Source organism: Chelonia mydas, chromosome 26 (genome assembly GCF_015237465.2).
Source record: "Chelonia mydas isolate rCheMyd1 chromosome 26, rCheMyd1.pri.v2, whole genome shotgun sequence".
Lineage (NCBI taxonomy): Eukaryota > Metazoa > Chordata > Testudines > Cheloniidae > Chelonia > Chelonia mydas.
Window position 1 is genome coordinate 1,691,828 of NC_057859.1, and position 121,896 is coordinate 1,813,723.

General features: G+C 53.1%; 1 protein-coding gene across 9 annotated transcripts; it reads left to right on the forward strand.

The window, feature by feature from the left end:
• Positions 1–34,243: 34,243 nt before the first annotated feature.
• FGFR1 (fibroblast growth factor receptor 1) lies at positions 34,244–120,920 on the forward strand. Of its 9 annotated transcripts, XR_006287532.1 has the most exons (19): positions 34,244–34,703; positions 47,773–47,987; positions 67,897–68,160; positions 71,860–71,943; positions 73,665–73,840; positions 79,661–79,784; positions 84,585–84,775; positions 85,945–86,095; positions 90,029–90,231; positions 92,199–92,344; positions 93,374–93,495; positions 94,626–94,736; positions 95,852–96,042; positions 96,929–97,051; positions 97,805–97,875; positions 99,017–99,154; positions 100,843–100,948; positions 102,619–103,020; positions 103,176–105,197. XR_006287532.1 is itself a non-coding variant. In XM_043536311.1 (18 exons), the coding sequence occupies exons 2-18, from the start codon at positions 47,897–47,899 to the stop codon at positions 120,881–120,883; spliced, it is 2,436 nt and encodes an 811-aa protein (XP_043392246.1). In that variant the 5' UTR covers positions 34,244–34,703; positions 47,773–47,896; the 3' UTR covers positions 120,884–120,920. The 9 variants fall into 9 exon arrangements, 8 of the variants coding, with proteins under 8 accessions (XP_043392246.1, XP_043392244.1, XP_043392245.1 ...); XM_043536311.1 differs by lacking the exons at positions 102,619–103,020; positions 103,176–105,197 and adding an exon at positions 120,740–120,920; XM_043536309.1 differs by having other exon boundaries at positions 102,619–105,197.
• Positions 120,921–121,896: the final 976 nt, after the last annotated feature.

Consider the following 121,896-nt stretch of genomic DNA (forward strand, 5'->3'; position numbering starts at 1 on the left):
CAGCAGCACATTTATATACAAATTGATACCGATGATGCAGCCTTCTGTCTTCTAGTAAAAGCCATTTGAGTTGATTGTTTGAAGCACAATAGTGCATCAGGGCATCATTCTGGGCCACAAAGCTGTACACTCCACTCCATTACGGCCGGTGTTGACTTAGCCAGCATCCTGGGAGCAGCCACCACTCCAGCCCTTGCTAACCTCTCACAAGCTAGAGGCCGAGGGAACCAATTCTGCACACAGTCACACCTGGTGTAAAGGGGATGTCGGTGGCATTATTCTGGATTTATGCCTGGTGTAGCAGAGACCAGAGTCTGGCTGCCTGCACACTACTGTAACACCGTTCTGCCCCGGACACACATGCCCCACTCCTAAGCACATGCTGGGAACTGGGAGGGCACCACTTGACCATGCAGGGGATGCCCTGGAGTTCTCCACATGCCCTGAGATCTGCCCAGCAGCCTAAGGAGCAATTGATGAGCCACTTCAGTCATCTCTTTGCTGCTTTTCCTTGCACGAGATGCTGGGAAGCCCGGCTTGGCTTGGCCCCACACATCCTTCTGAATTACACCAGCGTCTGCTATTGGTTTAGCTCCTGGCACTAGCTGCTGATACTGCCCTCAGAGGTGCATTCCCTGTGCATGTAGGGACTCCTCTGTGCGTAAAATCCCCCCTAAATTCCTTTGCGGGTTGGCCTGCCTTCGTGTCAGTCGGTGCCCTGTTGTTCTTGTATGTGACCGTGGAGCACAGACAGCTTTGCAGCTCCTCTCCCTCCCGTTAATTACATTATGTCTAATGAGAAGGATCAGGCGGAAGGGATTAAAGTTTGAAGCTGCTTCTGTCCCAGAGCACGGCAGAGAAAAGCAGCTTTATCTGTTCAAAACGTGTGTCATTTTTCCCACCCACTTCAATCCCAGTGTTAATCTCCTTAGTTTACACAGCTCCTTGCCAGCCCCGCATAGCTCTGCAGAGCAGAGTGTGCCCTGGGCCACAGCTGCACCTCCGGAGCTGCCAGCGGGGTGAGCTGGACTGCTTTGGATTCAGTCAAGAACCAGCCCAAAGCTTGACCCCAGCCATATTTGGAGAGGGGTCATTAACGGAGGTGGTTGGCATGTCTCCCCTACTTCCCCTGTTTATAGCTCTGCACCTCCTAGCTAGCCTCTGAGATGGGCTGTCCTGGGAACTCCCAGATGGCTTGGGAGAAGCATGAAAACTTTCCCAGCTTTCTCCGCACTGACTCCTGAATCTGCCAGGTAAGCCTGGCCTGCCACTGAGCGGAGAAGGCCATGCCTGTGCCCGGCTGAGGGTGGGAAAAGCCAGCAGCCTCTTCCCAAAGCCTTCGCAGCCCAGGGACTTGGCCCGAGGGCTTTGAATCCAAGCTCCTCTCAGCAGTAAGAGTCACTGTTGCAATGGCTTCCTCTTTCCCTCGGAGCCAACTCTGCGGGGTCAGGTCCGTGCACTCGCTCCCAGCATAACCTTTCCCTGGAGAAGGGAGCATAGCTGGGGGGTTTGCAGCTTGCGAATGAGCAGAGGCTCAGCCTTTCCTGCTGCCATGGGCCGCAGCTGCTTGTGGCCCGGCTGAAGAGGAGTTTGGGAAGGTGCATAACCAGGCAGTTCAGGCAAGAGCTTCAGATGAGTTGGGATCCATTTAAAAGCAGTACAAAGAACTCAGGACCCCCCTGAAACCTTGCACAATTCATCTGCTGTGCCCAGCACATTGTGTGAGCCAACTTCACCCTAAGCTTTGTGAGCCAGTGCCTGGGGCAGCTGCAGGCGCCCGTAGACTTCAAGGGGCAAGTGCCTGGGCACACCTGGCTTGTATCCCTGCGATGGTAACATACAGGACACACATACACAGCTAGCTGGTGACCTCTGCTCTGGCCCTTCCATGCATCCCAGCAACTGCCAGGTCTTGGCGAGAACCATCATCACATGGCGAAGCAACTCCAGAAACAAGGGCAAGGGCAAAGTCAGGCAGGTCCAGCCAGGAGGACAGGCTTGTGGGGTGGTTCGAGGCAGCCCTGGGAGAATTCGGAAAGTTGGGTTCACTCCCAGGCTCCCAGTGCAGGGCAAGGAGGGGCCACAGGCCCCTGCAGCTTCCTCACTGCAGCAAGCGTTTGCATTTCAGCATGGGAGGAACAATCCCCACAAGGTGCCGCTTCGCCCCGCTCACAGAGAGCGTCATGCTGCACTGGCCGGACCGACTGCTCTGGTAGTGTGGGGTAGAGCAATCTGTGGGCTGGCATGCAGATGAGGACATCCTGTGCCCTGCTTGGCTGCTAGGCTCCCCGTGTTCGGTGCAACCAGACTGGCAGGTGGGAGTGAGGGGGACACTTCCTAGCCTGGGGGCCAGCTGAGCAAACAGGGGCCCGTTCCTCACCCAGTGAGGCACAGAGCCCTGTACCTGCTGCAGGCCAAGCTGGGCGTAGGGTCAAGCCCCCCCGAGTATAAGTAGCACCATGATTACGAATGGCACAAGTTTCCTCCCACACCCCATTCTCTCTCAGCAGGGCTGCGGTGGCAGAGTCAAACAAGCCAAGCTGCCCCACTGGAGACGTGTTTCTTCACCAGTGACTAAAAATAAATGGAGCAAATTCCAGCCCTGAAGCTGTTGCTTTCTATCAACACCGCACCTTAAATTGCCATGTGACCACAGAGGCTCAGGGATGGGGATTCTGCTGCTGCTGCTCTGAGCATCTGTTCCACGTTTCGGTTCCTTTGAAGCCCTGCCAGGAGGACTTGGTGCATCAACAGCTGTGGAAGCCACGCGACTCCGCAGTGGAAGTTAAGCCTGCTGGGTGGAGGGGAGAAGTTAGGAATAAAATAGATAAACGTAGGGAAGCAGAGCTCCCTGCAAATAACTGCAGAGGGGGGCAAGGAGCAACTGGAGGGTTGGACTAGGAGCTTCTGCAGCTGTTGTCCTTGTATGCCCTTCACCTTTAGATCAATGTGTGCCCTGTAGACCAACTGCTCTGTCTCAGGAGGGCTAGCTAACAAGGGGGGCTGGTCTATCCCCCTCAGCAGTTGGTAAGTTATTATCTTGTAGGTACAGATAACATTCTTAGGCTGGGAATTTCAAAGGAGCCTAACACCTTGTTTATACCGGGGAATTGAGTGGCACCGCTCCTCAGAACGAATGATTCTGGTATAATTTAGCTCTTCTGGAATAACTCCCCTGTGTGGATACTCTGTTCTGGAATAAATGGGATTGAATTCCAGCCTAATTACTGTGCTTTGTGAGTGGAACAACCACTCTGGAATAAAGTCACTTTTATTCTGGACTCGAGCATCCCCGTGGGGAGCTGTTACGGAACAGCTGCTGTGGACGAGCTTAGTTTGCAGTAGCTATGCCAGCCAATTTCCCGGTGGAGACACAGCCTTAAGAAAGTGAAGTGCTCTGCTCCCAGTGGAATTCAGTGAAAAGAAAAATAAATCTCCCTTAGTTCAATCAGCATCACGCTGGGTGGCAAACTGCAGTAATGTCACAACTTTGCACCCCCGGCAACCTCATAAAATAAATAAACCCCAGTGAACATTTTAGAAAGCAAGTGAACAGCTCAGCAGGACTTTCCCTTTCTTGCAAGCCCGGTATAGAAATCACATCTAATTATTTCCCCCAGCATACCCCCAGACTGCAAGGAAAGAGGCATCCACCAGCAATGAGTCAGCCAACCCACGGTAGCCAAGGGCGCTAGTGAAAGATCAGGAGCACGACTGTCCCTCCCCTGGCTGCGTGGAGTTCTCTGGCTGCAGCTGAAGTGCTGCCGGTCATCTGTGTCTCTGGTTTCAGCTGGAGGGCGGACAAAGTGTCTCACAGCTGGGTCAGCCAGGATACTGACCTGTCTTCGCAATGCCATCTCCCCAGGCCTGCACTGCGCACGAGTGCCCTCAGAAACACGTTCCCCAACCCCCTGAGAATTCAGGCAGGTGTTTACATGAAGGGCCACTTGCCTCATCACACCAGGCCGTGTAATTAACGCTGCTAAATGACAGGTTTTTACAATCACTCCAGCTCATTTCCTGAATGCTGGGGTTGGCTGAATAAGTGACAATTGTCTTCTCCTGACACTGAGTGGACAAATGGGCTGTCCTGGGAGCAGTGGATATGAGCCCTCCAGCCCTGCACCGCCCAGGGGCCTGAAGGAAGCTGAGTTCAGGGAAACACAACTGGTCCCAGGCCACCCTACTTTACGACCGGGCAGGCAATTTCTCCATTGTAGTAGTCCAGCAGGATCAGAGCACCTCAGAGTCGTTCATGTATTTATGCTCATGCAGCCCTGTGTGGCAGGGCAATGGTCTATCACTGTTGCACAGATGGGAGCAAAGGCACAGAGAGGGTAAGTGACTTGCCCAAGGCCATTAGGAAGTCTGTAGCAGAGCAGGTAATTAAACCTGGGTCTCCCAAGTCCCAGATGAGCACCCTAGTCACTGGATCAACCTTTTCACCCCCAATGTTGTTTATTCGTAGTATAGTGGATTGAGCACTGGACTAGGCAACAAGAACTCCTGGTTTCCCATCCCCACTCTGTTATTGTCTCCTTGAATGTCCTTGGGCAGGTCATGGCATCAGTCTGTGCCTCAGTTTCCCCACCTGCCATGGGGAAATAAAACTAACTTAGCTCTCAGGTCTATTATGGCAATTCATATCTTAATGCAGGAGTAGGCAACCTATGGCACACGAGCCAAAGGCAGCATGCGAGCTGATTTTCAGAGGCACTCACACTGCCCGGGTCCTGGCCACTGCTCCGGGGGGCTCTGCATTTTAATTTAATTTTAAATGAAGCTTCTTAAACATTTTAAAAACCTTATTTACTTTACATACAACAATAGTTTAGTTCTATATTATAGACTTACAGAAAGAGACCTTCTAAAAACGTTAAAATGTATTACTGGCACGCGAAAGTCGCGAAACCTTAAATTAGAGTGAATAAATGAAGACTCGGCCCACCACTTCTGAAAGGCTGCCGACCCGTCTTATGCGCAGTGTGCCCAGCCATTTGACAGCGTTGTCACCCACCCGGTGAAGAGCCGGTAGCCTGCCATCAAAGTCAGGCAGCGGGCATGCGCCACGGAGAGGCGACATAGTCTGAAGTTGACTGCATCTACATCGCAGGTCATTAGAGAAACCCCCTTGGAGAGACTGGCCGCACAATTGCCCTGTCCTAAAATGCTGACAGTTCTGCTCCTTGGGGGCTCAGTTCTGTAGCCTGTCCAGCGAGCAGCTCCTCACCCCACAAACAGGGTTTCAGTGCGAGCAGCGGGGCAGCCCTGTGTCACACAGAACCCCGGAAATGTATGGCTGGAAGGGACCTCCAGAGGTCATCACGCCCACCCCCTGCACGGTGTCTGAGCACGGAGAGCAGAACTAGAAAGGGGAGCTCTGTTACGGGTGGGCCCGATTTTCCAAAGAGCTTCGCATCCAGCAGCCCCCCGGAGGCCGGAGCGGCTGACGGGAGTGCTCGGGAGCTGTCAGCCTCACGCTGGTTTCCCACAGAGCTGGCTTTCCAAAGGACGGGGGTTGGTTTATTACAGGTGGTCTAGGAGCAGAGGCTGGCCATGCCCTGTGCCAGTGAGTAACGGGCAATCCCACTCCTTTGCCACTAACATAGGGAATGAAGAGGCATCACTGCTGTGCCTGAGATCTGCTCGGTGGGCACCACCCCAGGTTTCTAAAGGGCAGAAAAAACTTCTCTAAGCTGGGATCGGCCCTCAGCATCGACACACCTGCCAGCCGAGATCTCGAGCCAGTTTTTCTCCAGCCACCCACCCTTGGGGGTGACAGGAAAGTTCTCTGCCCTGGGACGTGGGAACAAGGCCGTGCTTTGCACAAAGACCATATTATGCTGCCTGCCAGGGACAGGAAGAAGGGGGCGTTTGGAGACGGTAACATTTCAGCCCCATCAGTTCACTGTAACTATCCAACACCTTCCTGCACTGCTAATAAGCAGGGTGGGCGGATTCCCCCCTCACTTACCTGGGAGTCAGCCCCGCAGGTCCATTCTGCTAGAGTTCAGTGGGGTTGCAACATGTGTGCGGCGGGGGGGTTGGCCCAGGAACTTGTTTCCAGTTACATAGCTCCAGAGTAATGGGAAAATGTGCCCCGAGCTGTCCACCTCCTGCCCTGCGAGTGCAGCTGCCGTACGGGGTTCATTATTCCTGCACTAGACAGCGGCAGTAAATCTGGGCTCATTGCAGGAGACCCTGAGAAGAGCATCTGCGGATCGTTTTCAGCATGAACTCCTGTGAAAAGGCCATCATTCCTATAAATCTGTCGGGGGAGCTTCCTGGAAGCCCAATTTGGCTTCTGCTCCTCTAACTTCTCTTGCACAGAGCCCCTGCCACTGCAGAAGCCAATGGCTCCCTCGTTCTCAGTCTCTGAAGCTCCCCTCTCTGACCTCAATCAGCCAAAAGATTCCCCCTGGCCAATGATTCAGATCAGACTCCCTTGCTCAGTTCATCAGCATGGGCAGTAGCTTTTGTCCCATGATTCCCAAGCTGCTGATCTGCAGGGAGCTGGCAGGTCACAGGGGACCGGTTCTACCGCTTGGCTCCTATTGCTCCTTCTTGCAAACTGGAGGCCTGGAAAAGCAGCTGGAGCGAGAACGGTGTGGCAGCCTAGGTGCCTCTCTGACTAGCTACTGCTGTGAAGGTGGAGGAGATGGGTGTGTGGCATGCCAAGGAGCTGGCACCAGGCTGGATGCCACAGGAGAGGGCTGTGCTGCTGGGCTGGGCAGATGCCACTTTTTGCTGAGGACAAGAGGATCGATTACAGTAAGATCATTCTACTAGCTCCCTAAGTCCCCGTGAGATTAGTGAACCGTAAAGATCTCAGTCAGCGCTGGCTGCCTTCTCATTATCTCTTTCCCATATGCTCCACCCAGGCCCGTATTGAAAAACCCTGTCACCGTTCGCCACATAGGCTGTCGTTCCCCGGGAATTCTGTATGAAGCGGGGGCGGCCGGCCTGCCTCCTGCTGCTCCTGAGAGGTGTCCCTCATGGTCCACAGACCGCAGGTGCCTTTTGTGCAGCCTCAAGTGACATTTCACCGCTATCAGCAGTGCTCCAGCTCTTTCTAGCAAACATCTCTGCATTTGGGATCTTGAACGGAGGAAACAGGAAACCTTCTGTGGGGCCCATTTTCTAAACCTTTGCTGGGAGGAAGTGGACAAGTGCAGTTGAGTGTATATTGCATTTCACCCGCTGGACCAAGCTGCTCTGTCTGTCTGCACCAAATAGTTAAAATCGGCTTTACAAAGACTCTTGGAAACCATATACCAGCAGCAAATGGAATTTCGAAATATTCGAAAGACAGATATTGAAGAGGGAATCCAGCACTAGTATCTCCTGGCTTTAATCAACAGGGGTCAATGTAAGTAGCACTAATCTATTTGCCTTGATGTTCATACAGTGCCAAGCTCATTATGGGTGCTACTGTAAAAACCCTATTAATTTGGATCATAAACACAGAGCACTAGTCACTGTAACATCTCTGGGCCCCTAGATACAGTCTGGGTGACACTCTAGCCCAGTTGTCTAAGTTGTAGAACATAGACACTTCATCTCCTGGGTTAGTCTCTTCAATCCCGTCCCCTTTCTTGACCTTCCAGGTATCCCTTGGCACTCAGTGTCACACAGCTTTGAGACGTGGCCTCCTCTCAGCAGAAGGGGCTCACTGATGGACTGAACTTCCTGCAAATCCCCAGCTGCCTCACTCCAGTTCCCTGACTTGGAGCTCCGGGGACTGCATGGGTAGCTTGGCAAGCAGCCGGAGCATCACACCTGGTTTGCGCACAGGGCAGCAGATCACAGCCGTCCTGAAGCAGTCGATGGGAATCCTCCTCCTAGAGCCGAACAGAATGAGCAGCTTGCATGCTGGGATCTGCAATGCCTCCATGTCACAAATGAGGGCAGCTGCTGGCTGCATCGCAGGGTACATCGACACTGGGAGCTGGCAGGGTGATTGCCAGACAAGGAGCTATACCAGCGCTAGCTCTGAGAGTGGAGCTGGGCTGGCAGGAGTGGCTAGGCACCCCGATAACGTGCCTAGCATCTCGCATGGGTAGGTGCTTGGGATGGCTACCCCCTGCTGCCACTCGCACTGCCGCAGCGACATGGTTTGTAGAAAGCTAGCACCGGTATGTCTCAGCTCAGCTCAAAGCATAGACACAACTTCAGCGGCTCTCCCAGGACTCCCCTGCACATCCAGCTCCCGGTCTTCCTCACACACCTTTCTCTTGCTTTCATTACGGACATTCTCTCTCCAAGCCGTGCCCACTCCGCTCCCGCCCAGAGGGATGTAGCTGCTTGCTATTGATGGGGAGGACAGTGACTCTGGTTCCAGCCTCGTGCAGCCGCCTTGACATGCCTGATTCTAATTTCCCTGTGTGGATAACTAGCTACTTTCCACCATGGGAGATGAGCGCGTGTTGGGCAGGAGACAGGGGAACCGGAGCACTGGAAAGGGGCCCCGGCCGGGGTAGGACGCAGCCAGTCTCGGTCTCCCAAACTTCTCTGCATGGTGACGGTTAAGATGCACAGGTTGTGAAACCCAATGCCTAGTGCAGTGTATCTGGCCTTGCTGTCTCCCTCTGATCAAAGAGGCTGAACAGGGCAGTGTCCCTGGTACATGCTCCCTCGCAAATAAAAAGAAATTAGCAGTAAATAATTCACAGCTGAGAACTTGGGCTTCTGAAGCCTGTGGTAAGCGCTGTCTCCAGTGCAAGACTGGGCTGGCAGGCAGATGCAGCAGCCTCCCACTGAGCTGCTTTCCACAGATAGCGAGAGAGAGCTCCTGTAAGGCCTCATCCCCATCCCTAGGCGGTGTTAGCCTGGCTCTGTGTCCTGGTGTGGGACCAGGGAGAACCTGTCTGTTAGCGCTGAGAGCCAGGCCAGCTGAGCTGGGGAGCAGGGCAGGGACGAATCCTGCCCAACACATCCATGAGCTCTGGCTGAACCTGCTCTGCAGGAGCAATTGGGCTAAAAGGGAAGCTAGGGCTTGGAAAGTGGAGGCCCCTGGACTGAGGGGATGGGGCATTCCACCCTATCTCCAGTGACACTATGGGAGCACCCAGGGCCCAGTCAAGATCAGGGCCCCATTGTGTGGGGCGCTATCGAAACAGTCTCTGCCCCAGAGAGCTCACAATGCAGGGTCAGGCAGGCGACTCTCTTAGCTCGGATTCCATTCCCTCCTCAGACGGCGACTCCTCGGGGTGCTCTGAAGGCCAGAGGCAGCAGGAACTATCCCTTGCCCCTCTCAGAGCAAGTCCGAACAGACTCCACCACCTTTCAGGATGCGGAACGTTTCCGGAGCAGCCAGCTCTGCTCCCTGCGTTACCATCACCAAGGGCGGGTTACGCCTGCTCCCCTGAGTTTACATTCCTGTGTCAATGGGAAATGTGATCCCTGGAACACTGGCCTCCTTACGCTGGGCCTGCCAGCCTCTCAGGAAAGGCAGCCCCGATGACAAGTCAAGGCTACGGTCACCAAAAGAAACGTTCAGCATTCCTGGGCTGGCTGGCCTGGCTATCGAGTGACAGACAGCAGCTCGTCTGTCATTCCCAGGTGCAGCCGGTCCTGGGCACTTGCTGCAGGGCCTGTTCCTGGGCTGCAGCTTGGGTTACGTTGGACAAGGGAACGCACGGTCCCTGGAGCATGGCACCTGAAATGCTCTGACTCCAGCCGATGGAAGGAAGCCAGGTGGCAGCAGGGCACCCAGCGGCAGGCTGCGAGCCAGGAAAGAGAGCATCCAGTAGCACAGTGGGTCCCGCTTTGGGGAAGGCAGCTCCGGAGTCCGGGCATGGCCGGGAGAGTCTCCCCAGCAATGGGCCCAGGATGCAGACTCATGTGCGTGGCTGGTGGAGGGGCGTGGGAGCCTGTGAGGGAGACATTCTTCCCCAGCGTGTTGGAAATAAATCACCGAGCTCCCTGGCAGCATCTGCCATGGCTGAGCCCCTCAGCTGTTGGCTGTGAGATGCCACATATCACAGCAGTGTCTGCCATCTGGTCTGATAGGGACCCCTTGTCTCTAGAGCGGCTGGGAAGGAGGGGCCATCCCCAGCGATGGGCAGACCTCCAGGGGCTCAGCTGGCGTAAGGGGCAGGCTAAACTGCGCCGCAAGGGGAGGGAAAAGAAGAAAAGCAAAGAGAGACTTGCCAAGAGGGCGGAGGAAGAGAGAAAGAAACACGCTAATAGTAAAATCAACAGCACCTCCACAGCTGTAACCTGGGCACACTCTGCCAGCCTGGCTTTCGGGATGACAGCCTGAACCACCCCCCCAGCCCTGAGCCCCCCCTTTGCAGCTGGGCACCCTAATGCCAGTTTTGCCACTGCCCCTCTTGGCCCCTGAGGACTCCACAAAGGGCTCTCTGGCCTCAGACACAACCCTCCTTGGGGCTGGTTTATTACAAAACAAAACAAAAACTAGTGCCAAGATTCCATAAGGAAATTCCCAGGCATTGTCCATGTCTCACCCTCTGCACCTAGTCCTTAACGTCGCACGGCATCTGGTCCATGGCATAGCACGGACCACACTCCAGCAGCTCTCCCCCGGGCTCAGCTTCAGTCAGAGAGCAGCCAACCCAGCCCTTCCCAACAGGAACAGCACCAGCCTCACCTCTGGCAGTTCATCCTCCCCAGGGGAGCATCCCTCATGCCCCCTGTTCCATCTCAGACAGGCCCCCAGGTGGGCCCTGCCACTGTTCCCCTGGCCCTCAGCCCTCTCTGGGCCTCTGGCTCCAGCTCAGAGACATCAGTGGATAAGCCTCTCTGCTGCTTGCCTGCCTTCAGCCCTGTCTCGGGGAGGTCAACTAGCAAAACCCTGTACTGCTCTCAGACTTGCACCACATACCTCCTTCCGCTTTCTTCCCAGACCTCACCACCTCCTCCTCCTCTCTGACTCGTCCTGATCCTTTATAGCTGCAGGTGCTGCCCATCCTCTTAACTGGCCAAACTGGCAGCACCTGTTCTGGCACGGGGGAGCCGGACCTGCTTCATTTAAATGGGTCAGCCACCCTGTAACAGGGACCTTCCTATCCCCCCGCACAGCCCCAGACACGTTCATCCCCCCATGCAGGGCAGGCTGCCCCCAGAGCTGGTGGAGTGTTCGTTTCCATGGCATTCTCCTTCGGGAGAAAAATCAGCTAAAATTTCACTCACCCTTGTTTTACAAATCCCCAAACTAGTGAGATAGATTTGCAAAACCCCATCTTCATGCACCCTGGCCTGGCTTCTTTTCCAGCTCTGGCTCCACCTCATCGATTCGCCATCGTGGTCCAAATGCCACCGGGAAACCGGACTTGCTTCCCTTGGTCTCTGCATTTCTCTGTCCCTCAGATCAAGCCATAAAATCCAGAACCAGCGGGTTTAGTTCAGACCCATATTAACTGTGCACTCGTCTAGGGCTCAATCCCGCTTCCATTGAAACCGGTGGCAAAGCTCCCATTGACTCCCAGCGTGCAGGACAGAGGCTGCAAACCTCAGACTCTGTAAAGCACATTGTAGGAAAGGCTTTATGCAGCAGCAGCTGTCGGGGGTCCTGCGGAGTGGGGCGACTGGCCTGGCATTCAGCGGTAGAGGAGGCAAATGGCCATGCCATACTTGGAAAAAAAGAGGGCAGCTAGTTCCCAGGCCCAGTCCGGGGTGGTGCTGAGCACCCAGCATTAGCGATGATCCCCTGCCTTGCCATCACCCACTGCGCTGGCAGGAGCATGCATTCGGGGGGGCTCAGCACAGCACTGGCCAAGATCTGGCCCCTAAGTGACAAGAATGGGGCAGGGCTGGGTGGGGACACAGGAGGCTGAGGGGGGCGGCAGGCGCACTTGACATATCAAAGCAGATTCCAGTCGGGAGGGGGCAGGTTTAGTCATCAGCTGCAGTTTGCTTCACATTCCTCCTCCTCCCGTTTCCAGCATGTGGGAGGCATCTTCGTTCCGGCCTCACCAGGGTCATGTGGGTTTGGCAAAACAAACGGGCAAACTCTCTGGTCTCCTCTCTAAATACAGCGGGCTCTTTGGTGCTGTCTAGACAGGAAGGGAGGCTGTGACCGGGAGAAAACTCTCATTGTCAAATGGGCCAGGCAGCCAGTGCTGGGAACCCAGAGAAAATCAGCTACCAAAATATTTACAGATGTGCCTGATAAAGGGGACACAGACAGCGAGAGAGACTGATCAGAGTGCCACACGGCCGGGTACAGCAGAGCACGGGGCAGGGAGAGCCAGCGAACCCTGGGGAAGTGGGATGGAACAGAGCTCAGCCTGTGAGGACGGAAAGGAGTGAGGGACAAGGCAGGGCTGGGCCCCCAGGGACAAGGCAGGGCGAGGGGGGAGCAGGGGAGCTCCTGTAATGCGGGACAGGGCTGAGTCAGAGCTTCAGAGTGAGTGTGAGCCCTGGGGATGAGACAGTGCAGCAGTAGGTCCTGCCACCCCCTTCCATTAAGTGCCCTGCTCCTGGTCTTAATTTTTCATGAAAGAGGGGCCAGGGCTAAAGCAATTTTTTTACTTTCACAACTGATGTGGCAAGCCCAGAGGTGCGGGGCTATGAACTGTCAGGCCCAGAGGTGCTGGGGCTCTGATCGGCCAGGCCCAGAGGTGCTGGGGCTCTGATCGGCCAGGCCCAGAGGTGCTGGGGCTCTGATCAGCCAGGCTCAGAGGTCAGGGGCTCAGCCCTGGCAAGCCCTGGCACAAATTAAGCACTGGCTGCTTCCATTGTTTTCTCTCTCTCTCTCCCACTTTCCCCTCTGTCTTTCAATTCCATCTTCCCTCCTGTGCCTCGGTTTTCAGGACTTGTCTGTGACTGGAGGCCGGCTCTGAATTCTGACACTGGGGGCTGGGCAGTTGGTCTCATACCATGGCCTTGTCCACCAGGGACACACGAGGGCTCTGGGGCTCCTGGTCACACCCCCACACTTTCCCTTTAACTTCATTTGAGAACTGCCGAAGTGTCCAGCATTAAGCTCCTGGCTTCCAAACCCAAATGTCCCCTTACTTATTAGTTACCAGCAGGGCTCTACAATCAATGGAGAGGAGGCTCAAAGCCGGAGCCACCCGGCGACCTCCATGCCCTTGGGATCAGCTCCTCTTTTGCCAGTTGCTAATGTGCATTGAAATCTACATTTGCCGGGGGGGAGAGGTCAGGTCGATTGGCCTCTGCTTGAGAACATCAGGGGCCTGTTGAATCCCCAGTGGGCCAGGAGCCTTTGTAGCAAACGCAAGTGGCTCAGTAACGAAGCAGCAGAAGGAAAACCAGAAGGTGCCAGTGAGCGGCAGGTTCCCCCGGCTGCTGCCGCCCCGCCTGAGTCAGCTCTTTTCACTGCAGTCATTTTCATTTCTGATCCTCTTTGCAGCAGAATGCATCTGGTGACCCTTCCTGATCTGAGACAGGACCGTGTTCCCCACTCCCCTCTTCTACATCCCCTGCCTGAGCTCTGCTGCCCTAGGATCAGCTCCCCTGTATAGCCACAGCGTGGCCAGGAGCACTGGCCTGGCCCTCCGCAGCACGCTGCCAGGTTTGAGACACGCTACAGGGAGCCATGGACACGGGGCATGTCCCTGGGGTGATGCCCGGCCTTCACTGCTCCTGTGTATCCCGCCCTGGGAGCCAGGCTGCTGACAGCGGGGTCACTTCCCGTTTCATCCCCAGTGGGACCCTGTGTGCTGTACTGCCCACTGGGCAACGAGGACGGATGGCACATGAGACCTGCCCAGACTCCTCCATCCCTGCCAGGTGGTGAGAGCCATTGGGAGGAGGGGTCCATGCAGCTTCCTTCTCCCCCCTTGTCAGCTGCCTCCATCTGCAGTGCAAGGTTCCCCAGCTCACCTGGCGGCTCCTGTAACGCGCAGGGGTGCAGCTGAGCCAGGAGAGAGGGCGCAGCAGGGGAGAATGGCTCGTCCAAGCCCGGCAGGCCCCACCGGAGTTCCCATCTGGGCGGTACCAGGGAGCTGTGACTGTTTTCCAGCCACAGCAGGAGACTCACATTATGGGGATGCTACGGCTCCACTCGTGCCCCCCCCCATGCACCCTCCCTCTATCCGTCCTTCTCCAGTGCTTCCCGCTCACCAGCTCCGTCGCACAGGTGGCAGCTAAGGTGCTGTTACACAATGCACCAGACGGGTCGCGGGGAAACATCCTTTCCGAGCCCTGGGCCAGTCCTGAACCCTGGAGCACGAGGTTCGATTGCTCTTAGCTCGTGCACCATAAACCTCCTATCATCCAGCCCCTTTTAGACTCCAGGCACTGGACTCTCTGTCTTCCTGGGGCTCCCGTCATCTCCCTGAGCTACTTTACATTTACCTGCCATCAGCTTGGCCCAGCGACCCCAGCCCCCTCCTGTGGGACCGGCAGGTCTCTGCTCTCCGCAGCGAACTTTGCTTCTGCTCTGGCCAGGCTCTCCAGTAGCTTCCTGGCAGAGACAAGCGTCCGCAGCTTCTTGCCAGCACATTATGCTCCATTCTGCAGCCCCGGCCTCGGGAAAACCCGCGACCTCCCCCGAACACCGGCAGCACCAGCAGCAGAGCAGAGAGGCGGGCGCTGCCATGGGCCCATCAGGCTCCTGAGTCTCACGCATCCGCTTTCCAAACAGTGGGAGCCTAGCAGCAAGTGGCCCAAACGGCTCCAGAACTTTTCTGCTCCTCGGGCCTGATCCAGAGCCCACTGAAGCCGCTGTGGGTTTTGGATCAGGCCCGTACCCCTTGCTGCAAGGCTTGCCTGGACGCTCTGCTGGCTGGTGGGAGGATGTTGTCCAGGGGACTTCCCTCCACATCAGGCTTTAAAAGCCTCAGAGGCAGGATCGTGGAAATGGGGAGTGAGTGTCAGGCAGGGGCAAGATTTACAGACCAGGACTAGGATCTTGAATCTGAGGCAAGAAGGTGAATGTAACGTGGCTACCCCATGAAGAATCTGCATCCCTGAGTGGTTCCATCGGTCCAGCTCCCAGCCTCCCTCTCCAATGGCCTGGGGCTGCCCCTGCTGGCAGGCTGTTCTGCATACAAAACACACTGCACAGTGCAGTACGTCCAGTATGGCAGTAGATCCAGGGACGTGATCCACTAGGTTCCTGTCTAACCTGGAGCCCGGAAAGCATCCCAAAGGCCCAGTAATATTGAAACCAATTCCTAGGCACAAAGGGTCACCTTCCCTCCTTGTCTGACTTCAGAGCTGTTCTCTGTTTGCTTTGTGTTGCTTTCATTTTAGGCCCTTAAAGGAGAATGACCTCCTTCCTGGTGTTTTTGTTGCTTGGTTGTGGCTTTTCACCGTGAATATCAGAGGGTTGCTTGACAGAAGAAAGAAAGCCAGCTCTAGGTAGTGGGAGAGAAACCATAGCCCATGGGTAATGACACATAATTATAGTCTTTCTCCTGATGAAAGAAGCTGCCGTGGAACTCCTCAATGACAGTGTGCAGAAAATGCTGTTATCAGATTATTTACGTGGTGGAATCTCTGCAGCGACAAGAAAGCAGAAAGTTGAGATCCTCTGGATTCCAGAGATAAACGCCAGGTCCAGGGCCCCTCCTGAGTGGAACGGCAGCCAGCCCTGCTAATGCCAAGCCTCTGGGAATGTGGAGCCAAAGGGAGCGTGGCTGCAGGAGTGGGCAGGATTCTTGGAGTATTAGGTGTCCCTTGGCTTCCTCGAGTGGAAGGGATTGCTCTGAGCAGCCCGGGTTTTTCTTTTCTCTTGGCAAGTTGCGCAGTCCTAAAAGAATCTGACAGGTTTCAGAGTAGCAGCCGTGTTAGGCTGTATCCACAAAAAGAAAAGGAGGACTTGTGGCACCTTAGAGACTAACCAATTGATTTGAGCATAAGCTTTCGTGAGCTACTGCTCACTTCATTCAGTGGATGCATCCGATGAAGTGAGCTGTAGCTCATGAAAGCTTATGCTCAAATAAATTTGTTCCTCTCTAAGGTGCCACAAGTCCTCCTTTTCTTTTTAAAAGAATCTGAGTGGCTTAGTCCAAATTCTAGCCCAGTAAACACAGTTCTGCAAACCTGCTGCTCTTTAAAGACAAGGCCAAGAGGGACTCGGTTCTTAACGATATGGGAAGAAGCTTCCCCAAACTGGCTGAGCTGAGCAAACGGCAGATAAGAGCAGCCTAATATCACAAGGAGAAACAGATGTTCGGTCGGACCAACGACCCTGCCATCCCAGCCTGCCTCCAGCCTGGAACGCGCTTTGTGCTGCCTTTCCCAGCGGAGGGTCCCCGAGCAAACCGAGCGCAGCCACCAAGCCCGGGTCAGAGCAATAGCGTGGGACAACTGCATGTGATGGCAGCTGGCCTGCACCTTCCAGGGATGCCCAGGGAGGCTGGGACCTGCAGGGACTCTCTGCACAGCTCAGCTCTGCACTAGAGAGGAGGGCAGCTGCAGGCCTAATGAGCTGGGCTTGGCCTGGCGGCCACACTTGGCCACTGCATCAATAGCTGTTAGGGAACTGGGATCTGGTCCCACCCTCCTGGGCCCTGCTTTCCTTGACAGCTCTGGGGTAAGCGTTCGGGTCTGTTCCACAGCCCATGGAAGTCAATGGAAAGGCTCCCCCTGGCTACGCTTCATCGCCTGAGAACTGGAAGCAGGCCTGAAACAGCGCTGTACGCTTCTGCAGTGCTTGCTACATGCATCTCACCAGCCTGGCCAAGCTCTGTCCCTCCAGCAGCTGGTGAAACTGAAGCACAAAGAGGGGAAAGGATGTGCCCAAAGTCACACAGCGAGTAGGTGGCAAAGCCAGTATTAGCTCTTCTGATTCCCACTTTGAACCCATGGGAATCCCATGGCTCCTGGTAGTGTCTGAGAGCTGCCCCAGGACGCACCGGACAGCAGTTTGCTAAATTACCCGGCTTTCAGTGAGAGCTCTTAGCAACATCTCAAGTCCCAGTCAGCAGAGTTTGAACCACCCCTCAGGTAGTCTGAGAGCTCTGGAGCTGCTGTGCATGGGACACCTTCAGGAAAACTTTGTTCCCTATGCCCCCCAGCCAACCACTGAAAAGCTTTTATGCAAAGCCCCCCTCTACCTGTGTCCGCCTGAGGGTCATTTATTAATATAAGAAGAGAGAAATGTCCCACGGCTGGAAAATCCCAGGGCTGGAAAAGCAATGGGAGTTCAGATCCACGGGCCAGTCTATCCAACCTCGAAAATTCAGAGGGTGTTTAGTGTAAACGACTTTGGTCGGCTTCATCAGCTTATTCACCTGGCTCCCCAGGAGCAGTGTGGCAAGTTCCTTTCCATCTCCACTTTTATTAATGCCTGTTCTGTATGAGCAAGTCACGGTGCCGCGGGATACGGGAGAAGGCGGCTTTGCATAAAAGCTTCCGAGTTAATCAAAGTGGGAGCCTGTGTTTACGCGCTGCTCATTTCCAGAGCAAATGCAATCTATTTATAATCCAACGCATGGAGCCTTTTCCTACTTGTGGCAGGGGGAGGATTGCATCTGAGACCAGGGAAACATCCAGGTTTTTTTTGTTCCTTATACCATCACATAATGCAAGAAAAGATCTTGGATCCTGAACTTAGCTGGGGAGTCTGATCATGAGCAAGGCAGGGTAGAAGCCAGTTAATTCTCCGGCAGCTAGACTGGCTTCTCCTGGGGAGGAGTCGCAGGATCAGCTGTGTGCTCCATTGAGGGGCCGGTGCTGGACCCCCTTAGAGCCTAGTGTACAGCACTTCTTCCAATGCAGCCCCTCCCGCACAGCAAACATCCTCCCCAGGTGAACAGCTCTTTCCATTTCAATCTCAGTAGTTCTCCCCCAGCCGGGGCAGGTCTCTCTCTCCCTCAAGCATAGCAAAGTACCGTCAGCAGGAGGCAGCTCGGTGGCTTTCAGAGCAACTCAGCAGCAGAGCAGATGCCTCAGAGGAGACAGTCAGGGCAGCATCACTGCAGAGCCTGAACTGTGAGGTGAGGTACAGAGCAAGGATCTGTCTACAGGACCCACGCGACAGCCACGGCGCTGCAGACACGTAGCGCAGTGACACGGGGGGGTTCTGTTTCTGGGATTATTCCACCCCCTCGAGTGGTGAGAGCTAGATTGATGGAGGAATTCTTCTGTCAACTTATACCCTATACCAAGGCTTAACTTCGTCTCTCGGGGGGGAGACATAGCTAGGGCAACCTACGCTTTAGGTGTAGACCAGGCCTTCATGGGAATGGCATGGTGGACAGGAAAACTCGGGGTATAAAGAGAGGAGCAGGGGGAGGGTCTGGACATGAAAGTGCAGGGTGTGGGAGTAGGAGGGGGCAAGTCTGGCTGGCCTTCTCTGCCCTTCTTTACAAAGCAGGGGAATCGCCAGCCTGGATCAGAGCCGAGGTCCCTCTAGCCCTGTATCTGGACTGTGACAGTGGCCAGAACCAGGCACCTCAGAGGAAGGTGTGAGAACTGGGCAGATGTGGGATAATCAGTTCCCCCACAAGAAAGTGAAGTTTGTTTCCAAAGTTACCCCAAAACATTTCTTCAGCCTGCAATGTGGCTCTGGGAGGCCTGCATTTCCCCCAGCGGGCCTGCAGTTTCCCCAAGGGCAGCAGACAGCAGATGCTGAGCAGGCCTGGCACGGCCTTGCAGCAAAAGACTATTTTGCTTGCACTGGACAAAATCCAGTCCAGGTGCCTACGTTCTGCTTCCTTGAGTTCCACCACCCATATTCTTCATTTCCTGTTCTAATGCACGGTTGTGTTCAACCCCAAAGCTGGCTGTGGTTTAGTGGTGAGTAAAGGGATCCCTGCGGAGAGAGGTGAATTCTGTCCTGAGCTACGTACCCTCCAACTCCACTGACTTCACTTCAGAGTCAGTGCAGAACTTGCTCCATAGCTATTTCCGATCCTTCCTTCGCTCACGTATCCGGGCAGAGTTCCTTTGGGCGGCGTCCGCTGGCTCCCTTGACACCTTCTAGGGGCAGTGGGCGCTGTCCGGAGTTCTCTGCTCAGTGTCCCCATCAGGTTCCCTTTGCTTGACGCTGTGACCTTCACACCTGCCCCGTTACATTTTTGGTTGTCCCCCGTAACTATTTGAGTTCCGGGACTTTGTGGATCCTCCCGTAAGGCTGGGGGAGGATCCTTTAGCTTGTGCCTGGCCACTTCCCGGAAGCCCGTCGGACCAGCGTGAATGCCGAAGATCCTTTGGGTCCTTCTGAATGGGGGCAGGCTCCTGCACATCCACAGTGCTTGGCAGGGGGACAGACAGGCTCTTTGGTGAAGGAGCCACCTGCTTTTCCCTCACTAGCAGTGACAGGTGACAGTCTCCATTCGTGTGGCACTCACCGCCTCAAGACTTGGACAACAGACAGAGCTGTTAATTGCGTTGGAATGTGCCGTGTCCTGCGGGGGGGTTGATTTAGCAGCCCCCGACACTGGATTGATCAGAGACAGCTGGAGAGGGGCACCTGTCCAGATTCCGCTACGCGGACTCCTCTGGAGTGGTGCCTTACTCCACCCTAAATTCGGTGGGACTATGCACAGAGCACGGTGCCCTCCATGCAAACAAGGGCCTCGAATCTGCCCTCATGCTAAGCCTCTGTGCATGCCCAGTGTCCGCAAGGTGAGTCCAGTGTCCAGCTGAGTGGAGTGTGAGTGCAGCTAATGAAAAGTGCTGGGTGTCTCCGCTGAGTGCTTATGGAACATTACAGCCCCGCCAAGAGCAACTGGAACGGCATGACACTCATGCATCAGGCTTGGCTTCCAGATGAGAGAGAGAAGGGGATGTCAAGCAAACAGAATTGATTCCCTTCTGCAAATCAATCAGAGGCCAGAAGTCAAATGTGCCTCATGCCGAAAATACACTGCAGTGAATGATTGTCCCCAAGGAGGCATTCCGCAGAGCGCATTTCCAAGGGTGCACTGTTAACCTCGGAGCAAATTAAAGAGACTCTTTGTGGCCTGAGGGCTGGGGAGCTGAGACAAGTGTTCAGGCCCCTCAGAGCTGATTATCTGTTACGGTAAATTACAGTCAGATGACGGTTCATGGGAGAGCTGCCTGGCTCCTGGTGCCGGCTCTCGTTCCGAGGGCTGGAAGTCACTGAGATGTTCACGCAGGTTGTATGGATCCCAGCAGATCCTGGATGCCACGCACCTCAGTCCTCGTGCAATCTCACTGTAAGGTTTGAGATACTTTACGTCAGAATTCTGGGAGAAGAATCTGGAGGCAGGGCAATCAGGGAGTGATCGGCAATCCCATGTCCGACTGTTCTGCAAAGGCACCAGGCGTGTGCCTCTCACCCGGGAGACCCCAAGGGGCTGGTTTGCAGAAGAGACTGGTGCCCATTTAGGCACCACCTTTAATAACCAGATTTTTGATAGCATTCCATGCGATGGGTGAATGGCGGGTGCTGGGCGCTGCTGGAAAACTGGCCCTTACTTCATGCCGAAATGGGAGCCAAGCTCCTTTGAAAGTCTGCCCCAGGCGCCAGCTGCCAGCCACAGGGAGCTGCAGCAGGTCGCTTGTGTAAGGCTAATGTGTCTCTTCTGGGCACGGCCTCTCTTTGTCTATCTCCCTCCCTGACTGCCAGCTCCTCAGTCTGTTACCTGAGTAGGACACTGGCACAGCCTCCTCCTCCGTCTCTGCCAACAACCCTCCATGACACACTGAGGCCCCGTGGTAGCAGGGACGCATGTGTAGGCGGGTGGAGGGCGCTTACCCTGCCATTGCCCGCACATGCTCTGGGGTCTCAGGAGGACTCTGGGACCACCACGCAAGGCTGCCAACCCAGTGCTTTTCACTGGCATGACAGTCACTAAAGAAGCTGAAGGAGGAGCCCGGCCATTCCCCAAGTGCTGGAGCCCCACTCAGAGGCGCTGTATATTCGGGGGAAGCTCCCAGTGAAGGTTATTCCCAAGCAGTCCCTGTTTTTATGTGATGGCTTCAACAGGCAGCCATTTCCCTCTGCCTCCAGCATGGGCCTCCACCACTTTCCAAAGTCACCGAAGCACCTGAGCCATCACTCAGGTAATACGGTGCAGTGGAGATTTCAGCTGAAAACTTGGGAGGCCAATTTAGCAGCAGGCCTGATGGCTTGTACCTGAATTCACTCACCGTCACAAGGGGCGCGGCTAGTGCTGCAACCTGGATCTTTCCTGCTGGTGCGCTCTAAAGGCAGCACCAGAGGCTGTGGATAACTATGTAGGTCTGGGGTAGATTTCTAGTTGCAAGCACAGGGTAATGAAACCTAACTGTCCCTTGGAGCTGCTGTGCAGCTGTGAAACATTCAGGGGAATGCTTGTTTCTCCTGGTTTCTGCCTGGGGCAGGTGCTGGGCAGACCCAAATGCAATGAGAAAGGCAGATCTGGATAGGAGCGAAAGTGGTGGTCCCAGGAAGCTCACCGGAAAGCCAGTTTGCATGAGATTTCCACCTGCCTCCACAGACTTGAGATGCTGGAATTGTTCAGAGGAACACCCTGAACCACAGCGGCCTCCTGCTAGTGGCTGTCACCGCTGCTCAGAGGAGTACCGTTCTCTTTGTGAAATCAATGTAGAGTCTCACTGGGGACTGATCCATGTCTACAACTCACCAGAGCGGGCAGGTCTCATCCCCATCCTTCCCTCGCAGGATCTGCCATTCAGATCTGAGCTTGGTGTCACCTTGTCACAACACATTATGCACGTGCTTGATCCGAGGTGCAGAGACTTCCACGGAATAAACAAAGTGGGCTGCGGGTCTGCCTTGCGCAATGGCCTCTGGAGAGCGTGGATCGCAGGGGTCACCAAAGCAGCTCCTCTTACCCGCCCTGCCTGCCCCAGATGAGTCCCTTCACACCTAGTCACTGCCTTTATGGATCATGCACACCAAGCACTGCTCGGGAGGAGAAAACAGCAGGGTAATGAGTGGCTCCCCTCTAGGTCCCTCAAGTCTGGCAGAAGTACATTAACTGTTGGTCTGGCTGCAAACACCACAGTGTAACTGTCTGGCCCAATTGTTTTCTGCAGACAATAAAATATCATGTGATGTCTTAATGAGCTCCTTGGTATTTGACAATTGCAGGGTAGCTGGCCTCTCTCCTGTGGTGGGGGCATTTGCACCTCTGCTCCCTGCACTTCCTTCCACGTCTCCTTAACTAAGCGCTTTGAAGAGGTCCATTGCTCAGGAATACACAATGAGCTGCCCACACCTCTCTGGCCACATCCCCTTCCTGCCTCAGCCCAGCTCCCCACCGCCTCGAACAGCCTCATCCAGCTTGATCTGGCCGATGGTGCACCCTGAAATAACAGCAGCAGAGGGACAGAGAAGCTACGAAGGTGGGGGGTGGGAGAGAGATTTCCTTCGTGGAGCACAGTCTGAGATTTCAAAATTCAGGCTCATCCCAAGCTGGGATGAAAAGTTGATATCTTGGAATTTTTCAGGAAACATAATATTCCAAAGTATTTCATTTCAACCTTACCAAAAGGGTAAGGGCGGAACACTTTGTTGGACTTGATCATTTTGACATTTATATTGTTATATTATATTATATTATCAAAATGAAATGAAGCATTTTGATAATTTCCCATGAAAATGTCAATGAAATTGCTACATGCCTGCAAAACGCTTCAGTTCCCTTGACACAGCATTTTCCAATGGAAACCTGCTCCACTGGAGAAGAAAAATTCCAACCAGCTCTCTATTGCTAGGCAGAGGGAGCGCCAAGCAAAGCCTCCGGGATTGATAGGGGCTTATTGAATCCATGTGCTGGTTCAGGTAGCCGAGGGGAGGGGATGTCTAAGTTTTCCAGAGACACCTGACCCATCCCTACCCCCAGTGTCCATCAGAGCCCAGTAATGAAAGATCATTGCCGCCCCACCAGCACAGCACTGGGGGCCCTGGTTCTGAGGGTGAAGGCCAAATCTGTGGGAGTTTGCGTGGGGATGAGAGGAGGTTTTCCTCGCCAGAGGCGGTGGCGAGGGAGTTTGGTCTCCTCTGACTGGAGTCATGCCAAAGCTGCTGTTTCCTGTTTCCACTCAGTGATCGGGGGACTCAGGGTCCTGAGCCAACCAGACTCCTGCCCTACATCCACATCCTGGAAGGCAATGTCTCCTAACTTCTGTGGCTTCTCTGGGCCGTGTGTGAGCCAGATGTGTCTCGGGATGAATCAGAAAGCGTTTGAGCCCCTGATCGCTTGTGGATCAGCCCAGACAAGTGCTCACTCTGCAGAGAGGCGGATTCACCCCGGCTTAGAGACAGGGACCACACCCTGCTCTGGGTTACACGCTGGGGCGCTTCAAAGTCAGTGCTGTCGTGTCACACTCACAGCAGTGTGACTGAGAACAGACTCGGGGCCAGCGATTCTCGCAAAGGCCCCCATGCTAACTGGGTATTGAATTCAAATCCACAGCTGTTGCTGATACATGCACTGCCTTTAGCTGGCTCTGGGCTGCTCACTGTGGTAGCAAAGAGATTTGGTTCATTGCTCAACCCTCAGATATTGTTATTGCCTGGTCACAAGCCTTGGATCAGTGTATGTTCTGTTCCTTCAGTGGTTTTTTCTCCTGTCCCCTCCGGTTTGGCTTCCAGGGTTTGGTATCATTGACAGGGCCCACTAAATCTGTTTCCTAGTCTCCCAGCTGCCAAAATGGCCAGTCCTCTCAATGCTGGGTCTGTGGGTTAACCCACAATGAATCATGTGGGTACCCTGGTTGGGCTTCTCCATCTCTTCTTCCATGGGCAGCCAAAATGATGCCCTCGCTGCTCAGTGGAGATGGCATCTGATGGATCAGTTTCCCTTAATTACCAGCAGATAAACAGCTAAGTGGCAGCAGCTGGGGGATGTTGTTATGCTTTTGAGATGCAGCCAAGGGGGAAAAAATGGGTTTTGGTCGATGCTCAATACAGAGCAAATGTCGGTGTGAGGTTGTAGCTTTGGAAGCAACACACCAGCAGCACAAATCAGGAATCCAGAGCCTAGGTCTTGCCAACACAAAGGGTTTGCCCTGGCACAGCTACACCACGTGCCAGGCTGCCACTCCCTCCTGCTGCGTAACGTAGAATCATCGAATCCTAGAAGATTAGGGTTGGAAGGGACCTCAGGAGGTCATCTAGTCCAACCCCCTGCTCAAAGCAGGACCAATCCCCAACTAAATCATCCCAGCCAGGGCTTTGTCAAGCCTGACCTTAAAAAAACGTCAAGTGACATTTAAAAATGTACCAGTGACATGATGTAAAATGCAGCGACGTGATGTAAAACGCAGACATGCTGCTGCCTCAGACACCTGCTGGGTTCCCCTGGAAGCTTGGCAGAGTGAGAAGGATATGCCCCGCTCCAGAAGAGTAGAGCATGCTTTCAAATGCAGCCACACCCAGTGCTCCAGGTACCTGCCCAGGGCCATGATGCCCCAAAACAGGCAAAGTACCAGCACCAATTCCAAGAGGCAGCTGCAAGCTGGGAGTACCCTCTCCTGCAGCAGGCCTGCCCAGGAGCCCTGTGAGGTAGGGGTCAGTGCTGCTTGGAGGTGACTTGTCTGGAGAGAGCTGCTTTTCTTTTAAAGGCTTTACGTAACTCTGTCATGGCCCCTGCACTCGAACACCCAGGCAAGCGGCTGTATCAGGGATCACAGCGGCAGAGTACTGCAGCCTCCTGTTCAGCACATGGCTTTGGGTCCTGGAGATCCCAGAAGGGGCCACGTAGCCAGTGGGCTCCCAGCAGCACCCAAAGTGAAGATGAGTGCAGGAGTGCCTGGAGCTCGGCTACCCAGACCCCTCCGATTGCTCTATTGAGTTAGAGCGGAGAGGCAGCAGAGGGCTCTTTCTGAAAACCGCTGCCATTCGTTTCTAAATCATGCCCGGCAGCTAATGTTTTATTCTTGGTGTTGCTGACTATCAAATGTCACGTCTCCGGAGGGAAGCCCGTGGCTTGTGCGTCTCCTTGCCATTCTCTGCAGCCTCTCTGTTCCCCTTGGGGAGGAGGGGTTAGGGCTCTGCTCTCATTCATTGCTAGCTTAGGGACCCAGCATTCTTCTTTTAAAATGTGTTTGACTTGCTGTTGGTTTATACAAAATCCTGCCTTGTTCTAAACTCCCGGCTCTGCCAGGGAACTTGGCTCTGAAATCCGTTAACCTTGGAACAGCTTCACTCAGTCACATGCTAGTTACTCAGGGGTTCCAGCTCAAGGAGACACGGCAAATCACCAAGTTATAATGATACAGGGCACCTGGGGGGAGGGGGCGATCTCTGAGCACTTTACAAATGTCCATCAGCAAAGCTGGTGATGGAGAGACGTACGAGCCCCATTTTACAGATGGAGAAACTGAGGCACAGAGAGGTTATCTGACTTGGTCATAGTCACACAGTGAGTCAATGAGGAATCAGGACTGAAACAGGAATCCTGATGGCCAGTCTCCTGCTCTCAGTATGAAACCAGATTCTGCCCCACACTGCTGAGATGTCCAGTAGTTATTGTCTCCCTTTCCCTACTTTTGTTTATTAGCTTTATGTACACACAGAGAGAGTCACATGTGTGTTCAGATACAGATACATTTGTACACTTGCAAGGACATGCCAGACACTGCACATGCAGCCACACATATGCACACACACAGGGACAAACATGCACACAAACACTTGCACATGGACTTTCTCACACACACACACTGGAGGGCTGCAGAGCATCCTTGCCTTTCCCTGGCTGCCAGGAGCTTGCAATTCCCCAAGCTGGCCAGATGTCTCTGGACAGCTCCACACCCTGATGTGCTCTGGCCTTTTCAGGGAGAGCAGAAGCTGACAACGTCTTTGTCAGTCAGAGCTTTCAGGGGCAGCTCTTTGTCCTTCAGCTTTTATTCCCTGACACCCCCTCTCCAAACCTAAACGAGAGTCGCTGGCTTTTGTTTTTTAAATTCTGAATTAGGGACTGAAGAGAGCCCCTTTGAGGGGGCTGCAGATCTTTAACTAGGCAACTTAAGGTCAGGAAAAAACAGCTCTATTGTCCTGCAATTCTCATCCTCACCCAGCTGCAGACTGAATCTTTTATGGTTCTCCACTTCCAGAGCTGTGGGTTCCTAATATAAGGAAGCTGGGAACAAGGAGGAGCTGTACTGGGCTGGCTAGTGCAGGCTTAGGGTAGGAAATCTTCCAGCCTGGGGCTATCTCACTCTGTGTCTCACATAGCACTGAGTACGTTGGTGAGGTAATAATAATCAATTAGTCTGATTAATTTAACAAATGACATGATTAATAATGAGTAGGCAGTTAATTAATTTAATAATTATTGCTAGGTGCTGTATGCACCCACACAACATAAATATGGTCCCTGCCCTGAGGAGTATGCAATCAGAGGCCTCAATCCTGCAAAGATTTACCCACTTGCTGAAACTTCACCCGCTGTGTGTCGCCCCATAGCCACTGACAGAGTAGTCACAGTGCACACAGTTAAATCTGGCATGGATCCAGACCTACATTATTGTTAGTTACTGTTATTATTTAGTGAGTGCTCCAAAATGTGCTGGATGCTTTACAGAAGATAGAGTAAGACAAGGACCTAGCTCAAAATATACCAGTCAGCATCCTCCACCTGCAGAGAACCCTGCAAGATGCCTCGACGTCAGTGTTGCCAACCCTGAGCATTCTAAACTAACGAGTCAGGTTCCAATGATCATGAGATTGAAATTATGAGAATTTTACAAAATAATATGTTACATTCTTTTTATTTACCTCTCGACTTCACATTTTCAGGCTTTTCTCTGCAATCAGGAGGGTTCGAAAGTTACTCTGAAAAAGAGAAGAAAGCTGCGATTCTCATGTAACCACCTATTCCAGAAGCCAGTGCTTTAACGAAATCCTTCGTGCTCTGATGTAAGGGTGGAGAGTTCTGCTTATGGGGGTTCTGACCCCAGTGTAGTTATGGGAAGACAAACCCCTTCAAGTTCACAGGTAGAGGCTGAACCCCTCTCAGGATTTCCTTGCTGTAATCTCTACAATGGGTAAAATAAATTTGTTAGTCTCTCAGGTGCCACAAGTACTCCTTTTCTTTTTGCAAATACAGACTAACACGGCTGCTACTCTGAAACCTAGCAAACATACAGATCATCTGCCCCCACCCTGTCAGTCCCCTCCTTCCTTACGGCTCATTCATTGCGCTCACAAGCAACCCTACAATAACAAACCAGTGTGCCCATGTGCAATGGAGGACAGAGGGAGGAGTGGGGGAGTGGCAGAGTAGTCCACTAAGGTGTTCATTTCCAAGATCCCCGGGGAACAATTTCAAGGGAGGGAGATGCTAATTTTGAAATGCAAAGAATAACTTTTCCTAGAGCCGATTTTACTTTGCAAAACAAAGGACAAAATATACTAGCTGTGTGTGTCTGTGTGAGTGTGCATATTTGTGCTTGTGTGTGTGAGTGTGTGTTTGCCCATGCATACTGGGTGAGGTTTAGCAGCATTTCAGCTCTGATCTTCAGAATCTTTCACACTGTATAATGGAAAAATGATTGCAGACAGGCAGCCACGCAGGAGTGTGGAAGAGGGGCAGGCCTTTGTCTGTAAATCCCATTCCCAGATGGGCTCCAAAACTCCATTGTTCCTTCTGCCAGCAAAACAAAACCCTGCAAAGTGCCAGCCTCTCTCTTTCTCTGCCTCTTTTCTCCTTTCAAGGCAGCTCCATAGTGTCCCTCCCTCCTCCTGACAGGCCAAAGGAATGTCTCTTCAGGCACCTCCCTGCCACTTTCCTAAGCAGCCCTATTAGCCAGCAAGTTCCTGATAACCCAGCACAGCAGTTCCTGCCTGCCGCAGCCCCACGCAGCCAGGATGGAGAGGGCATTTTCAGGGCAGCCCCAGAGAAGGGAGCCAAGGGATTCATCATAAGCAGATTCAGCATTCTGGAGACTTCAACTGGGATGAAAGCAGCTCTGAAAGCAGCTCTTCCTCCCCCCCGTGTGCGAAGAGTAGGGAAGCTGACAAGGGTTTCTCTGAAGTCACCCTGAGTGCACTAACATTGCACTGCGTTGAAGACGCTAGTTACCCTGGGCAAGGGGGTTCACAGTGCCTCATGGGCATATGCTCTGCATTATTCGTCAGGACCCCTTCGACCTGGGCTCTCCCCTACAAGGCCTCCTTCGCCACTGTATGCAGAAATTGTGATATGACAGGCAGCACCTCTCCCTCTCTGCCGAGGCAAACGGCTCCTGGACAATCGAACAGGTTTCTCTAGGGGGCCTGACACACTGGGATTGGCTGATCTTTAGCCTCCCAAATGGAAACAAGGCCCTGACTTCACCAGTTTCACCATGTCTCTTGAGGTCTGTGCAGCTAGGCAGTTAATTTCCCTTCTCGCATCGAGGAGTGCATGTAGGGGCACAGGAAGGGCTATCCTGGATCAGAGCCAGGATCCATCTTTGGTGTAGTAGCTACCAAAGCAAACCACCTTCCCATCTCATCTAACCTTCTGCACCTGAGCCGATCCTGCATCAAACCCTGACAAGGACTTGACCCAAAGCCCAGTGGACCCAGTGGAAAGACTCCAGCAGACCCCATCTGACTTTGGATCAGGCCCAAAGGCTTCCATTTCCCAAAGCACCCACGTGATTTGGGAGCCTAAGGCCCATTTTCAAAACTGACTTAGACACCTAGGGACACATTTTCAAAGGCACTTAAGGATGCAGAGAGGCACCAAATGGGATTTTCAAAAACACCCAGGTGCCCAACTCACACTGATTTCAATGGGAAGCACCAGTGCAAAGATGAGGAATTTTAGTTTTATTTTATTTTATTGGCAGAGGGTGTGTGAAGATCTGTATCAACCCCCCAAATCTCTGCCATGTCAGAGGCTGCGGGCATAGGTGCCAGCTCCATGGGTGCTCTGGGGCTGGAAGGTGCCAGCCCAGCTTCTCCTGCCCACAGCAGGACAGGCATGGGCAGCAGCCTCCACCAACACAACTCAACCTAGCCCTGGGGCCAGAGGGGAGCTTAGACTCCAAGCCTGCTCACTCCCAGCAGAGGCTGCCAACAAGGGCCAGGACTGAGTGACGTCCACGTGCTCCACGGGTAGGGTGACCAGACAGCCAGTGTGAAAAGCAGGACAGGTGGGGGTGATGGACACCTATATAAGACAAAGCCCCGAATATCAGGGCTGTCCCTATAAAATCGGGACATCTGTTCCCCTGTCCCCGGGGAGGCCAGCTCACTTCACCCCCAGACCAGCAGATGGTAACAGCTCTATCTATCTCCTGCTTTTGAGCCGGGGATGCTGGGTGAGGGAGTCCATCCCACCCGGTGCCAGCACTGGGGGTAAACCCCTGGCCTGGAGCTGCCCAGGAGGGGCGGATTCTTGTTCCCATTGTCAGCAGGTTCCAAAAGTCTTTAACTGAACCCCCCCAAATTTCCTTGTCATGCCCCCCAGGCTGCTGCCTCGTTAATCCAGCCAGGCAGAAAACCGTCTCCTTCCAGGGAAACATTAGCAACAGAGGTGTGAGCCCTGCTCCACTCTCTCCCCGTCACAGGAAGGTGTTAAGGCTGAAATGCAGGTAGAGCCATGCCAGGGCTGACATTATTAGGGACAGGACAAAAGCTCAGCAGGACCATTGACTTGGCAGGCCACTGGGGCTGCTGCTGCAAAAAGACAACAGTAAAATACAAGAACCCCCTGCCTGGGACAATGGGCGCCCTTGGCACCCCCACGACTGGGGTCCTGCCCACCCACTCTCCAGAGCAGGCCTCCCTGCTGAGGTGGCTGAGTCTTGGGGACCTGGAGGAGTGCTCCCCGGTAGCCTGGTCTATAGATTATGAATAAAAATCCCCAGTTATCACTTTGAGGGTTGACAGGTTCTTCTCCCAAGATCAGGTCCAGTATTGATAAAATTATTCTAGAGTTGGGAACCCCGATGTGCACAGGGGCAACACTCACCCTATAGGAATTCTTTTATATAGACAAATAAATCATTTATTAACGCATTTAGCAAAGTCATGCACACTCTCACTCAGTAAGGTGGATAGAGATAATACCGAACATACAACTGAACATCCACACCACACCATCCCTTACAGAACAACCTGAAATGTTAGCCATCATCTTCCTAATCACTGTCACCCTCCTCATCTTCACCAGTGGCCATCATTCTGGCCCCTCCCAAGGGCTACATCTCTCTCCTACTGCCCCGGGTTGGGATGCCACTTTTATAATATGTTATGCTGATGTTACCATGTCTAATGCATATTTAATAGGAGTTTCTCCCCTCTTCCTTATTTGTATTTCCTCCCCTTACCAATGTTAAGGTGTCCTTCTATAGGTTAGTGTATTTATGATTTTAACTCATGATCATATATGTTAATTCATTGCCATGGCGCTCTTGCAGTCAGATGATCTGTCCCAAACCTTCCAGAAGCTGGTGTTAGTTCATGTTCTGTGCTTGGCTGATGTCCTTATGGACAAAATTCCCCCCTACACTTGACTTCCAGTTCCCCAAAATGTATGGGTTACCTAAGTTATCTATGCCAAGTTCATAGACCTCAAGCCTCATGCTAACTGCTGAAGCCGATGTCTTACAGGACACAGGCCTGTAGGTTCCTTGCATTACAGCTGAATACAGTAAAGCAGGATAGAATGGAAAGCAATGACTATAACAGAGGTAAGCTGGCCCACTGGGCTACAGCCTGCACTCCAGCTCCGGCATGCTGAGCTCTTTGACTACTTGCACTGAGCTTATCATGGCCTTAGTCACCAGTCTAGCGAGGAGGGCACTTGAACACAGCTGCCATGCCAGAACCGATGAGGTATTTAATTCCTAGGGATCTCGGGGGCAGAGGCTGGGGGAGGAAGGATGTTGGCTGTAAGAGTATGTCTACACTGCAAGAAAACACCCTGGCTGGCCTGTGTCAGCTGACGCAGTGGAGCTCAAATTGCAGCCTAGCTGTTCTGAAACCCTGGGAGAGGGAGGGTCTCAGAACCCCGGGCTCCAGCCCAAGCCCAAATGTCTACACTGCTGTTCTTAGCCCCGCAGCCCCAGCCAACTGACCCAGGCTCTGAGACTCCATGCCATGGGGTTTTTATTGCAGAGTGGACTTACCCTAACTTACCCAAACTCTTTCATCCTTTAGGGTCTGGCAGTCCTATGCTGCAGAATCAAACTGCAGGAGGCCCCTGGGCCTTCACTCTCCTCCCTTTTTGTTGCAAAGAGCTCTCGTCTTCCCTGCTTGGCTAGCCGTCTCCCTGCTCTAATATATTTTCTTCCTTCAGTGCTGCTGCTTTGGCGGCTAACCTGGGCTGCATTATTCACAATTATCTGCCTTAAAAGAATTCATCGGGAGCCAAATAGAAACAGACAAAATGAGGATAACAAAATGCAGCTTGGAAACCAAAACCAAAAACAAATCCCTCCTGCTCACCAGCCTGTTTATAACCAGGCTCACTGCCTGGGTGCGTATTTCACTGAGATCAGAGAGGAACCGTGAGCTGAGACGCAGCATAGAGCTCTCCGAAAAGCAGCAAGCTGGAGAGACTGAATCACAACTACACTGGGATCAGGAGGGGGACCTGAGTCAGAGCTCCCTCACCATAACCCGTTCATGCAGTCACCGAATTTAAAGCCAGAAGGGACCATTGTGATCATCTAATCTGACCTTCTGCAGAACAATGGGCAGAGAACCTCGCCCAGTGATCCCTCTATCCAGCCCCTATCTTGTGACTGAGCTAGGGCATATTTTTTATAAACTATTCCCTGCACAATTCCCTAATAGACACGATCAGCTGCAACACTCCACATGGATAGGAGAGTCTTGGGAGGAATATTACCTTCTCTCCACTCCAGGCATCAACCAATATTTACTGATCACCCCTGGAAAAACCTATTAAATAGCGATTGGCATAAAAGTAAGCAGTTGCCGGAGCTGGCAATGGGCTGCTCTCGTTCCAAAGATGGACACCTAGCATTTGGTTCAGATATAGTTGTGGTGATTGATGGGTCTAATTCAGCCTGTCTTGTTCCACTTCATAACTTAATCATTTGCACATTGTCTCTTCCAGCTCTTCCACAGTGAGCCAGGAGATGTCTTCATTCTGGCCTATACTGCACTGGAGTCTCGTCCAGGACTACCTCACTGTTTAGGCTCCCTGAATCTAAATCAAACCTCCTTGCGCAGTCTACATTATCCTAGGTGAACCTTGCCTGGGGACAGCTCTCTCTCTCTTTAGAAGCTGCTTAGTGGGGGATTACTGCGCCTAAAAATTCTGAAGCCAAGTAGGGTTTTCGGCAGATTAATTTGCATGACAATAGACCCCGCATGCTACTCCAGCTACAGCTACCTCTTAGCAGAGCTGGTGTCTGAGGCCTCCGGAAAAGCCAAAGGTTGGACTGTTGCCTGAGCCTGCAGACATTTTCCCAAGTGCTTTACAGCTTAGAACTTTCACCATGTTTCTCCTCTAGACCTCGCCGAAGTGTTGACATGAGACAGATGGGGTGAATGGTTTCAGCTGCCAATTGTTTTTTGGACTGTTCAGTGGTTTGTGGCACAGATTATTTGGGGCTGACAATCCTTTCCAAGCCCATCAGAGTGGAAGATACAGGCTTGATTTTCAGAAAGAGCCATGGGTGCTCATCACTTCCACAAGCCACATATGCATAAGGGGAATAAATGTTACCTATCTGTGCAATAACGAAGAAAGACATTTGCCTATAACTTTTGATGGAAACAAAGATGCCAAGAGAGCAAACCTCAGATAGTTTGTTCAAATCACCAGAACCCCCAGATAATAGCAGTTTGGTATATTTTTGTCTATCAGGAGCAAAAGGCAGAAAAATCTGAATAGAAGGCATGAGGCAACTCTTGCAAATCAAAGCAAATTCTGAAACTTGAGGATTTAGGTCTTGATCTTGTGGTCAGATCCATGTAGAACACTCAGGTCATAAGGGTCTGACCACACAAACATAATGACAGGATCCTGGTTTTAGGTGGTACATCATAAAACCATACTAAGATGTTTGTGAGCTGGAAGTATCAAACATAGGAAAGAGGAATGCTGCTAGCCCATTTCTCCCAGAAAAGACAGAGGGGCATGATTTTAATTCAGAGGGTCTTTCTACTGGAAAACAAACTAGTCACAATAAAATCAGATTTTCCCCTCGCCTTTGCCTCTGAATTCTCTCTCTTTTTGTTATTGTTTGTTACTTAACTCCAGAAATCTTTAGGCAGTTTGCATGAATTAACAAATAGCGGGGAAACGAGCGTGTGTGTTGGAGGGGGAAGACAATATCACCAACCCTGACTGTTCAAAAATCGTGAGTCAAGCCCTAAATAATCATACATTGTCTTTAAAATCCTGAGATTTCAAAAGTAAAATCAGCAATGCTGGGTTCTGTGGTTTTGCCAGCTGGTTTCCCTGAGCCTTTATCTCACACTCAGTTCAGGTTTGCTCTGCAACCGCCAGGGCTAGAAATTTACCTAAAAGAGAAATAAGTCAATCAATCTGAGATTCTCACTTGATCCTGGCAGCCGGGGCTTTAAGAATCACACCAAATATAAGGAGATTATCATGCGGCAAGAGTTGGCAACACTGATTACTGACGAGTTCTGCTCTTCTGACATGTTGCACGTCTGTTGCTTGGTTATTTTATTTGTTGTATGTCCGGCAGCCCTGTGCCTGGCAGCGCACATTGGCTGAGCCTTGGCTCGTCCATGAAGCTCATTGCAGGATCGGGGCCTTAGACTGTAAGCGCTTCAGGGCAAAAATTGGCTCCTGTTACTACATATCTAGCACAATGGGGTCCCGGATCCTGATCTCGGGGACTCAGAGCTACCATAACACACATAAATAATCGGGCAATGAAACACACCCTCCACAATAAACTGCACTGTTTGGAATCAGCCTATAGAAACCACGCAGGTTTATTTGGAAGGGAACACGCAAATAAAATGTAAACCCGAGAGGTGGCCAAAGGCCCAGCTCTGCTGGGGAAGGAGGGACTTTCCCCAGCCGCCTGCACCCCACAGCCAAGATTTTGCCATGAGCTCCGTGCGGAAGCAGGAGCCGCATTTCGGGGGCTCGGAGCTCAGATCCAAACACCGAGGGGTTTGTTCGCCCATCCAGCGGCCCCGCACGCACTTGGAAGAGCCTCCCGGGCAAGTCCCGAGCCCTTGCCGCTCCTGTCTATCCCGAGAAGCCGGAGCCTGAGATTCCTTCTCCCGCCGGAGGCAGAGACGCTTCCCGGCCCAGGACAGGCTAGCCCAGGGGCAGTCAGCCCAGCAGGCTGCTGGCGGTGGAGAGGAGAAGGGCGGCGTGGGAACACCGAGAGGGGCCGGGGCGGGAGGGCCTGAGCGAAGCGAGGAGGAGGAGCTGGGAAGCAGGGGGGTGTGGAGGACGGAGGAGGGGCCGGCGGAGAGGGAGGGACTCAGCCCTGCTCTGCAGCGCGCAGTGGGGGACTGGGCACCGGGCAGCAGCCGGAGGAGGGAGGCGCGTCGCTCCGGAGCGCACGGAGGGAACCCGGGGAACGCAGCGCAGCGCATCCACCGCAGCTCGTCCGGGCACCTGGGCTTCCAGCCCCCGGGATCGGCGGAGTCTAGGGGGCGTCGCGGCCACTTGTGTCTTCCCCGGGGGCCGAGCCCCTTCCCGGATCTACAGCGCACGGGGGCCCCCTTGGCGAGATGGAGCCGGGGCTGTGAGCTGGGGCGGCTCGGGAGGTCTGCGCGCCTCCAGCCCCGGCCAGGGCTCTGCGCCTATTGTTCCCAGCAGCCGGCGCCGCTGGGGGATTGTGTCCCCGCGGCAGCTCCGGGGGCACCGAGCGGGACCGGCCCCGCCTGGAGCGGCCGCTCCCCCACTGGACCCCGCGGACTGTGCCCAGCCGGACCGGTGAGTAGCTGCTGGAGGGAGCGTCCCACGCGGCTTCCCACCCGCCCCCCATGCCCGGGAGGCGCCATCGCAGCTGCGGGCAAACTTTCCCCAAACTTTGGGACTCGCTCCTGGGGGGGAGGGGGGCGTGGGCGGACGGGGGGCGGGCGCCTCTGGGGTCTGTCCCCGTGGGGGCGGGGCTGCTGAGTGAGACCGGAGTGGGTCAGAGGGGGCGCCCCGCTCAGGGCTGGGGGCCTGGCCGTGAAACGCTGCGGAGAGCGCCCAGGGCTCTACCCCGGCCCGCCCTGCTCCCCGCGGGAGGGTCAGTGTCCGCCGTGGGGCGGTGATGGAGGCTGGAATGCACCCACTGCTTCCAGTCCCCGCGCCAGCCTGGGGCATGGGGCCCCGGGAGGGAGCCGCCAGACCTTGCTCAGCCGTGGCTGGGGCAAAGCCGCGGGGGCTGGTTCCGGCCCCGTCCCGGCCTGCGGTGCCAGGTGCCCGGGGAGCAGGGCGCTGGGAGCCCGCAGCAGCCTCCGGCTCTGTGCTGGGCAGAGTTCGCAGCGCCCCTGGCACGGGCCCGATCCTGGGGGCAGCCCAGCCCCGAGCAAACTTACCGGTGCGCGCGGGCGCCTGCAGGATCGGGCCCTGCGACTGCTTCTCCCCCAGCGGTGCCCCGGCCGCAGGGAGCCCCGAGGTGGATGTGTCCTGGTAGCACCCACCGGGGGGAGTTGGGGGCACTTCTTGGTGCTGTGCCTGGCCCAGCCTGGCCACCAGACCTCCCCAAAGGAGGGCAGACTGCTTAGTCCCATGGGCAGAGCGAACCCGGGGGACCCGCGCTCCTTTATAGAACAGGAGAGCCCCTGTGCTGGGGGAACATAAGAGCGGCCATACTAGGGCAGGCCAAGGGTCCATCTGGCTGGGGCCAGGCGCTGCAGAGGGGATGAACAGAACAGGGCGATTTATGGAGTGATCCGCCCCCTGCCATCCAGTCCCGGCTTCTGGCAGTCAGAGGTGAAGGACACCTTGAGCAGGGGGCTGAATTCTCCATTTCTGCAGCAGGGCTTTAGAGCCAGCCCTGTGCTGGAGTTTGCAGGGAGGGATTTGTTCCTCTCTAGGCCACGGGGAAAGGTGGCTTCAGAGTTCTTGTAGGGCAGGCGCCACCGGGGTCAGGCCACTGCCTGGTTTTCGAGGAGCCCTGGAGAGCCTGTGACTGGAAATGAAGAGGGGGAAGTTGTTTCTTGACCTTGTGTAAACTCTCTGGATAGTTGGCACCTGGTAAATGTTTCTCATATTGATTATTGCGAACTTAATGGCAGGCATGCCATAGTTCAGGGAGCACAGGCAAGTGGCTAAGGAATTCCTGTCTGAATTGAGCAAAACCCAGCAGCAGCCTCCTGAGATGGTGTGGGCAGATTCAGAGCATTGAATCGGGCGTTCTCCTAGACATTCACTGGATGGGCTGCTGCTCCCCACATGCTCCCCGAAGGAGCGTGCATTGTGTCACTGCCCTGCAGTCCTGCTTTGCTTTTTTCCATTCTCCCATTATAACCGAGCGAGTGAGGCCAGTTTTAGGGGTTCGGCTTGATGCGAGATTCTTGGGATTTATGGAACTGTTTTCTCACTGGGACCTTAAGAGCGTTGCCTTAACGCATAAAATAAGGCCTGCCTTTTAAAAGAGGAGGGTTTTCTGAGCCAAAAAAGCTTCTTAAGGTACAAAGTTTAGTGCGGGAGGAAAATCTCTTCTGCATTGAAAATATTCCCTCTGGTTTCAAGCTTGTTGATTTTGTCTCCGTAATGGAATAGCACTTTCTCTAGATATGGTCATTAAGCTAAATGTTTCCTTACTCTTCCTTAGCAGATGTACTCTGCATAGTTGAATGTCTGAGGAAAGTTTTTAATACCTGGCACACCTAGACAATTTAGCCAAAAGTTTCTCCAGCCTTGCTTTACTATTCTATATTTAGGGCTGATATAAAGCATCCCCATAAAACACTGCTGTGTAGTTTTCCAGTCCTGCTAATCAGTGGCACCCCAGCGATATCCCTCCTATCTGAATCATTTTTGCAGGCATGCAGTGTGCTAATGCCCTGTAATGCAGATGCCCGCCTGGGCTTCTCATGCCTACTAATGTCTTATTTACACAGTTCTCCTTGCTAAAGCGGAAGTTTGTTGAAGCCTGTATTGGCCCTCTGGGGAGGCACTGGCTGGAGTATCTCATTAAGGTGGTCCTGCTGTAGATCTCGCCCCTTATGTTAGACGGTTTGTTAGCAAGTCTAAAAAATTTTTGGCTGTGCTTTGTCCTCCCTCCTGTAACACACTAAGCTGCACAAAGCAAATGAGGTCCCTGTTTGTCCTTGGTCACGAATGAGAAATGGCCAGAAGTAAACTCTTCATTGAGATTCTCCAAGCTCTGCATGCAGCTGTATCTCGGGGCTGATCTTAAGTGAACTTGTTTTCTTGAGGCCTGGCCTTACTTAATGGATCCTGTGTGCCCCAGGTTGGGACACTGAATCTGCAGTTTCCATCCCTCGACTGCCAACACAGTCAGTCTCTCTTTCAGAAACAAAGCTACAAGAAATTCCTGGATGTTCCCTTGACAGTGCTGCGGCTTCTCTGTCTGCTCCAAATGGACGACATTTCATTTTAAAATGCACTGCTAAAAATGTATAAAATGATAGCTGCTGGAACTAGGGGTGCGGGGGGTGCTCTTGCACCCCCGGCTTGAAATGGTTTCCATTATACACAGGGTTTACAGTTTGGTTCAATGGCTCTCAGCACCCCCACTACACAAATTATTCCAGCACCCCTGAATGATAGGGGCCTTTCCCTTAGCTTCCGACAAGGGGTTTGTCTGTATGTCTATAGAAAGGATGGTTGTGCTGGTGCAAACCTCTAGTGATGAGGTGCCAGTGTAAAGTGCGGTTTGAGCCCCGCAGTGAGATGTGCCACACCAGAGTAGCTACATTGATGTAAAAATCCCTGATGTAGACAGGTCCTTCATACAGAGAACTCGCCCCATGGGAAAGCTTTGCACTTGCCTTTGCTGTGAGAGCATGAACGAATGGTTTGGCATTTTTGAAATGCATCTTTTAAGATGTTTGAACATTTCTGGAGTTGAGTGAATAATTCTTAACAAATTAAAACAATGCTGCCAAGTCTCACCATTTCAGCACAGTTCATGATATTTGATGCTTTTCTTCAAGCCCTGCTCCAGCACACATGCAATTGCATGGGAATATCTGTTTTGGGGGTTTTTAAAGTAAGTTACTACCCTCACTGGTTACCTAGAATATTTTATAAACACAAGCCCTAAAGGCTCCAAAACCAAGGAAATTCAGAAGAACCCAAGGGTTTGGGGTTTTTTTGTTTTTTTTAAATCTCATGATTTTGACTCATAATTTTTGAATGCTTGAGTTGGGAATACTGCAGATAATATAGTCAACAAATTTTGATGTTTTATTCACAAATTCATCATGAGTGGATGATGAGATTCTATAATTATTCTTTACTCCAAGTTATTCACAAATTTCTTCAGAAAATAATCAGGTTGTAAATGCTCCTTATTTGCATTGTGGTGCCTGGTTTGCTTCTGTGATATTGTTTGTGTTCTCTGATTGGACGACGCATATAATTAACCAACACCATGCAAAATTTGAATGTTATAGTCAATTGTAAAAAGAAAAGGAGTACTTGTGGCACCTTAGACACTAACCAATTTATTTGAGCATAAGCTTTTGTGAGCTACAGCTCACTTCATCGGAAGCTTATGCTCAAATAAATTGGTTAGTCTCTAAGGTGCCACAAGTACTCCTTTTCTTTTTGCGAATACAGACTAACACTGCTGTTACTCTGAAACATAGTCAATTGTGATGCTTGCAATTTATGCTGTGTCGGTTCATGGTATAAATCATCCAATCAAGGAATGCAAACAAAACCATTTGACTTATGTATCTAACCAACGCAGCTCAAAATCTGAATTTTATATTCAATTGTGGTGGGTGCAATTTGTACTGTGTTAGGTACTGAAATCACATAACGGTGTTTCTGTTCTCTGATTGGATGAGTTAGGTAACTAGCTTGCCACAAATTGGTACTGGAAAGCTGCAGTTGTTACAGTTGAATATGTGGTTTCCTTTCGGTGATTTGAACCTGAAGATGTACTCGATTGGACTGTTTGCACTACTAACATGTGTGTGCATGGAAAGGGTTTGTTTTTTAGAGTCCTGAATACATAGGACAGTCAAAATTTGCTTTCCTAGTCAGGCAGATGCAGAGTTACTTTTCTCCCTCACTATTCTTGCAGCTCTAACAAGTTCTCTATGCAAATCACAGTGTGGGGGAGGTGGGGCTGGGGGAGAAGAGGGAGACGGTATCCTGCCAAGTCTTGGCTTTGGTGGGGGATCAGGAGAACAGGTCCTCACATATTTCTTTGGCTAGTGGCCATTTTCCCCACACATGAGCACTTCCTCCCTTAATCTCAGGGGTGGCTGGCATGCACTGGTGCCTTCCCATTGTCTTGCTTGGAGAGGATTAAAATAAATCAAGATAGTCTCTGCCCTGGAATGGTAAAGGACAGAGTGAGGTTATTCCCATGCTCTGCACCACCAGCTCTTGTCCACAGGAACTACAAATCTGTCAGCGTCTGACTCCATCATATTCATGACTCCGATTCCGCTTTAAAATAAGGAACCAGGCTGCTCTCACCAAGCTGGGAAGGGAGCCCTTCATGCTTTCAGGAAAGCTGGTGACTTTATTGTTCCCTTCAGAACCTTGCGTATTTAGCTGTTTAAAAATTTGCCCTGAAGTAGAACCCGTTTTGCTTGCAGTCCCAGCCTGCTGCATCCATGATGCATGTTCTCACAGCATTGTAGCTTCCAGCCTGCTGAAAAGGGCAGTTGGGTTTTGACCAGCTCACAGAGGCTCTAGTCCTTGGTAATTCAACTTCCTCCTCTGCTTTCCAGGACTTGGTGGTCTTCTTCCTTCTCTTTTGTGGGTGTTTGTCTTTATCTCTAGTAGGAAAATATTTGCTGGAATTGAGTGAGTTCATCCTTTCCCCTTCTCTAGCAACCTTTCATCTGGGGAGCTGACTGCATTTTGCAATCATTCAGCTCTCTTGTCAAGCAGGTAAATATGATCAGACCTGTTTCACCGAATGGGGCCTAGAGAGATTACAGCTCATATCCTCTAAAGAGCCCTTTGATTTTGAGTACCCAACTTGAGATCCCCGGGGCCTGATTCTCTTCAGATGCAATGAGTACCCACAAGCCCAGCTGAGGTCACTGAGCACCCACAGCTCTGCACAACTCTGGAAACCAGGCCCCAGGCATCTTTCACTGAGCTCCAAAAACTGAGGCTACTTCTGAAAATGTTGGCTTCAGATTTTGCTGTGGGCAAGTTGGTAGCAGAGCTGGGAACAGACGCCGGGGGCCAGCTGGGCATGCACTCTGACTCTGAGTCCTGTGTCCTGTCCATTAGACAGCATGCCCTGTTCGGGGTAACTTCTGAAATGTTAAAAGTATCCCAGTGTTGTGAAACTGTTCCCTCCCTTCTCTGTCCTGATCCCATATTTCCACTGAGGTGATGAAAGGCAATCAGTTAGATTTTTGCTAGATGGCTGCATCAGACTTGGTGCCTGGAGCAAATTTAGGAAAGTCTTAAAGAGGCTACTGACTGAGATCTTAGTTTACTCATTAGGAATACGCTTTTTATAATCCCCTCCATATTGCTGAAGCCCCTAAGCTGTGAGCCCTTGCAATGTGCTCCTGGAAATGTACACGTGACTTACGGAGACGTTTTCTGCGTGGAAGGATTAAATGCTGTATGCTGCACACTCGGGCATGTATTTTTCCAAGTCTGTGTCTGCTTTAAACATTACTGTTTTCTCCCCTAGACGCTATTAGAATTGTTTTCTCTTGATTTCAGCAAATACTCGGTTCCTGGCTTGTGTGCAGTCCAGCGCGCGGAGGGATGCGGGCGGGGGGAGGGGTTAATTCTGTCCCGGCACTTTGTGGCACTTCCTTAGTTTGCAGTGAGGTTGACGCTTTATTTATCTTGAGACTCAAGTGAAAAACATGCAGCTTACCCTAAGGCCACGCATATTTTCAAGCTGGGTATGTGCTTCCTTCCAGTGTTTGGTAAGTGGTTATCCAGTCACCTGCTTGCCTTTGGGGGGTGGACTTTGCACCCGGTACCTCAACTATGTCCCTGCCACACTGTTCTCTTGGGGATGGGAGACCCCATCTCCCATCACAGCCCTTTGGTCCATGCTTTCCATCGCCTGTTGCGAGGTCTGCCCTTTGCAGCTGTCAGCCTTCTAGGTGGAGATGGGAAGGGATTCACTTCGGAGGCACTGGTTCCTGATCCTCAGCTGGGTGTAGGGGTCACCGTTGGGTGAATTAAGTTATTGCCCAGAGCCCTTTACACCACTGCCGGTTCCTGCTGGCCTGCGGAGGGCGGTTCTGGAGCCAGGACTCTGACCAAAGGTAGCTGCCATGGTAGTGCTCAGTGCTGAGCTGCTGGCCAGTCCTAGTCTTTGAGTGAAGCTTCCGGTTTTGATTCATGCCCGTATTACGGGCCGGTTTTCAATATGGCTCAGCACCCAGCAGCTCCTATGGTTCTTGCTGGGGAAGGAGGAGTCTCCATTGCTTTCAAAGGGGGCGGCTGGGTGTAAAACATCTAGCCCTGTGGCTTTCCCTTATGACCAGCGGTGTGCTGTGACCTGAACTGGGGACGGATTCCTTTAAAGCCGCAGTGAGAGCAGAATCTGCCCACCATCCCACCAGCCTTCCCTTTCTACTGCTGAGCGTTTCCTTCCCCAGCACACTCGCCCCTCCGGCTGGCTTGGTTTCAGGTACTGACAAAATAGAGAATCCCACATGTCAGATATTGAAATCTCCAGCAACCTGTTGTTACCCCCATGTTCCCTAGGGTTGCCAGGCGTCCGGTTTTCGACCAGAACACCCAATCGAAAGGGACCCTGCTGACCAGGCTGTTAAAAGTCTGGTTGGGGTGCTGGCAGACTCCCTACCCAGCTGGGGATGTGGCCAACATGTCCCTCCGGCTTATAGGCGTAGGGGTGGCCATGGGGGCTCCAGGTGCTGCCCCGAGCACCGGCTCTGCAGCTCCCATTGGCTGGGAATCGTGGCCAATGGGCGATGTGGGGGGCGGTGCCTGTGGACGGGGGCAGAGCAGAGGAACTGAAGGGACATGCCAGCTGCTTCCCTGGAGCTTCCTGAAGTAAGCGCTGCCCGGAGCCTGCACCCGGAACCCCCGCCTGCACCTCAACCCCCAGTCCTGAGCCCCCTCCTGCACCCAAACTCTCCTGAACCCTTCACCCCGCATGCCCTCCTGTGCCTGAACCCCTTGCCCCAGTCCAGAGCTCCCTCCTGCACTCCAAACCCCTTGGCCACAGCCCAGAGCCCCCTCCTGCACCCCAAACTTCTCATTCCTGGCCCCACCCCAGAGTCTCCACCCCCAGCTGGAGCCCTCACCCCCTTCTGCACCCCAACCCCCTTCCCCAGCCTGGTGAAAATGAGCGAGTGAGGGTGGGGGAGAGCGAGCAATGGAGGGGCGGAGCCTCGAAGATGGGGCTGGGGCAGGGGGCGGGGCAAGGGTGTTTGGTTTTCTGTGATTAGAACGTTGGCAACCCAAAGTTGCTCCCCCCCCAGCCCCTCCACGCTGCTTTACAAAGGGCATGTGGCTCTCAAGCCACTGGTAGGAACAGTGACTGGAAAACCACAGCGAGCAGAGAAGGGATCTGGCCACAGCCCTTTGGAGAGGATCCCCCCACGCCACCCTTGTGCTGATCTGTAGCAGGCACAGGCTGAGGCCGCTCTCTGGTGCTTGGTGGCCTTTCTAGATCACCCTGGTCCCAGCACATGTGTTCTTGGACTTGCTTCTTCTAGTGACAATTCGATTGTCCTTTTTAGGCCTCCCATGGGCAAGTTCCAGGCTTGGTTAGACCAAACACAACCCTACCGTAGTGGCTGGGTTGAGCCCAGCCCACAGGAGTTTGAGGACACGCTGACCTGGGAGTTGAGTTAGAAGCTGCATCCCTGTCGAGTCCCGAAGCAGCCTTAGGTTTTATCTGCAACATTAAATTGTGATCACTAGATTCCCTGACTGAAAAGGCCTGGAAACCAGCGTGTCTTGAGGGACAGTGGGACATGGTGACTGTTAGCATATGCAAGGGTAAAATACCACTTGATTCCTTACGAGAAATAGTACACAGCTAGAGGGGCTGTGAGCAGAGTGTGGGCCTTGATTGGATACCCTCTGACTCTTTCCTTTGGAACCAGGGGCACATGCCCTAAGGGTGAGCAAACAGGAATGGGTAAAGTCAGAATCCTCCATAGCCCTGAAATGTCCAGAAAAAATGCACGTTCGCTCTGGGTTTGCAGCCAAGAATTGACATGCCCTTTGTGTGCTGAGCCCGCTCTCTTGAGATTTCCAGCTCGGTTTGGATGATTCGAGGAGGTTAGATAAAACTCTAGGTGCTTGGATGCTTTCTCCGATACCATCGTGAGGAAGAGCATTGTAGAAAACTCGACAGCTAGGTCTAAGCTGGGAACCTTTTGAAGTTTGCCCATCTGTTGTGTATATGTGAGCAAAGGGTGTGGGAGCAGATCATGCCTTTGTGGGGCCTCCAAGCAATGAGAGGATGTCTGAGCTGCGTTACCAGCGTGTGACCCTGAGTGGATGTGTGTGTGTGTGTGTGTGAATGTGCGGTGTGTGTGATTCTGCTGGGGAGGGTGTGCACAGGTAAACTATGTGTGCATGCTCAGTGTCTGGTTCTGCCTGAGTGAGGGCATCCTGGTGTGGGAGGGCACATGGCTGCACACGCGATCTGTCCGCTGTTTTAAATAGAAGTGTGGGTGTAATTGGGCCTGGTTATAATTGTAGCCTCTGCAGCCAGGTCTCTAAGGGGCACTTAGGTATGGTTTCTCTCTTAGCATTTCCATTTTTAGTTGTTGAAATCTTCCCCTGAAAAATAAAAACTCCGCAGAGTGCCCCGGGAAGGATAGGGTAGGGAAGGATAGAACTGAGGGTAGCACTAGGTTCCACACGCTGGAACGAGCTGATGGGCAGCCCTGTTCACGTTCCGGCCCTTGGGAATGAACCATTTTCGGTTCAGATTTATAGAAAAGCTGTGCAAACACCGAGAAGAGTCACATCTTTGTTTGTATAGGTACAAATGCTCTCCCGGCTTCCTCACCTCATGAGCCCAGGGCCTCGGCACAGAACAGACCTGGGGCGCGTGAGGGGTGGGGCAAGGCAGAAGAGCCGCCCAGACATGGAGGGACGTGTCAATAGAATATAGGCGCTTCTGTAGCAAAGCTCTGTTCCTGCCGGTGATGGGCGTGCAACTCAGGACAAGCCCTTCCAATAGGGGGAGTTTTAGCTTTAAAAAGGAAAGTACCAGGCCGGTAAGTCCCAGTCTTGCTCCTCCCTGTAAACTCCTTGGCTCTGGCCGCCTAATTGCTTTTCAGTGCTGATTTTGGTTGCACTGGATGGGCTGTTTGGTTAGGCGCCAGTGGAAGAGGTTCCTCTCCTTCTATCTCCCTGTTTGCCTGTCTCTGCTCTGCTGAGGGGCTGCTTCTTTCCAACACTTAACGGAGCGTCAGTAGGTCACTTCCCTTCCCATTCTCTGATCTGCGTTGTCACTGTTTCTCTGTCACTTTTTCCAGCATCAGTCAGGGGACAGATCACTGCTGGTGACTGATTCTGGTGATTCTCCATGGAAGTATTCGGTCCTGGTTAGCTGAGCAGGAAGCAGCTCCCCTTGACTCAGCTGAAATGAGCCGTCTCGGAGGTGCATTAGGGGAAGAATTTTGTGGGGCTTTGTGCCAGCACTGACTCACTTTGCGTGAGCTGCTGCTTCAAGCTATGCTGCCTTCTCCCTGCGCGGGCCCTGGCAGAGCACGGCACTCAGGAGAGGCCTTCGCGAGGACAGTCCACATTAGGACATGTTCCGGGCAGCGTGTGCGCTCGATAAACAAAACCACTTGGAGACGGAAAATAATTTCCAGAAATACCAAAGACTTCTTTTTCCACAAAGAATTCCCTCCCTCTCCTAACCCCGGGTAAATTGTTAACATTCAATAAACTATTTTAAGACTCGCTGCCTGGCGCCTGAGCATGCCGGTGCGCGGAGATAAAGCCGGTGTTTGTCTGTCGGGTGCCGGTGTTTGCCGTCCAAGCGCCTGTATCAACACACTGCCCCTAAACCCGAGCCACTTTGCAAAGCAGGATTGCCTTTGAGAGCCGTTCTCAGGGTTTTGGTGGCACAAAAGCAGAGAGCCCCGAGCTGAAGAATCTTTTTAAAGTTCAACTAGGAAAACTACAGCTTCCATTCAGGTTATTTTCCACTGCCTTGTGGCTCTTCAGAAGAGCATCGATATCATCATCCGGATAATAACACACAGTTCTACACCGACAGCACATCCCAGCCCCAGATCTCAAGTCACTTTGCAATCATTAACGAAGTCTCACATTCCCATCCACCATGCTGGTAGGTAAGATATAGAGAGGCGACTTGACCAACTGCTGGATGGCACCCACATCTGGGGCTAAACACAGCCGCTGTTTAACCAAGCACAGTAGAATGACCTGATGTTTTAGGACAGGAAGTGAAGAATCTTATGGCCAACTAAAAGGCAGGGGGGCGGTTCTGAAGGCAGAATGTAATCAGTTGGGTATGTCTCTAACATGCTGGGTCTGTGACAGTGCCCCTGGGACCATTAATGACTGAGCGGTGAGGGGACCGTGTCTTTTATGCCATTGCAAAGTCAAGGGTGGCGCTTAGAAGGCAGGGCTTAGCCCTCTGTTTTAACCCCGTTGTGGAGGGTGTTGGCCAGGGACGGCTGAGTGGGTCTGTGCTTTGGAGTCTAGGATGGGGCCCAGTCATGGGTCTCTGAGCTGCCTGCAGGAAGACTTGGCACTGAAGGCAGGGCTAAATAGAGGGCATGGCAATGGGCCAGGAACCTGAGTGCTGACACCCCACACGCTTAAATTGGGGTGGTGCAGCCCATGGAGACTACAGGTCCCAGAACACACTGCAGCCAGGCTGCTCATCTCAGGGTGGGACACTGCAAGCTGGGAATGATCAGCCTCCAAGCATTAATGATGAGGGCTGTTGAGGAGCTCCGTGGGCTGCCTTTGGCTATTCCCCCTTAGTGAGCCACCCCTCTGAAAGCTATTGACACCACCAGCTACAGGCTAATTCTTAACTGCAGGGCGCTTGGCATCCACTCCCTTAAGGGGGGGTGGGGGTGGACTCAGCCATCCACTCCCTTAAGGGGGCGTGGGGGTGGACTCAGCCATTGAATGCTCCCAGTTCACTCTCAGTCACAGAGGATACAATCTTTGGCCAAACGCAGCCCTTGGCCCAGCCCTCCCTGACCTCACTGGGAGCTGCTCTCGTTCACGGGAGGGCTGAACTGGGTCTCGTTGGAACACAGTGACTGAACCTGTGTCAAGCCGCACAGCTTCACAGCTGCCCAGATGCAGCAGGGCTGTGCTCAGCTTTATCCAGGCAAATTTCCACTTCCCCTGGTGTCTTCAGCCTTGGCCCCAACTGCTGGTTTCAGTTTGGTTTATGTGTGTGTTTCATTTTTAGAATCAAAACGTGTTTTTTAGCCCTTATCAGTCCAGACTGTCCTGCCCATCTCCGTGCTGCGGGGTGGGAGATCAAGAGATCTTCTGCACTTGGTATCCTTAGGTTAGGAGCAAAAAGCTAATGGATGCAAATTAACCCGCTGGTTCCAGAAGTCTGGGTTTTCCAATTCCAGTGATCTGGAGACAAAAACCACGGAAGTCAAATCCTGAAGCTCTCTGCTTCTTCACAACAAGCTAGGCATGTCACTCAGTGGAGATCAAATGCCATTTATTGGAAGAGTGCGCATCGGTGGGGGTGAATTGGAAGGGCCTTGCTGGGTCATACTGCAAAACCTGTGTTCACAGAGCTCTACGCAGCAGAACCTCTTCCGTCTAAACAGAAACAGGGATGCAAAGTTTGTTTGTTTGGTTTTGGTTAATGGGAAGCTTTGGATAAGAGGAGTTCAGATAAATTTGGTTCTGTTGTGTTACGTGTGTTTGTGCGCTCGCGCACACATCCCTCTCCTTCCCCCCTGCTTATGTTCCTGATTAGAGCTGGAGACTATTGAAGGACAGTTACTGTTCTGTTTTTTTCAAGCCCTGCTCCAGCACACATGGAATTGCATGGGAATATCTGCTTTCATTGCGTTACTGTTGGGTGGTGCTGGTGGGGTCACTTGTGTTGCACCCCAGTGGTGGGTGCAGATATATCTGGGTCAGTTTCTGAAGCTCCTGAATCGCTTTGAGATGAGAGATGCTATAGAAGCAAAAGATCTTGTGAGACTGTGACATAGGCCAGGCCTTTTAAAACTTGTGTGCTTCAAAATAAGCAATGAAAAATGAAAAGCCAAAACTTTTCAGTTAGCAAATGCCGAAACTGGACATTTTGACAGGTTTTTCGGACCTTTTGCCAATGTTTGTTTGAGTCGGGAGGTTTGTCCAGACCCACCCTTTCTGCAAACAGTTTCGGTTTTGGCGAACTGGCATTTTTCTTTGAAAAATTCCCGAGCAGCTCTGGTGCTGAGCCTCGGCAGCTTTATTGCAGCCCAGGGGAAATGCACTTCTGAGAACTGGGTGGCTGCGTTGAGGTGCTGAAACATGGCTTTGGGTGCTTCGCTTTAGGCACCCAAATTTGGAAGTGCAGCCAGACCCTAGGTTCCCAGTGGAGTCCAGACTGAAACGTCACTGTTTATAGATTAGCTGTGAAGGTCACACACACAGAGTGACTTTATTAGTGCGCTGTGGAGCTGTTCTCTTTTGTGGCATATGTCACCCACTGACAAAAAGAGCTGCAAACACTTGTATTTTAAATCAAAGAGAGGGCTAGAAATAGCAGCGACTTGTCCCCATAGATTTGAACACACACAGTTTTTAAAAAAAAAATCCACGTCGGGTGCTGTTTAGTCTGAGAGAGGATTGCCCCTGTTCTCGGCTTGTCGCTGCGCATGGACCTGCGTTACTCCGGATCTAACTCTTCTTGTTTCCTGGTTGGCAGCTGGAAGGCACTGGAAGTTTGGAAGAGAAGATTAAGCGAGCCCCAGCTAGCAAGCAGGCAGTCTCGACTGGAGTCCCCATGGAGTTCCGGAGCCCGGTTGCCAAACAGTAGCAGCAGAACTGGGATGTTTACCTGGAGGTGCCTCCTCTTTTGGGCTGTGCTGGTCACAGCCACGCTGTGCAGTGCAAGGCCGGCACCAACCCTGCCAGACCAAGGTAAGAGGAACCACACCCTTCTGCTCCCGAGTCTCTCTGGCCGGAGTCAAGAGCTCCTGCTGCTAGTGAATAGAAATGTGACATAAAGAGCCCTTTTAAGGGCAGGTCGCGGGGACAAGAGGCACGTCTGTTCTCAGCCCCTTTTCTTTGAGTTGCTGCTCCTGAATGGTTATAAGATACTGGGTGTCTCTGACTTTCTTATGAAACAAGCACAGCCTGTTTTGAAGTCCTGCAGCAGGAACGCTCTCCGCGAGTATGTTGGCTGTTGCAGTGAACGGTTTGTGCTTGTGCTAGGAGAAGACAGGCTTACCTGAGCTGAGAAGCTGCAAAAACGTCTCGGCAGCCGCCAGCTGGCGCTGGCTGGGAAACGGGAAGTATTGCCAAAGGAACACTGCCGTTTGAAGCAAACAAAATAAGGGAATGTTTCTTAAAAAGGGGAAAAAATCAAAAGAAACTTTTTGGAAAAAAAAAGGCCATTTTTCATCTGGAAAAAAAACGTGTGCAATGAAAAATGTTGACCAGGTTGTTTCAAAGCTGATAGGGGTTCCCCCTTGTCCGCGGGAGAGCTGATTCTGTTTCATGGCAATCATTTCCCTCATTCTGATGAGCTGTAGTTGGAGATCAGTGTGGTGACTTCCCCCATTATCTAACAAGACAGGTACCGGCCTTGCCTTGGCTAGTTGTTTTGAAGGATGCTGGGGAGTCTGCGTTGAATGTCGGGGAGTCTGTGTTGTGGCGTTGGAATAACTCATGGTAAAGGGCTCACTGACTTGTGGTCAAGGCACTGCTGGGGATGGAGAGGTTCAGCAGGGGAATGCACTAGCCTGCCCTCACCTGAGAACTGCGTTAGAGCTCTGGTCTGGGTCCTGAGTGACATGAATGGTGGGTGATCCGTCTGATCTCAACTGGCCATGAGTGTGCGTGATGAAAGCACCGTTCCGAAAAGGAGCGGACCGTGGAGATGTTGGGGAACTGGGGAACGTTGCCTGTCGCTTGTTTGTCTGTCATATGTCCGCGGGTTGGCTGAGTTCCTGGCTTTGGCAGAAGCCCCTGGTGCTCCTGGTGTTGCCTCGGGCCCGAGTTCTGATGGTTGTTCAGGTCTTCCAAGCTTTGCCCACACACTCGCTGGGTGGTAGCAGAGCGAGTGCTAACTCGTCCCGTTGCTGCAGCACGGGCTTCCCACAGCTGAAGTGGCTTTTTCCTGGGGCTAGAGACCAGGTCCCCCAAACTCGAGCTTCCCACTTGTCTCTAGTCACCATTTGTTACTAAAGGATATCTGATGGGTTTGGCTCCCAGGCAACTCTGCTATTACCAGTCACAGCCCCTCCCCTGCTCTTTGCCAGTAGCTATGAACAAGACCCATGGGAACCTGCCTCTCCCCGGCTAGGCTGGGAGGCTTGTGTTTCCCTTCTCCCCCTGTAATTTTCTGTAACCTGGTGGCATGTTGAGGTGTAATGGCCACGTATTAATGGGCCTGGACCAATGCCAGCCTGGGCGCTGCAGGCAGCCCCCCAAAATCGAGTAACGCTAGAGCATTTCAAAGCCTGGGTTTTCCCCACAGCGAGGCAGAGAATAAACAGACCAGTCACCAACGCGCAGGCGTTCTGACTTACTGCATCTTGGCGTGAACTACACAAGAATGTTCTGTGGGGCATTTCTGTCTTTAGGACTCATTGTTCCCCCTCTCCACCCGTCCTCTTCCTCCCTCCCAAACCCCAAGGTACTGTGTGCTTGGCATCCATTTTATGTGCCTACCATGGGGGCTAATTGTTCCACACATGCCCCAGGATAAAGAGCAGAAGTCCCAGTGCTGATGTCTCTCTGCAGTGATTGGTGGGTTTGTCTGTCTGCGGCTGATGGCTGAGAGGGGAGGAACAGGGCTGTAACCAGATGGTGGCTGCTGTTTGCGGGAGAGTATCCAGCACTCCCACTCCCTAGGAGAACACAGCAATGCTGGAATGGTCAGGACGACATGAAGTGTATGGTACCACAAGTGAGCTGTGTTGGTGAATAAGGCTGGGATTTTCTCACTGAATTTCAATGGGATTTGGATGCCTAACCCCCTTTGGCTGCTTTGCAAATCCAAGCCTAAAGCATGAACAGCCGTGGTGCACTGGCTAGCGTACCGATTTTGGCACCAATGTGTCCCAGTGATGGGAGCTCTAGAATGCTACCGAGAGATACAACGGTCGTGCATGGTAATGGCCTCACCTTTCCCTACAGGGTGATGCAAGCCCAGGAGCCGGCATTCTGGCACTCCCGTCCCCGTACTGCCTTCCAGACAGTAGTAACTGGCTCTGGAGCCAGAGGCCACCATTGCTGCTCAGCACAGGGCCCAGAGGTGCCACAAAACATGGCAAACTTTGAGCTCTCCTCTTGGCATTTTAACTTCCTTTGCTTCTTTTTTTTCCTCTCCAATATGCAGTTGTCTTGAATAAACAGGGTTCTGCTTAGAAAGCCACCCATCCCTGGAGATGTTTCCTAGAGAGCTTTGGAATATGATTGAAACTCCCCCAGGCGTGTGAAGGGTGGTGCAGGACTGGCTCTCCTTAGTCCCGGAGAGTGACTCCATGGGGCGTGGAGACCGTGACGGTACATGGGATGTAGCTTGCCGGGTTTGGAGTGATGGGGCTGTGTTGAGCTTCTGAGAGCTTAGTGAGGATTCCAGGGAAGTCTCCCCTTCCCCTTTCCCTGCCCCAGTCTGCTCCGTTGTCTTCAGATGCTCTTGAGCTGCAGTCAGAGCAGGCAGCTAGAAAATGAGCCCTGAGCTTTAGCGTTTCCCAGCACCCCCTGCACGGCTACATTGACACAGCCATGGTGAGGAACCCTGCTGGGGGCAGAGTCTGTCGTTTGGCACCCACCAGGAGGCTGTTCACAGAGAAAACCATTCTCTGTCCATGTGGACTCCACGTTGGGAAGTGGTTGTACCTAGCCTGGTCCTGCTCCCAGTGCGGATGGACCCTCAAATATCCAGTAGGAGAGGGTCAGTAAGATCGGCATTTTACCTGCCTTTTGCACTGCTCTCTGCCAGCCTGAGCAGGATTGTTTGGAAGCCCGCTCTCCCCCAGGCTGGCGTCACATCCAGGGTCTCTGTGTCCTTCGCTGCTGTCTAACCGGAGAGGTGCGTTCAGGCAGTGTAGGATAGCTCTCGGGCAGAGGGAGGGCCCTGTGCTAAGGGCACAAGTAGGCAAATCGTGGCTGCAGCGGCAGCTGCTGAGTGCTCAGTGTTGTGGATAACCAGGCTGCTTATTTAGGTGCCAAAGGAGGACTTGGGAACTTAACTTTAGGCGCCCATTTGAACAACACCAGCAGGTCCCTGGGTTCTATCCTCGGTCAGTGCTTCGTGCTGGGCAGGTTCCCTCCCGTCTGTGTGTCTGGAAGTTGGGCACAAGGATCCCTGCCTAGCGCCCAGTGGAGCTGAGACTGAGCTCAGTACGTCTGTGGAACGCTTTGGAGCCAGTGGGGACTCACTGCCGCTGTCCCGTGCAAGGCCATGGCGGCAGCTACCCGGTTCTCAGTTAACAGGCCAGGAAGGAGAACGGGTCCCGATCATTTCCTCCCTTTTTAGTTTGGGTTTTTGAAGCAGCTGCCCAGGCTGTGGGCACTGGTGGGTGGAGCTGGCTGGGCCTGCTGCGGGAGGAGACTCTTCCACTCTCGTTTCCTTCCTGTGACCACAGGCCAGGTGCTGGGTTGCCAGCCCCACAGCCAATGACCTCTCGCCCTGCGGGAAGCAGCTGGGCAGGTCAGGGTGTGCCAGGTCCACCCGAGCGAATGGGCGACAGGGAGGCAACTGAACTGTTTCTCTTTTAACGGGTTTGCGGGCCTGGTAGGCGTCACCTGGGGAACAGCGAGTGACTGCACTTGGGTCCCATTCATTGCAAAGGCAGCAGCTTTTCTGGACTCCGGTTTTTATGTTTATAGGGTTTCAGTTCACATCTGTTTTAGAGGCATTGACACTCCCTTCTCAGAGATGTAATAATCCCCAGGGCTCGCGCTGGGAGAGCAGCTTCTGCTTTAGCAGGAGAGGAAGGTTTTTAAGTCTCCAACCCTCCTCCTCGTTGAGTCTGGTGAAATTCTGCCCATGTCAGGGCTCCCACCAGTTGTTGAAAAATCTGCAGCAAATAAAATCTTAATGGGCACTTACTGCCTTTTATAGTTCCCTAAATTTGGAGGTGGTAAAACATCTAGTTAAACGGGAAAGTCCAGGTATTTCCATGAGCAGACTCGGTCTCTCTCACAAAGCCAGTCTTTGTCTTCAGGTTAAATGAAAACCTGCAGAAACTCACAGAGATTTATTTTCCCCAACATGCTCGTGTCCTCATCCACCATTTACGCTCCTGGTCTGAGGTCTGTCTAATCCGTGTGTCCAGCGTATGCCTAAAGCCCCATCCTCACTCTCTGGGGTTTTGTACTGTGCCTGGCACTGTGGTATCAAGCACTGTCCAATTCAGAAGCACAGACCCAGGAACAGGATCCAGATCTCCAGAGTCCCAGTCCAGTGCCTGATGCTCCTGCCCATCCATCCTCTCTTGAGCATGCCCACAGGGGGCTAGAGATCCATTGTTTTGCCTTTCCCCAGGGATATTTTGGGGTGTTTTTTCCCTTAGTATTTTAATCCTCTTTCCCTCTCCGACTCCTCCTTACCTCCCTCTCGGGGTTTGTGCTTTCTTTAGGGCAGAGATTCTGCTAGTAGCATGTGAGTTGAGCTTTGCAAGGAATCATGCTGCCCTTTCCCCTCACCCCCCTGAGGCCCTGTGCATTGCCCCACATGCCGGCCCATGGAGAGGAGTTTAGCGATGGGCCTCAGCTCCCCCAGAACTGCTAGATACCTGGGCCACCCGCTGCTGAGAGAGCTGACTGTGCAAAGTGCTGGGTGCTGCTGGCTCGCTGCAGTGTTGCCTCTCAGGGTCCAGTTGGCCGGTCACTTTAAATCCAGCTGGACCAGTGCTGTGGGCTTTGCAGGACATCGTGGCCGCCACTAGAACTGGGGCAGCATGAGTGCCCTGTGGCCTGCACTTCCATTGTATCCCCTCTCCCCTTGGTAGCAAGGAGGGAAGGCGTGTCCATTTTCTACTGCAGACGCTAGCCCAGCTGGCTAAAAGGCTAAGCTCCCCCAGCTCCATCTGCAAGGGGTCTCTCGAAGGGGGGCAGGGAGCATGATCTTGTGGGTGTCTGCCAGTGGGCAGTGGGAGAGGAAGCCAATCTTCCAGCCTCGTTGTCTGGCTCTTTCCTGGAAAGTTAAGGCTCCTTCGCTCTTCCCCACCCCCTGCTAGGGGGTGTTTTTGGCAGGGGGCAAGATCATCCTCGAACCCACAGCACAGAGGCCATGGATCATCTCCAGGCAGTCAGGCAGATGAAGCCCTTGCTGTGGGTGGTGGAGCCTCCACAGATACATTTCCTGTAATCCTTCTTCCTTAACTCTGCAGTTCCAGCTCCATCGATGAGTGACCGGAGCGGCAGGATGGCAGGTGTATTGGGGCTTAGGTGAGGGACAGCTCTGGGGCAAGCCAACACCAATGGGAACCTTAGTCGCCGGGCTGTCTGCAGCGTGATGGGTCAGCTCCACAGCGCGTGCAATGGGAACTGGAACCGGTACCCGCAAGCCCCCTCCCCGCAGGGGCTGTGGTATTCCATGTTCTGGGATGGCGCCACTGGAGTTCGTCTGCCCCCCTCTGCCGGCAGTGCTTTCTGGGTGGTGTTCTCCGTCCGCATTTCTTTCCCATTAGTTCCACTCCCACCCTGCCAGCCAGAGCCCCAAAGTCAACAAGCTGGAAGGACTCTCACAGGGCAGTGGATGTTCGCTGACCGGCTGGAGTTAAGTGAGACTCCTGCAGGGTGGCTTATGGGCCTGTCCAGGGCTGGCTCCCTTCAGGGGCTGGCGAGTTGCTCCAGAGCAGTTGGGGATGTTTCTATTGCTGCGGAATTGCCCTAGAACCCGGCAGGAGCTGCTCTTCGCTGGGCCACTCTCTCCTCTCCATACTGGTGTAAATCGCAGGGGACACCAGGGACTTTTCGGAGTTGCACTAGATATGGCCTGGGACAGAGAAAAGTGACTCCCAGCTCTAGCTCTCCTGGCCGCTCCTTCTGACTGTGGTAGCTAGATGGGTTCCCCTTAGCCCCAAGGTCTGGCCGGGGAGGTGTCTCTGAGCCCAGCAGAGCTCAGCCAGCAGTTGCAGGAGGCCAGTCGAAGCAGGATGTAGCGAGTGATGGTTTGTGTCTGGTGCTGTGATTAATTGCTGAGCTCCGGGGGAAGAAGATGAGTGGGGGGAGCTATTATCGCGCAGTGCACGGCCAGAGGTCAGAGATCATATTTAGCAGCTGGGGCACTGTTTTTACAACACACATTTCCCCCGAGGGAGGCAGAGGGATCAGATTTATCCCAGCAGCTCCTCACTGGAGTCTTACAAACAACAGAAAAAGTTCCTCTGCCCTGTGGCAAAGTCTCCTGCGCTTGGACTGATGGCAGTGGACCCCTCGGAGGGGCTGGAGTACCGCAGCCACCCACTCCGTAGGCTGCCTAGGGTCAGGGGAAGCACTTCAGGGCACTGGAAATGAATAGGAGAGGATTTATTGGGAAGGGACACCTATCTCAGCAGCTACCATCCTCCCAGAGAAAGCCTGCTCCCTCCAAGGCACACAGCTCACCATGTTCGTCGCTCTGGGGTCGAACTGTGCCCCCCTCTCCAATTTTAATGGCGGGGACAGCTGGCATCTTATGGGATTTGCCTGAAATCAAAGCATTTAAGATGCAGTGAAATCCAGTTAGTAGCTGGGCTGCGTCTCACCCCTCTGCTCACCACATTGAAACAGGTAGAGAAATAAAAGGAAAATGAACACGCAGGAGACAGACTCTGGGAAACAGCTTTCACCTGCTTCCCTTCCTCCAAATGTTCGCAGTGAGCAGAGTTCCTCTTCCCCAGCTCCTGTCCTGGACTCTCCCCTCCCTGCCTGCAGCCCGGACCCCACGCTCTCTTCTCCAGGCTGCCAATCCAACACTTCACTGAGAAAGAAGGAATGGAGAGTCCTGATAAAAGATGAAGGGTCCTGCTCTCTTAGCAAACCCATCCTGCATGGCAGAGCGGTGCTGCTGAAGACACCGCCTTTCGGTGCCCCTGTTCCAAAGCAGCCTGGCCTGGCCAGAGCTGGTGAGAGGGGAAGTCTGGGCAAGCTTGTTAATGGACTTAGTGCAGGTGGCTTCTCTTGTGCTCCCAAGGGACTGAGAATATAAAACATAAGCTGTGTTGGGCTGGAGGGTTTCCAGGGAGTTCACTCAGCTCCTCCTCCCAGACTCCTGGTGCTTTGCCCCCCCCCCCCCCCCTCTGGCTGTGGCTGTGAGTCAGTGCCCCGGCTCCTCTCTGCCCACAAGGGGCAGTGAGTCAGAGATGCAAGGGAGGAGATTCATGGCGTGTGTCATGGACCAAAAGGCACCTGCTATGAGCAATTAATTTTAAACCATTATAAATTGTAACAGCAAGTAGCAGAGCATCCTCCCGGCTCCCAGAAGAGCCCGGAAAGAAGTCACAGTTCCCTGCTTTCTATGGGGCTGCATCTGAGCAAAGCCCAGGGACAGAGCTGTAAGTGGAGCGGGTGCCCTGTGTTTGGAAGTGGATTGGAATTGCCTCAAGGGTTTTAAATCACTGATTTCCACCCCCGCCTCCTTCCTTGTTACGGCTCGGCCTGTTCCTTTGGGCTAATTCCATTGTTCAGCTAGTGATGGGAACCAGGGATTTGGGGTGGGTTTGCTAGATTCTGAAGCCTGGATGAAACCCTATCTCTGCCTTGGTTGCATGGGCTCCACATGGGGAAATTTCCCCCCTGCCCCATCTCCCTTCCACAGGCCTCTTGGCTTAATGATCAGCCTTGAATTACTCCCTTTTTAAGCCTGTCCAGATGCATTGAGAAACTGCTCCAATCTGTTTGTTATGTAAAGTTCCACCATTTGCAAGTGCCAGTTGCATGGTTCCTTCCCTTCTGAATGTCCCTCAGGTGTCAGCAGGCTCGGTGACTTTTGCATTCGCACCCTTTTGAGGAGGGGAGAGCTGGGGCCCTTCTGGTGCTAGGTGTTTCACAGACATTGTGTTGTTGGGAACAGGCAGGTCTTCAAGGTCTCTGCAGTGTCTCAGGAGGGCTGGCATTCCTCCTTTAGCAACATTCCTGACACCGGATCCCCACCTGTCTGTGCACTGCAGGTGGGACAGGTTGCTGCAGCCCTTTGCCCAATATAAACATCAGGAGAACAAAGGCTCACTGGGATACCCCCTCCAAGGCTGCACATTTCCAGTTCCCGCCAGGTAAAGCTCTAGGCCCGGAGTTAATGTTTCACAGAAAAGCCAGGAATGATTGCCCTTAAAGGATCCACCTCAGGGCTCTTTAATGCTGCTCCTGCTTGCCAGGACCATAGCAAGTGCACAAAGGGAAGAGGAGTGAAAGCGGCTCAGCCAGGGGTTGCTGTGTCCATCTGAGAGCTCAGTGCAAGCTTTTATTTTGAGTAGCCTTCCTTCTCCAAAGGGTCCCAGTGGATGGAGGGATCTGGAGGAGGATGCTCGCGTCCCAGGGGAATAGCACAGGTTTATTCTGGCTGGCTTCGCAAAGACACTGAGATGCCCATTAATTAAATGCTGCTTTGTCTCATACAAAATGTAGGAATCCCAGGAGGACAAGTGTATTAACTTCATTCCCCCAGGGATTGTGGAGTCACCACTGTTATGAGGCACGTTGATTTTATGAATGTTTATAAACTTCCATCAAACTCTCTTCTTCTGGGCCTAATGTGCCAACAGGTGCCACATTCCTCCCCAGAGGTGGCAGCATTTCAGTGGTGGGTGAGACAAATCCCCGCCTGGGACATCACCAGGCGGAGTGAATGAACATCCATGAATTGCTGTGAGGCCGTGGGTGGGGAAGATGCTGCAACAGGAAAAGGTGGGGAGTTATTTCTGCTGTTGGGGGCTGCACAGATAGGGTCTTTTCATACTTCAAGTGGTTTCCAGAGATAATGGATACATCGCAGAGGGCTTTCCCCTGCTGTGGAGAGGAAAGAGCTGCCATGGCGCCAGAGTTAAATGTGCTCGGGGTCCAATATCCCCCTGCCCTGGTTAGCAATCACCGTCTCGACATTGGGCATGCGTGTCTCCTCCTCTCAAGAGGGAGCCACTTAGGTTTTGGTTCCTCCTGAGGCTCCGTCCCTGGGACCCAGGGGCTCGTGATCCCCGGGAGACAGAAGCTCCAGGTGGTGAATGGAGCCCTCACATCAGGAAGAGTGACGGCTGAAGTGTCCCAGTCCAGCTCAGTAAACCAAAGGCTCTCAGGCGGTGATGCGCCTCTCCCCAGTGGTGTTGTCCAAGGGAGGTGGAGACTGATGGGGGAGAGGCTGCATTCCTTCCTTCCAACCTGGCCAGGCAGCAGTTTGGGTTCGCACTGCAGTATGGGAACAGGGAGGCCATGTGAATGCGGACAAGGCACCTGGCAGGGCTGGGGCTGCAGAGAGGCATCAGGAGGAATCTCAGCTATTCCACCCTCCACTAGTTCCGTGCATGACCCGGCCGGTTACAGAAGGAGGCACTGGATTTGCCCTGTGATTTTGGGGGCGCAGGAGACTGACACGTTTCCCTCCTCCACCCCCAACGCTGGGGGAGATTTGGGAATTCAGAGAGCAGCTACGGCTGTGCTGGTGTCGGGCTGAGAGGGACTGGAGAGTCTCAGCAGAGGGATCGTCTCTGGAGAGGGGGTGAGAAGGCGCGGCGGGGCGGCTCCCATCCAAGGCATCAGGAGAGCTCGGAGGGGCGCTGAATACCAGCTGAAGCTGCACAGCCCCTTGCCGTGTCGCCAGGACGTAGGGAGGCTGTTCAGACTGACCAGTCTCTGCGGAGCAGAGTCCCCACTGCAAAGGGGTTTGGGGCCAGAGCCCTCAGCCTGCCTGGGTTCACACAGACTCCAGCCCCCCTCGCACCTGGCACTGCAGCGGGATCCCAGGGCCAGCCCCTGCACTGGGGCAGTCCGTGGAGTCTCACCAGGCCTCTGGGCTCCAGCCTGACTCTGCCTTTGCCAAGCAGCAGAGCTGGGGAGGCACTGCCAGGCCAGCTGAGCCCGAGAGGCAGGCCCCTCGCCCGTGCGTTTGCCAGGGGAAGGGAGGGGGGTCAGCGTAGCTAACTCTAAAGGTGTAACTCCGCCTGCCCACGGCCACAAGGGACAAGCTTCCCCCCCCGCTGGCTCCTCACAGCTTTCCCCTCCGCCGCTCCGACAGCACCGGAGTCAAGGGGGGCTAGTTCAGAGCAGGGTGCGGCGCCACGGAGCAGTGACTCCTATACGGAGCCATTGCTTTGCACAGAGGAGGGCTGCTGCCCGTGGGGCCTGTGTATTTCCCTCCCCCACCCCTACGAGAACGGGCCTCAGCTTTCAAGGCTTCTCCTCTTGTGAGCGACAATAGCTCCTGTGGTTGTGCTCTGCGCAAGGGAAGCTGTTTCTCCTCATCACAGTTTGGCAGGGGCCGGGGCCGAGGTGATGGCTGGAGAGTTTGGAGTTGAAAGATGTCTGTGCGTGGAGCCGCCCTCCGCCCGCTGCAGTATTGCAGCCAGGGATCTACTGGCAATCATAACAACAGAAACGTGCCGGGGGGGTGCGGGGGGTGTTTGGGAAGTGTGTTGTGGACCGGTGCTGGACCCCCTCCCCAGCACGCCCACAGGCAGCCTTAAGGAATGGCCAAAAAAAAATAGAGAGAAACTTTTGAAATCAGAAAGAAGCCAATCCCCACCTCTCCTGGTAAGCACTTCCTGTTGGGATTAGCAGAGCTGGTGGGCATGTGTGCACTCTTTCTTCAGGAAATACCTTTAGTAAGCCCTGGTGGGGGTCTCCATGGCAACCGGCGAGAGGACCTGCTGATCTAAGCCATTCAGTTCTTTATTGTTCCCTGCATCTCTTTGTTGGCTGCTTTATTGCAATCACTCTGGCAAACACAGCAGTTTGCACCGGTTTTGTGAGGGCTGAATGCGGAATTTCTCCATTCCGATGGCCTAGTCTGGCCCAGGGCCATTTGCATGCAAAATCCTTAAAAACAATTAAAACAAAATTTAAAAAAAGAGCTGGATTAAGAGTCTGGCTGAATACTGAAGGGCTAAAGGTTAATCTACGCTGCTCCCTTCCCTCAACTCTTCTACCCTGTGCCTCTCCCGCGGCTCTGTCCTCTTTAACCCTGAGAAGAGTTTTCTCCCCTTGCTCTTTTTAAGACTGGGGGCGATGAACATTTTACTTGCTAGGAAATTGTTTCTCTCTCCTCCCCTTCAGCCTCCCCCCTGAAGGAGGCCAACTCTTCGGAAAGCTAACGACAGCTATATGAACTTAGTGACATTTACCATCTGGCTTGAACTTGCCAGACTAAACTCCGTTCTTAGTTCCCTTTCAGAGTAATAAAAGCTGCGGAGAGCTGGGGACGTTACATCATGCGTATACTTTTCAGACTGGTTTCAAAGCAATTACACATTCCACCTGGGCCAGAATTGCCCCTCCTCTAGCCAGAAATGTCAGGTTTCCCCACAGGCTGTCAGTCCCTCACTAGCAGCCACTAGCCCAGGAATGATGCACCCTCCCTCCAGAAGCTCAAGTTACATCCTCAGACTTGGAATTCAAAAAAGGAAAAGTTTAACGTGAAGGATCTGGCGTTCTTCTTTCTCTCTCTTGGTCTAGCCCACTGAAGGGCTGCTCTGCAGTTGGGTTTGTACAGTTACCATCAATAATCTCACAGCTTGCAGCTTTTTCATGAAAGAACTTATTTTAAGCGTTACCTCTATATTTAGCCCTGGTGTGACCACTGCTGGAATCCTGTGTTCAGTTCTGGTGCCCACAATTCAAGGAGGATGTTGATAAATTGGAGAGGGGGCAGAGAAGAGCCACGAGAATGATTAAAGGATTGAAAAACATGCCTTATAGCGATAGTCTCATGGAGTTCCATCTATTTAGCTTAACAAAGAGAAGGTTACAGGGTGAGTTGATCACAGCCTGAGAGTAGCTACTTGGGTAACAAACATTTAATAAAGGGCTCTTCAATCTAGAAACATAGAACATGAGCCAATAGCTAGAAGCCGAAGCTAGACAAATTCAGACTGAAATAAAATGCACATTTTTAATGGTGAGAGTAATGAACCTGTGGAACAATTTACCAAGGGCGGTGGCAGATTCTCCATCCCTGGCGATTGTTAAGACTAGGTGGATGTTTTTTCTAAAAGCTCTGTTCTAGGAATTATTTCAGGGAAGTTCTGTGACCTGTGTTATGCAGGAGGCCAGACTAGGTGATCACAACAATCCCCTCTGGCTTTGGAATCTAGGAAATGCAGCTCAAGGCTGGGTACTTCAGATAGCAGTTTGTGTGACAATACATTTGGACTCTTATAGTTCGTGCCTTTTCAGCCAAGGGTCTCCAAGCACTTCTAAAGGAGTTAACTGAGCCTATGAGACAGGGAAGGGCCTGGTTGATTCCTCTCTGGGGCATAAGGCATCAGCAGCCTACCAGTGCACATTAACCCTGCGCAGGGATTGTAGGACAGGAAGTGCAAAGCACTCTGACTGAAACTACAGGGCAATTTAAGGAGGCAGAATTTATTTGCCAGCCACGGAGTTTGGTTAGGATAGCGGGTAACGCCCACGCTGACAGAAAGCACCATAAGCCAGCACTACTTCCTGCAGCTCCTAGGCCATCTCCCACCCAAGGTCTGTGACCAAGCCAGTCCTTGCTTAGCTTGTGGGAGAGCTAAAAGGGACATGACTGGCTGTGCGTTAACCATGCAGTCACGGTGTGGGGGTTGCAGGCTGCGGGTCTCCTGGGTGAAGCGTTTCTTTCCCGAAGGGGCAGTGATATTCAGGAAGTGTCTTGACAAATCCCTGGACTCCCAGACCTCAGACTAGGGAGTGTCGGCTCTAAGTGGAGTTGCTGTGGCAAACAGCTGGTGCTTGAGAGCTGAGGCCCATGTGGAGCCCCTGAGTCCACGCGTAGCACTGCCCCAGCGAAGAGAGACCTGATGAATGTGGGGTGGGTAGCTTTTCTCTGACTGGTGTTGCACAATAGCACCTCCAGGTCTCCCCACTCTCCTGAGGGCAGTGACTCCCCATCTTTCCTGCCCCCACCTAGGCAAAGGGAGAGGAATGCCACACTGCAGCCTTATGTCGCTTAAAATGTTTTTTAACTCTGATATTCCTTCTGTTCCGCCCAGCTCTTCCCGAACGTCTGGTGCTGGGAAGCCGTGCCTCTTGCCCTGAGTTATGGTGCAGGAGTGACTACCGTTGGGTCCATTATGGGGGGACTCCTTCTCTGCTGCCGGGAGCTGCCCAGGTTGCCTGTTCAGTGCCTCCCTGCACAAAGGGAGAAAGACAAAGGTCTGGGAAGAATAGCGGGGAGTTTATCTGGCTTATTAAGCCCTTGCTAGAGTGGGCAGCTTGTTCTGGGATTGATCTGGTGCCGGAGGAGAAGCTGAACAGCGCCCAGTGCAATCTAGCAGCCGGCGGCTTTGTCCCCCTCTGGAGGAGCTGCACCTGTTGGCTTGTTTTAAGTTACAAAGTAGTAGTGTGTATGAAAGAGACGTTTCAGCCCGACAGAGCCCAGTGATCAAACAGGCTCAGTTTAATTAACATGCACCAAGGACAAACCAGCATCACCGCTCACATAGCAGGCAGGCCTCTCCCAAGAGGAGGGGGTGGGGAGCTGTGGGCTCAGAGACTTCTGTGGGAATTGCGAGCCAAATGTTCTCATGGGCTGTCTGCTCCTGTAATTCAGCTCCCGCTGATAGTTTGCTGCCTAGGGCCCGATCGCCAGCCTCTTACAGGAATAGTTACTAGTCAGGGAAAGCTTTCAGGAGTTGTTTTTTGCCCAACCTACTGCAGGGGACAGAGCAGAAACCCAGTCAAATGTGTTTCCAACTTTTGTCACCAATGCCAAAAGCATCTGTCTGTCCCCTGAGTTGGAGCCTGGTCTGCCTCTGCTCCATGCCCCCTTCAAGGGGCTGCGGAGTCGCCCAAAGGTTCTGAGTGCCAGACAGCCAGACATCCCCGTGTGACATACTCCAGCGATTCCCAATATGAACAACTGTCCCTCCCGTACCCTGACCGCTCCTCTACCCCGGCCCGGAGGCTGTAGAGTGCACACACAAAATGCAGGCTGGCAGTTCCTAAGACACCCGAGCCCGCCTCCTTTTAAAGGTACTCCATCCGTCTGCCCCGGAAGGGCCAAGCTGCCGTTGTTTTCAGCATGGCAGGCATACTGCTGGGATGCCACCGGCTTGTCCAAAGCAGTTGCATCCACCTCTCGGATTAGCTGCTGCACCCAGACTGCGCTTCCAGAGCCGTGAAGGGGACATGAGTGAATAAGCTGCCATCAAAATTAAGCTACCCTGATGCCAGAACTCTCCTCCCCCCACCCCTCCTTGTGCCTCCAATGGAAGCGCATGACCTTGCTGGATTATCTGGATGCTGGGTCTCTAACCCAGCCCCTCTCCTTCCATAGGGGTTAGCTACCCTGGACATGCTCATTAGCCTGTGAATTCATTTTCCAAGCGTTCCCACCGGGCCTTGTTTTCAGCTCTGCTCCTAAGTGCAGAGATGTGCTCTGGGTTACCAGCGGCCTGCCTTGCCTCCTGACTCCCCTTGCTCATCGACTCCAACTCAGAGAGAACCCCTGCCCATCCCGTCCAGCACCTCTGCACTTTGAGCCCTTGTGGTCATGCAGTTAATGTAAAACAGCCTTTGACTTTAAGGAGATGGGGGGAGGGGCTTTGTTGTCTTAGAAACGAGATCTAGCCCCCACTCCCATGCTAATGGCTAACCTCCTCCCAGTTCTAGCCCCTCCCAGAGAGAAAGAAAAACAAGAGCCTGAAATTAAAAAAGCAGCCTCGGCCCCGTTAGAATGTGAAGCTTCGAACCCGCCATCGGGATCCCTGCCTGGAGAGCAATGGGTCCTCATCAGCCCTGTGCCCATGTTCATGCATCAAACACCCCTGTGAAAAATAGCATCCCTGGGGTTCTGCATGCAGCTGACCCAGGATACTGGATAAAGCTGATTGATTGTAAATTGTCCTGAAGTTTTGTTCTCCCCCAGATTCCTCCCCCCCCACCCCGAGCAATCTTCTCACCAGTTCTATAGGTCCAGCTGAGACATGTGTAAGGATTTGCAGACTATCGTAGACTATCATAGAATTGCTAGCAAGCTTTCTTGAAATTCTTTCCAGGCCAGTTTTATAGGCAATGCCTTGCCCTGGTCCCCAGCACAAACACAGTGCAGAGGATTTGTACTAGCTCTGGCCTGTTGAACAGGAATGTTTTCTTCCTGGCTAGAGTTGCTTTTTACGGTCCCAGAGTTTGTTTAATGGAAGAGGACACCTCCAACATGAACTGGGAATCTGAAGGGTCTAATAATCCCTGTTCTAAATCTCCCAGCAGTGCAGCGACCAGATAATTGCACAATAACTGTGGTTGGCAATATTGGAGCAGTCCATGGCACTTCTGGGTGTGACTCCAAACTTCAAAGGCTGATTTATATCAAGGCTTTTGACTTCCTCACATCCCTGGATGCACAGAGCACTGGCTGGGCTTAGGCTGAAATGCTAGCAGGACTTTCACAGACAAAGAAAAACCTCACAGGCTGAGTAACATCAGCAATAAGCAAGGCACAAAAGCTAAGCAAGGTGGCCTGGCTTGCAGAGGGGATGAGTGCTCACAGCTCCTCTGTGGCTTCAGTGAGAGACATAAAAAACCAGGCCACAAGCCTTCACCAAGTGATCCTTTCCTAAAAGAAATAACTGCATGAGATGGATATGATTTAAACTGTACCCTGCTTACCCTGCTTGGAGAACAGATGCTAACACAGTTTCAGGGCGAAAAAGATAACAGGGGAAAGTGTCTTCTTATTATTAGTGTTACTACCGCACGTAGGAGTCCTGGCCATGGACCCATTGTGCTGGGCGCTGTACAAACACAGAACAAAAGGACAGTCCCTTCCCCAAAGAGCTTACAATCTAAGACAAGAGATGAGCAATCGCACGGACCAACAGCGGAGTACAGGAAACAATGAGACAGTGTTGGTCAACGTGATGGACTGTGGTCTCAGCTCACCAACAGCCTTGGCTTGTCAGGTTTTTTTATAGACATTGTGGGAAAGGAGGTTTTAAGGAGGCTTTTGAAGGTGGATCGTGAGATAGCTTTGGGGAGCAATTTATAAGCATCCGAGGCAGAGTGGAAGAAAGCACAAGGCTGCTTGTTTGAAATTTTAGCGAGTGGGTGATGGAGGACGGAATCATGGGCTGATCAGAGGCAGGAGAGTAGACATCTCAGTAGAGAGTGAGAGAGGACAAGTGTGGGGGATAACTGTACATGCCCTTGAAAGTGAGGGCAAAGCAGCTTATGTCTGATGCGATGGAGTGAGGCGTTTTCGTGAGATGGGATCATTTTCTGGAGTGATTTGTTTTGTTGTTGGTCTGTTGTTTGTTATTGGAAAGGAGGGAAAAGCACAACATTATACTGCAGAGCCCTTTGTGTCTGAGCACACAGCTGGGTTGGAAATCTGCTTTGTAAGGTGCCTGCGACTAATAAATTGAAACACAAAATGCCAGAGCTACTAGAAATGAACATTTCATGAGGTTGTACGAGATCAAAGAAAGCAAGATGGCTTTCTCTGATTCCTCAAAGGGTTGTTGTCAGTCTAAAACTCCCATATTAAAAAACATTTTATTTGTGTTTATTGATAAACTTCTGAGGCAATTGGCACCCTGCCCTTGGTGGTTTGGGTTGACAGCACTGCTGGGGGGATGGTGAATTTTCCTCCTAACAGTTCATTCAAAGTTTTTCTTTAAAATCACGAAAACATTTTGGCTGTTTTCTCTTAAACGTTTCCCCCCAAAGCATCTCATGTGTAAGAAATAAAGAAATGCCTAAAAAACAACAACAACAAAAAACAAGACAGGGTCTATAGCAGAGAAAAGTGAAGTCCCTCTAAATGGATCTTTCATTTTTAAATACTAAAATATTATTTGTATTATAGTTGCCCTTAAGAGACTAGGTCCTTGTTATCCAAGGTGCTGTACATAAATATAGTGGCAGTCCATGCCCTGAAGTTGCACTGTTTACAGGTGTGATTTTTAAACCAATGCAAGCCTCTTTAGGGGGCGGGGGGTGTTAGCTAAAGTAATTAGACATTCATTTACGCTAAACTGAAATGAGTGTCCACACACGGAGTGCCACCAGCGTGGTAGTTTAAAAACTTATTTAAGTTAAACTAGTGTAACTTTGTGGATGGGGCAAAACCATGTTGCAATGCAGGATAACACCCCAGAGTAGCATGGGAAGAAAACTGCACTTAGCAATCAATACCTCGGCAAGCTTTTTTCAGTGTTGTTTTGTGCTTACATTGCTGGAATTGTTTGCCCAGGTTTTTGTGTGTATTTGATGGCTGCAGGGTATGAAGTGCCCAGCCCCAGGGGTTCTGGGCAGGTAAGTCATCTCTTGTAAACGACTTACCTATACCTATGGAGCAGACAGAGCCATGCTTGTAGGGTCAGACGCTGTAGCCCGAGTCTCCAGCTCTGGGAACAAGTGGTTTTCTGAGCATGATGCTGGGATAATGCCAATGCTCAGAGTGCGCCCACTGGTGTCTCTTTATGAGTTCCTCTCTGGGGGAGGGGAAGGGGCACTGCTGTGTGTTTCTAGCAGTATCTACCAGAAAGCTCTTGCCTATTTGATGGATGAGTGCACTGATAAATTAGCCTAGCGCTGGGGCTGGGAGTATGTAATGCCACTCAGGCATTGGGGAGGCTGTGGGAAGTCTGATACACGGAGGAAATCCAGTTGACGTTTTGCTCTTGGGTTCAATATCACACTGGTGGAAAAAGCCTCCAAATTGAATTGGAACCCGAACAGGGCTGATGGGGATGGGAGCAGGCGAGAGGGGCGTGCTCTCATCCTTTCCAACACTGGATGTGAGCTGAACCAAGCCTATGGAGCCGTGGACACCTATGCCATGCCCCAGAGAGACACCCTGGCTTTCACAAAGTGTCCTGCTCTCCCTGGCACTGCCAGGTATTGCACGAAGCTAAAGCAGTGATTTGTTTGGCATCGGAGGGTGGGTATCTCCTTTGACATCCTCCCCCTGCCCCCCCTTTGTTCCTGGCCCTGCAACTCCCAAGTCCTTCCAGCCATGATGCCTTGAGCAGCTGTAGGGAGAGGGATTGAACCTCTGCAGGGGTAAAGACTTCTCTGCGGGAGGCCATCGTGACAGTTCACCTTGTAGGCAACTAGTGTCTTTAGAAGCAATGTCTCTCCTTGAGACTCTGCTCCCCGAGGCAGAGCTCGGGGTCTGGGAGAGTGCACGAGTCGGTCTCTGTGTATTTCAGCCGACACTGCTTTAAAATGATAGGTAGGTAGAATGAGCTGCTTCCAGACTGGACTCATCTCAAGTGGCTTTGAAGCCAGCAGGGCTGCGAGGCGTTTAAATCCCTGCTTGGAGCCAGGAGGTGCATAGTAGGTGGTTTGCACATGAAACCTCTGGAGGGCTCTGTCTGTTCTCATACACTCGGAGGTTGCAGCCTTGCTCCTCAGCTACACCTTTGTATCAGGTGTTCTCTAAAGCAGGAACCGGAGAGGAATCCTGGAACAGTGATCCTGCAAGACCGAGCGGTTTAAAAGGCAGTGCACGGGGCTCAGCCCCCCCAGCCCACACCTGCTCAGACAGGCTCTAATGTAGTTGGGAGACAACAGATCAAGTAGAGTTGGAGAGTCTTGGAGTGAAGAGAAAGGATCTTTGTGCTGCTAAACCAAATGTTGCATTTGATGGCAGCTGCAATTCTCCCATCGTAACAGAGTTGGAAACTTGGAATACTCCAGCCAGCACCTGTTCAACTGGAGGCTCACCTGAGCTGACCCGGCCCAGCCAGGACGCTGTTGCAAAAGCAATTATCACTTTAGCCTCTGCCTTAATGCAGTTCCCTTAATTGATCCTCCTCCCCCTCCTCCCCCTTCCTTAAAATGCTTTAAGCAAAGTGGTAATCAGGCAGCATGAAACCTGGCCTGCTTTGCTGGCTGCCTTCTCTGAGCTTTGCAGGAAGCGAGAGATTGGGCAGAGCGTGGTGTTTCCAAGGGCAGCCTCTGCATGTGCTCTTAGGGGGGTGGGGTGGGGTGGGGTGGGGGGAGAGTCATGCACAAGCCAAGATTTTCAGATGTGAGTGGCTATTTTGGGTGCCCAACTGAAGACCCCCTTAAAGGGGCCTGATTTTCAGAAAGCGCCCAGCACCCACCCTCTGAAAAACAGGCCTCTTTGAGACTTCTCAAGTTGAGCCCCAAATTCACTTCTGAAAACCTTGGCCAAAGTATTTTCTGACCCTCAGGGGCTGGGCTGAATGATGCTTGGTAAAAGGTCAAAGGGCGCATGAACAGCCTCAACTTCCTTGCTAATGTCTGGGTTATAAAATGAAGATGAAATGCTTAATCTTGCTGCAGTTGCTTTTAACCTCTGCCTCTTCTTCCCCTCTCCACCCTGCTCTCTGGGCTGCGTGGCAGGCCTGCTAGCTGCCGTGCTTTTCAGGCTAACAGGTAGGTGAGCTGAATTGCCCTTCGCACCATGCCGTCTTCAAGTCAGGATGCCGCCACCTGCCTGGCAAGCATGGCGCCCCATTGCAGCTGTTGTTAGCTGCTTCCCGCGCCCATCGTCGCAGCTGAATTAAAAGGCAACGGCCCGTCACACTGTGCCCCAACACTGCTTCTCCAGAGAGCCACATGTGGAAAGCGGAGACCTGCGTGCCCGAGCAGGGCTTGGCCTGCAGAGTCGCTGCAGGAGGGTGGTGCAGGAGACTCCACGTGGGACGCGCAAACCCCAATAAACATCCGTTCACAGCGTGGTTTCCTTTTGTCTCTATTTTCTTTCTCTCTCTCCTAACTCTTCCAGTTCTGCCCAAAGCGAAAATTGAAGTGGAGTCGCATTCGGCTCACCCTGGCGACCTCCTCCTATTGCGCTGCCGGCTACGGGACGATGTCCAGAGCATCAACTGGGTGCGAGATGGGGTCCAGCTGGCAGAGAACAACCGGACGCGCATCACTGGGGAGGAGGTAGAGGTCAGGGACGCTGTGCCTGAGGACTCAGGGCTCTATGCCTGCATGACCAACAGCCCCTCAGGGAGCGAGACCACCTACTTCTCCGTTAATGTCTCAGGTTCGTAGCAGCCCTGGGACTGGGCACAAAGGGAAGGGGGGCCCAGTTGCCTGACTGCAGGGCAGGAAGCAGATTACCTGTGTGAGAACCAGATGTAAATCTTGCGTGCACACACCTGCAGATTGTCTTATCTTTCTTCTGGTAGCTGGTGGGCTGTTTTGGTCTGTGGGGTACTGATCAGGGAACCCTGAAGCTTTACAAAGGCTTGATGTGCAGCCAGCACCAGAGCATCCTCGTGCGCCCTCCCTGCCATGTGTCCTGGAGCAGTTCTAGGAATCAGCTGATGCATTCGCTGTGCCGCAGCGCTGCACATGCATCCATCCGGGATGCACATTTGTAGCATGTTGGACTTCTCACCCCCCTCCTTTCACTGGTTGTGCTGCCTGCCACAGCAGAGATGGGCAGATGTGGCAGCTTCTTTGCTCATGCTGCAGCAGCTGTTCCCCTGGGGCTGATCCTGGAGTGGTATGACTGGGGATACGAGCAGTAGGGTAACGGAAATGTGTAACACCCACCCAAGGACTCTTTCCAGTGCTGGCTGCAGGAGGCTCCCTGGAATGGTTTGGAGCAAAGGTGTTGCACAGCAGGGTGTATATGGGGGGATTCAGAGCAGCTGCTGGGCTGGCTGGACATGGGAGGCGAGGCCCTAGGGACAGGTTAGCTGCTAAGAAATGTCTGGGGAGTTGTGAGTGGGTTTGCAAACCCCATCTTGCAGGCTGAGAGGGCGGCGTGCACCTGTGCATCTGTCTCATGACCTCGGCCTGCTGTAGCCATGTCACGTAGCTGTTTTGAGCCCTGGTAGGTGTGGGAGAAAACTGCCATGGGGTTGTCTCAGGTCAGGGGCAGGAAAAGCCAGCTAAGTTTGACTGTGCCAGCTGCACATTTTGCTGGCTGCTCTGAGCGCGGGGTCACCATGGGGTCTGGTGCGCAGGGTTCATCAGGACGCCGCTTGCGGAGGGGAACACCAGGGAGGCAAATGGGAGTCCATCCTCCAGAAGACCAACAGCCGCTGGGTTTTACTGCCGACCCTGGAACAATCGGGCCGTGTTCTGAAGAGGAAGGCTGGGAGCATTAGCAGCTGTTCCCAAGCAGTCAGCCAGCAGAGCAGGGAAGGTGCAGGAGAGAAGGGAGGAGGTGGGTAACTGGGCATTTAGGAATCAAATGAGAACGTCTCAGCAATGCTGGGAGCTGCCTATCGAGTGACCCAGGGGCCCAGCCTTTGACTCCCTGAGAGTTCCAGCCCGGCCCAGTTGGCTGCTCCCTGCTGGCAGGTGTATCCTGTACAAATGGGGGCAGAACTGTTTATTAGCCTGTCGGATCGGTGACTAGGTCACGGCCCTTTCACCATGCAGAGGACTGGGCGCGGGCGACCTGGCCCTGCAGAGCCTGTCGTTACAGCTCTCTGAGCTGTTTTGGCCCCGTCCATCCTGGGCACGCAGCCATGCTAGCACTAGCCATGGTCCGGCACAGCATTTTCCGGCCCGGGGGGCTGGGGGGGTAGCTAGCCCATCTTCAGGCTGATTTCAGTGACTGGTGAGGGAGGCAGATGGTTTTCTAACATCCTCACTAACTAAAAACTTCCCATAGATTTACCTCCATTAGAGAATCTGGATTGGGCTTTCTTAGCCTGTCCCCACCTTGGGTGTGGATGCAGTGTCACAGCCATGCCTGCCCATCACCCTGTTTGGAAAACAGCTTCAGACATGCTTACAAGCATTAGCCAGGCTCGGGTCTAGATTCATTACGAGGCGGGCTGGGCAGTGTCGAGGTCCCATGGTGCCAGATAAATCCGATCGCCGGTGAAGAGGAACTGGGTGGGAACTGGTGGCAGAGTGGCTAGAACTAGCGCCTGATGGTGGTTAGGAAGCTGAGCTGCTGCATAGGGAGGGGCTCGTGCAGTCTGTACCTACGCGCCTGCAGAACCTCAGCTCTCATGCAAAGGTGCGTTGTGTCTCTAGCTGTTGTGTCACGAGAAATGCTTAGAAATGTGACCTGACCGTAACTGCTAGAGCATTGTCTGCCTGAGCCTGCAGACAGACTGAACTGATCGCTGTGCATCTCACTGTCAATTTAAATGTCAATGCTATTAACCATTTCCCTGTTGATCCTTGTAGCAGACACATCCAGCTAGTGCTTATGCCACAACCTCAACTCCCCTCCCTGGGCCTGAAACCCTCAGCTAATCCCCACTCTTCTGTTTCGTCCCCCCAGCTCCCTTCTGATGATGTAGTGCTGTGTTGCCAATGCCACAGTGCCTGGTACGCTGAAAGCAGAAGTGTGGACATTACATTGAATTGAGTATGAAAATCGGCAAGGCCAGGCTCCTAGCACTGATTGCGCCATTTACTGTCCTCCTTAGTTGATTTAAAATCCCTGTGTTCGAACTGAAATGCAGCTGCTGTGGAGCACCGGGCCTCCTGCACGGTGGCGTGCACCGCGGCGTCTAGGGCCTGCCCCACGGAGTTAGGCCAGGTTTGCTGCCGAGTCCTGGGGGCCGTTGGTTGTGTGTGGGCAGGTGGGAACTCTCAGCCCCTGGTCCTGTCTCGGTTAGGGCTGTTCTGGGATGTGGTTGCAAGGCCAAGAGAGGGAGGGGCCAGGCAGGGGCCAGACTTCCTCCATTTCTCCCTGAGTGCCAAAGGAGCACAGGTCTGAGCGAGGGGGCAGATTCCTTCCGAGTAGACGACTGCCCAGAGTGCTCCGCTTCCTCTCCCCTGGCCCCAGAACCCCTGTACTCAAGTCCCTCCCAGGGCCGAAGGGATGGCTTGTTTTGACCCTCCTGGTTTCCACTGTCCACATGAGCGTCCCACTCCGTGCTCCTCCGTGCCCGGTGTTGGAGTCTCACTCTGCTACATGAAAGCCTGCAAAAGGGGGTGGGCCAGCGAGAATCCAAGGTGGCTCCTTCTGTGCTGCTCAGTATCCGCCTGGCAAGTCTGACCCCCCTCCCCGGTGAATGGACAGCTCTCCTTGCCAGAGCTCTGGTTCCTGCGCTCTCTGCCCCCTTCATGTGACGACACAGCGCGGATGAGGGTGCAGGCAGCAAATCACGTTGCCATGACTTGCTGGTCCCCAGCGTGTGGAATGTACCAGTGAGCATCTGTCTAGGAGGGGCATGCTGGGAAGCCCTCCCTTCCCATTGTCCCCTGGGCGGGGGGAACGGGGAGCTGTTACGTACAGTTCCTAAACCCTGCCTTTTAATTCTGCCCGTCGGAGCTATTCTGCAAGTTGCTCTGGGGCTGTTTGTATTAGTGGGAACCCCCTTTGCTGCTTAGACGAGGGGGTTGAATGGCTCCTAGGCAGCCCAGTGACTAGTTCCCCCTGTGCAGGACCCTAGCCCAGCCACTCCATGGGGAGCTTCACTGGCAGTATAGACTCAGGGGCGTAGCGGTTTGGAGCTGTGTCTTTGCACAGAGTCTGATGAGTTCAGTTATCCCCACACAGTGTTGAAACTCCACAGGACCCATCAGCTGATTAAAGCCGTAGGTGACACTGGGTGAGTAGGGCCAGTGGGTTAGCTGGCCTCCTATGTGAGGGGCTGTTCTCTTGCAGCTGAGCTGGCACGTGGGGGAGGAAGGGTAAAAGCCACACACGGGAAGGGATGTGGCCCTGTGCAGCTCTGCTTGGTTCTTCTTCCTGCAGGATGGTAAGTGAGGCAGCTGGAAGCAAAATTGAAACCTGGCCATCTCTTCTCTTCTCTTGCAGACGCTCTTCCATCCGCTGAGGATGACGACGACGACGACGACTCCTCCTCAGAGGAGAAGGAGGCAGATAACACCAAACCGAACCGTACGCATGAGACACGATTTTATACCTAACGCAGCCTCACGCTGACACTGCCCTCCCCTGGCTGCTACCTCTCTGGCGGGGGAGGGCCGAGGGGCTTGGCCGCTAAAACTCGGGCGCTGCATCCCATGGAGTGGTGTCTCCTTTTTATTTTGTGTCATTCACTAAAGCAACTTAGAGTTTTTATGAGGGGCCTAGCCCGTTGCGGGGCCTCGCCCAGCACCACCAGGGCCTAGCAGGTGATGGCCCAGGCTGCCAGCAGCCATAGCGAACAGCTGTGAGCTGCATGCTGTTATCTTCTGCTCTCCCTGCGAATTCCCCAAAGTGCCCTCACTGCCCCCGCCTGCAGGTGGAAACGCTCCTGCCTCCAGGCTTCAGCTTGTCATTCATTCACCCAGACCATTATCCGCTTTGGAAATGTCAAGGTCACCTGGGCTGCTGGAGTTGCATGAGACAAAAAGAGTGTCAGCGTGTGAATGCCTCTGAAGGAGCTGGCCTTGTGCACATGAGCGGCTGGGCTTGGAGCCATGCGCATACATCTAAATAACACTCAGAGCCTGACAAAAGGCCAGCAGCTTGCTCTGGGAAGCGACTCCTGCTCCAGCCAGTCCCACCAGGAGAACGCAAGGGCTGGGGGAGGGCAGAGCCAGGTAAACCTCTAGCTTCCTGGTGTAGCCAATATCCCTGTTGGGGTGTGTCTAGCTGGAGAAATTTACTGGCATAATTATACTGGGAGAAGGATTCTGCTGGAGTTATTCTGGTATAACTCACTGGTATAATTTTCCAGAATGAGCGTCCACCTGGGAAGTGATAGTTCCCTAACTATAGTGGTCTAATTATCCCAGTAAATTTCTGCAGGTAGACAAGCCCTTAGTCTTGATGAGGGTGCAGCTAAAATACTGTGTGTCTCCTTCCCTGGCCTGAAATGTGTTCATGATCTATCTGGTTGGGGTAGGATATCTTGTCTACAATCAAGCATAGCTCTGGGTTCCCGGCCCACCTGACCGCAGGGTTAAACCAGTGAGGATACTCCTCAGTATTTTTAAAAGTCCTGCCCCTTCCCTGTCCCCCAAACCCTCCTACTGCAATCACACTCAGATTAGCAGATGCAGATTCTGCCTCCAAGCTCGCAAGGCAAATCCAGCCAGGGAAGAGTCCTGGTCCCATCTGAATAGCAGAATTGGGGCTGGAAAGGAGCATATCCCCAGGTGCAGGACAGGCATCTCTGGTGACGGTGTGACACAAGTGATCAAAGATTTTGTAGGCTACTGGAGCCATGATCTCGCTCTGTGACAGGCTGCTGGCCGGGGCCGGGGTTGCACTGCAGACAGCCGGTGACCTGTTAACGGGGCCTGGGTGTCATCCAGCTGAGGGGGGCTCTAGAAAGAACGGATACTAGGGCAGGTGGCAGCTCTCGAACCTCCCTGGGTTTGTCTTGGGCTCTCCCTTTGGCTGTGTTGGCCCCTCCGCTCCTTGACAGGCATTTTTACAACAAACCCCTTTGCAGCCACCAGACCCTGTTCTTCCGCTAAGCCAGGAGCGGGGGCTGGGCAGAGGGATGTCCTCTTTCTCAGTGTGCCCCTATGGCACTGGGGGCATTGTGCAGCCTGCAGGGGGAGTTCCAAACCCACATGGCCCGTTGTGAGGTCCCAGTGCCAGCGGCTGAGCCCCAGGTCCCTCCTGTCGGCGTCCTCCCGCGTGCTGACTCGCGTCTCTCTGCTCAGTGGCTGTGGCTCCCTACTGGACATACCCCGAGAAGATGGAGAAGAAGCTCCATGCTGTCCCAGCTGCCAAAACGGTGAAGTTCAAATGCCCGTCGAGCGGGACGCCCAGCCCCACGCTGCGCTGGCTGAAGAACGGCAAGGAGTTCAAGCCTGACCACCGCATCGGTGGATACAAGGTGAGCAGGGATGGAGGTGCTGTGCAGATAGGGGGTATGGATTGGTCTGGAGCACAGAGGCAGTGGGGATTTTCTCTGTCTGAAGCTAATGAGCTTTGGGCCTATTCACTGCCGTGTTGGGTGCACAAAGAACGCCCAAGACCCAAGGAGCACCAAGTTCCAGCCCCAGGCTTCTAGTATCATGGTGCAAGGAGGTGCACAAAGTGGGCAGTGCTGAGTGCCCCCCTGGGGGCTCTTGTTCTTCTCGAGCCAGCCTTTCTCTTTAGGGCCAGGCTCTCAGCTGGGGTAAACTGGCCTCACTTCACTGCCTGCAGCACAGCTCCATTCCCTGCAATGGAGCTCGGCCAGCCTACACCCGCTGAGGATTGGGCCCAAGTATCCTGTTCTAGATAAAGCAGCAGCATCTCTCTTGTATGTCCAGGTAGACTGGGAGGGGAGGTTCTCTCAATGCCAGTCGCCCAATAGCCTGCAGGATTATAAAGTGTATGTGTGTGGGGAGGGGGTGGGGGGGGGTGTCCCAGGCAGGCAGGCAGGCAGGCAGGCAGGCATTTCTCTAACTTTTTAAAATGATTTGTCTCCCCTTTGCTGTTTATAATAATCCCTTGGGAACCTGAATACAAAATGCCTCCTTCTTGAAAATGTATTGGATTCTATTCCCGCTGGATACGTGTGCATAGGTTTGTTATTGTAGGGTTCCTTGTGAATAAGCTTTGCGCAGGGTGGTGGTGATGTAGAATACCTTGTGAGCATGGGGCTGCTTGTGCACTGGGCTATCACTGCAGCAGGGAGTGTGTGTGCTGGGCTGTCACCGCAGGGTGGAGTATTGTGGGAGTGGTGCTGGGGTGGGCTGGTTGGGTTGTGAGCGCTGGGCTTCTGGTTCAAATAATTCTTATTGAAAAGTGTATTGAGGTGGAGGAAGGATGGACATGTAGTGGAGCTCTGGGTTCAACTCCCTGTCTCTGCAACAGGCTCCCTGTATGACCTTGGGCAAGTCACTTAACCTCTCTTTGTTTCTCAGTTCCCCACCTGTGAAATGGGGATAACAAGCCTTCTCCATCTCCCAGGGGTATGGTGGGGCCGCATCTCCCAAGCTACAGGAAGGGGAGCCAGATAAGAACCTAGACTGAAACCATTGCTTTGGGGGGAAAAGTGAATGGGTGTTGCAGATTAGCGTGCACCGGGAAGGCTGCTCATTTGGGCTGCAGTTTCCCAGCAGGGACAGATGGGCCCCTGTAACATTCAGGTTACAAAATAGACCTGTGAGGGTGGCCTGCTGATGGGTCAAGCTTGCGCTAGTATGCGTTATCAGGGAGGGGATGGAAGAAAGGCCGAAATGAGTCTCACTTGCCCAGCTTTGACATCGGGGTTTTTTGCTCCCCTGCTGTATTGATCTGCACACAAACTGCCTCAGATTCCCCTCGCTCATTTTTGACACTCTGGGGAACTCTCTGGGCTCTTCCCACGGCCAGGCTGTTACAGGACAAGCCCAGTTGCTGCAGAGGAGTGGGGGATGACTTTATTACTGGGCAACAATATGGCCAGCAGAAGCAGTAGGGGCCCCAGGCTGACAGGTTTCTTGGGAAAGTCTCCCAGGCCCAGCTCTGGGGCCATAATTCACTCCCTGATACTTGGCTCCCTTAGGAAGAGCAGGACAGGCCACTTTGCTCCGACGAGGATCTGTTGTTTGCCAGGGATGTCCTGTCCTGGGAGTGAACTGAAGCAGGTGAATGGAGCCTTAGACTCTGGAGCTCTCCAAGGAGCGTGGGGCTGATACCTCCCTGTTTCCTTTCCCTTGTAACAAAGCTGTTGTTCGAGGCTCTGAGTTCAAACCAAAGCAGGAGAGGACCTGGGAGCATTATGCAGCCTCCCTGGATGGTCAGCGCTGGAGTCTGATAGCCAAAAGAGAGAGAGCACTTGCTGCTCCGATTTCTTTCTAGCAGTCGCTATTGTACAATATTGGAGGGCACAGTTTACCCTCTGATTGCTAGGGGAGCATTTCTGTGTTGTCTTTAAAGCTACTGTGCGTGGCGTGGTTGCACCTCTGGCGAAGTGAAAGGCATTCTGGCAGCTGGTGCGGGCGTTCTGCTGTCTGGTGTTGACACCCCTCCTTTGGTTGCCCAGAGAACAACATGTTTCAGTGTTGAATGATTCAGGAGTGCGGTGCTGCCCCACAGCTCCATTGCATAGACTCCTGCATCAATAAAACTCCTCCTGAAGTAGCCAGAGGGAAGAACTGTCCTTTTTTCCTTCTCTTTTTAAAACTGCAGTGTTGGTCAAGGCCTCTCAGGAGGAATCAATAGTGGCTTTAATGAGACACAATCCATGATTCATGCATCAAATAATTACCCTCATTTCTCCTGAATCAAACCAGTCTGAAGAAGGTTCTATGCCATTTTCAGATGATAATTACTTTTTCCTGTCAAAGTGAAATCGAGTTCCATTGATGCACTCTTGTTTTTCTTAGTCATTTGTAGCAACTGCGTTTTGGCTTTGCCTGGCTGAGTTGGCCCGTGTATTGGGCCTTGAAAAGCTTCTAGAGCAGCTGGGTGGTTTTGTGTGCTATTGAATGAGTCTTTCACTGCTGGAGACCTGAGCTCTCCTAAGAAGGCAAGTTTGGTGGGTCTCATGCAAGTCATTCCTATAAAATCATAAGGCAGTTTGGCAAACAGCTCTGCCTCTGGTAGAGACGGGATCGGGGACTGGCCCTGAGTGCCTGCAGGATTGAGGGCCATCAGGAGAGCAATGCGGCGGTCAGGATTGGAGTAGCAAGGGGGGGCTGTGGGTCAGGGTTTAGGAGGCTCCACAGAGCTGTGTATCAGAGTACAACAACAGGAGGTGAGGAGGGGCTTCGGGAGAGCTGAGGAGGGGGACCAGGACTGGCATCGCAGAGCTTGCTGCAGACTGCACCGGGGAAGACGAGTTTTGAGCAATAGCTGGTTTTGACCATGTATCCAAGAGACAAAGATTCCCACCTGTGTCAACTCCTCCAGAGCACAGTGGAGCTCCCCGTTTGGGGCTCCAGGGAAGGAAACAGATAAGCCATAAATCTGTTGTGGGAGGTGGTTTCTCTGTGCTGACTAGCACCTGGCATCAGCTGCAGAGACACAAGCAAGGAACGTTGTATGGCCAATATGGTAACCTGGTGGCAGCGGCTGCTACCTTGAGTAGTGTGTTTCCCTGTGCTTGGGGATAGGAGCCTCAGGTTTCCCAGGAGACCTTGCCCTCTCCTGTGAGAGACACTCTCTGAGTCAGCCCTCTGCTCTCTGCTCCCCTCCAACTAGCAGTTTGATTATTCACTGGCCACTGACTCATGCACTTTATTGTGCAAATGAAATCCAGCTATTGGCCCATGTCCCATTAGGGTCCAGCAAGGTGCTGACACAAACACCAGGAAATCAGCCACATCATGACTCACTTTATTACATGCTGGGGTGGAGCTATCTGCTCAAAGAGTCCCCTGGCTGGTCCTAAGGAATCAAAGGCGAGAGGGAGACTGGCCTTTCAGGCAGAGAATGGGCGTGGCATGAACACCAGGAGAGTCTCCTTGGCATTTGTTAGTAATATTTCATCCCTGTAACATCCTGGAATTATACGCTTTCAGTTCGACCCTCCTGGTGCTCATGGAACTCGAAAGAAAACCGCTTCGCCAATGACACCACCTTGCCCTCCCCGCTCCTCCAGTATTAGGTTTGTCATTATTACTATTTCTGAGATCAGGGCCCCATTGTGCCAGGTGCTGCACATACATGCATATAATAAGAGAGTGCTCCTGCCCTTCCTGACCATTTAAATAGACGAGACACAGGGTGGGAGAAAGAAAGTACTAGTAGCCCTTTTTACAGATGGAAAACTGAGGCATAGGGTAGCTCAGGATCACCCAGAGCCAGGAATAAGAACCCCAGCTTTCTGAGCTCCCCCTGGTGTCCTTAACCCAAGGGCAGTCTTCCTCTCAAGCATCACTTTTAAAGCCACTGGCCCCCCATGTTCAAATCCCAGCAGGGCTGACTCAGCCTTGCACCATTTGGAGAGAACCCCATCGTGCCAGGAGGTTTTGATCCCTGGGCAGTTCGTGGTGCAGGGGAGGGGAGTGTCTCTTGTAAATGATTTGAATGCTAGATGCCTGAGCACTTTACATAGCAATGGGGTGGTGCTTCATCTCCTGGCTGGTCTCCCTGGACCCTGCCCTCCTAGGCCAGTGCTGGCTGCCTTTCAGTGGTGCTGTTCACATAAAGTCTGTGACGTACCTGGGGGCAAAAAACACAGCTGTATAAATTGTGACTCACAACAGTTGTAAGCAGAAAGGCTTCAGGACAGAACCAAAGCCAGCCAGCACCTTCTCCCAGGGCAAACCAGTTTCTCAATAAGCAAAGGCAGAAAATGCTTCTCCATTCCCCGAATGCCACCCTAAATCACTCTGCTACCATATGGCATTTCTGCAGTGACAGTGCCTGGAGAGGCTACATAGGCGCGTAGGGCTCAGTGCATTGACACCCAAATGCTCTGCATTGTGTCCTTGCGCTGTGGGAAGCTCCTGCTGCCCCGGCCTGTTGCTGTGAGCTGACTCTGACTGTAATTGGAAGGTGTAGGCCTGGGCACACAATGCAGTGCCCAGATGCGGAGGTGGAATAATGGGGCTGGAATCCAGCTGGGAGCCAGGAATGCAGCAGCACCTGCATGAAGCTGGTATCAGAGACGTTCTCGAAAGAAGAAGCTGCTTCTTGGGATCCTGCTTTCATCCAGCGGTGACAAAGGTGGTTTTATTCAGGAGTGAACATGGCCATGTTGAGTAGGGGGAGCTCAGCTTCCAGGGCCCAGGAAATCATAGTGGAGATGCTAGTCCAGCATGGGTCATCCACACTAAAACCCCTTTCTGTCACCCCTCACCCTCTCCAAGCCAAACAGCCGAGATCTGGGATGCTTTGGGGCGGGGAGGGCAGGAAACAGTTTTGGGGCTCCAAGATGCTGAGCTGTTTGGAGCTTGCTGCAGTGTTGTGAATTGCATGGGGTGGAGTCTGGCCTACCGTCCTATAAAGCCCCCTGGGAACATCAGCTGGAGGACCCTTGCTCACCTGCATGCTTTTTAATCCCTGTTTCCACTCAAGGGCTCATGTGACAGAGAGCCCCCTGCAGTCAGGTGTGGAGGTGCTGGCCCTGGGGGCGAGGGTGGGAAAAGGACTGCCCACAAAAAGGGATAAAGTCAGGGGATTTGGTGGGGTGACTCAGGGATGTGCCCCGAGATCCAGGCTTGTGTATATAAAATGGTCTCGCTCTGTCCTGTCTGCTGAACTGGGCATTGTATCCTGCGTGGGAGTGGGGATTGGCTAGGGAGGAGCGCTTATCCGAGTTACCTGGCCATAGCACAGGCAGGGGCAGCCTTTTTTGAGAGACGCGTGACAGTTTGGACCGGTGAGATTCTGCTCCCGTGAGGTTGCGGGCGGGAGGGCAGGCTGGGGCTGCCCAGAGAGGAGTTTCCTGCAGTCAGCGCCAGCCCATCAAACTCCATCGACATCATGTTTCCAGATGCAGATGGCTCTGTGTCGAGTCTGTCCTGGGACAGCTGGGAGTGATTACCGTCCCCCTGTAGCAACGGGTAAAGATGACCTTGAACCAAGATTTATGGCCTGCCTAGAACACGAGTCCCAGGGGTCAGAGATGGCTTTGACGTGCTCTGGAATTAGAGGGCATGTGTTCTATCAAACGCAGCCCTGGCATGGTCTGGGGCCGCTAATTCCTCACCATACTGTTTGGAAAACGCAGATGATAAAGCTGTGTGCCGATAACCACACTGAACTGGCTTTGTCATCTCTCCTGCCTCCTTAGGTCCGCTACGCAACCTGGAGCATCATTATGGACTCGGTGGTGCCGTCCGATAAAGGCAACTACACCTGCATCGTGGAGAACAAATATGGGAGCATCAACCACACCTACCAGCTCGACGTAGTGGGTGAGGAAGGCTGAGCTGGGCAGAGGGTTAAGAAGGGAAATTGGAAACGTATGTCCCTGGGAAACCAGTGATGCAAACCATAAAGGTTGCACAAGGGGCCATGGTTGTGCAGAGGAGGGGGCTCCCCTGAGGTCCTGTTCTGTTCAGCAGAGCCTCTCTGGCAAGCAGACTGTCTGCATTTTCAACAGCTTGTTGGCCACCGGAACGATTCTGCTCCATTTCTGCTGTCGCCGTGCGCACCCCGCTCCGCAGCCTGGGGATGCTCTTGCTGGGCTCTGGGTGGGGATTGCGGAGGCTGACTCGAAGACTGGGGAAGCAGTGGCGATGCTGGGAACCTGAGCTCTGGGACTGAGGCCCCAGTTGGGAGAAAGGTGTTCTGGGTCCAGGACCAGAGAAACCCGTAGCGCATCCCTGTGAAAAGGCATTGCTCAAAGCTCCATAATTAGCTCTAGGCACCTCGCTCTATGTGGTGTTCGGAATCGGTGACCGTTGTCTAATTTCAGTCCACCTCTCAGGTGAGGTGTCAGCTGCTTGCTATCTCTTCTTTGGGCCCAAAGGTCGTGGGAAGAGCTCCCACGTTAGGCCTTGAGCTGATACCCCAAACGGACACTGGAGGGCAGTCCTGGGGTGGGGTGGAGTTCTGCACCGCTGCTTCGCCTGAGACAGTCCCTTCTGGCCGGCTGCAGGCCAAGAAGAGGTTGGGTGTTGGGGTACTTCCCCAAAGCAGGCAGGGGCGTTCCAGCCTGGCCGTGAGTTATACCCACGCACAGCATCACAGTCGGCGAGCTCCCAGTGGCTGGCTCACCTCTGGAAGGGGAACGCAAACCCCACTCTGGCTCATCCAGGAAGGCGTGCAGACGCCTCCAGTGGGGGCTCCCATCAGGGTGAAGAGGAACCTGCGGGCCTCGCAGTGCTCTGAGCCAAATGCAAAGCCCTTTTCGTCAGCTCAGCTTCCCCTCCACAAGCCCCTTGCCTGCATGTGTCCGTTCACTCACATTGCAGTTCAGTCAGTGACCTCCCGCAGTGTCTACGCCTGCAGGTGGGCAAGAGAGATTGTTTGTGGACTTGTTACTTGGGTGGCACTCGGATACTGCACTGCCAGGAGCTGCACAAGCACCACGACAGCTGGATGGACTCTGCTTCGCCCCTTTAATTGTCACTTGCCCCCGCGATAATCAGACTCATCTCTTTTGTCTCCCGAGAGCTCAGCTTGTCCCCCCGGGGAATGGGAAGGGTGGGCCTGGCCTCAGAGCTGGTGGCTTGGTTTTTGGTTTTGGTTTTTTAAATTTTAGTTAAAATAATTTTGTCGTCCAGACGGAACCTTTTTTTTCTTTTTTTTAAATCACCTTATTAGCCTTAATTCCCAGCTGGGAAGGCTGGTCTGTGCAGTTGCACATGTGGAGCTGCTCTAAATGCCAGTAAATGAACCATTAAAAATGTGATTTAATTTGATTACACTGAGCAAACTGAAGGGAATAGTCAGCAGTGGGAACAAAGGGGTTTCTTAAGGCTCACTCACCACAGTGGCGGGCTCTTTGTTAATCGGCTCGGTCCTCATTGGGTTTGTTTGACCTTTGACCTCGGATGAATAGGTAGCCATGTTTATCCCCCTCCCCCACGTTTCCTAACAAGAATTTCACCTGTCTGTGCCCCCTCCCCGCTTTGCAAACACTCAGTTTCTGGTTGTGCTGGGGAGGGTGATCCGCTCCATTCACCACACAGTGCACCGGTGGCTGTTCCAACCCGAAACCTCCCCCTTCTCTGGAGAAGCAGCATCCTCCAGCTTCTGCTGGGCCCAGGAGCAAACCAGGGGTTCTCTCAGTCCTTTGCTTGGCTTCAGGCCCAGGAGGGCGTTGCAGGGAGAGTCATCTGTGTGGGGCTGCAATGCCCTCTTGTCCATCCTTGGGAAGGAAAGTCTCCTCCCTGCTTGATTGCATGGCCCCATTTCCCTTCGCCCTTTTGTTGTAAGACTAATGGAATGGAACTGCCCTCTGCGGCTAAAGTCACTAATCAGAACTGGTTGGGTGGCTTTTTTATTTCAGTTTCACTAGGGGGTTTTGGGGCACCTGTTGTTGGAAATCCCTTTGGAAGTTAGTGGCTAGTCCTGCCCCTAGGAGCCCCATGTGAATCCTTCTGTGCAATGCCCAAGCTCAGGAAGGCTTGGTCACCAAGTATCCAGACCCGGCCTCGTGCACTGACACCTACAATGCAGCATAGTGGCTCTTCCATTTCATCCTGGCTACCGATGGGAAAAGGGACCCGATTCCAGCCAGGTTGATTCAGCGTTGGCAAGTGGCAGGAAATCCCAGACACCCAGCGCTGAGTGCAGTGAGATCTCAGCTGGAATATCGCCAGCCAGACCCCAGGCAGATTCTGTCATCTTCTGACTCCCGTCTGGTCCAAAGCTAGAGATCCTTTGCCCACCTTCGACTTTCAAGGGGACACATCTGATGGCACTGCTAGTCCTGCTCCATTGGAGGGACTGTTCCTTGCAGGCCTGGCTATCAAGGCAATGAGCAGACACGGAGTCATAAAGTCAGCCACCACTGCTCTTGCTGCTCAGAACTGCTAGTGCTTGATGGGTTTCATCTCCACTGTCCTGCTGTTCCCTTGCTGGAGGAGAGGCAAAGCCTGGGCTCTGACTTGGGTTGCAGGCAAAGGGCCAGAGTCAGAGGGAATATCTGCGGTGGTAGTAGCTGCATGTTAGTGAGCGTGGTTTGCACGCTAGAGGATGGGTGGTGAAAGCAGAGTATGCAGAGGAGAGCAGGCCCTGAATATTTCCAGTGTCCGCACTCCCACTTGTTGAACTGGTTTACCAGCATTTACCTTGTATCCCATTAAAATCAGGCCCATAGTCTCATCCATCCCCTTTCCTCCAAGAAGCTTCACTGCACAGAGGCAACCATTTCCTCCGCACAGTATCCATACGTGGTATGTATCTCCTTCTGAGATACACCTGTATTCCCTGCCAGCCTCGTTCTCCTGCCCTTGGGAAGCCATGACCGCCTCCCCCTCCTCTCTGGCACCAGGCAAAGTGGCAATTGCTAGAGATCAGAGAGCAGGATGAGAGTTCACTATGAATTAAAAACCACTCTTCTCTTTTCACCCTTCCTCAGGTGGAAATTCAACTGTGGAGAGAGCCACAGTGAGCCAGGCTCGCTTCCTGATGCTACCTGCAGCATCTCAAGGCACCTGCTAGGATGGCTGCTGCATTGGTTAGGGGCACAGGCCTGTCCTTGACAGCTCCCCCTAGAGCTGGGGCTCTCAATCGTCAGCTTTGTCCTTTCTTTCCCCCCTTGTCAGAGAAACCAGCTGTCGTTTGGCTTCTTCCTAACTCCCTCCTCAGTGATCAGCCCTGGCTGTAACCCTCTAGCTCGGCCTCAAGCGGCTCTCGGGATGGGAAGCAGGCTGAGGCCTGCTTGCATCGTCAGAGAGGGGGCGTGGTGAGGCACCGCAGAAAGTATGCTGCGTAATTCAAGGCGGCTGTGAGTGCGGGCAGAGGGGAGCTCTTGACAGGGGCTGCGCCAGTCCTGTGATACTTCGGGAACTGGAGTATGAATTTAGGCTATGGCGGGCCGCTTGTCAAGGTTCCTTAGCGAGAGGAATTAGAGGGGAAGACAGCCGGTGAAGCTTTCCCTTCGTATTTTTAACAAGTGACTGGCTGGGATGAAAAAGATCCGGTCTCTTGCCATGAAAAAATAACCCCTCAATCCCTGCGTTGTCACCTCTCAAGTGAAGATGTGAAGGCAGTGGCTGGTGGCAGGGCCTTTCCCTGCCGCTGCCATGTGCCTAACTCTCTTTGTTTCTGGGAAGCTGCATTCGCTTCAAATCCACATTTGTCTTGTTCATGCTTGCTTGCTTTCCGAGCCTGAGCAGCACGAGAGAGTGGGGGGCTGGGATTGCATCCCTGCCCACATACAAGCTTGGGTTAGGGCCTACTTCGTGCTCTGGCCGAGCATAGCAGTTTTGTTCTTGAGGCTGGGGACAGGCCTGTATTTTCAGTAGCTCCATGTTGCTCCACTTGGATTGTTGGCCCATAGAGTGAGGTCATGGGTCATGCTGCTCCCAGGGCTCTGGGCTGGCCTCTTGTCCTGTTACCGTGTTCTGTCTGTCCATCTTACGGTTTTATACATCACCTGGGCATCTGACCACCTTCCATGTAAAATCAATAGCAAAGTCGAGTGGGCTTCAGGGGTGTCTGGTACTTCTGATTCTGCCTTCTCTCACCATGCACACACAGAAGAGGTGTCAAGAAGTAGCTTCCTAGGTAGATTTAAATGCCCTGCTTCCACCAGTAGCCAGACACCAGGTCGAACCCGCCTGATAATTAACCAGATCCCTGTGGGCTCAGTCCAGTGGACAGCAAGCTATTCCAAGACGGCGGGAGAGGAAGCGAAAGAAGGAATGATGCTAAATACTCTACGCCCCCACTGCTGTGCTGTCACTCAGGAGCCCTCCCCTCTCTGCGCTCTCGAGCAGGCTCTGGGTGGAGTGCATTGCATGGGGATGGGGATTGGATACACGTTTGGGACAGGGGGTGGACAGAGACTTACCAATGATGTGCTAAGACTAGTCTTTTTATGTAGAATCCCAGCCACAAGTCCTCATCAAGTAATGGAGTCTACAGGGCTACAAGCAGCATTGAAAAAATGTAGGCAAGAAAAGATAATTTCTCGAGCAAAGTGTATGTGTGTGAGATTGAGAGCGACGTCTGGGTCACCCAGAGCTGCTCTTTAGTGGCCCGCTGGATGTGGCGCCCTGGTTTTGTGAGACCATCCCCTCTCTTGCCATGTCTTGCAGAGAGATCACCTCACAGGCCCATCCTCCAAGCTGGGCTGCCTGCTAACAAGACCGTGGCCCTGGGCAGCAATGTGGAGTTTGTGTGCAAAGTTTACAGCGACCCCCAGCCGCACATCCAGTGGCTGAAGCACATTGAGGTCAATGGCAGCAAAATCGGACCCGATAACTTACCCTACGTTCAGATCCTGAAGGTAACGTCCCATTCTGGGTGGGCCTGTTTGGTTTCCTTTGCAGGACGAGCTGGGAATGGAGCTGGTGAGGTGGAAGTGACTTGTGGGAGGAAGCCATTTGGGATGAAACTGGCATATCAGGAATGGGCAGGGCGATGATGTTTGCTACCATTCAGACTGGGTTAGGTATCAGTCTACTGACCAGCTGAGCCAAGACAGTGGGACATGCAGAGCCTTCTCCTGTTCTCTCCTCCCTGCAAAGCCTGAAGCAGAGGATAGTGGGTGGTTAGGACAGGAAGGTGCTGGTCTTTTCAGCAGAATGTGGGTATGACATGCCCTCCCCGAAGCACCAAGTTGGACTAAATACACTGGTGTAGAGTGACCTGGGGAGCAGAGAGTGGGGTTGTCTTAACTGGCCCAGGAACAGGCTGGCAGTGAAGCATTCAATGGCCCTGGGATCTGCATGCTCAGAGATGCAGTGGGCTGGGGGAGGATCACTCCTATTCCGTGCATTGTTATTTTTAAAATCACCAGTGTAGAAAGTGAGATAGTAGCTCAGGTGAGCCCTGCTCCCTTAGCCTCCACCACAGGCCTGGAACCCCACTTCAAGGGAGCCAAGTTGCTGCACAGCAGAGAGCAGAAGCACATGCTTGCACACGCCTCTCTGCTGTGTTGTACCTAATACCTGTCAGTGCCACTTACAGCAACCCACTGTGCCCTTTATCCAGTGGTTTCATGGCCACCCTAGTGCCCGCCCCCCCCCCCCCCCCCCCCCGAATCTGTTCCTTGTCAAACGGGGCATGTTCATTCATCTGGGAGCTCTGGGACTGCCCATGTGTTAATTCAAAGGTTGTGCTGTTGCTGACTTTCTGCACTGGTCACCAAATTGTCATGACTTCAGGTTTGCCATAAGCCAGTGCATTGATCAGCTGTTTCAATGCACAAGCCCTTCTTCGTTAAACCTACAGGCACCTCCGGGCTGTGTGTGTCTGGCTTGTTGTCAGACCCTTTGCACTTCTGCAGACAGACACCACCAGTGCTTGATATGGGGGATGGGGCGCAGAGGACTTGAGCTGGTCGCCCCTTGATTCAGCGTTTGGGCAAGTCACTGATGATGTGATTGATGTTGATCTCAGGGCTGCGATGTCCAACTGTGTCAATGTGACTCCTGTGTTGTTGGTTTGTTCTAGCACTCAGGAATTAATAGCTCTGATGCGGAGGTGCTGACCCTGTATAATGTGACAGAGGCCGAGAGCGGGGAGTATATTTGTAAGGTTTCCAATTATATTGGCGAGGCTAACCAGTCTGCGTGGCTCACTGTCACCAGACCCATGGCAAAAGGTAAACTGAAGAACACCAACTGGGATCTTACTTGGACAGTCAGTCCCTAGCGGTGGAAAACAAAACTCTGGGCTCTCTTGTTTCTGCTATATTTCTGGTGCCACAAGCCATGGAAAAATACTCGCAGTGGCCAGTTTAGTTTTGTGCTCTGTGTCGCTTGCCCGCCTTCCCCTCCTGGATGTTTCTCCCCTGCGCGCTCTCACTGTATTAGCAAAACACATTGGATAGGTGCATCTAAACCACCCCAGCATCTTCCCTATGAAACACAAGCTGTCACTTCTCGCTCCAGCTGTGTCTTTTCCAGCGCATCTGGGCTTGGGGTCTTCGCTAAGTTAGATCCCCTCCAAAATAAAGAAGTGATTCAGCCCTATTTTGCTCATGGCTCCTCGCTTTCAAACCTCGATCTATGCACCAGATCTGACTGTGACAATACAGTGTTGTGTTCTCCCCTCCGTCTCACAGTCTGTCATCTCCCTACCCAAACCCCACTCCTTCAGCTATGTTGTCTTCCATCATGTTTCTCCGCAATCCCATCGCCTCCCCTTGTGCAGTTGTGTTGCATGAAACTAAGCGGGCCCCTTCTTCCTGAGGTCCATTTTTCCATGCAGCCCATCACCAGCATGTTCAGATGGGCCGGAAATTCAGTTTGGTGAAGGGTTTTAACAAACATCTCCTTAGGCCAGCCTGGATCAAAGGTTGTCCTAAGGGTCTCTTTAACAGGTCTACAGTGGTCTCTCTCTGCTACCCGGGGGTCTGGCAAATGAGACACCAGGGCACGTTCCTCCCCCATCCTCCACCTTGGTTCCTAGAAGATCTCATGTCGTTTGCTTGTCCGTTTTTTGCTTCCATTTGTTTTCTTCTAGACGGCTGGAGTTAACACAACAGACAAAGAAATGGAAGTCCTTCACTTAAGGAATGTCTCATTTGAGGATGCTGGGGAGTATACATGTTTGGCGGGTAATTCTATTGGGATCTCCCATCACTCTGCATGGTTGACAGTTCTCGAAGGTACATACTCCTCCTTCTGCTGTCTTTCCCCATCTCATTTCTGTGTCCGATGAACTATGCATTGCAGCCTGGGAGAGAGCTTGGGCTTTCCCTTTCCTCCCCGCCCTGGGGAAAGCACAGAGCTTGCCAGTCAATTCTTCCACACCTAGACACCCAGCTTTCCCAGCAAGGGCAGTGCTCTCAGCCACTCTGCCCTGGTGACAAGTTAGGACTCAACCCATCCCCAGGGTGTCTCATGCTGCACCTCCCTGTGTGGCTCTTGCTGGTCAGAATCCAAAGCAAGGGGGTAATTTATGCTGCACTTGGGTCTGTCTCCCATGCTGGAGCTGGCAGGAGCGTGTGCCCTCTCCACTTGGTGCCAGGGCCCTGCCTCTCCCCACCTTGGGGACGGTTTAGAATTGGTGGCCGTGCCCACCCGCTCTCTCCCTGGACGAGGCAATGCATATCTCTGATTTACTTGTAACCGGTGGTTCAGTCCAGCTAGAACAGGCTGGTTCCGTCCTTTCAGGCAATGCCAGTGTTTCCCATTCCCTGTGCCCCCACGCCGGCTGACCAAAGCGCCGATGCATTAGCCCAGGGTGATAACAGTGTTTCTAGGAACCACCCAGGCCTCTGGCTCCCCTGGAAGTCTCAGTGTAAGCGGCTGCCCCTCAGTTTCAATAGAAGAGGTGGCGGTGTCACAGTGCCCCATGGCAGCACGTGGAGGGAGTTTGGGAGTGGGGATTGCAGCCTATGGAGGCAGAGGAGCTCTCTGGCCCTTCTTGCCAGCCCGGGGGCTGGTTCTGAAGCCATCATGAATGGAAGCGCTGCTCAGTCTGACGCTGGGCCTTTGATAGGGGGGTTAAAGAAGAGGACCATGGAGGAGGTTCCTGGTCCCCTTTGTCCCCCGAGCCCTCACAAATAGAACTAAGTAAAAAAAAGAATAAATTGGGGAAAGTGGTGGGTCAGCTACAGCCCCCATGCCTCATGCTGCTGTCTCCTTCGCCCCCCCTCCCCCGACCCTCCCTGGGGCAGTTTGAGCATCAGTAGCCCTGGCCTTGCCCTGAGGAGGAACCTGGTCCCTGGGTGCTGGGGTTGCAGTGATGGGTGCCGTGCTATTTCCTCTGCATGAGCCCTCTATGGGCAGCTTGTGCTGCTGCCTTGGCATGGGTCTGGCTCACCCATGCCCTGTCCCTTTCCCTGACAAGGCCTGATAACTGGCAGCTGCAGGAAGTTTTTGGGGTGCGCCTGGTGGTGCTTTTCATACAAAAACTTTCTCCGTTATCAGCCACTTCTCCCTTGTCAGACCTGCCCCGTTCAGAGCTCTGGGATCTGAACAAGAGATGGTAGCTGCTTCTCTCCAGTGGGGTATAGCATGAAAGGCTTGGACTCCCTCTAATGCCTTCTCTGAGGCTCTCTGCTCTTCTGGGGGGGAGGGCTGGGCTGGGGGAACTTGTGTCTTAATGAACTGCAACTCCAGTGTCCTCACCGACCCGTCTGTGGTGCCGTGCATAATACACCGCGCCGCCTGGCTGCAACTGCGCTGAAACTGTTCCTGAACTTCCACCGCTCTCGCTGCGACTCAGCTGGGGGTTTGCTAGTAAAGAGGGGTCCTGCTGCAGTTCAGAAGGGAGGCAAACCCCCAGGGGAGGGGGCAGGTTTTGTCTCCTGATGAAAAGAAATTCTCTTTAAGGGGCTGCTAGTGACCATTTGAAAAAAAACACCCCAAGTCCCCGTGGTAATTTTTTTTTAATGCCTGTGACTCCTGTTCAAACTATTTGCAGTCTCACAAGGTCAGCGTTTTATTTTGGCCTGTCCCCTTTGTCCCCGCGTTGTTCCTGATAATTCCCCCCTAGAAATCTACAGTCCCAGTTCAGAGTGGGTAGGAAAATCCTCAAAGGTGCATGTCCCTGAATCCCCTCCCGCTCTTACCCACCATGAACAGAAAGGGGGCGTCCCCAAGCCAGGCCTGGGCCATGCAGAGATGAGGTGCTGTGCCCCTCTGTCCATGCTGCTTTGCAACAGCCGCACGGGTTAAAATGATGTCGATACCATCCCAGAAGGTCCCAAGGGCACCCAACCTCTTTTGCTCTCCCAGCTATCGGTGGAAGGCTCTGCAGCTGCGCCTGCTCAGTCTTGTGATGGCCTAACGAGCACAGCTGGGCCTGATTCCAGATCATCTGGTTCTGAGCCTTGGCTCCGATTCCTGACCTGCCTTGACCCGTGGCTCTGGCATTCAGACTCTGATTCTGACTCCTGTCCTGACTGCCCCGACCCAGTCTCCTGACACTAGCCAGGGAGCCATGGGAAGTCCCAGAAGTTCTCAGCCCAATATATCTACCCACTTGTATGTATGTTTTACTTCTCATTTAACCCCAGCTCCTTGGAGGAGGTTACAGCCCTGCCTCCTCTTGCTACTCCACTCCCAGACACTTGCATTTGTGACCTCTCTGGGTGGAGGGGCTGCACTGCCTGGCCATTTGGTCTCAGGTTCCCTCAGCTGAGGTTTCCCACCAGCCAACATCTGCTTATGGTGTGGTGGGACTGAGGGGGTTACGTGACCTTTTACATAAAGGTTTGTGCTTGTTCTTCGCGTCTCTCCAAGCTTTGGTTGGCTGAGGACCTGTGTGGCGAGGCGGCTTGATAACACCACACGGTCACTTGTGTGCACAGGGATGCTGGGGCACCGAGGAGGTGTCTGGCCTTGGCTGGTCCCTGCTGTATGTTGGGTTGTGTGTCCTATTTTGTTTAGACAGGGCTCAGACCCCGAGATAGCTGGAACCAGGAGGTTTGCCAGGCTTGGACTCAGCTGTGCTTAAAGCCTCTCTGGGCCAGGAGGGGAGGCATGTCTCATCCCAATCTTTGTGGGCAGGTGTCGCTCCCCCCATTCTAACACACCACCCCGCAAAGGATTTGCAGTACTAACACCTTGTTCACACTGACCAGCTATTGAAGACAGGCCGGCCATGATGACCTCGCCGCTGTACCTGGAGATCATTATTTACTGCACGGGGGCCTTTCTCATCTCCTGCATGGTCGTGACCGTCATCATCTACAAGATGAAGAGCACCACCAAGAAGACGGACTTCAACAGCCAGCTGGCCGTGCACAAGCTGGCCAAGAGCATCCCACTGCGCAGACAGGTAACAGAAAGTAGATAGGGGGTTTGTCTGCATGTACTGCCTCTCCTCAGAGACCCTGCTGCCTGCCCAGCAATGCTGCCCGGACGGCCCATCCTGTCTGAGCTAGCCCAGGCCACTGGCACAAACAGCCAGGGGAGGTTCATGTCTCTCTGAGGGTCAGGAGGAGGAACAGAGGGAGGGGAACATGTTATTTGAGCGGCGGCGGCTGAAGTGCAATCTCGATTGCTTGCAAAGCAGAGCCTCAGAGTAGGGGGTGCGGGTGGGCTTGTTAAGAGGGTTGCAGGTGGATTGGGTTAAACGCCAAGCTGATCTCTTGCCATGTTTCTATGCTATTTATAAAGTGCCTGTCCAGTGCTGTACAAAACCTCTTTAAAACCCCCAGTTCTCTAAGTCAACAGAGAACAACCCCTCATATACACTCACATGCATGCTTCTGGGCGCTCGCTAGAGAGACAGGGCAGGTGGGGTAATGTCTTTTATTGGCCCGGCTTGTGTGGGTGAGAGACACGCTTTCATATCCCATAGCTCTCCATCAGATATCCACTTAATGTCTTCACTTGACCCATGTCCGAAACTCCCAGCCATGCCTCTGGCTGGGCCCCGTTCTCTCTTCCCCAGGGGTAAGCCTGGTTGGTGTGATGACAGATCTTCCCCTGGTCCAGCTAGACTGCTGCGATCCAGAGATCTGCAGTTCCCAGCGCCGCACCTGGCCAGGATCTCCGGGGTCTGGTTGATTATGGTCCATGGGGAAAGTGTGTCGATGCAGCAGTGTGGAATTTCTTAGCTTGGGCAGAGGGGGAAGAAGAATAAGCCAGAAAAGCCGGTGTGTGTGTGTGGGGGGGGGGGGCGACATGAGATGGGCACAGGGGTAGGGGTAAGTGGGCAGACTGTAATGATAGTTTTAAAAAAAAATTCCCCCAGCCCAAAAATATCTGTTCTCTGCATCGCTGAGCAGGTGCCTCTGTGAACCTTCCCCATGTCTCTTGGCGTTTACGGCAGGTCGGTAAGGGTTATGGGGGGATCTGGAAGTCATGGCAATTTAATATTTGATGGGGGGAGTGTGGCCTACACACTGAGTGGCTGGAAGGGCTCCATGGGCCGTAGATTTTACGATACCAGCACAGCATAGAGGAAGTTAATTAGAAATAATTTAGTCCCGCTCTATGTTGGAGTAATGCCAATGGGGCCATGGTAGCAGCTGGATCCATGCAGAACGCCGTGTTCTTCTTGCGTGCAAACTGTGGGGGTTCTACACTGGGTTATCTTTTTGGAGGGTGTCCTTGGTCTTTTCCTCAGTTCCATGTCACAAGCAAATGGCTTGTAATCGAGTCTGAAACTTCCTGCTAAACCCTCACTGACGCCACTCCCAGATCAGCTGAAAGGGTTTGCTGCGGAGCAGGGAGAGTCGTTGCCTCCAGGGGCCGAGCATGCTGCTCCTCCAGCACTAGGGAATGAGCGACCAAGCCTAGGAATCTGACCAGTTCGGATGGTGCAGTACAGGGCACAAGATGAGGTGTGACTCAGTTGGTCTGAGAGCCAATGTTCTTGTCCCGTCTGCTGCACCTGGGGAAGAGGGAAAAGGGGCCCGGGTCTGTGTCCATGTCCAGTCTACGGCAAAAGGAGTAGTTGAGTACAGCAGGGAAGTGGGAGCCAGGACTCCTGTCTTCTGTCCCTGGCTCTGCCACCTGAGGCAAGTCACAGCATCTGTAACTTGGGGATAACGATTCCAGCCTCCTCCCAGGGGGATTGTGAGGCATAACTGGTGTTTGTAAAGCCCTTTGGGGGGCCTAGAGAAGGGCCAGGCCACTGCATGCTGCAGCAGATTCAGCACCCGGGAGACAGGGCTCCCTCCGCCTCCAGCAGGTAACTAAAGCACTTTGGTCAGCAGCTCCTCTCCTTATCGGAACCAAGCATGTCCCTGCCCCAGGTGCTTCCTGAAGGTAACCCACTGTCCCTTGGCTCTCCCATTGCAGGTGTCAGCAGACTCCAGCTCCTCCATGAACTCAGGGGTGATGCTTGTCAGGCCCTCGCGGCTCTCCTCTAGTGGCACCCCCATGCTGGCAGGTGTCTCGGAATACGAGCTTCCCGAAGACCCTCGGTGGGAGCTCCCCCGGGACAGGTGACACACTCTCTTGCGCCGGGTTCCACAGAGGGGCAACCCCGGCCTTTCCATAGCTAGCTGGCTCCTGCATCTGATCGCAATTCCTCCACAGCCTGATCCAAATGCTACTGAAGTCAAAGGAAAGGCTCCTGCTGGGGTCAGCAGGAGCTGGATCAGGCCCTTAGCAGATCAAGTCCCATAATTATGCTAATGGGGAGGAGGACTCATGGCTGGTGTGTTCCTCCCCGAAACAGCCATTCGGGAGCTTTGCCCTCAGGGTGAGCATGTGCTCCCAGGGGCCGATGTGCGTCTCCCTCCTACCCTTGCTGCTTCCAGACCAGCAGCAGGGAGCATTGCGCATCTCCATGTGCCTGTTCTGCTGTGTCACGTCTGAAATGGATTTCAAATAGCCAAGAGAAATGACTGCTGGGTTTGTGCCTTCCTGTGTGATAACCCCTTCCGTGGAACCTCTGCCCCTCTTGCTCCCCCAGCAGCTGAAGGTGCTCAGAATATTCCCATCCCTGCAGAGAGATCAACCTCACACTCAAATCTACGGATGGTGAGGCCTTCCTGGAACATGAATCGATCTCTCTCCAGCAGCCTCAGCTGTGTAATGACCAGCTGTGGCTGCACTGCATTGATTACAAGCTTCTGAAGTTGCTGTTTTCTAATTGTATAACTCTCCATTAGAATACATCCTGATATGCAAAAAAATCCATGTGCCCTGAGCTGTGCTCGGCTTCTTAGCCCACAGATAGACTCCTCCAGCCTGCAAAGGGCATTACGTGCGTTCCTGCTTACGGCCTTGCTGGAGTCTGTGCTAAAGTCACTGGGGCAGTGTCACCCATACAATGTCCTCTCCCATTCCCATGCACGCCTATGACGTTGGCCCTGCCTTTCCAAGGGGAGCATGAACTCCCATCAGGAACTTGCCTCCTTTCTGCAGAGTTACCTCTTGTGTCCTGTTCTGTGTGAGTGTATCTGTCTCTGCAGACATGAGCTGCATCCTTCCTCCTCTGGTTTACTTTCTTCTCTCCTCTCATCTAGGCTCATCCTGGGTAAGCCTCTGGGTGAAGGCTGCTTTGGGCAAGTGGTTCTCGCTGAAGCCATCGGCCTGGACAAGGACAAGCCAAACCGCGTGACTAAAGTGGCAGTCAAGATGCTGAAGTGTAAGTAGGGGCCATAGGCACTGCAGGGTTTTCCCCAGCTTTGCAGCTGCCTCTCTGAGTTGGTCTCAGCTCAGGCTAGCATCAATCCTGCTGACTTTGGGAAATGTACCTTGGGGAGGAGAGGCAGGGGGAGTGTGCATATTTGCTGGAGGCCTGGCCTGGCCAGCCCTGTGTTCCAGAAGGGCCTCATCTCTCTCCCACTGAAACCAATGGGAGTTGTTGGATTGGGCCCCAACTGAGCAAGTTTGTCGTTAGAGCATCGGTTGGGCTTTTTTCAAGAAGAGCTTCTGACTCTGCGCGCCCAGCGGCTGTCATAGGCCTATAGCTGCTGGAATCCCACAGCAGATGGCTTGAGGCCCGGAGCGTAGCCATGGCCAAGGGCTGCACAGCCAAGGAATAGCCTTTCATGCCCAGTTTGCACTCCCCTCGAGCCAGCATTCACTTATCCAGAGCCTCTGCAGTTCAGCCCTGCAGTGGTACGTGCTGCCCAGGGAGAGCTGGGCTCTCCCCAGCAGCTGCTCTGATGGAATCACCCTGCACAATCTAATAGCTTCTCCAACAATCTCTGTTTTGAGTGACAAAAGGGGCAGTAAAAACTGGTTGTGGAAGGGGCCTGCAAATAAAGGCAGAGAAGAATTATACTCTGTTTACGGGGATGCTGTGGGTGGTCCCTTAAGGCCGGAGAATGCCTGTTAGGAAAGTCTCTTGTACAGATTTCACTCTATCTGATTTAGCTCGTTAATTTATGCCATGCTTGTCACTGCTATCTGACCGCCTTTCTCGCTTGAGCTCGGTCTCTGCCACTCCACCTGGAAGGCAGCTGGGGAGAAATACCCAACTCCCCAAACCAGCCCCGTCCTGGAAAGGGAGATGAACCTGAGAATGCTGGTTTAGCTGTGAATACTGCAGCACTTCCTGGGGCGAAATCGTTCCGATGGGGCTACCACGAGATATGCCTGTACGTACACAGTGCAAGTGCTCTGCATCCCTGTGAAGGAGGAGGACAAAGAAAACCAAGTCTGTAAATCTAAAGCTGCCTAATGGATGCTGCTGCAGACCTAGTTCTAGGCCTCACTTTAGCTTAACTCAGCCTGATCAAACATGACCTGTGCCTTTCTTTGTGTTTTAAGCTGATGCTACGGAGAAGGACTTATCTGACCTGATATCTGAGATGGAGATGATGAAAATGATTGGCAAGCACAAGAACATCATCAACCTCCTGGGAGCCTGCACTCAGGATGGTGAGTTCTCTGTGCATGGCTGAGACTCCAGCAAACTGCTTCTCTGCTAGGACAGCAAGAATGCTGGGGGTAGCCTGGGGCGAGGTTGAGGGTGAGGTTGTAGAGGTGGAAAGATACAGGGACTTTAATCCAGATGAGTTTTGAAAATGGTTGGCCATCCCAGAGCTGTCTGAAAGGGCCAGTGCCCAGTGAATGGCAGGGATGGTGTCCCTAGCCTGTTTGCCAGAAGCTGGGAATGGGCGACAGGGGATGGATCACTTGATGATTCTGTTCTGTTCCTTCCCTCTGGGGCACCTGGCACTTGCCACTGTCGGAAGACAGGACACTGGGCTAGATGGACCTTTCGTCTGACCCAGTATGGCCGTTCTTATGAAGACCAGAGGGAGTGTGTGGCTGACAGGGAGGCACCTCTCCTGGCAAACGCTAGCAGGGTCAGAGTTGTCTGGCCATTTCTAGAGTCTCTCTGTGTTTGGGCCTGAAGGAACGGAAGGGATGCCAGGCCAGAAAGCCTCTGTGAGGTATATGTGCAGGCGTGGGTGTATGGATGCTCACACAGAGATCACTTTATATTGGCTGTGGGGAGGAGTGGAACAGGGCGGTTTGTTTTCACATGGCCGGAGCTGGTCACAGAGCCCTGGGGTTGGATGAGTCACATCACACCCAGCCTGCATGTGGGCCTGGGTTTGTTTTTGTTGTGTGATTTTCTGGCTTGGAGTGCGGCTGACTCAACACAGCAGGAGCAGGGCCAGTTCTTCCCCTCACACGTCAGAGGAGCAGCTTCTGACTTGCCAGAGAAGTGGTATGTGTACATGTGTGAGAGTGTGCGGGGGGGCGTGTACGTACGCACGCAAGATGCCTGAGCTCTGTTCTGAGCAGAGACCTTGATTCCTTGCTGTGGGTCAGCTCCTGCAGCTCCCCTGTATGAAACCGCCGCCCAAGCCCACAGGCGCCCCTCAGACAGACACTTGGCAGTCTCGGGGCTCTGTGCCCCGGAGGCTCTGAAGGGCTTGTGGATGTGCACAATACACAGCTTAAATGCCCATGCAGCCATGTGTCCTGTGCATCCAAGCCCGAAGCCTGAGATGCTCGGCTTTGTCCCCTCCCGTTTGCCTTAGGTCCACTCTATGTGATTGTGGAGTATGCGTCCAAAGGCAACCTGCGGGAGTACCTGCAGGCCCGGCGGCCCCCCGGCATGGAGTACTGCTACAACCCGACCCATCTCCCCGAGGAGCAGCTCTCCTTTAAGGACCTGGTGTCCTGCGCGTACCAAGTGGCCAGGGGGATGGAATACCTGGCATCCAAAAAGGTGAGCAGTGGTCGCGAGCTCCGTACCTGGGGGAGCACTTGCAGAACCCCCGTCCCTCTCCAGGCTGGGGAGCACAGAGGAGTGATGATTGGGCACCTCTAGGGGCCTGACCCAGTCAGTGGAGGCCGGGTTCCCAGTCTGAATCCGCCCCAAGTCATGAAAACAGCCCCTGTGACTGAAAATTCAGGTGGTGCTTGGCTGGTCTGAGTCAAATGAGTTTGGGGCTCTCGATCCAAGGATCCCCAAACCCACCCCTGCAGCTGTCACTAACTGGACCCTTTGCTGCTGAAAGGCCGAGGGAGCCTTGAAGACCGAACTCCCTTCTCCCCTCAGAGGCCTGTCCCTGAACAGAGCTGAGGACTTTGCCTGGGGCCTGTCAATGCCGCCGTACTGTCTGTCTGGGCTCTGTGGACAAGCAGCAATCTTAGCTGTTCAGCGCTGCGGATCTGGCCTCTTTCCCCAACATATTGAAAATTAAAATACGAGCAATACAACGGCACTGAGTCCATCTCCGCACACCCCTGGCTGGAGCGAAGGAGGTAATTACTGAACTGAAACCCCCGTTACCTGCCTTCTGTCTGGAATCAGGACATGTTGATAATGCTTGAAAGGTCACTGTAACAATGCTGGAGCAGCCGCGGCCAACTGCACGTACATCAGCAGTAAGCGAAAGAGTCTCTAGAGATTCCCAGCTCGCCTTGGCCAGGAAGGGATTAGGGCTTGGCACCTGGTTCCCCCGGTGCTGGCCGTGTTTCGTGCTCTGGGATCGTGGCTGTGGCTCTTTGAAGGCTGGCGGGTAGTTCAGTGCAAGGCAAGGTCTTTGCTAACACGCCAGCCAATGCAGCAGCGAAAACCCCCGGCCTAACGGGGTCTCCATTCTCTTCAGTGCATCCACAGAGACCTGGCTGCCAGGAACGTCCTGGTGACGGAAGACAACGTGATGAAGATCGCAGACTTCGGCCTGGCCCGGGACATCCACCACATCGATTACTACAAGAAGACGACGAATGTGAGTGGTGCAGTGGGGGAAGGGGAACGAGCTGAAGCTCCGCTTTAGAGCTAGCAGGTTTTTCCTGAGGCCTCTGCCAATATTTATAGCTTGGCTGGAGACTTTCTAGGGCGGTGTCTGTACTGAAGTCCCAAGCTCTGTGAGCACGGGCTGCCGTATGCAGAGAGAGAGATTCTCCTCGGTCCTGTAACAGCAGAGTGATGTCTGCCCGGTGGGCAGCATGCCCTCTGCTCCCTTCGTTCTCCCCACGGCCTGCCCTCGCCCTCGGCCGCCCACCCCGCTCAGTTGCCGTGGCAACGAGAAGGCCATGTTCCCAAGGCGGATGAAGTCTCGGGGCTGGGAGAGAGCAGGGCCCGAGTTTCTCCTCCTGGTGCCAAGGTCCCGAACACGGGTGATCATGGAACGCTCCCTGGCCTTTCGCACAAGAGTGGCGGCACTAACTAGTTAGGAGAAAGGGCTTAGACAGCTACCATTTCCCCCCCGCAGGGGAGGCTGCATTTTGGTGGTGGGTGATCGTCCGTAAAGCCCTCAGGGATGGAGCACTGGGCATCCTGTGTTCTTTTTACCCAGGTCGAAGGTCCCTCTTTGCCAAAGAGACTTGCCTAGCGTAGGTGTCATGATTCCCTTGATGGCAGTGCCCAGGGTGCCGTGAACAGTCGCAGTTACAGAGGGGAGGCTAACATATTGTACAGAATCAAGCCTGCTTCTCCTCTGGAGGCTGAATTCAGGTGTGGGGGCTTTCCTGCATTCCAGGGTCGCTTACCAGTGAAGTGGATGGCACCGGAGGCCTTGTTCGACCGAATATACACCCATCAGAGCGACGTGTGAGTACCCCACCGCTCCTGCTAGCCATGAGGAGATATCTGTGTTGCAGCATGCGTGCCTAGGCACAATTCAAAGGATAGACTAGGTTAGGGCCAGCTGGGTCTTGGGAGGGGCTGTCCCAAAATCACTGTTCCAGGGAACTGTTTTTCCTCTCCCCTCCCTCATGGATAACACCTGCCTCTCTCCAACGTGCTGAGCGTTCTCCACTGCAAACACAGATGCGCAGCTGGACTCTCAATGAAGCTCCCTATTGCTGACCCATCCACACTGCTCTCCCAGCCCATCAGCTGTATCACATCATGTTGGGACTCTGTCTGCATGTCTCCCCTTCCTATTTAGCTATCGGCCTGCCAGGTGGCATTCAAGCAGCCTCTCCATAAGCCTCCTTTGTGTTGGGTATTTTCCCAAAGGTGAAAAGCACCAGATGGGAGTCATCTTAATCTAATGAAACAATAATTGTCATAAGCAGACACAATATTTTGAGTCTAAATGATCTGGCAGCAGGGCTTGTTTGTCTTCCAAATGCCTCTGAATTAGAGCTGCCAATCTGAGCTCTTCACTTTCCTGCAAAGATCTTTTAAATCATCGGAAGCTTTTAAACTCTCTCCTGTCCGATGCCTTCTGATGATGAATGCTTGGAGGCTACGTTCTGCTCTCAGCTGCACGGCTGTGAGGCCATCGAAGCCGGCCCGCTTGTACTAGTGGAACTAGAAGCTGAATTTGGCACCTGGGCTAAGGTTTTTCACAAGTGCCCAGTGATTTTGGATGACCTGAGACATCTTGCTGATTTTCACAACATGGGCGCTCAGCGTTTTCTCAAGAACAGGCCCCTTTTAAGACATGTCAAGTTGGACACCCAAAATCACTAATCGCTTATGCAAACCTTGGCCTTGGTGTCCTAACAAGGGGCAAGGTGTAGTGCACTAGGACTGTGACTTACTTCCACTGCGACGGATGGACCCCGTGTGTTGTGTTCTCAGTGGGTAGCACTGGCGTTGTCCTTGCGAGCTCAGGCATTCTCCCCTCTCCGTGTCTGCAGCTGCCCAGAGGAGCTGTGTGTCGGGCAGAGGGATGGGTTGCAGGGCAGTGTTGTGGTGGGAGCTGTGCCTGTTTGATACTGTGTTTTTGTGTCTGGAGCAGGTGGTCCTTTGGCGTGCTGCTGTGGGAGATCTTCACGCTGGGCGGCTCGCCATACCCCGGGGTGCCTGTTGAGGAGCTCTTCAAGTTGTTGAAAGAAGGCCACAGAATGGACAAGCCCAGCAACTGCACCAATGAGCTGTAAGTGCAGCTGTCTGCCAGGGAGCAAAGCCGGGGTGGGGAAGGAGGTGCAGAGTCCTGACTGATGTTACCTGTCTCCTCCCCCAGCTTTGTGCCAGAACCCTCGCTGACAGATGAGTGTCACGGGAAATTGATCTGGGCTTGTCAGTACATGACAGTTAATCCAGAATAAAGTAGGGTATGAATTTAAAGCAAATTAACTGTTCCCAGATTAACTCCATGTGTGGACACACTTATTCAGGAATTAGAGTGCCTCAGTGGATTAAGCTAATTCGGAATAAGGGCATCTACACACGGAGTTAATTAGGACTAACTCCCCATGTGTAGACAAGCCGTTAGAGCCCACTGGCAAGCCTTGGGTTCTTGATTCACACCAGAACTCTGAGCTGCGTGGTTCTGAGGAAGGAGAGGCTCTGGGCTGCTGCAGGCATTTGATTTAGATTAATTTTGTTCCTCTGGCTGCCCCAGTGCGGAAGCAGCTTTCGGCCCAGCATCCTCATTGCTAGTCACATCGGCTGGTGGTTCGTTAGCTAGACATGTCCTTAAAATAAACAGCCTTGGGAAAACAAGGAGGAGAGGAGGGGAATCTTTTCTAGAACTCAGAGTTAGAAGATTAGCCTCCAGGAACATGCTGATGGCAGAAGTCCCCTCCCTGACTCCTCGTCTCAACTTTGAGTGTTTCCAGCGAAGGCCATTCCTTCCCCTCTTCTGGCAGCCTGTGCCATCCCCAGCCTGTTCACAGATCACTGCTTTTCTTCCTCGTGTAAAACCTACATTTCTCCTGCTGCCACTTGGGCTCTTTCCATTCTCTGTGTGATGTTTGTTGGCGGATCTGGGGGCAGAGCTCTATCCTCGTCCCTGCCCCTGCCCGGCTTGTTCCAGCTCCTCTTCCTAACCTGTGTCCTTTCTATACTGCTCTTTGCTGGACTTCCACCCATTTGTTTTATGTCCCTTCCTCCAGCCCAGGGATCCTGGGGCTGCAGCAAAGCCAGAGCTCAGCAAAACAGCCAAGGGTTTTATGGCGGAGATTGGCAGAGACCATATTTAAAGTCAGCTTCCTCAGCTGTGCAAGCCGCACCGCCGAGAGCTGAGTGTCAAGGGCACGTCTTGGACAATGGCAGATGTTCTGGGTTATTTTCCCAGCAGTTCCCAGCCCTGCAGAAATCTCAGCTGAATCTGTTTGCAGTAATCAACATCTTTCTTTGTTATTCCTCAGCAAGCGAGAATCCCAGCTTGACTCCAGAGCAGGGACTAACTTAGCCTTTAGTTATATCTTCCCCTTAGAACAAATGACAACGTCCTTCCCAGGGTGCCCAGCCCGGGGTGGGATGGGGTGTCATCTTCTTTTAATGAAAAGGATTAACGCTAATCCTGAGAAATAACATCTTCTCTGATTCTGTCCTGGCCCAAAGTGCGGCCCGCTGGCTCACTGCAGCCTGGGTGGCCCACAGAGTCCCTGATGCACCCCCCAAAGGAGACAGCAGCTCTCCATTTTGATCTGTGTGAAGAGCCGGAAGCCCTGAGGGTTGCAGCTTTGTGGTGGGCTGGTTGCACCCTGCTCCGTTTCACTCAAGTTTGGGGCTGCTGCTGGCCCAGCTGCTGTACCCTGGGCTCTAGCAGACAGACTAGCAAGCTCGGAATTGTCTCCAGGAGGCTTGTTCAGCCTCCTCTTACTCCTCTGTTTCCAGATACATGATGATGCGAGATTGCTGGCACGCAGTCCCATCCCAGAGACCCACTTTTAAGCAGCTGGTAGAAGACTTGGATAGGATTGTGGCCATGACCTCCAACCAGGTAAGACATGAAGCAAATAATTAAGCAATCAATTTGCAAGCCTCTAGAAGATAATAAGATGATAAGTAACAGTCAGCATGGATTTGTCAAAAACAAATCGTGTCAAACCAACCTGATAGCTTTCTTTGACAGGGTAACAAGCCTTGTGGATAGTGGGGAAGTGGTAGATGTGGTATATCTTGACTTTAGTAAGGCTTTTGATACTGTCTCGCATGACCTTCTCAAAAACAAACTAGAGAAATGCAACCTAGATGGAGCTACTATAAGGTGGGTGCAAAATTGTTTGGAAAACTGTTCCCAGAGAGTAGTTATCAGTGTTTCGCAGTCATGCTGGAAAGGCATATCGAGTGGGGTCCCGCACGGATCAGTTCTGGGTCTGGTTCTGTTCAATATTTTCATCAGTGATTTAGATAATGGTATAGAGAGTACACTTCTAAAGTTTGCGGATGATACCAAGCTGGGAGGGGTTACACGTGCTTTGGAGGACAGGATTATAATTCAAAATGATCTGGACAAACTGGAGAAATGGTCTGAAGTAAATAGGATGAAATTCAATAAGGACAAATGCAAAGTACTCCACTTAGGCAGGAACAATCAGTTGCACACATACACAATGGGAAATGACTGCCTAGGAAGGAGTACTGCAGAAAGGGATCTGGGGGTCTTAGTGGACCACAAGCTAAATATGCGTCAACAGTGTAATGCTGTTGCAAAAAAAGCAACCATCATTCTGGGATATATTAGCAGGAGTGTTGTAAGCAAGACACGAGAAGTAATTCTTCTGCTCTACTTCCTGCTGCTTAGGCCTCAGCTGGAGTATTGTGTCCAGTTTTGGGCGCCACATTTCAGGAAAGATGTGGACAAATTGGAGAAAGGCCAGAGAAGAGCAACAAAAATGATTTAAGGTCTAGAAAACATGACCTATGAGGGAAGATTGAAAAAACTGGGTTTGTTTAGTCTGGAGAAGAGAAGACTGAGAGAGACATTATAACAGTTTTCAAGTACATAAAAGGTTTTTACAAGGAGGAGGGAGAAAAAGTGTTCTTCTTAACCTCTGAGGATAGGACAAGAAGCAATGGGCTTAAATTGCAGCAAGGGAGGTTTAAGTTGGACATTAGGAAAAACTTCTTAACTGTCAGGGTGGTTAAGCACTGGAATAAATTGCTGGGAAGTTTGTGGAATCTCCATCATTGGGGATTTTTAAGAGCAGGTTGGACAAACACCTGTCAGGAATGGTCTAGATAATACTTAGTCCTGCCATGAGTGCAGGGGACTGGACTAGACGACCTCTCGAGGTCCCTTCCAGTCCTATGATTCTATGCCTGTTCCAAAATCAAACTCTCCCATAGAACCTCTTTACGGGGAGACTTTCAAATTCAGAGTCTCTGCATCATTTACCCCAACTTGGCGTCCTCAGTCCAGAAGTGAGTGAGCTGGAGTTGTTGGCTCCAGGCGGTGTGGTCGCTGGTGCCTGTGGTTATCATTGGGAGTTCCATGCACATGCCTCCCCTGCCCACCAGGGCAAAGGTTCCCTCGCATGTGGGGAAACTGAGGTTCCTGGCTCGGCTCTGCTTGTTTCTTTAGTGTAGTGAGCTCACTGCATGGCCTCTTCTAACCTGGGTTCTGGATTCTCGGTCTGAGCTGTGTTCCTGGGATTTTGTCCCCTCCAGGAATACCTGGATCTTTCCATGCCGCTGGATCAGTATTCTCCCAGTTTCCCAGACACCCGCAGCTCCACCTGTTCCTCGGGGGAGGACTCAGTTTTTTCCCACGATCCTCTTCCAGACGAACCTTGTCTTCCCAAGTACCCGCATCAGCACGCCAACGGTGGACTTAAACGACGCTGAGGCTGGGACTTCCATGCAACAGACTGACAACTCTGTGTGTGTGCGTGTGTGTTTGCATGCGTCTCTGCTATCCAGGCTGCTGCCAGGAAGCTGTCTGTGCAGCTGTCCATCACTTTTAGCTATTGCGTAAAGGATTTCAAAGACACATCTCCCATAACCAAATTCACCGATGTCTCATGCCAGCTTCACCAGCCACCTTAGCTGTGAACTGTCTGCATCTGAAAGGTTTGTTTTTTATTTCCTTTCCATGAAACCTGTGCTTGAATAGTTGCAGTGGACTAAAACTGAACTCCACTCTTTGGCCAGTGCCCAGACAGAGAACCAGCTGCAGGCTCCCTCTCCTGGAACCAGCCAATAATGTGCGTTCCTTTCTTTGCAAGGGATTGACAGACTGAGAGTCCCAAGGAGGAGGACATGGAAACCTGGGCTATCCTTGTGTTCTTTTATACTTGCAAACCCACGCGATCCAAACTTCGACAGCTCAATAAGCTAATGCCAGCACTGAGTGCAGCTCCACCAGCGGTGAAGAAGTGCAGGCTGGGAAATCTTAATGCGTCGGAAGCATCTCTGTCTTAGATGGTGCGGGAACCCTAGCTGGGTGGTTATTGCAATGTGAGATGGTTTGAAGACTGGCCAATGGCTTATTAATTCCAATACTAATTTGCTTTGCTGACCAAACACATGGTACGCTGGAAATGGCCAGACGCAGCATATACCCCGGCTCAGCACTGATAGTGGAGGAAGCAGCCAAATGTACCAGTGCTAAAAACAAACAAAAAGAAATCTTGTGTACATAGCTACAAATATGTATAAATATGAATATATATTTACATGTCTTTTTAAAAAGGGTTGTTACCAGAGATATACCAGTTTGGTAGTAAGTTACTAGTGGCTGGTAGAGATCAGTTGCTATAAAAAAAAAAAGTTCATATATTTTGCTACTTTTGCTGTTTTTATTTTTTTAAATTATGTTCTAAACCCTATTTCAGTTTAGGTCCCTCAATAAAAATCGCTGCTGCTTCAGTTTTATATGGGGTTGTATTAAACAGTACTAATGACAATGTTTGCTGCCTTTCGGGAATATGTTGTCATTGTATAAATGGCCTTTTCTCCCTTCTCACACCTCGACCCCCATGTAAATCCCTCTGTTGGCATCTGGTGCTGGGTTCTGGATCTGAGGGGCCCTTCTGGACTCGGGCACAGCTTGTGAAGCACTCGGATCACCATATTGGTGCGTGAGTGTGTGATAGTGACGTGCTGGAGAGCCACTGTGATCTGTATTTTAAACAGAGGCCTTAGGATACTGCCAGTGACAGAGCTGGGACTCTGCCCGTGTGGGGAGGGGCAAAGCGCCTTTCCCAGCAATAGCCATAGGCGTTTGTAGGAAGCGTGAATAACCCTTTGTCATATCTGAGTTGGTTCCCTGCTGTGTGCCTTGCATGGGGCATCTGGAGAGAGCAGGGAATACTGAATCAGCATCCATGGTGTTTAGCCACATCCGATCCTGCTTTGCAATGTACATTCCAGCCGCGCTCCAAGCCTGCTTCAGTCTTCCCATCCCTGTCTCTGAATCAGCTCCTCATTGCTCCCGCCATGCACTCTGGTCTAGAGTGTGGAGTGCAGGGGCTGGTGAGCCCCTGTCTCTCCTCCACCTGGCGAGGTGCTCTGCTTCCTCGAACGAACTCCTTGAGTGCCTTAAACGCACCTGGTACATCTGCACGGTGCGGATGAGGAGGTCTGCAGGGAGGAGCTCTGTAGATTCTTTCTTCCCAGTGGAAGGCCAAGGGAAGCTCCCTTCCAAAGCGGAATAAGAGGTGTCCTTGTCCTTGTTCCGGGGGAAGTTCCTTGCAGTGGCTCAGCAAGGACTGTTTGGCCAGTGGTTTTGTGTGTCTTTGAACGCTCTTTTTCCAGTGACACTTTCAGTTCTTAGAAACCTCAACCCTGCCTTGTATTGGAAGCCCCGGCTGTGGTTAGCATGGAGATAAACTTGGGCTGCTTAGCTTGGGCTGTGGAAGGGAACATTTTTGTTGGGTTTTTTTTTTTTTACACGAGGCCACATCCTTAACTGGCTTTTCCTTGTGCTAGACCTGCACTTCACTGAACTCCACGTTATCTGCGTTCAGCAAACTCTCCCTCTTAGCTGCGGCCATTGAAGGCCGAATCCAGATTCCCCACCCTCTCGCCCCCTGGAGCAGTTCCTCCGGGGGAAAGGTGCCTTTGTGCTGTGGCAGACGCCCAGGAGCAGGAGCCCTTCCCTTCCACCCACAGGCATTTCAAACTCCAGAGCCAGGATGCTGTTACTTGAAAAGTTTATTTTGCCTTTGTACGGAGAAATATTATTGTTCTAAGCTCTTCTGTAATGAATCTGGAATTCTTGTAATTATTAAAGACTTTAACCAAGAGTGTTTGATACAGCCTTGCAGTTTATACCAACTCCGGTGGGAGGCGTCTCTCTGGGAGGCTTGTGCACTCTCTAATTCCTTGTGAACCGGGAGGTGGGGCAGGAGGAGGGGACGGGTACAGGCACCGCTACTGTTGGCATTGCACAAGTTGCAACAGGTGAAAGGGCTGGTCCTTTGGATTTCAAGTACTCTTGAGTATATACGGCCATCTCCTTTACCTGGCTTTGGGATAAAGTAAATTGGGAGGGAATCTGTATGGCTGCTCTGAACACTTCAGCCTGATATGGGGCCTTCCCAGCATTTCCTAATTCTCAGACAGCTAGGAGAGCATGGAGCAAAGACTTCAGGGCTCCGGAAGGTCCTAATGGACCTCTGGGGGAAGGTTTTGTGGCTAGGCCACAGGACACCTGTGTTCTGCTGCTGGCCTGCTGGGTGTCATAACAGCTCAGCCAAGGACTCGGTAGCTGTCGCCTCCTGCTTTGGAGTTGGCTGGGGATCAACAGGGATGCAGCTCTGACCTGAGCCAACAGAAAACAGCATTCAATCTTAAAGGAACGTGTGGTAAGCGGGTTAAAATTAGTATTTGGGGGCAAGGAATGTATCCAGCAGAGTCATGAGCCTGATTGGGCCCGTGGGCACTACTGGAGCATAAGAGATACCAATGGATTTCTACAGCACTTCTGCTCGGCTTAGGGCTCCGCTTGGCCTAGCAGCTGCCGGCTTGGCAGTGGCCCCTTGCTCTGCCATTGGAGTGCAGCTCGACGAGGGTTTGAAAAGCACTGGACGGCGGCTGCTTGAGAACTATCAGCATCTGCCTGGTGACTCTGAGTGCTTCCCAGAAAACCTTTGTCAGGAGATAGCTGGGTTACGCCTAGGCAGCAGGAGACATGGTGCAAACTGCTATGAGGTAAGCCACAAAGATACTCAAGCCCAGCCTGGGGCTGAGTTCAATTTAGGACCTCATGCCAAAAGCCCGTTGCCAAAAGCTTGTGCCAAAAGCCCGTCTTGGTGTGTTCGTGGACTATCTGCACAAACTTCTTGCTAACTTTTCCCCTTGCTGGAACATTGTGAATCCTCTAGCTTTGCTCTTTGTGGTGTGTTTTGAGTTTCAGCATGGTTTCTTTTCTGTGTCCTTGACCGGCTGAGCCTATGCTGTGGGATCATTGCCCAACTCTGCAGAAGGAAATTTTCCCTTGGGGCAAGGGTGGAAAGTTAACCTAACTTTGAACCAACTGGAGAAATCCAGGGCAGAGACAGGTGACCCTGGTTCTCCTAGCCTGCGTGCGGGTGACTGGTAGGCATTGGCTTAGGATGATTTCACCCTTGATCGTTCCCCAGGCCATTGGGAACAGTCTTGTGATTTTATACTTTACTTTATACGTGATTTTATACTTACATGTTATGTGCCAGTTTTAGGAGGGAAAATTCTAGTGTGGGGTCAAAAATTACCAGTTGTTTTTTTGTGGGGAAGCTTCTTGTTAAAAAATTGGTTTTTCAAAATTTCCCCAGAATTTTTTTTCATTGCTTCATTCATTGGAAAACCTCAACACGGTGGCCATTATTTATCTTAGTCAGAAAAACACATTTAATCCAAAAAATATTTTGATGGAAAAACATTGCCTACCTGTGTCTAGAGAGTTCCCCTTGGGTTGGAGTTCTATGGTACTGCAGAAAAAAGCTCTGTCTTCTCCTGTCATCTGCACCGGCCTCTCACACAGTGTGAGACATGGTTATAGCCCCATTTTACAAGGAGATTAAATCAGTGCTCTTCTGGTGCACCAGAAAGGAGGCAGAGTCCCCCTGCTGTTCTGGTGAGCCTCACCCCTGCCATTGAGACCAGATCTGACCAGGTAGCATGGGGACCTGCGTTGTTCACGCACATTTTCTAGCTATAAAGCCCCTTTCCCACCCCACCATTCCAAAACAAAATCTCTGTCAATTGACAAACCTACACCGAACAGAACATGGGTCAGAACTCCTGGGTTCCATTTCTGGGTCTGTCAGGACACTTTATTCTCTCTGCCTCAGTTTACCCGTTGTAAAACAAGGCTAACACAGTGTCTCTCCACAGGAGCAGTGGGAGGCTTTGTCCATGTTTGCACTCCTCCTGAGCTTTTCATCCCAGGGCCTTCGAGCTCTGCACAAAGGATGAATTTTATTTCCTTTTGTTTTTCCTCCGTCAGAGAGTTCGATGCTAGACTTGCTGCAGCAAATGGAGGAATTAGCTATGGGCTGTAACCAGATGTTTTGGCAACAGCCATGTGTGCTGCCTTCCTCTTATGAAATAACTTCATCCTCAGGACAGCTGGGCTTGAGTTTAAATACTAAAATGTGACCAATTGAGCGTGGAATTTTAACTGCGTCCCTGCCGGAACCTCAGGCACAAGCCTCTGACTTCCTGAGCTCTGTGCTCCTCTCCCCAGACTGAGCCACAGGTTGGGCTCCGAGCAGCCTCAGCTGGTCGCTCAAATCAGTTCCCTTCTACCTGCGTGGTTTTAGTATTGTGTGGACATTGGAAACAGAAAATAAACACGCAGTGATGTTGGACGAAACCCCCCCAATCTCTGCTCTGTCATGTTCCTGCCCAAGCACAGCTGCATGAATGCCGGAATGTATTTGCCAATCTCCACCTTCCTCTTCAAGGCATTCCTGACTTTTGCACAGAGAAGATGTGTGATCTGCTGTGACCTTCCTGCTCTGGGTTCCTCGAGACCAGGAAATCGGCCTGGCCACTGGACCATCTTCCTCGCCTAGGAATAAGGAGTCGCATGTTGGGAGGATAAACTCCATTAATGGCTCTGAGTGTTCAGGTCCACAAGGTAAACCATGGCTTGGCAGTCACATTCAGGAGCAATGAGTCTTTTGTGTTGTTCTGGGTAAATCCTGGCTGGGTTGAAGGATCTCACCTGCTCTCCGCCTCTAACTCTTTCCCCTTACGCCTGCCCCAATGACCCCATTGTCTCCCACCTCCAAACCTCCCTCCTGGTGGGACTGCCCCTGTGAGCGAGCTGACATCGAAGCTGATGTGCCAAGTTGGAAGAGAAGCCAAATGAGTCAAGTGAAGGTCAGCGGTGGAGGCAAAGATAGGAGAAGGTCACCAGAGGACAAAAAGGAAAGGGCAGCATGGTAGGGAAAGAGATTCTGGAGTGAAGGGATGACAGCAGAGAAGAGTTAACTCCTAGGCAGTGCAGTTAGTATATTTGGGTTCCCCTCGTAGCTCCCCAGGAAGTGCCCATGTCATCTGTGCGTAGCACAGAGAGGGACTGATTGAATGAATCTGTAGCATGTCCCAAAGGGAGCTCTCCTCTGCCAGGCATCCTGCTCGGAGAGGCTGCTGTGTCCTGGCAGCTGGGGACAAACCTCACTTTTCCTGAATATTCCTCTCTAGACAAGTTTTCTGCCAGGAGCAGAGGAGCATTTTCTGGCTTCGCCAGGCAGACTGGGAAGGATGGAGGCTGGCACCAGGCTGGCACTACCAGGGCACTACATGCCATGTGATGAACGAGGGACCCAGTAACTTGCCCTTTGCGGGTAAGCATGTGTGACACCCGAAGGGAGTTACTCCAGAGCATCCTGCAGTCCTGGATCCCCTTGATAGTCCTGGCGTTCTGTCCAAAGTGTTGTCCTCACCCTCTGCCATTTTGTCCCAGGCAGGGGTAAGCTCTTTCTCCCCCAGCTGGTCAGAAAAATGTTTGGCTAGGTCAGCACTGGGAAACGGTTACCGCATTGCTGCTGTGTGTTCACTGGCTCATCTGCTGGGGCTGCAGATTGTGGTAAGTGTGACACAACCACCGTGGCTGGGGGATAGAAAGACACCGTCACTCTGCTGACTTCTCCGGGAGCAGAGGACACGTTTGCAAGTTTGGCGGTGCATGGGTGAGCTGTGGAAATCTGCAATGGCCTTCCTCCATGCTGAGGCTATCATTTGAATGGGGATTGAGTTCAAGGCTCTCTGCCACCCTGCTCCATAGCCAGCTCTCCTGAAGCCACTGGGACTGCAGGGAAGAATTAGGGCTAGTTTTTGTACACAGGCTGCAAAGTTGCTGGCAGACACCCCAAATCCAGCCTCGATTCCAGCTCGAGGGGGCCCAAACCTCTCCTGTGATGCTCATTTAAATTCCATCTGCTTCGATTCTATTCTTGAGATTTCCCTGCCTCTTGCTTTGCCTTCTCCTGCGAGGATGAATACGGTGCCAGCCCTGATTTGCTCAGCGTTACCACAGCCTGTTTGGATTTAAAGTTGACCCCACTGCCTTGAGAAATTGTTCAACGCCTGAGAAATGCATTTCAGCTGTTGAGAGTCTTGAGGTGATAAAAACCTAGAAAATGGTCTTAAAATGGGGCCTGGGCTTCCAAAGCACTGGGCCCTGCAGGGCCCGAGTGCCTGCCGTTCACATCTGGCAGCTTGTGGAACTGGTGTCATCAGGTTCAGGGCAGCATTGCTGAGTCATGAGTCACTCGCTGCATCAGCTGGGACCAGGCTGGTGATCCTGCCGAGCTGGAAAATTCAGAATGCTTTCTGCAGCTCAAAAACTGAGCTCACCCTCCCCTGGCTTCAGCTTTGAAAGGTTGAAATGCGATAAGGTGCTTGCACACAGAGCCCAGGACAAGGAGCTGCAGGGGTGGATGGAAAGAATAAGACAGCTGGGCTCAGAAGGGCGATGCTTTTTGGGGCAGAGGATGCTGCTGTGCTGCCCTGATTTCCCCAGTGTGGGCATGGGCTGAGAGCTGGTGAAAGGTGTCAGCCTGACAGAGACCTCAGTCCTGGCATTCTGGGTGGTTGGAACTGGGCTCGGCAGAGGTTGGGCTCCCTACGCTTCCCCACTTGGTCTTCACCATAAGCTCCTTTGAGGGTGACCATCACTCAGATATAAATCACTGAGCAAACCATTGGTGCTGTACAAATAGCAAGGTGTCTCCATCTCACCGAACAGGATACAGGGATGGAGGAGGGCGCAAAGCGTCTTTCTCAAATTGTGACGTGACTCAGTTTAATGTTTAAAATGGCTGGCCGGGGCTGTGGAATTCAGCTCTGATTCCTAAGGAACCCCCAGCAAACAGGAACTGAAGGAGGCTCCGCTGTCCTGGCCCAACCGGCTGCCTTGGAGGAGATTTCAAGACCCTCTCCCTCAAATGAATGACCCACTAAAGCCAAACCCACGGCATCCTACTGTGGATGGAGAAAAGAGCCCGTTTCATGGCTAATCCTGTCCCTTCAGCAGCACGTGCCCAGTGTGGGGCTGCAAAAGGAGGTTTTGGCAGATGCATTCATTCCCCCGTGGTGAGCATGTCACAGTCCCTCTGGCCCAGCTGATCACAGACCATAGAAGTTGTTTGTTACAGGACACAGTTGTAGAGACGTGGCTCTTTTGCTCCCGTGGTAGCACCTCATGCATTTAGTGCTGGAGGGCCCTGGTTCAATCCCTGGTGTGTTGGCCAGACTGTCACATATCAGGCCCCTGGAAGAGACTGGCTGAGTTGGCTGCTTGCCTTCAAACGTGGAGTCCAGCCATGGCTCTAGACTAAGAAACGCTGCCCGAGCGGTAGGTTGTGCGTCATCGAACGGCAGCGTGCTCTGTGGTGCAGGTGTGTGCTGCCAGCTAAGCAAACCTAGGGACCTGTATGTTGAAAAGGAATCCTGCTGGTGCTCTGACTCCGGTACTGCTCCCTGCGGAGGGTTTCATCTTCTGCTTGTCAGCTTGGGTCTTCAGTTCTGGTGCAGGAGGTGTGTTAGCCCCTTTACCAGGTGCCCGACCCAATGGGCACGTGAGCAGCTCTCACTGAACTTTTCCTGGCCTGCCTGGTGGCTCCAAGCTGTCTCTCTCGCCCCCTTTTCCAACCCTTTCTGTTTCCTTTGTGATTCGCTAGCCCTTTTCAAAGCATCTGTTTGTTGCTATTTCCTTGTGTAAATTAAATTGATCAGCTCCATCCCCCCCCCCGCCCCCGCCCACCTTAAATTAGTTAGAGCTTTTAATCAAGTGATTTATGTCTGGCTCACAGTGCTAGATTACACTGTACAGCTCTCAGAGCTGCAGGGGGACGGGAACGGCGGGGCGGGGATGTGCATAAATCATCGTTCTCCATCGGAGCCGCTTGGCAGAGCGATTTGGAGATGTAAGTCGTGTTTACATCATCAGAACCTGCTGCTATCACCATCACCAGATCATTCATCAGAGGTTACCAAGAGGGCAATTAAATATGTTAATAGAGGACTGACTTCAGCAGTGCCACTTGCCTAGGCTAAAAGCTCAGCAGGGGGAATAACCACCTGATTTGCAGGCACTGAATAGGTTCTTTGATCCCTGCCCCATCAATCTGAGAGGGCTGGCTATTTCTCCAGGCTGGAAAACAGTGTTTTCACTATTAACTCAGCTTTAACAAACACACATCGAAAGGGAAAGTGGCGCTGATCCCTCCTTTTGTCTGGCAGGCCCTTGGTACCTGAGGTTTGGCCTTTAAGGCTGTGTCTTCTCAGGGTTCGTCTACACTTGGAGCTGGAGCCCGTGCTGGAGCTGCAGGAGACACACCCAGGCTAGCTTTGTCGGAGCTAGGGTGCTGAAAGCAGCGTGTGCTGCAGCCCTGCGACCTGGCCTAGCCACCTGGACACAATCCCGTCCAGGAGGCTCGGCACATACTGGGTGGCTCGCTGCTCCGGCTATTCACGCTGCCATGGCTACATTCTATCTTTCGCGCACTAGCTCGGCAGATCTAGTGCAGGTATGTCTCCTCCAGCTGGAATTCACCCTCCAGCTCCAAAAGCAAACGTACCCCGAGAATAGAGATTTTAAGGCCAGAGGGAGAACATGGCAACCATCTAGTATGACCTCCTTCTGCGCGCAGGCCAGAGAACCTCACCCTGTGATTTCTGCATCTAGCCCATATCTGGTGGTTGAGCTAGAGAGGGATTTGTTGAAAGACATCCACTCTCGATTGAAAGACTACAAATGATGGAGAATCTACCGCACTCTGTTGGTAGATTGTCGCAGTGGCTCATTACCCTCACTGTTAAAAATCCCTTGTCCGCGCTGCGTTGTGAATAAGAAGAGATGTGTGAAGAGTGGGGGGACATGGATGCAACCAACTCAGTGCAATTTTTACATGCGTTCTATGTTTGCAATATCCGCTTTCCCTAGCTGCCCCTCGGCCAACCCATTGCTCGCTGGCTAGTTGCTTGTAGGCCGTGGCACAGGTGGGGTGTGAGGAAGCAGAACTCAGGTGCCTTGTGCCTGTTGTCATGAAGTCCCAGGTCTCTGGAGGCTAACAGTGGAAATGGGGTCTCCCCTGCAGATAATTCCCCGGGGCAGGAGAGCCCACCTGTGGTTCGCTCTTACCTGCCCTGCTGTTATCACGGAGGGGCCGATGAGCTGTTCCATTAGAAAGGCTTTGCCCTTGTGCAGGACCCTTCACCCCGGGGTCTCCACTCACTTTAAGGCCATGCAGCCTGGCGACACCCCTACGGGGCGCGTGCGAACTCTTCCAGCCATGGCAGCGAGGGCAAAGCTGAAGCACAGGCTGTTCAAGTGACCGGCCCTAGAGCCGGCGTGGAATCGGGGCCAGAGCCGGACATGGGACATGAGCGCCCCGAGTCCCAGTTCTCTGCTCTCCCCCCCAGCCCACCGTCCTTGGGAGGGCTGCAGCCCACTCCCCGCGAGCAGCACGCTGCCTGCGCCCTGCTTGCAGGGCTTCTGCTGCTGCCTGCCTGCCCCGGTTCATCTAGCACAGCAGCAGCCAGGCTTCAGCTCCATTTTCCCTTCCGAAAGTGGAGGAGGGGGAGGCAGCCCTGCCCCCAGCTGATCGGCCAGTCACTGAAGATCAGTGGGCAGCACTTCCACTCCCGTCGCCCCATCCCTGACCCTGCCTCCGGGTGCCACTGGTAAGACGCTTCCTGAGCGGGAAGCTGGGCCCAGCCTGCGTCCCGCCTGCTTTCCACATGCCCACAGCTCACGGCAAACAGCCGGTTCCTGGGCTCAGCGGGGCCGGACACGGGCAGGGGAGCTGCTTGCGATTTTCCTTGTGCTTTGCTGGCGTGGACCCGAGCACGCTGGGACATGGCGGCTCCCCCGCACTGAGAGAGCAGCCGCGGCACTCGGTGTTCGTGCCGTGGTGCAGGGGAAGGGACGAGGCGTGAGTGAGCGAGCCGCAGCGACCTGAGCCAGGGGACAGGAACAGCAGGAGCCCTCCCTGCGCCCTGCATTTGGGCTCGTTTATTTAGTGACAAGCTTTTATCCTAGCTGAGCCCTCCCACCTGCCCACTTCCCTGGCGGGCTAGGGCCTGGGAGCTGAGGCCGAGGTGACTTGTCCAAGGTCACCCAGGGAGCTGAGCCCAGATCTCGGGCAGCTCGGCCTGACCCTCCAGGCCATCCTGCCCCTCTGTGGCAAAGGGTCCCTGTTCTAGACCCCAGCAGCTCTGGCAGCACCACGGAGCCCCTGTTGGAGTGAGGGGTTGAGGCCCCTCAGGAGTGCAGCTCCCTGCTCCAGAGAACGGTGTAACTCGCCTAGGGGAAACACTGAGCCTCCTGCAGTTGAACGTGGGACCAGAGTCTTCTCAGGGAGCCAGTGTCCCAGCGCCGCTTGTGTTTACACAGACTTTAAACGTGTGTCAGTGTAGCCCCAGGCTGTGCGGAATGGAGCCTGTTTTTGTATGCAGCAACCTTACCTCCACGGCCTCTGTTTTCCTCCAAACCCGGGGCCTGGGAGCTCTCGGCATCCCGGACACCATCCTCGAGCACACACGGTACCTTCCCCACAGGATGGCTTCTCTTGGCCTTCACCTTGCCCCTCTGAGCCCCTCCATGACAACTCTGCCTTTGGGCCCACAGTGGCCATGAGCCCTGCACTGCGATGGTGTGTGGCAAATACTGCAGTCATGCTGGACCCAGGCAGTCTCTGGATGGGTCACTTAGCTCTGGATTGGGCCTGGAAGAGCAGAGAATTAGGAGAGCCTCTGGACCATCCCTTTCCCAGTGCCAGGCGATGGGCAAGGAGGGAGGTGTGGAATTAACTTTTTGTGTGTTACGCTTTCTTACCAGCAGGACTTACCTCCTGGGGCCCTTTGGAGGTGACCATTGGTCAGAGCTCAGAGCCCTGCCACGCTCAGTGAGTCATCTCCCTGGCACCGCCGGCCGTGTTCAGAGCCGCAGACGGTACAGGTCGGGAATGCACCACTTAATGGCTGCAGACAGCCCTTCCAAAACCTCCCGGCAGGCCTCAGTGCCCCCTTCCACTCAGTGGCAGCCTCCATTCTGAGCAATGGGCTCTCCCTGCTGACGTGCTGGGCTCTAGGACAGAGGATGGAGTCAGCAGTAACTGGGACTCAGCTGGAAGGACCCAATTATGCCCCAGCTAAGCCATGGCCCCAGACCAGGACTGTCCCTACAGTTTGTTCCCCAGGGCTTTGTCCTGCCTAGTTTTAAATGTCTTTGGCACAGGGGTGCAGAACCCCAGTGAGCCAGCAGCCTGGGGTGAATGCTCCGGCATCTCTTAGCAGGGCGAGAACTTACAATGAATGCCCATGGACAGGCTGGTGGCAGGTCTCCACCCCATGGCTGACAATGCCCTCACTTTGGTACTGGGATATTTAACCCCTGCCTTTTCCTGAGTTTTAGGTGAGGTAGCTGCAGCCCACCCCTCTCCCCTCAGCATTGTTAACTGGAAGCCAGTGTGGCTGACTTGCCTTTTTCATTGCAATTGAGTTTAGGAGTCTGACTGGTCATACGTAATTGCCTTGAAAAATGACTGCAGCAGAAGATCCCAGTGAATTGGGGTAGCTGTCTGGGTGGATTATCCGAGCGGATGGCAGGACGTGCTTTTCACGGGGGGGAGAGGGGTTACTCTGCCCAGGACTGTACGTTCTGGTTTCTTTCTTTCAATCTCACAGATTTTCTCTCTCTCCTTTTAAAGCCCTCTGTCCGCACTGGGCCCAGACAATCTCTTGGCCCTGGCCCAGGGTCTTGCTGGTTTACTCAGCTCTGAATTGCTCATTGTCTCGCTGCCAATTACGTTAGGAAACTTTGCTTGTAATTTTACCTTGACACTCAGGATCCAGAATCTAATTCTAGAAGAACAATTTAACTGGCGAGACAGGAGCAAAGCCTGGGCTATTCATTCCTTGGGCCTTTCCATCCCTATGCGCCCCCTCGGCCCAATAGAGAGCTGAAGTCTTGTTGCTCTGCCGTGTGTGTGATGCTGTTAAAGCCGGATAAGTCACTTAAGCTTCCCATCCCAGCCATCTGAGCTAGGGTAGCCTAAGTAGATCAGAGGGAGAGAGCTGGGCCCAGAAGGCAATCCATCTCCATTGCAGTCCAGTTTGTTTAGTTTACTCTCTGGTTTGCAGTAACCCAAACAAATATAGAGCTTGCTCCTAGCAGCTGTTCTGGTGCCAGAGCAGGGAGGTAGGGGGAATGACCTGCTGATGTGGGAGCATGTAATTCAGCAGAAATTGTTTGATAATTGTAACCTCCCAAAGGCCCTGTACTGGCACTCCTGATTTAGGCCAGGTCTGCGCATGCGCTTCTCATAAAAGCTGCTGCTTGGCTTAGTAACCAAGAGGGGACAGCTCCGGTACTAATGAGAGGGGCAGGGGTAGCCACCCAACACAGCCTCCCAGTCCCTCTGCACCCGAGCACACACAGGGACAAGAGCACGGGTCTGGCCTTCCATGTGCCCCCAAAGTGCCCGCCACTGGCAGTGCGGGATGGGCCTGTTCCTGCTGGGCTGGGCACAGAGTGTTCTTTGCGTCTTTCAGCCCCTTCCTTCCAGCCGGTGTTTGTGACACCCTGCATTGATCCAGCCTGAGGGAAATGACATTGCGCTCACACGTGCCTTTCTCCCCAGCTGACTGAGCCCTGCGGGCATGGCTACAAACAAGCCACCGCCTGACAATCAAAGACTGCTGCGCTTGTCCTTGGCTCATTCCAGCATGGAGGACCCCTTCAAAACAGCCTGTGTTTGCTTCTACTTTGCTCAGTCTGTGAGGGGATGTGCCAACCTCCCTGTGTCCCCTGCCCATCCCCTTAGCCATACGCAGCAACTGCAGGACAGGGGGATCTCCTGCATGGTGCAGGGGCCAGGCATGTTAATACAAGGTCAGTGTGGGGTTGCTTCCCACACACCAGGCTGAAGGGGGTGAAACCAGGTAAACTGGCAGCCATGTTTGACTAGGAGAATCTGCCTCCAGTGTCCAGGGATTGCAGTAAGTGTGGGATGGGAGGGCGCATCCCATGTCAGAGGGGACACCTCAGACGCAGCTCGGGCCAGGACAGCTCTCCCATCGGGGCGCTGCTGCGTGCTAAGTGTTAATGGTCAGTAAATGCCCCATGTGTGCAGATACTCATCTGCTGCACCACACTAAAGGGCCTAAGAATTCTCTGGGGATTCTAAGGGACGAGCTGCCGCGTGGCCAGCAGGGGAGTTGTGACCACAACTCGTGTGTGTGTTTTTCTAAGTCAGTGAACCGTGTGCGAGGCTCTGCAGGCTCTCTCCTCTGCCTGCAGAGCCCCCATGACAACCCCCAGCCTTGGGTCGTCACCTCTGCCTCGCAGCCGCCCTGGTGACGCCGTGGAAAATGCTCCAGGGCCCCTGCACTTGGGTCCGGAGTGGGATCACAGAGGCTGAGCCAGGGCAGCGTTCCAACCATAAATTACTTCCTCAGAGGAAATCATTCTGCCCCTGGAGAGCCAGAGGGCTGCTGATACAGATAATGCAGGAAGCTGGGCAGGAGTGAGGCTGCGGCTCCAGCCCAGTGCTAATGGATGGCAGTCAGCCACAGGAGCTGAGAGCTGCCTGCCCTGGCCCACAGGCCTCCAAGGTGAAACTGACCACAGGCTGGTGCATAATGAAAGGGGAGAGCTTAGATTCCTGCTTAGAGGTGAAAGCCCCTTCATCGTGCACTTCGCCTTCTGCAACGGGCTTTGCTACAGGTTATAACATGGGCAAAGAGTGCACTGGGTGTGTCTGTGTACAATGCACGTTAGCGTGTCAGTGTGTCTGTGTGTGTGTGTGTGTGTGTGTGTGCAATGCAGCTATGGGCAATGCACGTGTGCCCCTGGATGTACACGTGCCTGTGCGGGCTGGTCTTTGTCTCAGTGCATGCACAGCGAAGGGCAACGTGACTTTTTGGAGCTGTGGTGCTGCGTATGTGACAGCAGTGCCGGTGGATCCAGCCCAGCTGCTGCAAGAACCCTGGCCTGGGTGACCAGGCTGTGGGACTCCCTGATTCTCCACCACATGCAAAGAACAATCAAGCCCTTTTGAAGCAGGAGCTTGGCAGCGCAGGGGCTCTGAGTGTTATTCAGCAGCCTCTCCCACTGTACATCACTCAGATTGACAGCTCAAGCGCCGGTCTCCATCAAATGCAAACTGTCAGCTCAGTTTCATCCAGACAAAACATCAGCTATGAAACATGACAGCTGCAGGTAATTCCAGCTCCTACCAAAGCCCAGCTGCTTCCCACGCAGATCAGAACGGAGCCTGACCCTCCCCTGGGTACTCCGCAGTTGGGCTGCCCCATCACACACGCTGGCATGAAGCTTGCACAGGTGAGAACATATCACACAAAAGCTAATCGAGCCCTGGAAAACTAACGGGGGTCTGAGTCCAAGTGCTGACTTTGCTCTCTGGGATGGGAGAGGGGACTTCAGTCTCCGTGGTCCATGCAGTACTTAGCCTCTGTGCTCAAGCTGCCAACCACCTAGCAGTGGGAGTCCACGTCCCAAAAGTGACCGTCCATTAGGAAGTGGAGAGAGACACCCAGTGCATGTCGCCCAGGGCAGCAAGCAGGGGTGGGATGGTACTTGCCTGGTCTGCAGGCCCTAGCCTTCTGCTCAGGCCCCCAAGTTATCAGAGGCTTTGCAATGGATGCAGAGCTTGCAACGGGTGGAGTTTATTGTCCCAGGCAGGGGCCCCTGCGTGATGTTGCCCAAGACCCCAAACTCTGGCACTAGCCAGTCCTCAGCAATGCTATTTTAACAAACTGTCCCTGCCCCTTGGGGAAGTGCCCCTGTGCCACACGCCTTAGGACCTCAGTCTGAATTGCAGCTGTGGACCAATCACAGCCCAAGGCTCCTGCCGCTGGCGTGGGAGAGAATCAACAGAAAATGCCAAGGACTGAAAGCTTTAGGAAATGCTTTGCAGCACCTCAGCAGAAGCTAAGAGCGTTTAGGAGCAGGTGGTTGGCAGGGGTGCGCTTAGGAGCCCCAGGGTGCATTTAAGCTCTGGCCACAGTTCTAACTAGTGGCAGACACGCTGCATACCATGTGCAATTGCTGCTCCACGCCCAGGAACGCCAGGTTCTTCAGCAATGCACTCGACACAAAAGCTGCCCCAGGAGCTCTGCTAACAATGTCTTAAAGATACCTGAATAACTGATCACAATCCAATTAGGGTTGGTATTTCTAATGCCCACTGGGTGCTCTGCTCCCACAAAGCTGTGCTCTTAAAGCATTTTAATTAGCCAGTCATTAGCTGGTCACATGATAAATGAGGGTGATTGTGGATGCCATGTGCCCTGGCCTAGGGTGGTGCCACTGACCTTTGAACAGTGGCGCTGTGCCAGCTAAGTCGATTGGGAGATGCTGGTTTACATCAACTGGGGAGAGAATTGCAGTACTCCTGACATTTCCCAGTCCCTTGTCACCAGAGGATCTCGGGGCACTTTCCAGACGTGCGGCAGTGTCATTTCCCCACGTCGCAGATGGGGAACGCGGGCAGATGGAGGCTAAGGCATCACTCCACCGAGGTTACACAGAACGTCCGGGGCTGACTAAGCCCCTGACTCGTGGGCCTGTGCTCTGACCATTAGGTGAGGCTGTCTCCCACACCTGCCGCTGCCTCTCTTGTCAGGTCCCCCCCCCCTCACATTATCTCTTGCAAATCCATAGGGGTGCCCCCTCCCATTGTGCCCCTGGTTTAGCTGCTCCCCAGCTCCCAAGAACAGCGTAGTGCCAGACCCTGTGTGGGGAGGGTGCGTGGGGGGGGGGGGTGCTCTCTTTGACTCTGCCGGCTGTGGGTCTCGGCTGCCAAGTGGGGCCTAGACACACTCACAGAGCCTCCCAACTCTCGCTCTATGGCAGGAAGGGAGGGTCGTGCTGCAGGAACTCACACCCACTCCCTGGGATCCTCCTGGCAAGGCAGGATTTCCCCAGCTGGCCACAGGGAGCACGGGGGCTCCTAGAGCCTTGAGGCTCCAGAAGCGCTGCCTGGCAGCAGGCCTCTGGCCCTGCTTTTGAGTCCTGCAGAGGCAGAAGGGCCTGTGGCTTAACACTGGAGTTTGTTAGCAGGGGCTGGGGGCAGGCCCGGGCTGGGGGCAGGCTCAGGCTGTGCTCGGGCTCATGAGTGATGGCAGCTGTGTCCAAGGGCCAGGTGCAAAGAGGCGTGAGCTGGACAAGACCCAAGGAGGGGACAGTCACCGTGGGCCATGTGCTCCTAGCTTGCACTGAAGTAGGCGACCCTAGCAGACTGCATCATCTGGGGCTGCGGCCCCCTGCAGCGAGAGGCAAAGCTGCCTCTCCCCCAGCATGGCAGCTTTGCGGGGGGCATTACTTGGACTTGCCAGCCCTCCTGGCCTCACGCATTAACGCTGCCTCTGGTTTTTCGGTCTGCTGTGTGGCAAGGAAACTCGTGCACCAGGGCAGATGAATGGAGCAGCAGGAAGAAGGCCAGGAGCCAGGAGGTAACTCCTGACTGTTCATATGAGCACCAGGCTTTGGGGAGCCCCCATTAGTCAGGTGCTATTAATGCAGACTGGAGGGGAGCCCAGGATGGTCTAGGGCATAGGGCACTGGCCTTGGAACTGGGGGACAATTCGATTCCCAGTTTGCTACTCATCTGCTGTCTGACCTAGGGCAAGTCATTTCCCCTCACAGTGCTTGGTCCCCTCCCACCCTGGTCTCCTTAGACTCTTCGGGTTAGGGCAGTTCTCTGCATGTGTGTTCTCACTTACCCGGTGAGGCAGGGGGGCGAGCCCCGAGGGGCTCTTGCTTCTGGCTCCAAGTGGGCATGACCTTCCCTGGGGACAGTGTCTGGTGGGCATTGGACTAGGGCCGTACACCTGTCAAACCGTAACGCAGGTGTCCTGAGGCAAGCTCAGGGAGGACAGAAACCTCCCGTGGTCCGTGGAGCAGAAGGGTAAAAGCTCGCTTGATTTTGATTTTCAGTATGGATATAAGGAATGAATACAGCGGCTAGCGCAATGGGCCCTGGTCTTGACTGGGGTCTCTATAGTAAGGCAGGTGAGTCACCATGGGGGTGGCTAAACCCTTCATGGGAATACATTGGCCAGTGCTCTAGGGACAATGGTTTTGATGATTTAGTTGGGGATTGGTCCTGCTTTGAGCAGGGGGTTGGACTAGATGACCTCCTGAGGTCTCTTCCAACCCTGATATTCGACGATTCAATGATTCGAGTGTTCTTTTTCTGTCCCCTCTCTCTGGTCTGTCCCTGCAGAACGACAAGCTACCACTCCCTGGGCTGGGTGGTGAGTATTGCTGTGAAACCATGGGCTGGTAGCACAAAAGGACTTAGGTGTTTTTTTTTCTTGGTTGCAGTTTCCTCAGGCTCAGACAGGCTGGAGACAACAAATCGCCTTGTTCCGGGGATCCCGAGGACTCAGGACTCATCACCAGGGTTTTATTTTATTGGCAAACAATCACACTACTCGTGAGTTGATGGGGCTCAAGTGTAGGGGGTAGATAGAGGGTTATACCACAAATCCAAAGAATATGAATGTTTGTGACTTAATATTCATAATGAACTGTATACTGATGCCTGCGTCTTCCATTCTGTCGTGTCACACGCTCTGCGATTGGGAAGGTTCTTTTCAGAACCAGTCCCTCTACATATCGTACTTTGTTCACATGCTGTTTGTGTACAACAAACGTCGTTACTTTCTTCCCTCTCTGCTTGTTGTCTTTCACCAGATCTTTTGTCGTCACTCCTGCTGCACTTGAGTGAGTTTTACGGCTTATCTTCTCCCTTGTCCTTAGTAACTGAGGCCTACTTTACGCTGTGTTCCTGGACAAAGGGCTGGGAGACTAGCATGCGGTAGAGAAAGTGCTTTCTCCATGTCCCCATGACAGGCGCAGATCAGCTTTGGAGAAAACAGAGTGCTCCCTTGTCACCGCCAACACACATGCATGGTGCCGGATGGGGCAATCGGGGGACAGAGGCCTTTCCCTTTGGCTTCTGTTGCCTTTTCTGGTGGGTAACAAAGGTGATTGCTGCTGGTATCGACCAGCTTGAGACTGGGTAAGTCCCAGTTACGAACCCCTAGCAGCAGCCATCAAAACTCCTTGGGAAGAGTGAAAAGGAGTTAACTAAGGCTAGTCTTTATGCCGGCCCGTAGCTAGAAATGTCTGTCTGTCAGAGCTCTTGGGAAGGGCCAGGCTGCTGTTAGAAGCCAGCCCAGTGCCTGAATCTTTCATTCAGGGGGCAGATGGGGCTCCTGGACCTAAAGCTCAGGAGCAAACATTTACAGCCGCGTTTCCAAAAGAGCTCGGGGCCAGTCTCTGCAGAATTCAGCACTTGGAATTGGGGCCACCAGGTCTTCACAAGTGTGCGTCAGCACCTGATAGCTCCCGTTGTGACACCGATAGCTGCATTTTCAGCATCCGATGAGCTGGGCTGTCCTGTGAATCTGGCCCTGACTAGGGGCTGAGCTCTTTTTAGGGCCTGTTTTTCAGAGCTGCTGAGCCCTTTATGACTC

What these genes read in the sequence shown, in the direction of transcription:
- FGFR1 (XM_043536309.1), top strand. Translation starts at nt 47,897, where the DNA reads ATGTTTACCTGGAGGTGCCTCCTCTTTTGGGCTGTGCTGGTCACAGCC. An exon ending in CACTGCGCAGACAGGTAACA is followed by an intron (nt 90,232 to 92,198) that starts GAAAGTAGATAG and finishes CTCCCATTGCAG; the next exon opens with GTGTCAGCAGACTCCAGCTC. An exon ending in AATACCTGGCATCCAAAAAG is followed by an intron (nt 96,043 to 96,928) that starts GTGAGCAGTGGT and finishes CATTCTCTTCAG; the next exon opens with TGCATCCACAGAGACCTGGC.